This window comes from Mytilus galloprovincialis, chromosome 14 (assembly GCF_965363235.1).
Source record: "Mytilus galloprovincialis chromosome 14, xbMytGall1.hap1.1, whole genome shotgun sequence".
NCBI classification, from domain to species: domain Eukaryota; kingdom Metazoa; phylum Mollusca; class Bivalvia; order Mytilida; family Mytilidae; genus Mytilus; species Mytilus galloprovincialis.
Window position 1 is genome coordinate 62,530,878 of NC_134851.1, and position 144,179 is coordinate 62,675,056.

The following is a 144,179-nucleotide window of genomic DNA, read 5'->3' on the forward strand; positions in this document are numbered from 1 at the left end:
AAAATTATCGATTTTGAAACTGCCGCTTTATGCAGTCCAACTTAGCGTAATAACACGTGTTGTATTGAAATGATTATAACTTAGATTGTTTGTTTACAACTGTATTCAGGGCACATCCTTAATATTTGGTAATATTCAGCAACATTTATAGTATACCCCAGGCCCCGTCACACTAGGCCATGATCGCACTACGATCTCTAGACTATAAAAAATAATGCTTTTGACGATTGTACTACGATTGTGAAGATCGCAGTATTGTCGTGGTACGGTCTTGAGGTCTAGAAGATCGTATTGAGAGTAGCCAACATGTTCAAAACAATCGTGATATGTCGTTGCGAAATCATGTCTAAGTAGGAGCGCGTAAAGGTCGTAGTCCACAAAGATCGCTGTGCCATCGTATCTTGAGCGCGATTCAAGTCGCAGATACATTTACTGCGCTATACGATCTAACGTCGATGTTACTGCTACCTTAATACAACCTACCACTAGACTATACCGTATTAATGCGACCCAACCACTACGACTATTCTACGGTTATGCTTAGCAGTCCCGAAGACCGTATCCTTTACAAAAGTCGATTCTAGTACGATCAAGCCCGGTGTCCTCATCACGCTATTCTTAAAAGACCTGACTACGATCATATTACTACGACGATTTCCAGCTCTATAGTCGTTCTCATTGTCATTTTCACATAAAGGTATAAAAGCTCTCTAGGTTTTGTATGTATGTATTTTGGACCTCATGTCTCTTTTTTCCAACGGGCCCAACCATGAATGACACATTTCATTGTGTCATTTCCACTATCTTTCATTTAAGAATTGAATGCTCTTTTTTGTAAATTTATTGGGGTGTAAAAGCGTTGACCGAAGTACATTTTGTACTTAAAATGTGCGCACGGTCAACGCTTTTACAACCCTATAAAGTTACAAAAAAAGCATTCAATACTTATAATTACATTTTTACCTATAGGATCATGAAAACACGTCTTTTATCAAGTTTTTATTTCATTTACCTGTGCACTTTATTGTGGGACCTCGTGTCATCATGAATGAGAAGTTTTAATGAGTGATACAACAGCTTAAGGAATAACACATGATGTGCCGTTAGCCAATCAGAATAACGTATAGTAATTAATAGTTATCCCATAAGGACGCGGTGTGTCAGTGTAAGATCATCCCGATGGCCGGAGGCCAGAGGGTGATCTTACACTGACACACCAAGTCCGAATGGGATAACTATTTTACATCCCAGCTATTTTAGATTAGACGAAAAACCATTTACAATTCATAAAATCTAGTTTAGAACGCCACACAACCATCATTATATACTTTATATATTACTATATGATGTTTACCCTTTTTGACCCCCTAACACGATGAGTAGATATCAAACAATGTCAACTCGTCCCACTGGCCAATCGGCCCACACTATATCGCCACTTTATGAAAAATCGCCCAACTCTTGTAACCGACTCGCCCAACTTTAAAAAAGTGTAAAATCAAATTGAACAATCAGTCTGACAACTCATTCATTTAACGAAAAGAGTTTAAACCCCACTGAGTAAAGGTCTACCAACTCGCCCCAGTTATAAAAATATTTGCTTCCTTTAAGTATGATAAATTTCTGATAGTTCGTATCCAGTCGTCCTGGTGAAGTGGTTTGTGTCGTGGCTTGATATGCTAAAGGTCTTGAGTTCGAATCCCAGCATATACACTGGATTTTTTCTACGTGAATTTTGATAGTTAGTCTTCTCCGTATAATTAATTATAAGTTTTATACTGAATTATACATTCCCGCCAAAATGTTACAGAACAAAGGAAAGCATGCATAACAAAGAAACTTAAACTGGGGTGATCTGGTAGGGGTGATCCGGCTCAGATCACCCCTGTTAGAACAAAGGAGCTGGGATGTAATGAAACATACATCTAATGTAATTATTAAAACATCGTTATTTGATCTACATTGACCAGCAATATGTTGTGATTCAGGTTGGATTGGTCGGTCCAACATTTTTACTGGATCAGGATAACGCCCGAGGACCTCTGTCTCTACCACTATATATATTACTACTACTTCTACTAGTATGTTTTTGTTCCAATGAAACAGAAAAACGATAAAATTATTGAAATCAATACAAAACGAAAAAAATACCGGATTTTGGTTGAAAAAAGGGGGCCTGTCCACAAGAACTTATGCGCAGAATAAAGGTGGTGAGAAGAGAACGTGGTATAATCGTAGCAGGATCGTTGTATAGAAGCGTAATGAGGACGTTGTAGCAGGAAAAAAACATGAAAATAACGAATTTTCCGTGACATTTTATGCCACTTATACCATGACCTCAACACGATTTGAATTTATTTTAGATCGCCGTGAGCGTTGTGCGATCGTGGTCTAGTGTGCCGAGGGTATTCTCAATATCCGCCCGACATTTATTAAAAAAAGGGAACTAACAGCTAGGAAATTTAAGAGTAACTCAAAACGATTTTAAGGTGGTATGGGTGTCTTTCTCCATCTTGGATCGTAAAAAACAGAGAACCAAAGGTCCAGACTTTCTATTAAGTCAGCAAAATTTGATGCAGGAATGCAGATATTTAATGTGAATTTTCATTTTATGTCCGTTATCACGGTGGGTATGGTTGTCCTGCGAGAGAACGTACTGTGCTGGTGATTTGGTCCTGACGGGTGCTGGTGGGTCCTGATTCTGTGCTGGTGGGTTTGTTTACATTGTATCAGAACGGCAATACAACGACTGTTTTGTTGCTTAATTTTTCTCTGATGTGTCATAAGTACCATGCAAAGTATATTACAACAATATTATATTGCAAAAGTCGTGCAAGTTCGTTAAACGGAATTGTCCTGACGCTGTGCTGGTGATAAGAAAAACGGTCCTGGTTCTGTGCTCCTATGTCCTGGTTCTGTGCTTTTATATTTTAGTTAAAAGTGGCATATATTCAAGATCATTGATGCTGTACTGTTATTGACTTATTAGCTGTTGTCTGCTTTCTTTAAATTGACATTGTTGTGAATCTGTTTACTGTTATTATGAGAGAAAAATACCCCTATTTTTAAAAATTTTTTTTAAACTAACTGTAATCTTATTTATTGGCCTGTTAATGGAACCCTTCTTGCCCCCTTTTAATATAAGAAAATATGTTTACGATTTTCGGGATTACGATCATTTTGCAAGATCACCAAAATACGTTGTAATTTATACAATACTTACAGCTGTATATAAAGTAGATGAGGTGGTATGTTTGTTGTCAATGGACAAATTTCCATAAGAAACCAAAGGAAGTATGTGTTAACAACCATACGTCATCGTACGACCTTCAACAATAACCCATAAAATAAAAATGTAAAAGGTTTTGCATAAAAATGGAGAGCAAAAATATAGAACATAGGACTTTCTGAGCGTTTGAATCATGTCTTTAGCAGCTTAAAACACATTTGTTTGTGAACAATTGAGTGCTGACTATAAGAATGACAATAGTATTGCGGGTTTGTTTGTTTGGTGGTTTTTTTTTTGGGGGGGGGGTGGGGGGGGGGGGTGGGGAGGGATGGGGATAAGTTAGAACGAGGTTACAGTGAAAGCTTGGAATAGTTTCCCGTAAGATTTAAAAGTTGTATTGTAAAAGAAAAATGTATCTTATAGCTATTAAGAATCACTTGCTGTAAGATTTTTCCAACACATTTTTTTTTGTCTAAACGGTTATCAGGTATTTTTCTTTTCGAAAGTTCGATAGAACACTAAAAAGAATCACTATTTTATGAAAGGGCAGGCTAGAATATGTCAGAGAAAGAAGACGAGATAACCTAGAGAACACTAATAAAATTAAGATTTCTAAGCTTTTTTCATTTCAAAATAAAGAATTACGGGGGAGGAAGTGAACAATGTGTCCTTCTTTTCTATATATAAATATTTTTCATGAATAAAAATAAAATGTGCCTTGATTATAATTGAAAATGAGTAAATGGAAAAAATACCCAACTATACACTTTTATTTTAATATTGGTAATATCACTAAGCTTTTAAGTTTTGTGTGTCAAACACACCATCTCTGTAGTAATGACTCCTTACTAAGATATTTCACTTCATTCATTTTTTTTCTGCATTTTTTTATATTGTGAATTCATAGAATTATTATATTAAAATGTAGCCTTAATTTATATTTAAAAAAAAACTGAATCTAAAGCCAGATATATCAAACATTTTTGTTTCCATCTATCCGTTTTCAGGACTTTAACAATCAACAATAACACGCCTGGAAAGTCAAATGCGTACTCGGCTGTCTGTAACCGACAATTTTTAGACACCCCAGGCTCCTAAAAAAACAAGCCGGGGTGGGGGTTCAAAGATGCAAATTAAGTACTTATATCAATATTTTATCTTTTCGTGTACGGTTTATGACCCCTCCTGTGGCCTGTCAATTCCGAAATGTGCAAACTGCAATAGTATCAAAACAGCACAGACAATGAATAATATATAGAGATATAATTTTGTACATATATCAAGGGGAAACTTCTTGCAAAGCATTATTATTTATAGTTCATTATTGTATTTAGTAGAAAAAGAGAATTTAGTGAAAATAAAATCACTATTTTTGTAGAAAATTCACAGACCTTTGTACAGAGATTTTTGTTATGTTTAGCATGGGATCAACACAATGGTTCATTACCGAGTAAAAAAAAATCAAAATGTCTATCTATCTTGCACATTTCAGAAAATTCAGATCCGATAACGAAACTGGTTCCAGCAACATTTATAAGCAATTTAAGATTGTGACCCTCACAGTTTCCATTCACCACAAATATTCTCGTTACAACGAATCATTTTAAATACAAAAATACGTGTTGCATGCAGCCTTTTGTTTATCTATTAATATATGTATACGGATAAAGTTATGAAAGGCAGCAGGGTCATCAGGGTGAGGAGTCCATGTCATCTGAAATAAATGCTAAGCATAGATCTAGAAAGCGACATATAATCATGACATTAAAAAAAGTCTCTTCTTTTCGACTTTTTTCGAACAAATTGACACATAAAATGAATTATATAGTATTGTGGAATTTTTAACTTATTTTAGATACTATATATTGTTATCTGATATTGGACGAAAGATGTTGCCCTTTTATGTTATTATGTAATACAAGTTCAGATTATTTGAAAACACATATTCAACAGCCAAATGGATGCACAAGAGCTAAAATAGGAGTCATAGATCCTGTTGGCAACAATTATCTGGCTAATTTTAATGATTTTGTAACATTTGTTTCAAATATGACCAACTTCTTATCCAAAATCACCAGCACCGTATCAGGACCCACCAGCACAATGACAGGACCCACCAGCACAGTATCAGGACATGAATAAATTGAGAAAATGCTAAATTTTAATAAATTGCAATGTTTTTTCACAAAATTGTTTTGTCGTGTGGATTGCGGTATAGAAAGCGGACTCTATGAGCATTTTTATTTTATTTTTTCAGTTCGAGATTTTCTGAAAATGAGCATTTTTGTGTTACGCTTACTGAAACAGTTTAGAGGGTCATTTTTTTAATGGTTTATATATGAACCCATAAGAAACGAAATTGAAAAATCTCAACTGTTTTCTTCCATTTTTTATGAGTAAAAACGTCAAAAATCATCATTTTCGTCTTTGTTTACGTTTTTTCATTGATCACCAGCACCCGTCAGGACCGAATCACCAGCACAGTACGTTCTCTCGCAGGACAACCATACCCACCGTGGTTATGTAATGAACAAATAAAACGGACTTGTAGTATGCCGAGAAATGGTAGGGGTTGAAAAGAATTAGAAAACAAATATCAGAATAAAAAGCCAATAACTTAGCCTGATCATGATTTAGAAGATCATATAAAAAAGAAGATGTGGTATGATTGCTAATGAGATAACTCTCCACATGAGACCAACATGACACAGAAATTAACAACTATAGGTAACCATACGGCCTTCATTAATGATCAAAGCCCATACCGCATACATGTAGTCAGCTATAAAAAGCCGTAAATATGCATGATACTAAAGAAAACCAACATACCAATAATTTTTTTTTCCTGACGCGATTTTCAATTGGTGTGTATCCGTTTTATAATCAATTATCGTTTTGTTATCCTTCTGTTCATGTCCGTCTCACATCCGTTTTATGCTTTATATGTCCGGTAAAGATCGTTAGTGAACCTGTCTACCGGACCTCCAACGGATGTTTAACGGACGAGTAACAGATACAAAACGAACACAGAACGGACGAGTATTGTAAACAAAAAAACAGACGCCTACTGGACACTTCATCCGTTGAACGTCCGTTCAAAGGTTTTTTTAAAACATGCTAAAAATTTTCCACCGGACCAACCGGACGTCGACTGATAAAGTTGATACTGAACGGAATGAAACAGATATGTACGGTCGTCTATAACGGATAACAACACTTGTTTCACGGAACGAACGAATTGAAAAAAAGTTATCCGTGCGGCGTCCGTTCGCGCTATCTGGTAAGGTGTGACCGGAGATTAAATCACATGTTACACCTTTTTTTTTTTTTTTTTTTTAACGATAACAAATTTTGTATTGCATGTTACACCTTAACGGATAGCGCAAACGGATTATACTTTTTACAATCCGTTCATGTCCGTAAGACGTCCGTTAATTTCCGTTTCATGTCCGTTCAACATCCGTAGTATCCATCAATGTCCCTTCTGTCCGGTGGACAATTTTTTATATGTCAAAATGCACTGTTTTTATGTTATTTATATGTTTTTATATTCGGTCAAAAGCTCCTTAGAGCTTGTGTTGCTTATTTGTATCTATGCCGAATCAAAATAAAGTTTTCTTATCTTATCTTAAATTATCTTGGAGAATTTCGAGCATGTTCAATACTTTGAATTAACGGACATTCAACTGATGAAGTGTCCGTTGTACATCCGGTAGTCGTCCGGATTTTTTTACGGATGTGCATGCGTTCTTAAAGAGTGACAAATCTTAGCTGCGGGATAATACCTTGTATACTATAAATATATATATAAATAGAGTATGATTGCCAATGAGACAACTCTTCACAAGAGACCAAAATGACACAGAGATTAACAACTATAGGTCAACGTACGGCCTTCAACAATGAGCAAAGCCCATACTGCACAGTCAGCTATAAAAGGCCCCGAAATGACAATAGTAACGAGAAAACTAACGACCTTATTTATATAAAAAAAAATGAACGAAAAACAAATATGTAACACATAAACAAACGACAACCACTGAATTACAGGCTCTTAACATGGTACAGACACATACATACATAATATTGCGGGGTTAAACATTTTAGCGGGATTCCAACCCTCCCCTAACATTGGACAGTAGAATAACAGTACAACATAGGAACGAACTATAAAAATCAGTTGGAAAATGCTTAATTCATCAGATGGACAAAAATACAAGTGGACGTATATATCAATTTCATTTTCAAAAGCACACACGGCGTGTCAATCTAGTACAAAGGAGGGTTTATGTTCATATAACATTCATGTTTACATTTCATGTACTCGTCCTGAATATGCATTTAGTTAGAAAATGAGTATTTTAATGACTCATTAAAACATCAATACTACAATCTGCGCAGTTTTACTCCTGTTCATGTTGATTAAAAACATAGAAAAAAACGTAATAGAAAAATAACTGACCCACTGACATTTTACTTTGTGAAATTGCTAGAAACAGTACCTATGCAAAAGTAGCTGTGTATAGTTAAAGTTTAGTGCTGATGTTAACCCCCAGCACTGCAAATGTAAAGTATAGCGATGTAGATTTCGAAAAGCTAGCTATTGCGATGTCAAGTTAAGCGATGTAGGAATAATAAATTTTAGCGCTGGAGATATGAAGTACAACATTATTGACTTTATATATAGCGTCTGTGCAAAACTGCTTCTCAAACGCTAGACTATTAATCTCCAGCGCCAGAAAAAACACAGCTATTCACTATTAACTATTCACTTTAGTACAACCAAAGGTCTCTTTAGAAGCTGCCTGTCATAACTATACAGACACGAATAAAATGACAGTTGAAAAAGATAAGATTAAAATGACAGTTGAAATGTCAAACAATATACGGCAAGTTTATGAATTTTGGCGGTTGTACATTTGTATGTATAATTGATACTAAGCTAGTTGAAAATTTCAATCACCAGAAGATCTCAACATTGTTCCAGAATATCTCAACCGATACCAGAAAATCTCAACATGATCTACTTCATAACATATTTAGCTTAATTAAATTATATTAGTAAAGAAAAGGAGCAAACTGTAATTTTATGATTATAAGGTTTTAGAAAAATACTAATTTACTGATATATACGTAGTTTATCAATGATTTCAGTGTAATTTTGTCAATAGCCGACTGCACTGGCCACATTTACCTGCAGGAGAAAAGTCATTCCAATGTCATTTTAAATCATATTGGTCCGTGTTATACACGAAACAAATCCTAATTCAATTATCTATGGCATGACATTCTCCTATTTTACAAAAAAGTCATTGATTTTCAGTAAATTGACGAAAAGTCGACCTACCCTGTGTTTATTTTGGATATTTTGAACCAGAAAGACTCAACAGGAAGTGCCAGAATACTTTTTCCCGTCTCAACATTTTGGTTGAGATTAGATGGTTTACCAGGCGTGATATATATATATATGTAATTACATGATATATTGTTAAAACATTGTTTAATTTAATTCAGTGGTGTAACTATAAACTGGTCAAAGTGGTCTCACCATTGACAGTAACACCAATGATTTACAGGTATATTTTAAGATTTAGTTACAAAATAAGTGCTCCATTCCGCTATTTCATATGTTGTTCTTGGTGCATGTTTCTACAATCAATATATTTCATAATTCAAACTTCGGGAAAATTAAAAAAAAAAAAAAGAGTATTTTATAAGGGTACACCATGGACACTATTTACATTTACGATGTAGCTTTTACTAACTTAAATTTAAGATTTTTTCACTAAATTTTCAACATAATTTTTTTTTCTTTTGCATAACATTCTTACAGCTAACATTGTTACTTTAAGGGAGAAACAATTGTAAATGCTGAAATCTTGAGAAAGATTACTCTTACCCTACCAGTTTGTCTTTTGGTTACACCATTGACTAAAAAGATGAGACTTTTCCTTTTGGTGAATTTTTTTATTATTAAACCAACATACACCTCACAAATCATTAAAACATGTTTGTATGTATCAAAATGCAATAACAAGTGATAATTAAGTCCTAATAACAAATGATATGAACCATAGTCCCTATTACAGGTCTGAAAGGATTTATATTAAAAAAATGTTAATTCTTGCTATATCGAGGCTTGTTTAGGGGGGTATCAATATCCCATATCCCATTAAGTTTTTATCCCAATCTCCCGTATCCCTATAATGTTTACCCCTAATATCCCAATAAATATTTATTACAAATATCCCATATCCCTAAAACTATTTTGAAATATCCCAAAAAATCATTATAAATTCATTCCCAAGTCCATTTTTTTCCTCATCATCACAACTTCAACAATTTTGACTGATAAATGATCAAATTATATTTTTTTTCTTCAAAATACTAACATTTGATTAATTGTTGAACTAGAATATAAAGGGAAAACAAACTGTGGTAAAGGAAATTTACAGTGCATACTTCCAGTGTTAATTAAGAATATATGTGTCCAAAAGATGAAGTGTTCCATCTTAGAGAAATATCTTTTTATGTGATCTTAAACGATAAATTTAGTGTAAGGGGTCTAATTTCAGACATTTTTTTTTAATTGTTCAAACCGTGATGCATATGACTGTAAAATTTCATTTTGATAGCATTCTTCTTTCATTGATAAGAAACTTCATCCTACACGTTAACCTATGTTGGAAAGAACACAAGGACTCAACCCTGTCTCTTGTCCGAGATTGCTCTGACACACTGGATATATTTAACACAAGAAAGCTTTCTGCTAATACACCTACATTAAACATAACTGTGGCAATATTTTTAAAGCAGGCAAAGACATAACCCAACATTTGATTCTGTGATCTTGAACTTTATGAATTTCATAGATCACAATATTTTTGTTACTTTTTTTTAAATTTCCTTCCTCAAAACACCAGCAATAAAAGAAAAATATATCAATTTACATTGATTATTTAGTAATTATTCGTTATTAACATAGTTTAAGCTTTTAAAAAGCTATTTAAGAGATTATTTCAAATTCAAACAAGGCATCTATTTTACACGGCGAAATATCTACTTTTTGATATGGGACGTGCTCTGACGTCCTTCGGCCCCAGCTTGTCTGGCAAAACAGCAGTTGCACATCAGAGCAATCTGTAAAACGTGGAGACCTATGAAGATCCTCACCACGTAAACAATAAGAGGTAAAACACTAGAAAATATACTGTAATCCTATAAAGCATCAAAACAAATAAAAATATTGACAACAATAAGGCTTAACTCATCAGATGGATACATCTAATAAAAATCTATGATTATTTCAAGAAAATTATCAATGCATATGAGCATAATTTTATAATATAAAAAAAGAAGATGTGGTATGATTGCCAATGAGACAACTCTTAACAAGAGACCAAGTGACACAGAAATTAACAAGTATAGGTCACCGTACGACCTTCAATAATGAGCATAGCTCATACCGCATAGTTAGAGTTCTATAAAAGGTCCTGAAATGACAAATGCAGAACAATTCAAACGAGAAAACTAACAACCTAATTTATGTATAACTAGAGGCTCTTAAGAGCCTGTGTCGCTCACCTTGGTCTATGTGCATATTAAACAAAGGACACAGATGGATTCATGACAAATTGTAATTTGGTGATGGTGATGTGTTTGTAGATCTTACTTTACTGAACATTCTTGCTTCTTACAATTATCTCATTATCTTAATTTATACTGAACTTGGCCAAACATAGGAAAATATTTTGTTAAAATTAACAAAAATTTACAAAATTTACAAAATTATTTAAAATTGACTATAAAGGGCAATAACTCCTTAAGGGATCAACTGACCTTTTTGGTCATGTTGACTTAATTGTGGATCTTACTGTGGTATAATTTCCTTAAAATTGCCAATTCAGGGGCAGCAACCCAACAACCGGTTGTCCGATTCACCTGACAATTTCAGGGCAGATAGATCTTTACCTAATAAACAATTTTACCTCATGTCAGATTGCTCTAACTGCTTTGGTTTCAGAGTTATAAGGCAAAATCTGCATTTTACCCCTATGTTCTATTTTTAGCCATGGCGGCCATCTTGGTTGGTTGGCCGGGTCACGCCACACATTTTTTAAACTAGATACCCCAATGATGATTGTGGCCAAGTTTGGTTTAATTTGGCTCAGTAGTTGCAGAGGAGGAGATTTTTGTAAAAGCTAACGACGGACGACGACAACGGACGACGACGACGACGACGGACGCAAAGTCCTGAAAAAAAAAACTCACTTGGCCCTTTGGGCCAGATGAGCTAAACTAGAGGCTCTCAAGAGCCTGTGTCGCTCACCTGTTACTGTATTTACTGATGTCGGCCATCTTGGTTGGTAGGCGGGGTCATTAGACACTTATTTTTAAATAGACACCCTAGTAATGATTGTGGCCAAGTTTGGTTAAATTTGGCCCATAGTTTTAGAAAAGAAGATTTTTGTACAAGTTACAAAAAATGACGAAAAGTTGTTAAAAATTGACTATAAAGGGCAACAACTCCTTAAGGGGTTAACTGACAATTTTGATCATGTTGACTTATTTGTAGGTCTTCCTTTGCTGGACATTAATGCTGTTTACAGTTTATCTCTATCTATAATAGTATTCAAGATAATAACCAAAAACTGCAAAATTTCCTTAAAATAACCAATTCAGGGACAGCAACCCAACAACAGGTTGTCCGATTCGTCTGAAAATTTCAGGGCAGATAGATCTTGACCTGATCAACAATTTTACCTCCTGTCAGATGTGCTCTAAATGCTTTTGTTTCAAAGATATAAGACAAAATATACATTTTACCCCTGTGTTCTATTTTTAGCCATGGCGGCCATCTTGGTTGGATGGCCAGGTCATCGGAAACAATTTTAAACTACATACCCCAAGGATGATTGTGGCTAAGTTTGGTTAAATATGGCCCAGTAGTTTCAGAGAAGATTTTTGTAAAAGTTTACAGACGACGGACGACGGACGCCAATTAAGTGATGAGAAAAGCTCAATTTACCTTTCAGGTCAGGTGAGCTAAAAAATGAACAAAAAACAATATGTAACACAGCATCAAACGACAACCACTAAATTACAGGCTCCTGACTTTGGACAGGCACATACATACAGAATGTGGCGAGGTTAAACATGTTAGCGGGATCCCAACCCTGCCCTTTACCTGGGACAGTGGTGTAACAGTACAACATAAGAACGAACTATACAAATCAGTTGAAAAAGGCTTAACTCATCAGATGGATACACATAGAAATACATCTAACAAAAACACAGAATGGACGTGACCGAGTACTTGTACATCCCATCAACAAAAAGACACTAAGTACAGATCTGAGAGTACTCGCAGTTACTGACAGCTAGTTCAAAGCTAATAACAACTAATAAAAAAAGTGATGCATCTGAGACTAAATTATCAATCAATTCACATCCAACATCCAATGGCACTGTAAACAACATCTCCGTAAAAATGAGGATGTGCTATCCCGTTTGAAATAGGTTTTCTACAGGTAGAACCAAACTTCAAAACCAAATCTTTACATCTACGGAAGAATTTAGTAAATTTTAAGTGATTTGTGGTAACGAAATCCCTGACTTAATAATTTACCAGTAATACATAGATTATGTCCATTAAAATCCAAAACGTTACAACAGACACGGGCATAGCGGAGGAGTCGTGATACACAAACACCGTAAGATAGTGCCAAAGGAACATCACCTTCCAAAATAGGAAAATTAACAATAAGGAACGAAGTATGGAAAGCAAAACAAATACTTTTAAAATTATCACTAAGTCTACATAATAAGCATATAAATATCGAAAATAGATAAATACTTTTTGCTTTGGTGGATTTGGATGACTTTTAAATAAAATGACCAAAAACTTAATGAAAATCAACAAAGCAGCTGACTAATGTGACCTTTAATAGTAAACTTTTTTGGGCAATTTTATCAAGTGAGATGTAAATATTTCGGTACTTAACTTTTAAATTCCACTTATTTTTTTTTCATGTTAAAAATTCAATAATATCCTAATAAATGCATCAATATCCCATATCCCATTTACTTTTAGGACAAATATCCCATATCCCTAAAATTAAAATGGCAAATATCCTGTACGTATCCCACTATATACCCTATACAAGCCTCTATATCCATGCAAGGGTTTAAAAAAACATAAAGGATGTTTTTATAACATTTCTAGTGTAAACTGTCATGACTGTATATATGTATCACAAAACATTCATATTTAACATAATTATGCAAGTGTTATTTTGATATATTTTGTTATATTTTCAGTGATATATTTTGTTATATTTTGATATATTTTCATGATTTTGACCAAATAACATAGTTTTGCATAATCCATGTCTTTTTTGAATGACCCATATGTATACCAGTCATTTCCATGTGCAAAAAATATTGATCCCCCACTTTCAATTTATAAAAAAAAATTGAAACCCCCTTTTCCACACACAGAAAAAACTTGATCCCCCATCCCAGATCAAAAATGAATTGATAAGATCAAACAAGAATATTTTTATAATTCTTAAATTGTTCTTACATGTATAATCAATTTCGAAACACATTTACTTTTTAATAATAATTATAAACTAATAAAACTGACATAAACGATGAATGGTTTACGATTTTACACAGAACATACATTCCCGCCAATTTACCTGTAAAAAAGATGTGTATTCGGTCGCGACACCTGTTGAAAAACATGTGTATTACTAGTAAAGTAGAGTGCAATGATTGATGACGTCACGAACATGGAGGCCATCAGTTAGAACTTTGACAAGTATGCTTTTTAAAACTTGAATTTGATTGAGTTAAGCAGATAGTAAGTAAAACGTTAAGTTTTGAATGAATACATAACTTGCAAATTATTCGTTGAGGGTACATGTCAGCCTATAAACCAAAACAATCACAACGTGGTTCTTGGTGGTGAAACCTTTCATATCGGTGAGATCTCTCGACCTATTTATCTCCCACACATTTTAAGGAAAATATACAGCGATCAAGAAATCAAAAGTTACTGAACGTGATCCACGATTAAGACGTATAGATCTCAGTAGCTTTCTAAACAAGTTATTGAAATGGTAATTTTTCACTTTGATATCATGCCAAGAATGAGACAGAAGTTCATAACTGTGCCGTGGCTCAAAAACATGTTTCTGACAATAATTTGAATCAACCATTTCCTCTGTACTGAAGCTATGCTTGTTTATGAGTTATTACATTGTTCTATGTGAAGTCAAAACAGTCTCATGACTGCAGAAGGCAATGTTATTTTAATTCTAAAAGTTTGGGGATGATCCTCAGTGACATAAATAGTAGTCCTTAAATCATAAATAAGGGTCGTAATAGGGGTACCTTCATGACGAATAACGTTAAAAAATTCTTGCCAAATGATGTTAAAACGTATTTCTTTGAGACGATAAAAATTAGACTGATTTTTATGAATCACGTTAATTTTTTTCCCAAAATAATGGTATTGATATTCATAACTATTTGAGACCTAGTGACATGTCTGACGAATCACAAAATTTTAGGATATTTTACAATTCACGGTTAAATTTTAATGGTAGCTTAAAATGACCGTTTGACACATTTATGAAAAGGAGACAGGGTTGTAATTATGACATAGGAACCTATTGGCTATCATCAGTTACGTCCCTAGTCCAAATAATTATGATGCCTTGAAAGGCAACATATTTTTTTTCTATGACGCCATACATCACCGCGACTCCAAGACGTGATAATTATTTGAACTACAGTTACCCCTTGTAGCATGTGTAATTTAAGTCCATATGGCCATGACAGCAAATATCGTTATATTTTGATCACTAATTATTAATATATATACAAATTAAGGAAATTTTAAAAGAAATTCCTCTCTCAAGCTCTTTTGGTCCTTGACTCGCTTGAGATATTTTTATTTAGTTTTTGCTAACCATATACAGATATACGGGGTTAGGTAAATCCCTGGCTTAAAAACACAAAATCTCAAAGTCCAGAATTTAAATAAATTTAAATCCTGACATCCCGAAATTCAAAATAAAAATTCCTGGATCCAGAAAAGGTATAAAACAACTGTCCACAAGATCCTGGAGTCCCGATAAAGGTCCTATCCCCCCTCATCATGCTCATATATCCAGTGTTATCAATGGTAAGAGATACAATACATGTAGGTTTAAACCCTCAAACAATATATAACCATACAAATGAAAATAAGAAGAAGTCGTATGCTTGCCAATGAGACAACTCTTAACCAGAGACCAAATGTCATAGAATTGAACAACTAAAGGTCACTGTCAGGCCTTCAACAATGAACATAACAGCTACACATAAAATATCCCCATGATTATGAGTGCAGTTACAGTTCTTAGTATCATTATAATTGGGGGGGGGGGGGGGGGGGCAGAACCTTTTTTCAGGACTTCGGGATGGGCTGTTTTTAAGCTCAGGATTTCGGGATTGATCCTTTTGGGATCTGGGAATTCTTTTTTCGAATTTCGAGATGTCGAGATTTAAATTTCTTTAAATTTGGGACCTCAGGATTTCATGTTTTTAAGCCTGAGATTTTGGGATCGAATCCCCCGTACCCCGCTCATTAATTGATGATGGTATTTTTTGTTGATATGACATACACAAACTGAAGTAATAAGAAGACCAATCACAGGCTTTTTGATGATGATTGACTCAAACTTTTGATCTTCATATATTTTCCAGGCTGCCCCTTTTTATAGTTTTTTCTCAAGAAAATAAGTAAAAAACGCATGAGGATTTTGTCTACAATTTGTCAACACAAAAAGTAAAGTAAATAGATCTGTTTCATGCCTCCCTTCTTTCTCCTGACTCTAGAGTTTTCCAACCTTCTCTAACATATTTGGTTGACATTATTAATTACGGCCTTTTATGGTCAATATGTTTGATGTAAGGCATTTGTAAGACACTGTTATTTAAGCCAGAATATAACTCTTAATCATGTCCTAGTTTTCTGTATTTGGTTTGTCAGATTAATATTGCTTTCGTGTGTGAAGTCTTTTGGCGATCATGACAGTCATGACGGTTCTGAACAAAACATGATACTTGAGTTTTTTTTTTCTCATGAATCTGCCTACATTTTAAATGTCCATAAAAAAAAAGCGATTTTGAACATAGATCTGTAAATAAAAACAATGCTGCTCTAATAAATTCTATAATTTATTACATGAATATTTCATTTAAGAAATTGAAATTTACCACTCTTGTAGCAACAGCTAATACATGATCATATAAACAATACCACAACAATATTTATATGTGTTGTCATAGCAACAGTTATCTTGGTTACACAACAAACAATTTTGTTTTGTTTTGGATACTGTTCAGAAGATATTTGATATAAAACTGATGCAACAAACTGATATATGTTGAATATAGAGGGTATACATACATGACATATTATTGTACAATGTATAAATTGATTGGCATGCTCTAAAATGTGGTGTGGTCTCGTTGAAATGAACTAAAAAGATGTAAACTCGCATTTTAAACTATCTTAAATGAATTAAACAGGATTTTTTTCAAAATCGTAAAAATTGAAATCACATTTAACGTCTTAATTGAGAAAATCGCAATAATAAATGCACGCATTAATTTCTGAATTTACCTGTTTACAGTATGTAACTGTTGGATGCTATTTTAAAATTATTCTAATGTATAATAATTAACCGGATTTTTGTGACAAAAATGTTGGTTATTGATTTGAGATGTACGGCGGACGGGCGGGCGGCAATCAAATGTTGTCCGTGCATTAACTCATGAACCGTTCAACCAAAGCTTTTAAAATTTTATTATGTTATTACTGACAACTATACAAAGGTCAAGTTCAATAATGGCGATTTTGACTTTTACCGTTCAGGAGTTATGGTTCTTGAAAGATTGAAAAATGGAGTTTCCAGTCGTGTCCGTGCATTTACGCATGAACTGTTCTACCAAAGCTTCCCAAATTTTAATATGTTGTTACTAATGACAGAATGGAGGTCAAGTTCAATAATGACGAATTTGACTTTTACCGTTCAGGAGTTATGGTTCTTGAAAGATTGAAAAATGGAGTTTCCAGTCGTGTCCGTGCATTTATGCATGAACTGTTCTACCAAAGCGTCCGAAATTTTAATATGCTGTTACTGATGACAAAATGGAGGTCAAGTTCAATAATGACGATTTTGTCTTTTTCCGTTCAGGAGTTATGGTTCTTGAAAGATTGAAAAATGGTGTTTCCCGTCGTGTCCGTGCATTTTCTCATGAACCATTCAACCAAAGCTTTTGAAATTTTAATATGTTGTTACTGATGATAAAAAAGAGGTCAAGTTCAATAATGACGATTTTGACTTTTACCGTTCAGCAGTTATGGTTCTTGAAAGATCGTAAAATGGTGTTTCCATTCACGTTGTTGCATTTACTCATGAACCATTCAATCTAAGCTTTTCAAATTTTAATATGTTGATACTGATGACAAAATGGAGGTCAAATTTGATATTGACGATTTTCACTTTCACCATTCATCAGTAATGGTTCTTGTGATATTGCCAGGACACAAATAAATGTTTATAAATCCGGTTTGCTGTCGTTGTGACAGCCTCTTGTTTTATATGAGCTGGGTCATGCATTAATATCATAATCAATACACCTGATTAGTACCTATTTCTTGTTGAAAAAATCTCTACAGAAATCTACAACTGTTTGAAAATTGAGTTCTCATGTACAGTATGTCATTATTTTGTATTTCAATATTCTAAAATGAATCATTTGAAGTCTTGCATAAAGGTTGATGTCCATCCGTCGCAGCTCATATTAATTTTTTTTCTCTGCCACAACATGTACAAGAATAAAATTGAGAATGGAAATGGGGAATGTGTCAAAGAGATAACAACCTGAACAGTACATGCATATTTCTCAAGTTCTAACAATACAGATTTAGCACTATTCCACTTACTTGACAATGAAGTAATTAAGAGCACCCATTGACACTGTTCAGATACTTGTCTACAAATCTAGCTCAGTGTCATCTTTTATAAGCTACAAGTGTATTAATATCTCCATCTTACTTCCAAGAGATTAAGATTAGGGGCATGTTTTCTTTGAAGGAAAAAACAAGAAGTGATAGGCTATTCTTTGATCTTGTTAATGTTTTGGCAGACATTCTTTGGTCATTGCGACTACGCTGCAACAATGCGTGTGATATTGTGTAATGTGCACTTCACAGATAAGATATAACATAGGGTTTCTTAAGTACAATACAGATTTTTTAACGTGAGCTTATACATGGTACATTTATATACTAGTACTTTTTTGATGTGTCTCTTTTGATGTTTTTAATGTTTTTTTGTGACTGCTCTGGCTTTTTTCTAGGCTATTATAAATACATTGTAATATGTATGTTGCAGACTGTATTCAGATTTCTGTAGTACTCATGTAGTCTCCTCTAAAATTGGGCAGATCCTGTTGGTACTGAACATAAAAAATCAGATACATTGTCATTGTGGTTGTACATTCTCCAATTTACAAACAATTTTCCATAATTCAAAATTATTCCAGATTCAAAGAATTCCTTGTTATAACTTATAAGGTGTTGGTGATTTTGTACTTGTTAATGCTTTCCGGTATCTGCTATACATGCTATAGCTCCTTATATAAAGCAATTCAATAGTTGATATGGAACCAAAAAAATATTGTCGTTACCGGTACAACCTATATACATGATATAGCTATATATATAATAGCTATTGGAAATGATGTGTACCAAAATTTTTACTTTAAAAACAGGACCACCAACTTGATGAATGCAATGAGCCAAGGCATAATAAATTAAATATAAAACCCCTTGCAGCTTGAAAAGAAATGTATTTAAATACTTTTATAATATTTTTTTAATCCATCATACATTTTATTGAATTACTTTTAAAATGTAAGATTTTGAATTCAGTGAAGGGTAACACTCTACACCTGAAGTCTCTGTATATCATGTATATCATGTATATATATATATACATTGAATTTCACTACCAAGATTCATGCATCTGGAATGATCAGCCAGGATGTTTTGAATTTTGTATACTTTTTAGAGCATGGTAATTCTAAATCATTTTTGGAATATTAAAATTATTAATAAATAAATAACCATTTTAATGTAAAAAAAAAATTTATTAGGCCAATTATAATTTCAGTGATTATTGGAGTGCTAAAAATACAAATGAGGTATTCAAATCTGGTGGTAAAGGGTTATTTTCGTGCAACGTGATCGCCGTTTTTTATTTCACGTTCAACGTGTTTTAACTTTTTTATTTGACGTTCAGTCGTGCAAGACGGGTGCCTCGTTCAACGTGTTCTGCTTATTTAATTTTACGTGCATCGTGATTTTCAGTCTTATTTTGTGTGCTCAGTATTTTTCAAATAAAATTCAAACACTTGGCAGGGATCGTCAAGAAATACTTTTGTAAAGAGTTAATATATACAAGAAGACAGTGACTCAGTCAAAAAAGGTTCAAATAAAAGTATTTATTTTTCGTGCAACGTTCATTACAGAAATTATTTCACGTTTAACGTGAAATTATGTCTTATTTCACGTTTTTTTTCATGCAAGCACCCCCCCACCCCCCCCCCTTTACCACCCTCTTCAAATCTGGTACCTTATTTCAAGTATCATGAGTATGGTCAGCCTTAGAACATGGATTATGGAACTGCATAATAGCCCTGCATTTGTATTTTGGCTAACAAAATTAAAAGCCTAAATCATAGGAAAGAAATAATACATGTACATGACTTTATGTCTTTTCTCCTTTCTAATTTTGGTCTTCAGATTTAGAAGTTGGAGAACATTTTTGTGAAGACTGAAATTTATCACAGAAATCGGTTTTTTTTTGTTTCCTTGAGAGTATGAGAGTAGGCTGCAGAAATCCTATTTCCCCTGACTTAATAACTTAGACAAGTTAGTAATCAAATTGTCCAAAATCTAGTCATGCAGCTAGTTGTTATAATGCTTATGGGCTTTGATTCAATGCTCATTGTTTTAGGCCTTACATTAACCTATAGTTGTTAATTTCTGTTTAATTTGGTCTCTATTGAAAAGTTGTCTCAATATGATGTAGATAACATTAGTTTCTATTCTGTAAGGGTGGCCGAGTGGTCTAAGTAGTTACCACTGTAAGCACTGGCCAGTCAACACTAAGGTTGTGAGTTCAAACCTTGCTTGTGCGGGTGCACTGGACTTCAATTTTAATTGTCAGTTTTCATGGTTTTCCTATCGAAGGTCTTTGAGTGAGTGGCTTTCTCTAAAAAAAAAAATGGGCGCCATGAAATAGCCTAAATGCGGTGCTTCAATTAAAGTGGCGTTAAAACACCAAAAATCAAAATAGAAATCTATTCTGTAAACCCCATCCAGATCCTTATACTAGAAAGTACAAACAATAAACAAAGTGTAATTGTTGTTTTTTCTTCAACTATTACATCACAGCAATTAAATCCTTCCCACTCATGTACATATGTACTTTTTGTAGGTCATTGTAAAATAAGTACAGGTTTGTCATATTTCATTTCATTGACAATTAAGTTTTATTGAAATCAATGTAATCGGCCATATTATATAACGGCAAATCTCTAAGGGAGCTACCATTTGATATTTATGGTGGGGGCTAGGATGAAATTTGAATAAAATAGGCAGGACAGGAGTCATGTTTGAGTAAAAAAAAAGGCAGGATGAGACACTGCCAAAAAAAAAAAGTCAGGATGACAGTTTAGGTAAAAAAAAGTCAGGATAAACTAAAAAAAAAAGGCAGGACCAATTAGAGTGAAAAATAAAAAGGCAGGACGGAGATCACAACTAAAAAAAAATGCAGGACAAAACTTTTCATCCTAGCCCCCCCCCCCCCAATAATAAAATTCAAATGGTAGCTCCCATAGTCTTAACCAAACTTATAATTTTGGATAACAAAATTAATGTAGACTCAAATCGAAATATTCTTTTTGCAGACTCATAATCACTAAATATAGCATCTATTAGTACACTATAACCAAACATCTTTTTTTGTTCATTTGGTGAAACCTTACTAGATATTTTTTGTTATTTTATGTTCATAGTTGCTGTCTCTTTGAAATTCCCTCACAAATCCTCTATTTCATTATATTAACCACTGCACTTTATCATTTTTATTGAAAATTCATATATATATATATATATATATATTTGGTTTTAAATACATAAGGTCATGGTTCACTGGTGATTAAAATCCTAGATCTAATCATCTATACATGTTTGAAAATTTATGTAATAATTCACAGGCAAGAAAAAATAAAACTTTAAATGATCATGAGAGAGAAATAAAATCTCATAAAATTGATAAAGGGAAGATTTAATTTGAAAGGTATATCTCTATATTGATAACTTATTCAGGATATGATTGCAAAGGAAGATTTTAAATTGAAGATGATGTTTGCATATGTATTCGAAATGTTTATGTTTTGAAAATTTATTTTCAACATGTGCTAGTGAAATGTCACTTTTTTAAGAATTTAAAGGAGTTATGTAAAATACAACGAAGATTTAGTGATGTAAAAATTTAGATTTGATAAACTTGAAAAGTTTAAATAGAGACGAATTTGCTTTGCACAGGCATATGACAGGTGAGTTTAATGTTTTCTTTATTTTTTGCTTTTATACGTCATGTACATGTAATTGTGCAGTAGTTTTTGCGTCAATGAGCATGCATGCACCTAACTAAATACATTTTGTGGTTTTAATAAGGAAAGACTCTAACTTTAAATAAATTAGGAAACAATTTACATCTTGACAAAGTGCAGTACTTTTAATTTGTGAGATTAGTAATTGCATTTGTCAAGGCTGCATAGAAAGTCGTGGAAGCAAGACATTATGGTGATCTTACATTCTGTAGAAGTTGGCGTTGTCAACATTTGGGTTCAATTTTTGGTTACAGTTTTTAGAAGAATGCAATTTTGTCAAACTTCCATGCAATTTTAAGAAACATAGACAGACACTTCTTTATAATCAAAAGACAGTATGGGTTAGCAAAACATAAAATATTTTTAGTATCCATTTATGCTCTTTTTTCTATGAAATTCAAATCAACATGTTCTTGATATATTTATCTTACAAGTTTAAAAAATATATTGAGAATGATAGGGGTATATATACACACATGTTTAGAGTGTTCTTCACTAACTTAAGTTTATTTTATAGTATCACCTTAAAGCATTCAAATAAAATTCTTGTAGTTGAAGTACAAAATAGTAAGTCTGACTATTAAAAAAGTGAAAGCCCTTATAGCAAAAACAAGAAAAATTAGACTTATTTAGCCTTTGTGAGTCTTAGTCTGAAGTTTGTCTTCTGATGTCAAATTAGAAGGTATTTTCTTCCCTTGATCAAAAATTTGATCAGAATTAAAATGACATCTGATATGTTTTAAAGCGTAATGATAAATTGCTCGCCAAAATGTGTGGGAGTAAGCGAAGGTGTTATGTTAAAATGTGGGTTAATTTTTACTGTAGCTTGATATGTTTTTTTGTAAAAAAAAAGTAAGGAAAACATGTAGAAAATTAAGTTTAATAGGCTTTTAAATTGTTTTCATTGTATTTTAATGTCAAGAAGTATGATTTTTGTTATAATTGTTGAACCATATTTACTTGACATGCTATGTATGTAATGGAATTGATCATTCTAATCATGTGCTAAATATGGGGTTTTATTTGTGGTCAGGTGGTAGGAGGTAGGAGGAGAAAACAACAGCACTTTTTGTTATGGCGCCATAATAGACTTAACTCCATATTGATTTAGGAATTTGCAGATTTTCTGTTAAAACTATGGCAGGTATTGTAGGTATTGGTACTTTATTTATAATATGTCAAGTTTTCTCAAGAATTTTAATTCAAGAGTTCTGAAATAGCGACCATTTCTCACAATTCTATTAGGATGTTGAAGATATAGCATTTTAATATTTTTGCAAATTTTTAACCTTGTCTCTGCACAGGTACACAAAATGCAAAATGTTAAGTTTTTTGTGAATTTTAATTCAGGAGTTCTGAAATTTCACTTCAATATATATATATATATATATGGAAGGTGAATCACATTTTTTATTCACCTGCTAGGTCTTAGATTTCCATTTTATTTATTTTCTACTTTTCTATTTACCCCCTACTGAAATCCTAGGGTCAGATGACATTACCCACAAACCCACTGCAGATTACCTATGGTCGGGTGACACATAATATAGCTGTTGGCATGATCATGGCATGCAAGCATTTTTGCAAGTTTTGAACCTAGTCCCAGTTTTTTTCAAAGTACTGGTTTGGACTATGTCCCAATTTATATTAAGACACTTTAAAATGATGCGATTGCTTGTGAAACAGGACTTTGGTCCATACTGATTAACATTGGCTGAGTCTCTGACTTGCATATTTTATTTAATACAATTGTTCATTGAAATGTAGAAGAGGGTTTGTATTGATAATATTGATATTGTTTTGATTAGAATTTAGCTAAGTGTCAAAGAGGCGCACTAATATAATCCCAAATCTAAAAGATAAGTAATATATATATATTCAACACCTGTAGATTATGGAGGATAAATTTATTATTACAAAATTCAAATTTATTCAGAAAATAATGAATAAGTTTGTGAACTTTCACAACTTATATGAATGAAATGGTGTCTCAAGGCCAGATTGATATAGAGATGATGTAAATCGTCAAAACTGTTTTCCCGAGGCTTGGAAATATCGTGGAAAATTGATTTGGCAAAGGCCTAATATAGCTGACTTAGGATTAATCATTCAGTAAAGTTCAAGCATCTTGAACACCTTGATGACCTCTTGCAGACGACAAGTTGTAATCTCTGTCACTTCAACTCTTTTTGATGTATACATGTAAATATATATGTAAACAATTCGTTTAAGATTTGCCGACAGTTGGAGTTGTAAATAAATGTGCATTTTCTTAAATGTTGAAAACCGCAGGATATTTAACTGTTTCTGATAACTGTGTTCTTTTACAGGGAAAAGATTTTTATACTAGTCTACATGTAAATGCAAGTTATTGCACTTAATTTGTGAAGAAAATAGTTCATTATATGGAGATAGCACATGCAGGAGTTTAATTTTTTTTTAAATTTTAATTTTAACTGAATTGTGTCAATGTCAACATGACCTAATTAGGAGCTTAGCCAAATGTAAGTTTTTGGTTTTATAATATAAAATAAATAATTTTCTAGTTTCAAAAAAGTTCTGAATTTCGTAGTTCTTGTTAAAAAAATACTTAAAAAAATCTAAGAGTAGTTAGCTGTCAAAGCACTCACATATTTGCATGATGCCATCATAAAGTATAAAAATCAAATTTCTGGAGAAGTGTTTAAATGTATAATAAATTTGATATTTGGTCTAAACTCAATAATTAAGACAATTTTGAAATATAAGGACATACTCTTAGAGTGCGTCTTAATATTTATATGTAGTATTTATTTGAAAAAATCTTTATTATAGATGTTGGAATTTTTTATAGAGGCCATTGCATAGTATATGTATGTAAATTTTAAGAAAAATTCAATGGTGAAAAAAAAAAAGCTATATCTGTAGGGATCCACTTAAGAAATTTCTTTTGCTTGTGATTGTTTTCAGAAATATTTACATGAAAAAAAAAAGTTTAAGAGATATATTGAAAATCGGTATTTGTTTAAATGATACAGAAAGTGGACTTAATCAAAAGAAAACTATAGTACATTTAAATATGGATATCGGTAGCTATGATTCAGATCAAGATACTTAAGTGATACCTGAGAACAACTATTATATATTATCTCTTTTCGTACCTCACGATGATATTAAAAATATCTTGGTAGTGATAATCGGACCTCAGGCACAGCATTTAAACGCAGTCACCTTGACGTCACAGGTAGCCTAAAATGATAGAACAGTTTGATAGTTTAAACATGGGGAAAAAAATTGTTAGGACAACATTTTCCGATCGCCAGGATCATCTTGATCATGTTGTGAATTTTATCCATGATACAGCATCTTAAGAATGGCATATTAGAAAATGTGGATGTTTTTTTGGACTGGAATATAATTTGATGATGGTCAGTGGCAATATGTAAATATATGCCTATAATGATAATGTGATATGCCTTGCTTTGAATTTGTTGATTTAATTTTTAAATTACAACAAATTTTAGATTTGGGATTTGAAACAAGTCAAATGCTTTATATATTTTTCTCTATTTATGGCGACTTCTGTTGGGTTCCAAATGCTTCTGTATCTTTTGACGGTTCATACTTTAGAATAGACCCTCTTCAAACTGATAAGTTTGTTAACTGACACGGCTGCTTTTTCATGAACTGACATGTTGCATATATGCATATTTACATGTATATAAGGTTTGGATCTTACTAAGATTAAATACTTACATGTATAAAGACTAAATTGTTTGAGAAAATCCAAGTTTTTTATATCGTTTTATTAACCTATGTGTCTACTGTCATAAATGAAGTTTCTTTGAGGACATAAACCTGTTCTTTTAATAGAAAATGAAAAATGAAAAGAATGATGGTTTAGATGTAATGTTGACAGTCAGGACATTATAACATATTTATAGTTCCTGGATGTAATAAAACTTAAAAAAGTAGTAAATGATAATCTCTTCCTTTACCAAAATGTTTCCTTATTTATATCAGAACCAGATATGCAGTACTTAGAAATGCCATGTTTTATATTAAGTCGCCGCACAAAATAAAAGGAATTTTAGACACTTTAATGTCTGTCAAAACTTTGATATAAACAATTGAGAATTTTGTGTGTCGTGTTTGATCATCTTCATATCTTTGTTTTCCTAAAACTGACTTCTAAAAGGTCAAGTAAGATGAGACACATCATTGTACATGTAATACACATTATTTCCCAGATTTCTTGTAAATATTTCAATTGTTTGTCTTCCACAAGTAAAAAATAAGCAAAGTGCTAGTCATTTGGGGTCATGTATTATATTCCCAAGTCGGACATCTACACTATTTATTGTGTCATTCTTTCACCTAAGCATTTGTATTCCAACACCTGATGTTTTCCTTAACTCTTTTTATGAAGAAAGGAAATGGGAACAAAATGTCAAATGTATATATATGCACATAATAATCTAATTTAATAAGTAAAGCACTTTCAATCATTCTCAATGGTATTTATAAACTCTTTGTATTCCAACACTTGAAGTTTTCTTTAAATAACTCTAATAATAAAGAAGAAGGGAAATTGGAACAAGACCTCAAAAGTCATTATCATGGTACAAAATTAATTGATTTTACTAGTAAAGCATTTCAATGATATTTAAAAACTCCTTGTATATAATGATTTGTATGTAAAAAGTTAAACACTCTAAATGGTATTTAGAAACTCTTTGTATATAATGATTTGTTTGTACAAGGTAAATCACTTTCAATGGTATTTAGAAACTCCTTGTATGAATATATTATGATTGGTTTGTAAAAAGTAAATCACTTTCAATGGGATTTATAAACTCTGTGTATATTATCATTTGATTGTAATATAATATGATTTGTTTTTAAAATGTGATGCACTTTCAATGGTATTTATAAACTCTTTGTATATTGTATGTTATTATTATTTGTAGTAAAATACTTGTATTGAATTCTCATCTTAAGTGTGAAATCTTGTCTACTTTCAGTTAAATTAAAGAAGCCATGTTGATTGAAGCAGAGATGATGTGAAAAGTGAATGAAAAAAAGTTTTAGTGCATCGATGGGGTGAATTGTGGGATAAATTATGTTGTCTTACACGTTGTGTTGTTGTGTGGATTATAGTTACTATGATTTGTGTATTCCTTAAAAATTGGATTAAATATAATTATGAATAATGTTAATTGGATTAACTAATTATGGATGTTATTGATTGGATTAATTAATTAATTATGGATTATTTAATTGCAATAGAGTAGTGAAAACTTGAATCTAATCACCTTTAACTATGGGTAAGTTTTGAGCAATTAAGATTTGTAAATTTGTTACCATCAGTCATTGATTTGATGGTGGCAAACTGAGTTTACTGGAGATACATGACAGTCTCATCGCAAGCCCAGTAATCAGCACTTCTGTTTTGACAAGAATTATCATTGATATGGTCATAATTATAAATTAGCTATTTACAAAACTTAAATTTTTTAAAATACTCAAAGGCTTTTCTACCTCAGGAATAGATTACTAAAAAAACGGTAGCTGTATTTGGCAAAACTTATAATTTTTTTATGCCCCACCTACGATAGTGTATCCGTTCGTCCAGTGTTCGTTCATCCTTGCATTCGTTCATCTGTCCTGCTTCAGGTTAAAGTTTTTGGTCAAGGTAGTTTTTGATGAAGCTGCTGTCCAATCAACTTGAAACTTAGTACACATGTTGCTTATGGTATGATCTTTCTTATTTATATACCAAATTAGACTTTTTACCCTATTCACGGTTCATTGCACATGGAAAATGATAGTGCAAGTGGGGCATCCGTGTACTTTGGACACATTCTTGTTTATCCTAAGTTCTCTTCAACTTTGTACTTTTAATTTGGCCTTTTTCATATTTTTTTTTAATTGAGGGTTACTGATGAGTCTTTTGTAGAAGAAACACGCATCTGACACAAAGGTAAAATTTTAATCCTGGTATCTATGATGAGTTTTCTTACATGTGCAGTTGAGCCAGTTGATAATTGTTTTCATCAGTTAAATTATAGACTGACGTATGCAAATTTTGAAGTCAGAATCCAGTGTTATCTCAATTCTAATGCAACTTATCTTTATTCTAATGCAACTTTTAAAAAAAATCAACACATGCACATGTTGGAGTTGAGAAAGACCACTTGTTTATAAACTTATGTAGATTTATGTAATAAAGATGATATAATATTCCCCTCCCCCTTTTTCCCCGAAATAACACTTAAAAGAAGATGCAGTGTGGTTCCTAAAAAACTACATAAACCAAAGAGACAAGCCATTTTTTTCCTGCCATTAAATAGTCACTGTCTCTTAAATCAGCATAAATAGCCTTAACTATAGTAGATAGAGATTTATGTAATAAAGATGATATATAGATGTTATAATTTCATTACTTTGCCTCAAGTAGTTATGTATTATCTCTGGTTCATGGCCTTTTCTTTTATTTACCTGCCTTTGATGAAATTATAGAGCACCTGTGTGTGAGAAAAAAACCCACAACAAAGAGTTGTTTTCGTATTGTTTTTTCCCCTGTGAAAAGAACATTTTTGTAAGATATAGATTGGTTTACATGTATGTGTATAAATATGAGTAAAAGCTGAAAAAGGTGAAATGGGATAAATCTCAAAGGGACCACCACCCAGCTAAGGTTTTCTGCACTGTCATTATCATTATACATGTTATACTGATGTGTATCCTATAGCTAGTTCAAAACTAAGGGGCGAAGTGTCCCCACCTTTTTCCTGTGGTCCTCTCTGATCTTTTGTGTCCCCTCTCTGGCCTTTCTATGTCCCCTCTTTCATGCCTTGTCTGCGGTGCCCTATGCCTTTCTATGGTTCTCTCTGCCTTTTCTGTTGTTGCCTCAGCCCTTTAAATCATGCCCTAAGTTTCTGTAATTTTCTAATGGAAAATACATTATTAAAAATGATCAATTTGTTACTTCTTAGACATGAAACCAGGGTAAAGTGTCCATCTTAAAATTGTTCCCCCTTCCCTTTAATCTGAATTAGACACTAATCTACTGTACAAATGTATACACCAGGCTCTCAATTTTGAAAGAGTAAATGCCAATGTAACAAATATACAACCAAAAGGCATCTGCAGATAGATATCAACAAAAAATTATCATGTTTATAGTCTTCAACAAAAGTTTAAATTGTTGCTCATGTATATATATATATATGTTACTATGTCATGTTTGTATAATTGGAATAATTTCCCTATTTTGGTAAATCAACAAAACATTGAAAATTGGTTTATAAACAAACCTTCATATCTTTTTGAGTAGGGCCCATCATAAATTAATTTCAAGAATAATACATGTAATATAAAAGGTAATTTTTGATTGTCTCCTCCTGAATTGAAAACATTTTTTACACAGTTATCTCCCATGGCCAAATCTTCAAATTCTTTTGAGGGCAGAATTTCTTAGAAAGTGATAAAAAATTTACAGATTTTTATACATGATTTATATTTTAAATTCATTTGACACTAATTTTCATGTGTATGTTAACATGCTTTTAATTGTATACAATACAGGTACATGTATTTAGCATGTCTTAAGGCCTCAAGGGTTGATTGGGTTCAGATAGTTATGTAATTACTTATTATTTGCCTTGGTAATTACATAAACAAATTCATTTATTTGGCCTTAAAGATGTACTCAGGTAAAATGAAAAGAATCCAGAATTTAAAATTGATATTTTCAGTCATTGTAAGTTCAATGAAGTTGGAAGAGCATTTGATCATGAAATATTGATAGGTTTTAAAAGGAGCACTTTTTCGAGATGGATATTTTTTGCATCTTAGTCAATTATATCATGTATATTTAGTGGCATGATCATGGTGGAATATGCCATTTAACTGTTTGAATTTACATCATAAACATGGTACATGTTGTTTACACATGTTTTTAACTTATTTATTCACAGTTAATAAACATGATAAATTGACAGCTTTTGAAGGACAATTGATAAAAATGATTGGCACAGGATCATAGCTGGCAAAGCCTTTGAAAAAATAAATCTCAAGGTTAAAATAAAAAGTGAAATTTTATTGCGGAGTTAATTTATTCAGTGCAAAAGTTTAAAGTGACTTTGTGATGACTGTCTGTGCATCCCAAACACAATGAGAACCTTATGAGCGGATGTTTTTCATGTTTTTCAACCTTGTTAAAGTTAACAAGAACTAACTAAGCATGCTTATAGGCCCTAAAAAATAATACATGTATTTCTGTTAACCCTACCTGCCCTAATTTTTAGTGCCTTTTTAACCCTAACAATTTTTATGCCATTTTTAGCTCACCTGGCCGAAAAGGCCATGTGAGCTTTTCTCATCACTTGGCGTCCGTCGTCGTCTGTCGTCGTTAACAATTTTTCAAACATCTTCTCCTCTGAAACTACTGAATGGATTTGAATGAAACTTAAAATGATTGTTCCTTAGATTATCCTGCACAAAGTGTGTGCTTCGATTTTTGATCCGTCAAAAAACATGGCCGCCGTTACTTAAAATAGAACATAGGGGTCAAATGCAGTTTTTGGCTTATATCTCAAAAACGGAAGCATTTAGAGCAAATCTGACATGGGGTAAAAATGTTCATTAGGTCAAGATCTATCAGCCCTGAAATTTTCAGATGAATCAAACAAACCATTGTTGGGTTGCTGCCACTTAATTGGTAATTTTAAGGAAATTTTGCAGTTTTTGGTCATTATCTTGAATATTATTATAGATGAAGATAAACTGTAAACAGCAAAAATGATCAGCAAAGTAAGATCTACAAATAGGTTAATATGACCAAAATTGTCAATTGACCCCTTAAGGGGTAAATGTCCTTTAGTGACAATTTTTCACAATTTGTTCATCATATTTGCTACATTGTAACTTTAAAAAATCTTCTCCTCTGAAACTACTGAATGGATTTGGATGAAACTTAGCATGATAGTTCCTTAGATTATCCTGCACAAAGTGTGTGCTTCGATTTTTGATCCGTCAAAAAACATGGCCGCCCTTACTTTAAATAGAACATAGGGGTCAAATGCAGTTTTTGGCTTATATCTCAAAAACGAAAGCATTTAGAGCAAATCTGACATGGGGTAAAAATGTTCATTAGGTCAAGATCTATCAGCCCTGAAATTTTCAGATGAATCAAACAAACCATTGTTGGGTTGCTGCCACTTAATTGGTAATTTTAAGGAAATTTTGTTTTAATACTTTATGCATTAGGTCAACTATATTTGGTGTATGAAAATATTTTATGATCTATATGTCGGTTACGCAGGTTTTATTTGAACTTGACCTCATTTTCACAGTCCATTGCTAAGTTTTAAGTGTTTGTGTTTTGGTCTCATTTTCTTTATTTATAAACAGTAAGTCATATATATATTTGAATTATTGAAGAATTATTAGCTGTACATGTTTGCCTGGCATGGTTCAATATGTTCAATAAGGCATTGTTTACCAGGTGAGCGATTCAGGCTCTTGAGAGCCTCTTGTTTTTCAAACACTGTTAAAATAAGACTGATCAGTCAGGGGACTTACTTAAATAGGTGATTTTTCTAAATCACTTATTCAAGTAACATCATTTCCATAAAGGTTGGAAGTTAGGGTTGTCTTTCTTTAATAATCACCTATTTAAGTAGTACAAATTAATCACTAGAATAAGTGATTTAATTTTATTGTAGCTTTAAATATAGAATACTAATGATCCAGGGACTAATTATGTTTCTAAACTTATCAAAACCAACATCTGTGTTGTCTAGGATGACCAGGTCATTTCAGGTGATGACCTTGTACTGAATCTAGGATAATGACATAAAAATCACTTGTTTAAGTATCAGACCTCAATTTCCTTCCCAAAAATCACTTCTTTAAGTATCATTCTTTTAATAACCCCCACTAATTTCAACCCCCCCCCCCTGAACAGTGAATTTTTTATCGCGAACAGTAGAATTTTATTACATAATCTGAAAGATGAAACCTTGAACTTCACAGGAAAAATACTCTCATGGCTGGGAAAAATCTTTTAAGAAAGTATCAGTTCATTATGTAAAGCCATTATTATAGCATTTTTTCAACTAAAATAGAATTTTCAGCTAAATGATAGTATCAAAGGCATAAACCAAGCAAAAAGTTCATTTTTTAAAAATTTTACTAATTAAAAGATATTATTTAAACCTATATGTGTTCAAATTTTGAAAAAACTACATATTTAATCCCAATTTGTGACAAAACCTCGAATTTGCTACTCAAATAAGTGATTTAAAAATCACTTATTTCAGTAAGTCCTCTGACTGCTGATCCCAAGTAGTAACAAGCTAAAAATGTTTGTAATGCCTGCCTGGCGACCCTATCTTTTTCAACACGTTAGCGGAAACACATGTATTATTTTTTTAGCCTTTAGTTAGCACATAAATTTGCATATTTAATCAGACATATCGCCATGGTCGAAAGAGACCTTTTAATTTCGAAAAAAGAAATTTTGTATGCAATTTGTTAGTAGGCTCTTTATCATGTTTATATGGGAATTTTTAACTTTAGCTCAGTTAATAAAAATGACTCAGTAGAAAAGCAATATAAGCATCTTAACATTCATCTCCGCATGTTTAATACTTGTAAAAAAACTAAAAATTAATATAACGATAGTTATGTATTATCCCACGACCTCGCCACACAATGCCAAGGTCTGACAAGTACATAAATCATCTTCTTTGAAATGTACAAGTTGCATGTTTTATGTATGATGTATTTATATATATAAAAACGTTGATGTAAGATTACTGTTCTGGTTTGATAAGACCCACATTTTAAAATTCATAAGTTGTAATTTGGAATTTCCATACATTCATGTACATTTTTTTTTACTTTGATATATGTAACTCCATTTTCTATACAAAGACATGCCTGTACCAAATCAGGAGTATGACTTGTTTTCCATTTGTTTGAGGTGTTTTAGCTTTTAATTTTGCCATTTGATAAGAGACTTTCCGAATTGAATTTTCCTTGGAGTTCCTGTACTTTTGTTATCATTGGTTATATTTTACCTTTTTCTCCATTAATATATGATTGTTATTCATTAAAGTCATTTGAAAGTCCCCTGTCATGCCTGTTTGTTCTCATAATAAATGCTAAAATACATCATGAGATTATCAACTGGTATGTAAAAAGAGATGTTCCTTTCCTTTGTTATTTTTTTTTACCATGTTTATCATGTATATATTGAGGAATTTCAACTTTGTCAATTCGTCTGGTCAAGATGTTGAAATGAACAAACAATATGTTACTACAAAAAAAAAATCCATTCACAATGCACTCATTTTATACATGTGTATGTTATATTTTAAGGAATGACTGTAATATTTTTTCTGTTTATGAAGAAATAACATAAAAAAAATATGGTAATCACTGAATAACGCGCTATGCGTGTTATTTTAAAGTGTGCACCACATTTTTTTATATTATTTCGAATAGACAGATAAAATATTACAGTTATTTCTTATAATTTAATTTAAATTCCATTTTAAATCAGAGTAAACCATGAAAAAACGTTGATGACGTCACGGTCACATGACAATATTATGTCTATGGGCTGATAAAAAAAATTACGTCAGCCAATCAGAAGATGCGTTACATCCAAAATTAAATTGTACATGTTATATCATGATATAAATTTGTACATCATGTACATGGTAATGTTCAGTTTAGACATCCCATATTTTAAGTAAAAAGATGGTGTGAGATTTTTGAACCATCATGACCATTAGATTACTTAATTTGGTCCTAAATACATGTAATGTAAATGAACCTCTTGAGACCTCTTTTATCATGTTTATAGAATCTAAAAGTCGTCTGACTGACACAACTTAAGAAAAATAAGACTCCAATAAAAAATTGATTGAATTAATAATCATGATAATTATACTTTTATTTTCCACTCCAGGAGATATTATCAGCCATGTTTACACAATTTTGACCCACTTCAGGTTACACTAAAGTCAGAGTGACTGGATCTCTCTTAGATACCCTATACTGTGTCTCTGTAATCAGATATATACCGTAATGACCTTCTTTGACCTAATGTTTAGATGAAATTGATTAGAAAGTTTAAATAATATTTCCATTGTGATGGAAAAGGAGATTAACCTGGTTCACTTAAGGCCATCCAAATAAAATGGCCTGATTATTTAATATGTATCATGTTTATATAGTAAATCAATTAGGTCAAACAAAAAATATGTGCTTTATAATTAAAAGGTTTTCTACTTCAACATAGAAATAGTCATGATAGTCAGCGTCATTAAAAAAAATAGATGTACAATATGTACCGGGTAGGAATGAAATGTTTTTTTACAATGTTTTATTTTGCACATTCTTAACCTTTTCCTCCATGGCCTTTTTTTTTTAAATAGTTGATTAGCATAGGATTTTTTCAATAAAAAAAAAATCATCAGGTTTAAACATGTTAAAGTATGCATTGCTAAATACAAATATTTCATCAAATAAATTTTTTACAGATATTCTTATGAATATCCTTTTAATATTGAATACAAATTTTATTAAAGCTGTTGCAGACATTTCATAGTCATAGTATTTCAACTGAGGTACTACACAGTGGTCAAAAGGCGTCATTATGGAGTAAAGGGGGTGGCGTCAAAAGGCGTCATTATGGAGGAAAGGGTTAAGGCCATACAAATGAAATTTGTCCAAACAACATGCATTAGTCTCAATGTTTTCCTCTTTATAAATACATGTGTATCAGTAGAATATATATTCATCTTCGAAAGAACAATTTGTTATTATGCTTAATGCATGTTAATGGCTTATTCTCAAATCTATGTTTGAAAACACATTCAACAATAAATATTTAATCGTGTTACTGTCATGACTGTATATTTAGCAATTGTTGTGTTCATTTATTAATGGGAATAGTGTACATGGTGTAGACTATGTAGAATGGTAGAATGCACGGAAATGCGAGATTCTTGGATTAATTAATTATTGCAATTTCTGGAAAATCTGCATACAGAACTAACTCTACTTTTATCTGAGATATAAGAATGCTAGTACATGTAACTAATATTATTGTGATACTCATGCAGTGGCATTATTTCACATTAATAAAAACCTCACAATAGTATTAATGAATTTACAGTTATTGCATAAAGAATTAAATTTGACAAAACATATTTTATTTTTCTATCAGGTGATAAGAAGAATGATTTAGATGAGGTCATGGGAAATATTGAGACCCAGTTACTGAAAGGTCTGCAGTCTGGGAACAAAACTGCAGCACAAAGAGCCTACACAGACCTACAGGTATGTGACCATATTGTTACCATGGTTACTATCACATAAACATGATAAAAAGAGGACTTGTGGAAATATTGGAATGTTGAGATACGTTAACGAAGGATAAAATTTTTGACTGCTGCACAAATCACATCTTCGCTAGACAAGGGTTACGATTCACTCCCGCTCTCTCCACCCTGGAGAGAGCGGGAGTGGATCGTAACCCTTGGCTAGCGAAGATGCACAAATCATGGACTACATAATTTTAGATTATATAGAAATAAGAACAATAAAGAAGATGTGGTATTAGTGTCAATGAGACAACTCTCCATCCAAGTCACAATGTGTGAAAAGTAAACAAATATTAGTCTAAAGTATTACCCTTAACTTGGAGTCCTGGCAATTGCCGCATACACCGAACAGGAAGCTTAATTAAGGGACCCAAATATATACACCAGTTTGGATGGATGAGATAAACTTGGACAAATGTATAGCATTTAAACATATAAATTTCCATGGAGATTATTCCTTTCCCTAATTCATTCAACCTTCACAGTCAATTTCTGTTTGCTTGGTTTAACATGTTTGATTGTTAAATTTTGTGATAAATATTTGTTGGTCAGTTAACATGGTTAAATGATTAGTCTAATTAGTTAGTTTAGTTTAGTTTAAGCATATTTATTTATAGTGGATTGGGAAACAAGTTTTGCAACTTATATTAAACCCTTTCCACTTTGCGGGTGCAAGTGCTGCCTTGTAGCGGCATTAGCCTGCTCTTTTTCGAAATCTACAAGGGTGTCTTTAACGTGCAAGTGATATGGCTCTCTCTTAACACGAGTCAGCCATTTATCGTCCCCTTCCGACGGACTATCATCGTTTCTTCGAGACCATACTCGCAAATGGTGTCAAGGGAGAGCCGAAAATTCAGTACCTGAAATTTTCATTCCAGACGGCAATCGAACCAGGAACCTGGTTAAATGATCAGGCAATAATGTTATTTGGTATGCAGGTGTATTAGCATTAACACATATCAATTCTATAAACATGCTAAAAATTACAAATGTGGGTTCATTGAGTTTTTTTGCATAATTTTCATGATAAGTTACTGCTATTTTAGTTTTGACATTTATGTTTATTATCAAAATTGTATGCAGGCGAGACATACATTGACATATCTCAGTGTTAACAGTTTATATTTTGAACATTTGAATATTGAGGAAGAAGACAATAAAAATAGATCGAGTTTATAAAACTTGAGTCAATATAAAAAAATCGTTTTATCGAACTACACATCACCAGACTAACGTAACAGGAAAATTGTTGGTTGTAAGCTTATGAGGTGACTTTAACAATTTAACCTAATGTATGGCCTGGGAAAGCACTTTCTAAGTAAGGTTATACTTATGAAAAGTGGATTGATTGTACAAATATTGTTTTTGAAATTGTTTTTGTAACTTTGTCATGTTGATCTACTTTACAGAAATTCACCTTTTACTAGCAGAACATAGGATTAGGAAAAATATTTACTCCATTCTTATTTTTTGACACTTCATAAGCTTAAATTTTTATGTTTATCTTTTTCAGAAAAGAGAACAAATTTTACGGATTAAGTGTGAATACAATGGGGAAAAGAGGTAATATTGAAAAACAACTACAGGTAGCTTTAAACGAGAAAATTACAAGTTTTAAGATGTGTTCCCGACATTTAAATGTTTGGTTTGATCTCTTTAATACATCTTTATATATATATATGATAGAGACAGCTCAACACTTCATTAACACTGATATACATGTTACATGTGTTATAAGTGGTATATTGTATAAGACAGCTAGAACGACCTCAGGAGAGTTTGATTAAGATAAGACTGGTTGTATGTGGTTTTAAGTAGTGCATGGTTAACTATTGAGTAGTCAGTATGAATGAGGTTTATAGAGTAGATATTGAAGTGGGGAGGAGGAATAACATGAAAAAGGGGCAAATAAAGTATATATAGAGAGAACAATGGTAAAAAAATTTAAAGAATAGAGAAAAATGGTCTTAAGAAGTAAAGAAAAGAAAAAATAATGACCCCCCCCCCCCCCCCCCCCCCCCCTCGACACTCAACTAATTGTGTCTATATATATATATAGGATTTTGCAACTTACTGAAAACTGCTAAAAGTTGGTTTCTTCATTTTTACCAAAAGTTTGCATATAATCATGACATAAATACTATACAATTTTGCAAATCTTGTAATAGGGGGTGCATTTCTTTGTATTTTTCTATTCATGAAGACTTAAGCTTGTGACCCTTATGAAAAATTTAATGAATCGCTTATTATTGCAAATCCTTGACCTCTTCCAAAAATGAAAATATATGATGGGATTCTTGAAACATGATGATTGAAATAATGAATGCAAGTTTTATGTTTTATTATAACAAAAATTCACATCAGAATAAAAACATCATAATTATTTCTGAATTTACAGAAGATTTTTTTTTATTTTTCAAATTTCATGTTTTTGATCTAGTCTTTTGATTTTTTATAGTCTATAAAAAATGAAAGTTAAATACCAGTGAACTTGTTGACCTGAAAATATTTCAGTTTTGATCAATGAACCATCTTTACTTTAATGTGTCTACCTATAAATAAGCAAGAAAAAAAAAGAAAAAATTGAGCATTAAGAAAGTGGGTCAAAGTTCTTTTGAACATTTTCACTTCTATAAAGTTTTTTGGGTGCTTATTGCTCTAGGCCACTTTACAAAGAAAAATAACAAAGCTTAACAATTTATAATTTATTATTATGGGTTTTTTGTTGGCTGAGAAAATATACATTAAGTAATGCACAGTAAAACCAAATTAACCACATTCAATGACATTAGTTTCAAATGTATCTTGAAGTGTTGTATTTACTTTTAAAATATTGAAATTCAAGGGAACATTTTTCCATGAGTAAGGAATAAAGAAGAAGATGTTAAATAACTAACAATTAATCAGTCACTTAGCAACGCTTAGATCTATCTCTCTGATATTTTTTTTTTTTTTAAATTTATCATGTTTATATTGCAAAATAGGTTTTGTTTTGCTAGGTTTTTTGGTTGTCTTGTATACCATTATTCATAAAGGAAATCAAATGCCCACATAAGATAGTACCAACATTTCTTAAGTTCATAGATATAGGTAGGCAAAACATTTATTTAGAAAAAAAAGGCCTTCTTAGAAATTCAAGGTTTCTATAAGTATATTTATAAGCCATATATATATGTGTATGTAGCCCATTAGACTATTGTACGCTTATAAAGAGGAAACAATAGATTCAGTTTAAAGTTTTCAATTATGTGCATTAGGCCATATTTTATACCGGTTTAATACCTGTAATTTTAGCCTTGAATTGATTATTGATCACCTAATTGCACCTACACATATTACCTTGACCTAATTATATTGATCACCTAATTGCACCCATGCATATTACCTTGACCTAATTATTGATCACCTAATTGCACCCATTCATATTACCTTGACCTTATATTGATCAACTAATTGCACCAACACATATTACCTTGACCTAATTATTGATCACCCAATTGCACTAATATTACCGTGTCCTAATTCCCAGGTGAATGAATCACGACATCATATACATATACTGCAGAAATATGTATCACTGATTATGACACAACATAATTATATCTTGTGTGTTCCTGAGTAGATAATCGGTCCCAGAATTTCTATATATATGGCTAGGGGATTCAAAACAAGAACTGATGTGTATATTTCAAGACTTTTTCACACATATTAAATGTTAAATATCCATGAAAAAATCAATTTTTCCTTTCTTCCTCAAAATAAGCTTCCACCCTGAGAATAAATGACAAAAGCCATGTGGTATTTGGTTTTTAAAAACAAGAACTGGATATGTGCATATTTTATAATAGTTAAATCACTTTTATGTGCAGTCTGCCTTGTCCTGTAAATATGAAGAAGGTCCAGTAATCAGTAGAATTTTTCTGACAGCAGGCCTCACAAGCCCTACGTTTTTTAGGCCCCATTTCAGGGCATAATTTTTTTTGGTCTGCAGGTCTATTCGTTAGTCAAATTGTTAGTTGGTTCCTTCATCCGTTCGTCTGTCTGTCCAGCTTCAGGTTTTTGATGATTTTGAAGTCTAATCAACTTGAAACTTATCACACATGCATGTTTCCCTATGATATGATCTTTCTAATTTAAATGCTAAATTAGAGTTTCGATCCCAATTTCACTGTCCACTGAAGATAGAATATGATAGTGTGAGTGGGGCATCAATGTACTATGGACACATTCTTGATTAAAGTGGGCATCCATGTACTATGGACACATTCTTGATTAAACATGTCTTTGGTATCTTTTGCCTCTCTTTGAAATCAGTATGTTGAACAACGACCCACATATTAATTTATTTTGTAAATGTAAACTAACATTTCCTTTTATCAAGTTTTTTTTTCATATTGATTTGTACATAGTATACAGTTGTATTTGTTTACAAGTATATATTTTGAAAGATTATATAACTCAAAGGTTTGATTAAGCCCAGACTTAAAATTAAACTCAGACATCCACTTAAACTGACTGGTTTTGATATTAAAACAAAAACAAAACATGTCATTGAAGAAAATTAGGTTTTTGGCAATTCATTTTGTCTGTTTACATACTAACATGTTAATAGGAAGAATTAGATCAAATTTTATAACATTATTACACTTAGTAAGAGGAAACTTTTCTCCAAGGCCATGATCAATGGGTTTGTACTGCCTACACTATGTCTCTGTTACATATCTTATGGATGCTAGCCGATATTGTTTTCGACTTTTTGTCAGAAACTTTTGGAATACTCTCTAGTGCTAATGCCTTAAAGAATCTGCCTACTAACCACAATTTTACTTTTTATAATTTGAATACATTATATAGTTCAAGGAGCTAATTTTGAAAATTTTGAAAATTCTTTGTTATTTGTTCCTTGTTTTTGAAAGAAAAAAATGTTAATGTCATGAATGTAAATAAAGTCTAGAAAGAATCATTTCCGTCCAAATTTACAATGGCTTATATTTCAAAAATTAGGATACAGACCTCTTTTTTTCTCGGTCATTTACAACAGTCTTTTAAAATGCTTGTCATTTTGAAACATAGCTGCGAAAATTCATAAGTCTATGTGAATTAAGAGATCAAATATTACACAACTACTTTCGCTGTGGTAACCTGATCATGCTGGTTTAAGCCTTTAAAACTCGTTCTTGTTTGCTTTAGTTTCTGACCTATACATAACGGGACTTTTTTATATTCTTCGGATTCGTTATTGTTCGTGGGATACCAATTTTTGAAGATTTCATGGGTACAGTTAAACCACATATTTTAAAGTTCAACAGAGTACAACTTTTCAATTTCCTTAAATGAAAACCTCGGCAAATCCATCTAGGCAAAAATTCACGGAGATTAAATATTCTTCCATGCACAAAAGTTGGTCATGTTGGTAAATTTAACAATAAATGAATCCAAAGTATTCAGCTTTTTCTTTTCTTTTGAGGAATTTTGACACAAGTTAGTTGAATGCAAAAGTGGATATGAAAAGTTTGCTGAAGGATTAGAAATTTGATAACATAGAGACTTAGACCAGACTTGGAAATTTGGATTTGTACAGTTGTGGTGGCTGTTTATTATATAATAACGGAAAGAAAATCGACGACAAACAAAATTAATGCATTGAAACATTTAAATAATTCTTCAGATCCGGAAAAGTTTGTTTACATTATTTTAGGAATGTGCACTTAATAATGTTAATCTGTAATGAAATATGCAGTTTGCATACAAATAAAATGTTGAGAAGGGAGATAATCAACTTTAGTCAATGTTGTATAACAGAAAAAAGTTATAATGGGGAGGACTGAAAAATGAGAGGGGGCCAGAGTAAAAAATTAGGGATATTTACTAAAAAACAATTGTTTGCCATAAAGGGTGGTAAACTGTTTGGATTGAGGCCCGGGGACAGTGGGTGGGGTATTCAAATCTATGACATTATTAACTTCAGAAAAATAAAATTTCTAAAATACTTGAGAGAGGTTGGCTTTACTGGTACAGATGTAGCTTAGTCACAGTAATCGCAAGCTGTTTCATTGATTGACTAAGTCTAAAGAAATATATCATTATATTGATATGGCATGTATGGTGTTGAGTTTGATCTTTTTCTTCACCAATTAATTTGGCACTGAAGATAGAATTGTCAAAAATATACCTCTGACTAACTTTTATCTTTAGAAGAACTGATGGGACATTTGATCAGAAAAAATAGAGAATAAAACATCACAAATAGATCATTGTAGATAGTAAGCTACACTCTGCAAGAATATACCTTATTGGGTCTAAGTTGGTTTATGTTATTGCTACACTCTGCAAAAATATACCTTATTGGGTCTGCAGTAGGTTTATGATATTCCTTCTGGTCATTAGTCATCTCTTTTTCACAAATAGATGGTAGGCTACACTCTGCAAAAATATGCCTTATTGGGTCCCTAGTTGTTATATGTTATTTGGTCATTAGTCATCTCTTTTTCCTTCTTATTTGTTAGGTTCATCATAATATCTATATATGTATGAGTAACACATCCCTGCTCTAGCGGTATGATACTTATGATAGAAACTATAGTCAAAGATGTTATTAGTTTTAAAAGTGGATGGGTGGGTGGTCGTCATGGTCGTGAGTTTAAAAACAAGTAGAAGAAAAAAACTGTACATTGAACAATTTATTTATTTTTAAGTAAATTTATGTATGATTGATAACTGGATTTTTTTAGAACGTAAAACATGTTCCGCATATCATGCATATGATTGATGATTTTATTGATAACTTACGAATATTAATTATACGATAATCGCTAATGAATATTCATTTAGATACATGTATGTCAGATATAGAATAGGTGTTTTTTTTTCAATACATAATTATAAGGAATGATAGGGACTATATCTGACCAGTTAATTGATTCAGAAATTTGAATCAATTCATATGAAAATAATTTTGAAATCAGTCCAAAAGTTTGATTTTGAAATTGAAAGTTTTGTCATGTATTATTCAGATCAAAATATTTATGAAGCCTAACAAGTACAAAGTTGAAGAGCATGATATATAATCATTTCGTCAACTGATGAAGGAGGCTAATATAATTACCTATAGTTGCTTAATTATTGTTAATAATATCTCTACATCATTGATGGGCCTGATGGGTTATTTTCGTTCTTCGTGATTGCCGCATTTTCGATATCCTGATCCATTTTTCTACAGATTTTTTTTTTTATATTTTCGTGATCTGTGATCATGGAAATTTATTTTCTGTGAACCTTGATTGAAAAAAAAATCAACTCGTGAATCCTGACGACCTCCCTCCAACCCCCCCCCCCCCCCTTTTCATTTGATCTCTGCTTGATACTTCTTCTTAAAAATATTTAATTATACTCTTTAATGAAGATTATCATATTCTGTTTTACAATTTTGGAAAATGTCCATTGACCATGTTGACAAAAATGCACCCAGACCTAGAACCTGAAAAATGTAAAATTTAATTTTAAAAACAAACATCACCAATTATAATTCATTTTTAAAAATTATCAAATGTAATCTCCGCAGGTGTTATTTTGTTTATCTGACAAGAGAAGAACAAAAAATTTAAAGAAAATAAAATGTACTTTAAAAAATGGGTGAAGATCGCATGATAAATAAAGTGTCTGGTAAAAAGTAGGTAAAATTATGCAGGCTAGTGATACTGTAAATATTTACTTATCATTTTTTACTGAGTATGTAATATCTGCTCCTTAGTAAACCATTTAGTGGGATACTTAATCATGAAGAAAATTTTACGGGATTTAAATAATGTTTATTGAGAATGCATCAAATGATGGATCATCATGATCATTAATGCATGTAAAGTCACCTCATGTATTTTAAATCGGTCTTTTCACTTGAAACATTTCGCGAAAGAAACTTAGAAAAAAATCAAATATGCTTTTTATAGATTTTGTTTGATGTACAGCTTGACATAGACTATTTCATATTGCCATCTTTTGACTATGGCATGTATGGAGTACATGTATTTGATTCCGACTCAGATGTTGGACATTTTCAGTTCAAACATTTTGAGAAAGAGCTTAAAAAAAAAATCAAATATGCTTTTTATAGATTTAATTTGTTTGATGTACAGCTTGACATATTGAATAAACTATTTTCATATTGCCATCTTTTGACTATTGCATGTATGGAGTACATGTATTTATCTTTTTGGCAGGTTACCTATTCTGGTGTAGGTCATTTTCACTTTGAGAAGCTTAAAAAAAAATATGCTTTTTATAGATTCTGTTTTGATGTACAGTTTAACATATCATGCATATTGAATAGACTATTTTTATATTGCTTTCTTTTGACTAGCAAGTACATGTATGTATAAGTTTTTGACAGGTAAAACCTACTCTGCATACTGTAGGACATTTTGTACTTAGCCCATACTTTAAGCCAAGTTACTGAAAAAGAGCAACTGAATGAAAGATAAAAACAAGCTTCCAATCGTTGCAATGTAGAGAAGAAAATAATTGTTTTATGTTTTCTAATTCACAATAAAATCAACGAAATTTTTAAATTGTGCAATGATTGTATGCTTGTTCTTTATACTTCTGTTAAATTCTGTTTCTTGACAAATTACAGTACCAGGATGTTCTTCCAGAGTTGAAAAAATTAAAAACTCCAGTCATAAGTCGGTACATTTTGTAACATGATAAATGGTTACAGACACTAGGGTATTGCATTTTTATGCCCCATTTTTCAGCATTATGTTTTCTGGTCTGTGCGTCCATTCGTGCCTCCATTCATTCGTCTGTCTGTTTGTTTGTTCGTCCGTTCGTTCGTCCTTCTCAGGTAAAAGTTTTTGGTCGAGGTAGTTTTAATGAAGTTGAAGTCTAATCAACTTGAAACTTAGTACACATGTTCCCTATGATATGATCTTTCTAATTTTATTGCCAAATTAGATATTTTCTCCCATTTTGTTCATGTTGTCCTGTCCTCTATGCAGATTGGTTTAATTTTGTTGTTGTGTTGCTGTCTCGAATTAACACATGCTATCCATCTCCTTTTATTCATGTTTTTTTTAAGCTTTAACAAATGATCTATTAATTTGCTGTTTTGTTATTTTTTAGTCGTATTTAAGATGGAAAATACATCATAAAATATACATTTGTCTAGTGGGATTATTTGTCCTCGGGTCAACCATAGGAGCAATTCATTATAAAATATATAAACGGTCTTTATCCACATGAATCATTTCTCTAAGGAATATATGTTAGTCTTTATGTTTTTATCAATCATAGAAAAAAGTCAGTTTCCACCGCCAAATCTTGTGCAAAAGGATTTTTCTTCTCTCAGCAGTTAAATTTTAAATTTGAAAATTTTACTGTTTTCTGTGGAGAAATATTGTATCACATTCGATGGAGTGCTAAAATCTATATTATCTCCACGATTTCTATTTTTCTTTGTCAAATATTATGAGAAAGGAGAAGAATTCAGTTAGTTTGCTATAGAAAGGATCATATTCTCCATTTTGTAACGACCTTGACCTTGCGTGTCGTCTGCTGAGTGACTGCACACTGCAGACGTATATAAAAATGTCATATAAAGTGTGTGGGTGGCAGGATTGATTGACTAACAGGACATTTTATTTTGATATTTGTATACTTATGATAAGTATGTCTTGAAAATGATGACAAAAATAGATTTACTATCGTTTGTGCTTCCTTTTGTTTACTTGGGCCATGTTGTCTGGGGTATTGAAGCCAGAAAACTAATATTTGTGTACTTTTAAACAGCTTTTAAGTAGCAACTTCAGAATTTTATAAGTTGGGAAAAAGAATATAAATTAGGTATCTTAATATTAGGGTGAAATCTGTGAACATCCAAATCAAAAAGAAAAAGAAATAGCCATTTAATTCTTCAAAAGACTGCATGACTCTCTCAACTTCCAAATAAAAAAAAATAAAAAAGTAATTTCTTCAGTTTATTATATAAGTCTAACACACATAGCTTTGAACTGAAATAACATGCATAAGTTACTCCTTGGTAATTTTCTTTATCAAATAGAAATTTGAAAACACAAATTTTATTGCCCAACAAATCTATTGGAAATTAAATTATTTATGAATTTAAAAGTCAATCAAAAAGTTTTAAATTCTGAAAATTGTAAACATTTCAGTAAAGTTTTAAATGCCTTTACATTGAAATATTATTGCTGTTTGAATAAAAAGTCTTTCAAGTATTGATTGCCATTTTACCAGTGTAATATCATTGATGCAGTTGATTGTGGTTTTATGTACCGGTATATATAAACAGGACAAAATGGTTGTTATCAAATATAGAGTGTATTTGGTGCAAGCGTCACAAAGAAATAGAAATGCAATTTGTTATATAAAACTGTTTTTGTAAAAGAACAAGGCTTAATTGTATTATTGAGGTTCTGGTAGGGGATTGTTTGTCTGTTTGCAAGATATCTAAGATATTACAGCTATTTAATCAGGTCTAGTCATTAACAACTGTCAATGATTAAATATAATTTTATTTAGATTATTTGTAGATAGGTTGACTTAAAACAGGATTTATACACCATGTATTAATTGATTGATAGTCTGAGAGCAAATGTTAATCTCTAGATATCCTTTTTAGCTCACCTGTCCCGAAGGCGTCCGTCGTCGTCCGTCGTCTGTCTTCCGTCGTCTGTCGTCGTAAACTATTTCAAGAATCTTCTCCTCTGAAACTACTGGGCCAAATACTTTCAAACTTTAACTGAATGTTCCTTAGGGTATCTTATTTATAAATTGTATCCGAAGTTTTGATCTATCAACAAACATGGTCGCCATTGCTAAAAATAGAACATAGGGGTCAAATGCAGTTTTTGGCTTATAACTCAAAAACCAAAGTATTTAGAGCAAATCTGACATGGAGTAATATTGTTTATCAGGTCAAGATCTATCTGCCCTGAAATTTTCAGATGAATCAGACAACCTGTTGTTGGGTTGCTGCCCCTGAATTGGTAATTTTAAGGAAATTTTGCTGTTTTTGGTTATTATCTTGAATATTATTATAGATAGAGATAAACTGTAAACAGGAATAATGTTCAGCAAAGTAAGATTTACAAATAAGTCAACATGACGGAAATGGTCAGTTGACCCCTTTAGGAGTGATTGCCCTTTATAGTCAATTTTTAACCATTTTTCGAAATCTTAGTAATCTTTTACAAAAATCTTCTCCTCTGAAACTACTGGGCCAAATACTTCCAAACTTTAACTGAATGTTCCTTAGGGTATCTAGTTTGTAAATTGTATCAGAAGTTGTGATCTATCAACAAACATGGTCACCATTGCTAAAAATAAAACATAGGGGTCAAATGCAGTTTTTGGCTTATAACTCAAAAACCAAAGCATTTAGAGCAAATCTGACAAGGGGTAAAATTGTTTAACAGGTCAAGATCTATCTGCCCTGAAATTTTCAGATGAATCAGACAACCTGTTGTTGGGTTGCTGCCCCTGAATTGGTAATTTTAAGGAAATTTTGCTGTTTTTGTTTATTATCTTGAATATAATTATAGATAGAAATAAACTGTAAACAGCAATAATGTTCAGCAAAGTAAGATCTTCAATTAAGTCAATTTGACCAAATTTGTCAATTGACCCCTTAAGGAGTTATTGCCCTTTAAAGACTTTTTTCACAATTTGTTCATCATGTTGACTTACTTTAAAAAATCTTCTCCTTTGAAACTGCTGTATCAATTTCAGCCAAACTTAGGCTAAATGAGTTTCAGAGTATCTAGTATAAATTTATATTTTATTTCTTTGTATGTCAAGAAACATAGCTCCTATGGCTAAAATAGAACATAGGAGAAAATGATTATTTTTTTTAGCTTTTGAAGAAAATAGGACGATCCAAAAAACACTTAAATAAATTGAAAAGCCAAAATAATCATTGATGAGAGATTTAACCAAAAGAATTAAGGTGAGCGATTCAGGCTCTTGAGAGCCTCTTGTTAATAAAACAAGATAGTAACTTAACAGGTTTCCCCTCTTAACCTTCCTCTAATAACTTCCTCCCCCATTTTCCCCTCCCCTAAAACACAGCCATCTTGTTCAATGTCATGTGAATGCAGTGTTTAACCTTGACTTAAATTGTAAAGGTTTACTTCATCATTACATGTTTTTAAAAGATAATAACATCTGATTTAACCTTAAGCTTCATGTATCCAATCTTCCATCCCCCCTAAAAAAGAAAAAAAAGCCTGACCTTATAATCATAGGATTGCAATCTGTTACCTTGACCTAAAAGAGGGACGAAAGATACCAAAGGGACAGTCAAACTCATAAATCTAAAACAAACTGACAACGCCATGGCTAAAAATGAAAAAGACAAACAGAAAAACAATAGTACACATGACACAACATAGAAAACTAAAGAATAAACAACACGAACCCCACCAAAAACTAGGGGTGATATCAGGTGCTCCGGAAGGGTAAGCAGATCCTGCTAATGTAGAGGTGTACTGTATAACATGATATTAAAACAAAAATAACATCTGATTTAACCTATCACTGTACATATATTCCCCCTCTAACCCCCTAAAAAAGAAAAAAACCAGACTGTTATATCATGGGATTGCAGTGTTTTACCTTGACTTAATGTAGAGGTGTACTGTATTACACAATTTTAATAAAATTAAAAAAAAAACACATCTGATTAAGCTTTGAGCGCAACCCCCCTCCCTACAACCACCCCCCTAAAAAAGAAAAAGCAGCCTGTTATATAATGGGATTGCTGTGTTTTACCTTGACTTAATGTAGAGGTGTACTGTATTACACAATTTTATTAAAATTTAAAAAAAAACCACATCTGATTTAACTTTGTGCGCAACCCCCCTCCCTACGTAACCACCCCCCTAAAAAAGAAAAAGCAGCCTGTTATATAATGGGATTGCTGTGTTTTACCTTGACTTAATGTAGAGGTGTACTGTATTACACAATTTTATTAAAATTAAAAAAAAAACACATCTAATTTAACTTTGAGCGCAACCCCCCTCCCTACGTAACCACCCCCCTAAAAAAGAAAACAAAGCAGCCTGTTATATCATGGGATTGCTGTGTTTTACCTTGGCTTAATGTAGAGGTGAACTGTATTACACAATTTTAATAAAATAAAAAAAAAACACATCTAATTTAACCTTGAGCGCAACCCCCTCCCTACGTAACCACCCCCCTAAAAAAGAAAACAAAGCAGCCTGTTATATCATGGGATTGCTGTGTTTTACCTTGACTTAATGTAGAGGTGTACTCACTGTATTACACAATTTTGAAATGAAAAAAAAAACACATCTGATTTAACTTTGAGCAACACCTTCCCCTCCTCCTACCCCCTTAAAAAAGAAAAAAAACCCTGCCTGTTATATTGTGGCTGTAGCTATATGTATCCCCTCCTCCAACCCCCCATGAAAAAAAAGCAGCCTGTTATATCATAGGATTACAGTATTTTACCTTGAATTACTGTAGAGGTGTACTGTATTACATGTTTTTAAAACGAAAATCACATCTGATTAACATTTATACCTTTAGCTACTTGTATCCCTTCTTCATTCCCCCCTAAAAAAGATAAAAAAGGCTGTTGTATCGTGAGATCTCAGTGTTTATCCTTGACTTAATGTAAAGGTGTACTGTATTACAAAATGTACAAGATTTTGAAATAAATTAGCAGCTGATTTTTAACCTTGAGCAATTTGTTCGAGTACAAATAAAAGTGCATTCAATTTCAAACAGTGAGAAAATGAAGTAAAATTTTAAGTTTTAAATCAAATTACGTGATCAAAATAGATAAAAATCTTTGACAATTAATTGTAATGTTATTGCTCAGTATTTTATGTAAGAACGAATGTTATGGATGGATGGGTTTGAAAAGCTGCTGAGATTAAAATAGGTTCGAATTGTAATTTATACTGAGATTGAAAAGGTTAAAATTTACTTAATCCGGTGTTGATCAGAAAAAGGTTTCTAATGAAATGTGAAAAAGAGACCTAGATGTTGGACTTAAACTTGGAGAAAATTACGTGAACGTTATGATAATATATTTATTTTTGTATAAGATACATGAAAGGTCATTTTGTGACCTTTATTTTAGGGTCAATATGAATAAGATTTATTAGATTTATTTGAAATGTTTGACTACATGGAGTAGTCTGTGAAAAAAACTTAAACAATTAAATGACCTTGTGACCATATGCAGACTTGGACAAACTTCAAAATCAGATATCTATAAAAACATTTTTTTCTGTCCAAAAAATTCCTCAAAAGAGTATGTTTAAGAAGAAGTAATGGAGTAGGAAAAGTCATGTAACCATTCTTGAAAATGTCATGCATCATCCCTTCTATATAGTTAAATAGTAGGATCATTACACAATGTTGACTGCTCTACCTCATGGGCGACAAGGGCATTAAGTGTTAACCTTGACCATCTGTCTTTCTGTCCTTCCGTCTGTCCTTCCGTCTTTCCTTCCGTCTGTCCTTCCGTCATTCTTTCTGTCTGTCCCATTTCTGTTACAAAGCCTGAGTGGGGGAGGGGCAGTCGTGTCCTCAGACACATTCTTCTATGATTACCTATTATGTCTTTTTGTGTTTTGTTCACACATAATTGTTGTCAATATAATGGAATTCTATTTGACTCACAGTCATACAAGTGAGAGGTTTAGCTAGCTATAAAACCATGTTTAATCCACCATTTTCTACATAGAAAAATGCCTTTACCAGGTCAGGATTATGACAGTTGTTATCCATTCTTTTGATGTTGTGTTTGAGCTTATGATTTTGCCATTTGATAAGAGACTTTCGGTTACAAATTTTCCATGGATTTCATTTTTTGTTTCGTTATTTTACTGTCTATCAATTGCATATATAAAATATAAATATATGCTAGAAGTTTGTTAGCTTTGTATAATTGGGAAAGCAACCTCCCCACTGTGAAAGATAAAAAAACAAGAGAATTTTACTAGTCCTGCTAGTAGATCATATGGTCTTGTATTAAATATGTATATATCATGTATATACATCAAACATTTGTCAAACCTGACTTGATTCTACCTTCAATAATGTGGAATTGTTTTCATGACTGATATATTTTGTATTTCAGGAGTATCAACATACACAGACCACTGACATACAGCCACCTTAGAATGAAAGTATCAGAGATGTATACTATGGATTTAATGATATTCTTCACACAGGCAAATGGAGAGGTGAACTTTTAAGGCAACGCTAACATTTATAGAACACATTTATTGATAAAAGAGTTATTTCCCTTTACTAAAATTATCTCCCTTTACACAGGTTATCTCCCTTAATTGTTATTTTTGTTTTGTTGGTTGACAATGCTTATTGATAACAATAGCATTTGACTAAAAATTGTTTGTCTAGTGTTTACTCAACTTATATAGGCAAGTGATAAGATATAAGAAGATATGTTATGAGTGCCAATGAGATGTCTCTCCATCCAACATTGTCCAAGTCGTGATCTGTAAAAAGTAAACCATTACAGGTCATATAGTACGGTTATCCACATGAATCCTCAGCTCACACTGCTCAGCTCAAACTGATCAGAAAGCTATAAAGGGCCCCAAAATGACTAGTGTAAAACAATTCAAACAGGAAAAACAACAATCTACTTACCTATATAAAAAATGAGAAACCCTTATGATTTTATGAACCACATCTGAACAAAAGGCAACCACTAATATGTTCCTGACATAGGACTTGAGCAAACAAATACAGCAGGGTTTGAGTGTTTCAACAGGCGCAGACCTTTGTTTTAACCTGAAACAGTTATGTAACATTACAACACAGAAAGACTATAAAATATCAATAGAAATGGCTTAACTAGTTATACACTGCTGCATAAATATGTTAGTACAGTGAAACCTGTTTATACGGAACCTCTACAGGACTTAAGGTTTTGTTTGGTTTTGGTCTATGTTTGGTTTTATCAGGTTCACAACACATACAATTTGATATGATGGTGCTTAAGAACATGTTTGGTTTAGACGGGTTTTCAGTTTATGCAGGATTCGGTTTAGTCAGGTTTCACTGTATTTTCAATATGTTTTTAGTAATATGTAAGATTTTTCTTCATTTGAAGGTACACATACCAATTACAAATCAAAAAGAATTAGATGCAGCCATTGATCTAGTGGACAAGAATGAGAAAATCACAAGTCTTCGGCTATTCCTGTCTCCTCCCGCTGGCTGTGGTTATACCAATGTCAGAAAACATCAGTCCAAAGATTCAACCAGTGAGAGTGGATTTGGTACAATGGTTAGTACAGGCAGTCTTAAAATGCCATTGATTATTTCATTTGAATAAATATAACAAACAGCAACATTATGGTTTTCGAAAATTATGTCCATTAATTGTTAGAATGAATTTGAAGTTTAGAGTTGTGAAAATTGACCATGCAGTCCTGTTTCAGCTTTTGGTACTTTAAACTCAGAAATTGTGATGTTTTTATTATTGTGAAAAATTTATCACGGTTAAAATCGCAATAATTTAAACTCACGTTTTTTGTTTTTATTTAAAGAATTAAACAGGATTTTTCTCAATAAAAAAATTGATGAATTTGCCATTACCACACTCTAACTATACCTTGCCACAACCAAATGTTATGGACACACAATACAATTTACCATCAAACACAGATGAAAAATTAATTTGAGTTGCATCACTCTTACCTTCTGGAGTTCTGGCCTTTAACAAATGGAAAAATTGCTGAATATAGAAGTAGGGGCAAGACATCTGTGTCCCACTGACACATACTTTATTTTTTTAACTTTACAATTTTTGATATACCGTTAAAATCGTTAAATAAGCCGCAGGTTTTTTTCTCTGTCTTTGTCCCTGCGTGTTATACTCAGGTGCGCTTTATGTATGTATTTTTTTCTGTTTTCAGGATGAGCGTGAAAAAAAAATATTTGATTTTTTTTTCTGGAGACAGTCAGATTGTCAAGTGCTTGCAGTGACTTGATAAATTGTTAATGTGGCATATTTTGTTATGAATAAATATATTTACTTTATCGTTTGTTCTTTATTTCATTCAATCATTGTTGGTTTGGGAAGTTGATAACCATGTGTTCTGTTCATTTTATAAACAAAGAGAGATAACTGTGTTTTGAAAGAGGTACCATACAGGATATTGATTGTGTATTTATCATAAATATGTAGTTGTTTGTTGATTTAATGTGTTTTAAAATAAAATTTTCTAATGAAATAATTAAGAATGTGATTGTGTGTCTGGCCAATATTCCAAGTTTCTTTTAATAACGATGGTGATGCATATATGCTTAAATAGACACTTTAAAGTGTTTCATAAACAAAGAAAGATAAGCGTGTTTGCAAAGAGGTATCATACAGGATATACTATTGAGGAGTAACTGTTTGTCGTTTTATTGTGTTTCAAAATGAAATATCTTTATGAAATATTGTAGCCACATATAATCGGATGTTTAAATAAAAAAAAAAGGATATTTATTTTTATAATTTAATCTGCTAAGACATTTACTTATGGCCGTCTTATTTGAATTCCCCTTTCCGTGGCCCATATCACTTTCATTTAAAAATAGACAATGACTTGCAGAAACTGAATGGTTTTGTTTGTGGTATTCATCCAAATTAAAATTGAAAAATGTTTGTTACTTTTAAAACTTCAACTTTTAAAACTTCAACTTTTATTTTATAAACAACAATAAAATTCATAAGATTGATTTAATTAATTTTCTTTCTGACTTATGGGTGAACAGTTTTCACACGTGGGTACAGGTAAGTAGGTCACAATCAAGGTAAACAATGGCAGTTTTATGGCTTGGGTGACCTTTAATGAATACATTTTCAAGATTAATTAAAATCCTTAATTCCAATTCAAACAATAAACAAGCAATCAGCACCATACTAATTTTAATCAAAACAACAAGGTTCAATGGACACCCAAGCTGTCAACACATGGCCATTGTTGACAAAAAACAACAACAAACGAAACTGGCATAATTAAAACAATGAGAAAAGTATAATTATTTTATTAAGATGTTTTATTTTAAAATGACAAATAAATATATACAAAAATACTCTCAACTTTCTCACTAATCTGAAAATAGAAATGAAACATATAACGGTGTGAGTTACAAAAGGAGAGAACATTCATAACACTAAGGTCAGTAGAATAAATGTATGTTTCCTTCAAGGTGCGCTTTATATTCAGGTGCGTTTTATGTAAGGACAAAAACAATCCTCCCCCCCAAAAACGGCCGTGCGGCTTATTTAGGGGTGCGTTTTTTAGTCCGCGAGATACGGTACTTATCATGCTTATTGTGAAGAAAATGATGTATGATTAATTTGTGTTTTTTTCAGTCTTCCAAACATTCTGACTACAGAGAATCACCTAGCCCACCCCCTGGACACCTGCCACATGGAATATCCCATAGTGTTTCACGTACCTCTGTTAACAGTGAGGGAGAGTTCATTCCTGAGGAAGGGGATGAGGTAAGATAGCTCTTGGTTTTAATCATGTCAGAGATTTTTGCACGTGTATAATGAGGGTCAAACTGTTTAGCTTCATAGGGCTTCTCCAAGTGAAGTTATTGGTAATTTTTTTCTGCAGCATGTATGTACTGAAAAAATAAACTGATAGAAGAAATTTGAAATAACAACATGATTGATACCATTCAATAGATTGATATAGGAAGATGTGGTGTGAGTGCCAATGAGACAACTCTCCATACAAATAACAATTTAAAAAGTAAACCATTATAGTTCTCTTCATGTTCATTTAGTTGAAATGAATAAAATCCCTTAAACATGTTTAAAAAGGAGAATTATTTCTCAATTTCTGTGCCAAAAGAGGGATGAAAGATATCAAAGAGAAATTCAAACTCATAGTTCAAAAATGAACTGACAATGCCATTGCTATATATATTAAAGAAAAAGACTAACAGACAAATAATAGTACACAAGACACAACATAGAAAACTAAAGACTGGTATTCTCCATGTCAACAGAAATCCTGACATGGTCAAACGTTTTAGTCAATGATTCAATTTTCTTACTCAAGCATATATACCAGTACAACTAATACTAACCAATAATGGAAATTTTAATTGATGATTTTTGTAGGGTGTCTATCATAGCCCAGAAGGATCAGGGAAAATGACCGGTAGTATCTCATCACTGGACAGTGGAAGTTATGCTAGTAGTAGTCAGTAAGTATATCTGTGATAGATGCAGAAAACTTTTATTGGAGTTTTCATTTAATTTACTTTGAAGATGGATAGTATCCACAAAATTAAACTTAATGGAAAATTAACCTATTGATTGTGTTACTTTATCTAACTGGAAACTAAAATAGTTTATCCCTAAGAGATCATTTAAGAAATGTGGTAAATTAATTATGTTTCTACAGTATATTCATACAGCAATGACATTATTTACTATAGATATAAATATAGCAATGTTGCGGGATCTATGTCCCAACTATCTGAGCAAAATATTAATAGAAGGTAGTGATGATTTGTCTGATGATACTAATTTAGAGATGTTTGAGTGTGTGTTTCCATTTATTAAATCTTCGAACAGATTTTCTCGATAGCTTAAAAACTTTTTTTGACCTGATTGTGCTCAAAATTATCTTTCCATAATCACTATTTTATATTACTGAATCATACATGTTTGTTAATTCGTGTGCATGTGAGTAAGAATGAGCGAGTGATTGGATGGGTGTGTAGTATTTGTATGTCTTGTCCTGTACATATTGTCTTGTCTTGTGTTTAACATGTTTGTATTCAAAACTTTGATAATTGTGAATCTGTATATATCTATGTTGAGGAGATCCACGCGTAGCCTCTGGCTGTTGGCAATCCTCTTTAAATAAATAAAGAATTAAATTAAATTAAATTATTTACTATCAAACTGTTCATAAAAAATCATTTATAAAAGGGATCTGATAATAGAATATCTCAAAGAGAAGGATGGAATACATCATGGCCATGGCAAAAAAAAAAATATCTTGGAATTTTGCAATTGACTTGATTTTGTTTGAATCTGAAAGATTTTAAAAGAAAAGAAAATTGTGAATTTTATTTAGATATTTATGCATCAGTCAACACCAGACAAAAAAAGAAAAAAAAAAGATTTTTTTGTTGCTTGCATTGATATATTCTTTGCATTGATATATTCTTTAAAGTATATTAAGGTGGTACCCAACACTTTCACTAAAATTAATTTGACAAAAATATAAAAAATTTCAAAACATTTGAACCAACCATTTTATCAGAAAAATTACAGTTGTTATATAGGAGTTTGACAAACTACTTTTGATCGTTGAGAAGCTTATTATTCCCTTAAAAACACAACGTAATTAAAGCGTTTAGCTGATTTTACAGAGTTATCTCCCTGTAGTGTTAGGTACCATATTAAACAAATTATGTGATATCCTATGTCAGATGGTATTTTGTGGAAAATTTATAGATAAATGAAAAATATACATACTTTTTTTTTTACAGTGGTGACACATACCCATTTAGAATAAGAGCTGGTTCACGGAGAAGTGTATTAACTGATGCATCATCCAAAGATGAAACAGGGGGTATGTTGTAAGATGTTATTTGTGATAAAATTGAGAATGGAAATAGGAATGTGTCAAAAAGACAACAACCCAACCATAGAGAAGACAATAGCAAAAGGTCACCAACAGGTCTTCAATGCAGCGAGAAATTACCGCACCCGGAGGCGTCCTTCAGCTGGCCCCTAAACAAATATATACTAGTTCAGTGATAATGAATGCCTCAGTGATAATGAATGCCATACTAATTTCCAAATTGTACACAAGAAACTAAAATTAAAATAATACAAGACTAACAAAGGCCAGAGGCTCCTGACTTGGAACAGGAGCAAAAATGCGGCGGGGTTAAACATGTTGATGAAATCTCAACCCTCCCCTATACCTCTAGCCAATGTAGAAAAGTAAACGAATAACAATACGCACACTATGAAAGGTTGATTGGAGTAAATTATTTTAAACAAAACATCTTAAAATTGCAGAAGAGGTAGCCTGCTATTTTGAAAGTTATTGCCAATGAAAGGTTAATTGGAGTAAATTATTCTAAACAAAACATTTTAAAATTGCAGAAGAGGTAGCCTGCTATTTTGAAAGTTATTGCCAATGAAAGGTTGATTGGAGTAAATTATTCTAAACAAAACATTTTAAAATTGCAGAAGAGGTAGCCTGCTATTTTGAAAGTTATTGCCAACGAAAGCTTGATTGGAGTAAATTATTCTCTACAAAACATTTTAAAATTGCAGAAGAGGTAGCCTGCTATTTTGCAAGTTATTGCTAATGTCATTAACTGATTTCCAACCTTATTCAATCAAAAGTGCAATTACATTTCATATTGCATGAGACATAAGAATTTTATAATGTTTTTTTTTTTTTAGATGGCAAAGTATGGTTTGATACGTTTCCACGGAATTACAATGTAAATACACATAACACTCATGACATTGAAGGCCACAGAACATTCCCACGTGCCAGTAATATAGTACAGAGACGGCCTGAGTTGGGGAGCACACTTTTATCCCGTGGGAGTTCCGGTGCTCTCAGCAATAGTAGTAGCAGCAGTGGATTCCCTCCCGATCCGGACATGGACTCTCCGGAGGGCCGACTCAGTCTAAAGAGAAATAGTGATATAGATAGCCCTGTGTTCAATCCTGTATCAGATTTAGCCTTCTCTAAATGTAAGTAAAGAAAATTTGTAAAAAGTAAAACATTTTTGTATTTTAAAAATATATTTGCCATAATTTTCATGATTTTTTATGCACCATTTATAGGCATTATATTTTGTGGTCTGTGCGTCCGTTTGTCAAGTTTTTGGTCATGGTAGTTTTTGATGAAGTTAAAGTCCAATCAACTTGAAACTTCGTATACATGTTCCTTATGATATGATATTTCTAATTTGAATGCCAAATTAGAGTTTTTACACCATTTTCATGGTCCACTGAACATAGAAAATGATATTGTGGATTGGGCATCTGTGTACTAGGGACACATTCTTGTTTACAATGACCTGGTTGTTTTCTTCAAAAATTAAGCATCATACTAGACGGTTCATCCAGACAATTTTGTGATGAATCTTATTACAATTAAAGGTCCTACAAAAAGGAGATTGATCACCTATCATGACTAAAGGTACTAATTACAAAGATATAAAAAAACACATTAAACTGGCTTTATAGGACTAGAACAGGGTAGATACCTATTTTTTCAAATGGTCCCAACCCAGGCCCCAGGCTAAAAGGGGAAAGGGAAGGGCTCCTACCATATGTTTCCTAAATATTTAAAAGCATTGATCATCAAAATATAGGGTGATTCCTTTTATACAGTTATATGCAAGGGGGCATCATCTGTGTCCAATGGACACATTTTCCATTTTTTTTAAGTACACCATACAGTTTTTTTTCAATGAAGATGTAGCGGGATAGAAATTTAGAAAACCTTTTTTTCTAATCAGGTTCTAAGGGCTATCTTGAACTTGCAGTAAGGTGAGAGTTGTGGTGTTTAAGACCTCAATGTGACTTTGAGGTGAAGAAAGGCAATAACAGCTGTTCCTTGCTTTTTGTTATTATGTGTGTGTATGTGTAGTGATTTTTTCTTCTTATATTGATCAACGTTTTTGTCAGATAAAATAATTTATAGATTGAAAGATAAATTAACAAATGAGAAATTTGTTAGCCTGAAACTGAAAAAAACTTTGATGAAAACAAATTTTATATAAATTTTGATGCCAACTGTTTAAGGTCTTACACCGGACAAGCGTATGTATAATTATTTATCCCATTATAAATGTACTCTAATTTAATTGTAATTATGTTGTGTGCTGTGTAGTTAATGGTATAACTATCAATAATGTGTATTGGACACACATATTTATGTACACACATGTATGTGGGATGAACACATGACATTTAAAATTTAATCCTAACTTGGAACATTTTGTATTCAGTTTTTATCATGCATGCAAATGATGTTATTTTGTTCACTGAACTCACTCTTTAGACGTTCTTTGGTTCTTTGTGACGTATTTATCAGTAATCATTTTACATTAAGGGCTTGACTTTTTTTATATAATTAAAGATTCTTAATTTTCAAGACGATTTCTAATCTTAATCATGTGTTCAATGTATACAGATGTTTAGGCTGTGACATATTTTCTTTAAATATTCCAAATTTTTAAAAATTAAAATTTTAGAAAATTAACTTGCATGAATATACTTGTACTCCAAGTTAATCTAAATTTAAAAAGCTGCTTACAATAAGTGTGTTCAACATTTGTTTATGCATTGCAACTAGAACATCCAAAAACTAAATTCAGAAATTATTTTGATTTTTGAACAATGAACACATTTGCGAGATTAACGATTATGGTTTTAGGTAAATATGCATACAGATAGATGTTTCAGATATCAGAATGGGAGTTATTAATGCGCTACTCAACTCACATTATTTTCATTAATCAAAATCTCTTAATTACTCTGAATTAACAGTTCAATATTTTTTTCTAATTAACTCCAGTATTCTGTACTTCAACACTACCAATATTGTGGTCAGGAAGTGTCCAATTTATCTGCAACACTTGAGTTTATCTTGAACAAACTTTGGAAGCAAACTTTAAAACCACTCTTATACTAAACAAGGAAGAGCTCTACACCTGCTAAACATCAATTGTGTGTCAATGTTGATTTAGTATACTTGTTTGTGTTTTACTTAGAGCAGCTTTTAAAATAAATACATTTTGCTTATGAAGAAATTCTATGAAATGATGTTAAAAACATCATACATCAATAGCTTTATTTTCAAAAATATAATAGAAATAAAATATTTAGACCCAAAACAGAAAAAAAACTCTTTGTTAATGAAAGTGGTTGAAAAGAAGACTTAATAAAAGCTCTAATAATGATAATCAAATTTTGGGAGTTTTTTCTTCAGTATGTATACAGTGATATTATAATAGTAAAATTTGAAATAAATAAAACAAAAATCATTTATTATTTATTTCAGCTCCCCGTGCTCCAGTAAACTGGCAGATGGGTAAACTGTTAGGCAGTGGAGCTTTTGGAGAAGTATACCTTTGTTATGACAGGGATACAGGTCGAGAACTGGCAGTTAAACAAGTCACTCTTACAAGCATGAATGCTGAAGCTTCTAAAGTAAGTATAGATAAGTAAGAAGATGTGGTATGAATGCCAATGAGACAACTCTCCATCCAAGTCACTATTTGTAAAATACAATTTTTATAGATTAATGTATGGTCTTCAACAAGGAGCTTTGGCTCACACTAAAGGGCAAGCTATAAAGGGCCTCTAAAATGACTAGTATTCAACCATTCAAATGGCCTGGAAAACCAACGGTCTAATCTATATTAAACAAGAAGCACGAAACACTTATGAACCACATCAACAAACAGCAATTACTGAACATCAGGTCCCTTGGAAGCACCATGGAAAAATTCATCAAATACAATTGTAAGGGACCTAAGTACAATGCACATTAAGAAAATTTCCCTTCTAGTTTTGATTGAAAGAATTAGCAACATGAATCCAATGAAAAAAAATAGGGATATATCTCAGGTTTGCTGCAAGAGCTGGCAGATCCTACACCACAATTTGTTCCTGTTTTGCTGCTCATGGAAACCAATCTGCACCATTAGCCACTAGTCCGATTTTAAGCAGATCAGTGCCTAACAGAGTAGTAGTCACTTCTCCTATTTTAATTGGACTTGTATATTTTTGCAAAATTTTGTTTTGACACAAAAGAAAAATAATTGAAATTTAGTCTTTGTACTAGTAGTGGAAAAAGATTTCAGTGCAGCCTATGAAAGTTCATATTGAATTAAAATATAAAAAAGAAGATGTGGTATGATTGCCAATGAGACAACTATCCACAAAAGACCAAAATGAAACAGACATAAACAACTATAGGTCACCATACAGTCTTCAACAATGAGCAAAGCTATTAAAAGTCCCATTCAAAAACAAGAGGACCAATCAAATCATAATTGCATCCATAGAATCATGAAACTTTAAATACTGTTGATTCATATATTTTTTCATGGGTATCCAGTTCCGTGGATTGAGTAATATTTACATTTTCATGGATATTTCATTTCATGGTTTTGCCATCTCTGCATACAAAGTTTATAGAAAAATTATATTTTGTTGAACATTTGAAGAGGGGCGTAAAGGGGGGTATCTGCACGGAAGAACGCAAAATAAAATTGCCATTTCACGATGAACGAACAATTAAAAATGTCTTGCACGTTGATCTTTTTACCGATTTCACGAAACACGATGAATAACGAACCTTTTTCACGGCTGCATGTGAAATAAAAATGGCAAAACACGTTGCATGAAAATAACCCTTTACCACCCTCTTTGAATTTGTGGTTGACCTCTTCCCACGTAAATTAGTAACCAACTAATGATAATATTGAATCTACAGTATGACAGTGTGTTTGTATTTTTAGGAAGTGCGAGCGTTGGAGAATGAAATACAATTATTACGGAATTTCCAACACGAGAGAATTGTATCTTATTTTGGTTGTCAACAGGGTAAAACTAGCTTATCTATATTCATGGAATACTTATCTGGGGTGAGTATATATAATCGTTGATATTAACATTAGATGACACTAAACTTACTCGATATTTCAGTCGTTATATTCAGCTGATCTATGATTACTTCATTAACACCTGAATGCATAGACAATGATAAATCTTCAATCAACTATTCAGAATTAGCTCAGGATTTATATAAGGAATATTAGGGTTCCTACTAAATTGACAATATGAAAATAAGATAATGCCAATGAATTTATCTTACTTCAACAATGGGCAAAATGTATACTGTAAAGTAACTTTTAAAGGCCAGACATTTTATCTTCTGCATATATAGATATAGGAAGATGTGCTGTGAGTGCCAATGAGACAATGCATGTTTAAAGATGTTGAAAAAGACTTATATACATTTCTTTAAAAATAGTATTATAGGCAAAAGCCACATGTGGAGTAAAAGAGTGAACATTGTTTAGCTTTTATTTTATTTACATTTTTGTTTTCGTAATGTGGATATTAAGTGGATTTTTATCTTTTCAGGGTTCATTGAAAGATTTACTTAACAAATATGGGGCATTAACCGAAGGGGTTTGTCGCAAATATACTCGCCAAGTGTTAGAAGGGCTGGCCTTTCTTCACAAAAATGTTATTGTTCATCGAGATATTAAAGGTAATTAAGAAAAGATATACAGACGTCATTGGTATGCATTCCTGATGCTGGATTTGTTTAGTGCATATGTTAAGGAACGTTTAATAAACTTTCGAATTAGTATATTATGGTATGATAAAAAGAATAGAAGTTGAAGATGGACAAATCTGCCATTTAAAAAGAAAAAAAAGAGGCAAACAAAAAATCAACTCTCAAAAGAATACCTCTAGTGCTTCATATATTTTAGTACCTGTCTTAATATTTGAATAAATGTGTAGACAAAACATTTTCAATGATAAAAAAAAAGGAAGAAAAATAACTGTCACAAAACTCGGCAAAAAAGAAAAAACAACAAAAGATATAAACAAATTTGAAAGTTATAAATAGAAATGCTTTGTTATGCTATATTAATTTCATGACAGTTATTAGAATGATATTCTGTTTTTCTTTTTAGCTGCTAATATTTTACGTGACAGTGAAGGCAATGTTAAATTAGGAGATTTTGGTTCTTCTAAACGTTTACAGACAATTTGTAGCATAGCAGGACTTAAAACTGTTGTAGGTACTCCATACTGGATGGCTCCAGAAGTTATCAATGGAGAGGGATACGGCAGAAAAGCTGACATTTGGTAAATTATTTTTCTTGAACATAAAGTTTAATGGAAGCACAAAATTCATGAATCACAGCATACTATTTTCTCATTTTTATGGGAACATGCCTAAAAATCTAAATGTCAAATTATCCAATAAACTTGAGTATTTGAAAGAAGCCATATTTTATAGAAAAGAACAAGACAGTCAAATGAATGTAAGCAGTGTTTTTCACTAACTAACACAAAGAAAAAGATTTTTTACATGTAACAAAATGAATTAAAGATATTGGACATTCATCAATGATTCTTTCAACAACCCAACAATGAAAAATAACCAAGAGCTTAGGGAAAAAACACAATATTCAAATTGAAATTAAAAGTGCCAGATATTTTTAAAAAGAGAATGGAAATGGGGAATGTGCCAAAGAGACAACAACCCGACCATAGAGCAGACAACAGCAGAAGGTCACCAACAGGTCTTCAATGCAACGAGAAATTCTCACACCCGGAGGCGTCCTTCAGCTGGCCCCTAGCTATATCATAGGTTATACAACTAGTTGTATCAAACACAACCTCTCATAGTCAAAAGTCTCAAGGCTAACTTTCTATGGTACGACCACTCCAAAGAATTAAACAACATAAAAAAAGACTATATGATAGTATTGACAATAAGTGGCTACAGTTTTAATGAAAATCAAAAAGGCAATAAACAATTTGCATGAATTATGAATTTGTGATACACCATTAAGGAGTTATGGAACTTTATTCTCTGAAAAAGTGACAATTTGCATGAATTATGAATTTGTGATACACCATTAAGGAGTTATGGAACTTTATTCTCTGAAAAAGTGACAGGTGTATCATGCGCTCATGGCACAGCAATTTTCTGGTGGGCATTATATTTAATACCAATTATCATTATTATGTGCATACATCTACAGCTCTTACAATAATGCTAGCAAGTCAAAGATTTGTTTGGCTTGTTTGCTTTGTTTGTATCAATGTTTGCTCAACCATTGTAATTAAAATTTATATAGTAAACAAACTGTTACTCCCATTGAGTTTAGGTGTCAATCTTTATTACAATGCCTGAGCATTTAAACTCTTGGTTTGCATGTTTTATTATTTTAACTGTAACACCAATTTTCACTATTATCTCTATATTTTTCCAGGAGTTTAGGTTGTACTATAGTAGAAATGTTAACTCAAAGACCTCCTTATGCAGATTATGAATCGATGGCAGCCATTTATAAAATCGCCACAGAAGATCATCCTCAATATAAACTCCCTAGTAACACGTCAAAAGAATGTGTACTATTACTGTCCTTGACTTTTAAGAAAAACGTTAAAGATCGGCCAACTGCAGAAGACTTATTACGGCATAGATTTGTGGTCAGTGGGCCGACGTGATCTATATGTTTATCAAATTAATGACAAATATCGAACAAAACCATCAAAAGTCTTTCAGATTGATTTGAACAAGGGAGATAACCACAATGTAAATTGTTTGTGTTGTCAAGGGAGATAATCGCAATGAAAATTGTTTGTGTCGTCCACATTGAGGTTGCTTTGTACAAAACGATAGGCCAGTGTACTTAGACAATTTAGAAATTTCCATTGTAGACCTATGTATAAATAAAACTACATAGAATCTATAAAACATTTTGGAAGTTGAGAAAAGATATTATACAAGTCTGTGAAAGTTTGGAAAAGAAAGATATGAAATGTTTACAAATCTGTCAAAGTTTTCAAAAGAAAGATACAAAATGATTACTTGAAGTATTTCAACATTCAAAACTCATCTGAAAAAAAACAACCTTTTGTAATATGGATATGTTCGTAACTATTAGTTTCTAAGTGAACAAGTTGTGTTGTGTTGAGTTGAAGAATGTATGATGATCAACTTAGTAATCTAGAAATAAAGGATTTGAAAACATATTTTAAAGAACAGATTATTTAAAAGAAGAGTATAATAGAACACCATGACTGAAATCAAAAACTATAGCTACAAGATCAAAGTTGAAATGGAAAGTTAATAAGTTATAATTACTGTAAATTCAGAAATTATTGCGAGGTTTAAATTATTGCTGAAAATGGGACAAAGTTGTAAAAGCAAAATTTTAAACTCTCATATATATTTTATATGAGTTCAACAGGATCTTTCTCAAAATCGTAAAAAAATAAAATTGCATTTAAGTCTAAAATGACAAAATTGCAATAACAAATGCACTCAATAATTTCTGAATTTACAGTAACTAAAGCGCTGTTTTTCAAAAGTGTATTTAAGAATAATAATTTTACCACACTTTGAAATAATGGTTATATTTTGTTATTTTATTGAACAGAAAAAAGTATACTACTTATAAAAAAAGGTACTAGTTTTAAGGCACCAGATGATAATGGTGATAGAACATGCCATAAATAAAGATATGAATGGAGAATAGGTTATACGAAGGAACTTGATTTTTCAGTAAGAATAGGTTATATAGAGAAAACTTGATTTTTCAGTAAGAGTAGGTAGGCAAATTTTTTTCTTTCAGTAAGAGAAAAAAATTGAAGGATAGAATTTGTTAAAATTAAAGGAGATAATTGCTTTTCTTAAATACATCCAAAAATATCAAATAACAATGGAAAGGGGGAGGGGGCTTGTTTTCTTGCAATTCCTCAAAACACAGATAGTCTAATTGAATTTAGTATAATCATCTGACTTTGATTTTACCAGGATATTTTATTAAAATTTTAAATGAAATTAACCACATTAAGTAAGCAACAATCAATGAAGCCTCGGTATATAGCATGCAACCAATGTGTTATTTTGAATAAAGGTGATTGCTATGCCAGCTTTTAATTAATTACCTCAAAACCTTAATGATCTTCACTTAAACATATCAAGATCATAGAAAACATAAATTGCTTTGTTAATTCACTGTAATATTGCAAATTCAAATCTTCAAAGATTATTTTTTGAGATTTTCAAAAACATTTCCATTTAAAAAAAGTCAGAAAATTGCTCTCAATTCACTGCAATATTGCAAATTCAGATCATGAAAGATTATTTTTTGAGATTTTCAATAGCATTTTCTTTAATAAAAAACATTTTAAAAGCATTTTTCCTCTCAAATTTGTAATCCAGATACAAGGTATGAACATGAGGCTGAAAGGTGCATTTTTCTGTTTTCATAGTTCTAAAATTAACATGGAAATAAGCATTTCTTTCATAAAAACATTCACATAACAGGCCAAACTAACATTTTGAAAAGCCTATTCAGATGGCTGGAGAGGCTAAACCTCAAAGACACGCATTTTAACATGTAATTATGCATATATGAAAATCAAGGCTAGATTTATGACAATTGTTAGCCAGAATATTGATGAATAACAGCTCTTTTGCAAAGAAAGATGATTTTACTTCAGGTGGTACCCAACACCTTGACTTATATTAATTTGGCTCGTTTATTTTTCATAAAATTTTGACAAAATGTTTTAATTGATCCTTTGACAAAAATATATATTTTTTTTTAATTTGAACCAACATGACCAACCACTTTATAAGAAAGATTTCATTTGTAATATAACAGTTTGACAAACACTGATTTTGATCATCGAGAAGCTGAATATTTCCTTAACAATATACAATGTGATTAAAACGTTTAGCTGATTTTTACTCCCTGTAGTGTTAGGTACCACCTTAAGGTAACAAGACATTTGTACATTTGTTTTAGTTGAATTTATTATACATTTTTAGAATGATATTTTCAATAATAGTTTTTTTGCCCATTACCAATTTGATTATGTTATAACACACCTTTAGCACAAGTTGTTCCCCTTTGTTAATCATAGACTGCTTCTTTACTGGAAAAAATGGTCTACTGCAATTGGCTGTTTCAGAATCTAGAGCATCATGGGTAGTTTCATTGTTCGTACCCCAAAATGAAAATAACTTCACGTCATTGGTTAAATTTCCATTGTTTATGACATTTTTAACCAATCAGGACGTTTTGGTGTACACTTTTGAAAATATTACCAAGGATGCAAAAATTTCTGAAATGGCTAATTGGAAAGCATGATACATTGAATGGGATAAAACTGTTGATATTGAAAGTGGTTAGCTTGATGAAGATTACATGTTATTATATGATAAAATTGAGAATGGAAATGGGGAATGTGTCAATGAGACAACAACCCGAGCAGAAAAAACCCCGCAGAAAACAGTCCCATGTCCAACAATGAACCCTAAACACAAATGTGTATTTTTTCAGTGGGAAAGGAAGAAATGTGTACTATTTCAGTGGGAAAGGAAGAAATGTGTACTATTTCAGTGGGAAAGGAAGAAATGTGTACTATTTCAGTTGGAAAGGAAGAAATGTGTACTATTTCAGTTGGAAAGGAAGTCACACTAAACATACTTAACTCAGAAACATGTAAATGAAATAAATTTAAAAATCATACAAGATTAACAAAGGCATCAATAAATTTGCCTTTTCTGTAAGCTTTAAAATAGAAGCATTTTCCCTGCTAAGGAAAACATCTTGTAGAAATCTAAGTATAAGCAAATAGACTATTATGTAAGGTTATTTACCATGGTTTGTTTCTCACGTTTCTAAGACGGGCTTAAAATGGAGAAATGTTATTCTAAATATATGTTTTCAGTAGAAATATATATATCATTATTCAAATAAAATAATGTGAATATTTTTTTAATAAAATGCACAAGATGCCAAAATTCTTTTCCAACATGTGCAATGTCAGTTTTTTTTCCCAAATCGGTGTTTTAGAAATGTATTTTTATTTCTGCAGTTTTAATGTGTCTGTTATATTTAATCATGTTAATGAAGGAAACATTTCTTTTTTGGTTTGTCGTCATTGGCAATATATTAAATCATATCTGTTTAGTTTTACTATCAATTCAGAAATTAATGCAAGGTTTTTATTATTACGAAAAATGCGACAGAGTTGTATACGCAATAATTTAAAATTGCATTTTGAAACATTTTATATATGCATTAAACATGTTAAACAGGATTTTTCTCAAATTCGTAAAAATTAAAATACCTTTTAAGTCTAAAATGACAAAATCTCAATAATTAATGTAATTTCTGAATATACAGTATGTATATTTCAGAATAATAAAGATAGGAAGAGAAACCTGAGAAACGAAACTTTTGTAATGACCTCATTGGCGGATCCAAGGGGGGGGGGTTACAGGGGGTTGGAACCCCCCTTTTTTTTGCCGATCAATGCATTTGAATGGGGACATATAGTTGGAACCCCCTTTTGTCCTGGGTTGGGAACCCCTTTTTTAAAATGGCTGGATCCTCCCCTAGACATTAAAAGAGTTTGTTATTATATGAACAAAAACAAATATTTTTTGTAGAAGACTTGAGTTTGTTACTGTACTTATTCTGTGATTTGTTAAATGATAATTTTGTTTGTTTTTTGTTGACATTTTGTACAAATATTGTCTATTTGTTTGTTAATACTGTATCATATGTTTGTATAGTGCTTACGTTCATGACAAAGTATGAGTTATTTATCCCGGTTTGTAAGAGGCAATTTCTCAATTTATATACAACATGAACTACAGTGAATATAGGCTTTTTGAAAAATTTAGGATTTTCTTATCCAAGGCATAGATTACCGTAGCCGTATTTGGCACAACGTTTTGGAATTTTAGATCATCAATGCTCTTTAACTTTGTACTTGTCTGGCTTCATAGATATTTTGATGTGAGTGTCACTGAAGAGTCTTATGTAGACGAAACGAGTGTACTTAAATTATAATTCGGGTAGCTTTGATAACTTTTTTGAACTGTTTAATGTTTTACAATGGGTTTTATATCAAAGCCAAACCCACATAAGTGGCTCTATCATATTGTATGGAATTTCTTTTAAAGGTACCAACAAAAACAATATTTTTTTAAGAAATAAATGCTGCGCCATAAGTGCTGGCCACTTCCCCAAATATTTTCCTAAAAAAATGTATAACTTAGCTGTATTTCAGATTTGATACAAAGTTTTCATTATATTTTAGATAATTATAGATTATCGCTGATCATCTCAACGAGATTGATTTTTTCACTTGAGCCGGTATGGAGAAAGTGAGAATGGCAATCCAGTTGACATGACCAATGATAATCTGTTTATTGCTATTTTACCTATGACGACGTTGTCAATTTCATTAGCAATGCCACATGCTTCCTTAGTTTCTAGCGATAATTTTCTATCTCAAGCGAGTAGCATGATATGAAAAATTATCACAAAAAAAGATCAAAGGAAAAATGTATGATTTCGATAAAAAATTAAGTGTTGATCAAATACAGTCTGTGGTTACCATGGTTACATTTAACAATAAAAATTAATCTAAACCAAATTCGCTTTAAACGTTTAACAGGAATTATTTGAAATATTGTCAATTACATGTAAATGTTATCTGAATAAAAAAATTTACTGCCTTCAATAGATAGACAATACATATAAACACCACTGTACATATTGTACAACCACATTTAATTTCCATGAACATGATGAATATCAATATGTTTCCTGCTAAAATAATCTAAATTATAAAAAATAACAAAATTTGCTAAAAACTAGAGATTCTTCACTATTTATTAAAAGCATATCAATTTGATTGCATAATTTACCATTTAAAAAAGCTATGAAAATTTAATAACCCTTGGGAAATTTTCAGTCACTGCAGACAAATTGATTTTCAGGACTTTCACAAGTAGAAAATATACATAAGAATATGAGACATTGTAAATATGTCAAATTTCAGTATTCATTTCTGTGAATACACATACAAAGTAAAGAAATTTCAAAAGTGATATCTCCCTGCAATATCTTTTGATACCTGAAACATGTTTTCAAAACCTAAATAGCAAAATAAATATTAAAAATTACAAGAGACCAAAGAAAAATATCAAATGTATTTCTTCATTTTCAGTTTGGACCTGCCTATAACTCCTATTATATTTAAATTTTTAAAGATAAGTGTTTTAAATATAACACCTCCTACCCCTCCTCCAAAAACAAATTGACAACAAATTAAACAAACCAATTTCAAATCAAGATTAGAACTAATGTTGTATGACCTGATGAATATTCATGATTGTCTTGTGTTCGTTTTCTGGCCTAATGAATATTCATGATTGTCTTGTCTGGCCTGATGAATATTCATGTACTGTATTGTGTTCAACAATTATAAAATGTTCTGCTACCACTGCTGTCTGTCATATGTATGTTTCTATATTTTTATAGAAAGCTTTTTTTTTTAATGAATTTGTAAATAAAATCATATTTCATGGTTTAGAGCTAATTTCCTAATGCATGTAGAGTAAGACTTTGATAAACTTGCTTCCTTTGTTTGTATGTTATTAGTTTTATGGTGACCTAACAAGATATATATGGGGTCAGTAAATTTCATGTGGGGTGAGAATGAAGTTTGAATCCCTATATGGAATTTACTGACCCCTTATATATCACTAGCACACCGTGCAAAGAATATATCTTACCTACTATCTTCACATGTGGTATTTTGACTAGTGACCTATCAAATTGGTCAAGTCTTTTATATACTTAGTATTGAGATCCTTCTTCCATTTGTCTATACAAAGAAAAAATGCGAAAAATAGCAACTATTTAGCTTTAAATTTATTTTATGATGTATCATCAATTTCTTCGTCTGTTGAATCCTTTCCAATTTCTTTTTTTTTTGTTTTAAAAGGGAAGTAACTCCGCTATGCCAACAACTTGTTAGCCTTATGTTTTATGGACTTATTTCAACCTTTCATCATCAATTTCTTTGTCTATTGATTCCTTTTAGATTTTTCCTCAACACTGTGTTGTTTTTATAAAGGGTTGTGGCATCTTTTTTGTTTTGAAATGAAGAAATTCTCTTCTAATACCATGTGGTAACGAACCATGTATGAAAACTAACCCTATACTTAATTATTTTTGGACACACTTAATATCAAATATACATAGTCATCACATGACGTCCTTTAACCAATCATATCTCTATAAATCTATAGGAGGTAAGAAACTGTAAGATACATTCAATCAAATTTAAATATAATAGATACAGGTTTAACTATTCCTGTCTATATTGTTTGCAGATGTCAATCTTAATTGTTAATGTCTGTGTCATATTGGTCTCTTGTGGACAGTTGTCTCATTGGCAATCATACCACATCTTCTTTTTTATATTAATTTCAATGATCGAGCTAACGTTCATACAAACAAAGCAAGCAATCCAACCAAAGTGTTACTCTTCAAGCTTTAGGAAATCAGCTCGAAGAATAGAATATATTTATCATATATATACACTCATATCTATATTTACATCAGTTTAATTTTTTTTTATTAAAATAAATGTATATTGTGATTGTTAAAAGATGATATTGTACATAAATGTTAACTTTTTTGAAAAGAAAGTTACTACAGTAAATAATTTTTCTTATATCAGAAATTGACTGATACTGTGAACATTTTTTGGTACTACTTCTATTTGTAAAATGATTTCATTACATTAAAGTGCTGGTACTACAATAGTGCAATGGTGAGGTCAGCTGGTCAAAGTCTGTTACTTTCTATCAATTCAGAATTGGTAAATAAAAAGCTTTTGTTACTACAATTTTGATTGGACTGTATCATAATTTATCTCTTTCCATCAATGGTAAACATGGGATTTCTATGTAACTGCAATTTTGATTGGACTAGATCATAATTGTTTTCTTTCCATCAATGGTAAAAATGGGATTCCAATGAAACTGCAATTTTGATTGGACTTTACTATAATTTTTCTCTTCCAATTAATGGTTAAAATGTGATTTCTAAGTAACTGCAATTTTCGGACTTTATCATATTTTTTTCAAGTGGTGAAACTAAGATTTTAATGTACCTGTCAAAATAAAAAAAATTGAAACCTGAAATATCATGTTTGCTATGGTTCATTCATACCAGGAAAAAATCAATTAGTATGTTCTACTTTGAATTCAAAAAAGTTATATTTTAGTAAGATTAATATTCTTGATGCCCTTCCTAGGGGCATTTTGTTTTTCTGTCTTGTCGTCCATTTGTTGACTCTCTGTTCTTCCATCTGTCCTGCTTTATGTTAAGGTTTTAATCGCTTCAGGTTAAAGTTGTTGGTCAATGTACCTGTTGATGAAGTTAAAATCCAATCAACTTGAAACTTAGTACGCATGTTCCATATGATATGATCTTTCTAATTTTAATGCCAAATTAGAGTTTTGACCCACATTTCAAGGTCCTTTGAACATAGAAAACGTTAGTGCAGACATATTCTTGATTTTTTTCCTTTAGTTAATTTTAATCATGTGATTTTGTATGAAAAAAGTCACATGGGATTATCATTTGTTTTGTATCATGTTTGTGGACATGTGACAATTCAGGTTATTTGTTTACTCCAAAGCCACATGGATTGAATTGTGTGTCTGTCTGTGGAACCTAAATGTTTTCAGATTTTATAAATTCTTCTTTTATTATCAGAAGGTCTTCCTTTAATGTGTTGAAACCAAATGATATTTTGCAACAAAATGTATAAACAATTTTAACAATTTATTATTGCATAAAAACAAAACCTTGTTTCGAGTCATAAGATCATTTATTTTTTGCCTTTTGTATGTTTTCTTTTCACAGAAGCTGTATCATGTGATCCACAATTTTATATGCTACATTTGTCATATGACCACACTTATTATATATATATAGATATGTCATGTGACTATCACACCTTAATCATGTGACAAATCACTGTACTATTATTTAATAAATAAATATCCTTGACCTAAAGTTGAGGATGAAAGGTCACAACTGAAGAATCTTTCTTTTCACCTGGTGAGTAGTCTGTTGTTTTGTGTTGAGAAAACTAGAAAATTTTCCACTGTCATAACAGCTTGTAAGCAATAAAAACAACAGTAATATATGGCTGTTCGAAATTCATAAATTGATTGGGAAAAAAGCAAATCAGGGATACAAACTAAAACTGAGGAAAACGCATCAAATATAAGAGTAGAACTTTGACAAAACAGAACACAACATTAAAATGTAACACACACACGAAGGAACTATAATATAGCAATGGCTATTTTCCTGACTTGGTACAACAATTATCAATCATGTAGGCAGATAATATATTTATGACGAAAAATGTTGCAATTGTTATAACAATAATCTTGTCAACACAATTGTCGCAGTATCTGATTCTCCTTGCATAGTCTTTAATTTTTGTAGCTGAAAGCTTGACCTATGGATAATGATCCTGCGGCAGTGGCGTCATTAGCTTACTCGTTATAAGCTTTATATTTTAGAAGGTGGAAGACCTGGATGGTTTATACTTTGTATATATATGCCTCATGTTACGAATTTTCTGTCTGTCACATGTGCTGTCCTATACCTCATTTTCATGGCTCTACTTGAAAAGAGTTTAGTTTTTTTAGGTAAAGATTGCATGAAATGCAATCAAAAACTCATTAGACTGAATTGATATCTAAATCTTCCAAGACTTGTTACTACCTTTTTGATACACAAAATATAGTGCATTGATCATAACATTCTATACATCATATCCCTGAACATTTCCAGAAATTTATTGATGTAATATATGCCCAGATATTCAAGACACAAGGAAATTACATAACTTTTGCAAGGTGCAGGAATCTAATGTCTGCTCTACAATTATAAATTATGTCATTATTAAAGTCATCTCAATTTGAAAGTTGGAAGTATCTTCCTTTGTCTAGATTTGCTGTTAAATCAGCTTAAACCAGTGTAATATTAAATTTTACTTCCCACTGATAAATTAAAGCAAACTTTACCATTCAGTGCCTACAAGCCCTTTGATTTGTAATGTTAGTTTCTCTCTTATGAGTTATAGGATAACTATTTTTGGTATATCTGTACCTTGCAAGGTCCTAACGTGCGTCAGACAAATTTCACTTGACCTCAACCACATTTCACGAATCAGTGAACACGGTTCAGTTTTGGTGGTCAAGTCCATGTCTCAGATACTTTGAACAATATTTCTAGTATATTCGATATTCAGTGTATGGAAGGACTGTAAGGTGTAAATGTCCAACTAGCAGGTGTCACCTAACCGTGACCTCATTTTCATGGTTCAGTGGTTATAGTAAATCTTGTGACAAAAATGTCGGTTGTTGATTTGGAGATGTACGGTCAAATGTTGTCCGTGCATTAACTCAAGAAACGTTCAACCCAAGTTTTTTTAAATTTTAATATGTTGTTACTGACAACAAATTGGAGGTCAAGTTCAATACTGACGATTTTGACTTTAACGGTTCAGGAGTTATGGTTCTTGAAAGATTGAAAAATGGTGTTTCTAGTCAGGTTGTTGCATTTACTCATGAACCATTCAACCAAAGCTTTTTAAATTTTAATATGTAGTTACTGATGACAAAATTGAGGTCAAATTTGATATTGACGATTTTCACGTTCACTGTTCAGCAGTTATGGTTCTTATATCTTGTGATATTTAAAAATGTCAGGACACAAATAAATGTTAATAAATCCAGTTTGCTGTCGCTCAGACAGCCTCTTGTTGTGTTTTGTTCTGATTTTCATATACTGTTTATGCAATACATTGTAGGTCTACTATATTTGGTGTATACATAAAATGATTGTTAGGTGTCAAGCTGGCAGATGTCATCCGTCCATGATCTAATTTTCATGGTTTCAGTGGTTAATGTTAAGTGTTTGAGTTTTGGTCTTATTTTCTAATACTTTATGCAATAGGTCAACTATATATAAGACTATCAACATAGTATCAATTATAAGTAATAAGGATAGACATTTCAGCTTGTGCACTCTTGTCTATGTTGTGTTTTGATGAATGATTTTTGTCATGTCATTGTCTGACCTGTGAATTTTACTATTTAAAATTAAAATTGAGAATGGTAATGGGGGAATATGTCAAAGAGACAACAACTCGACTATAGAGCAGATAACAGCCAAAGGTCACCAAAAGGTCTCTAATGCAGCGAGACAATCTAGCAACGGGATGTAGGCCTCATCTGGCCCCTAAATACAAATGTGTACTAGTTCAGTGAAAATGGGTGTCATACTAAACTCAAAAACATAAATGAACAAATATAAAAAAATATACAAGACTAACAAAGGCTAGAGGCTCCTGACTTGGGACATGCGCAAACATGTGGCTTGGTTAAACATTTTGTGTGAGATTTCCAAACTCTCCCTATACCTCTAGCCAATTAAGAGTACGCACAGTAAAACTCAATTTAAAAGAAGTCCGAGTCCAATGTCGGAATAGATAAAAAAAATGGTTTACTATCTGTTTGGTGTTTTAAAAAAGAAGGGGATAAGGAGTACTGTAAATTCAGAAATTATTACGAACATTCTTATTGAGATTTATACAAGATGGACTAAATGTGAAAATAATTATTAATTACAGGACAAACTTCAAATTCCTAGTCGATTTATCCCTTTCTTGACCTGATTACTTTTATTTTATCAACCTGTGATTCGTTTGATCTGCATTATCCATTGGTCAGAATTCGATTATGACGTCTAATTTTCTTACTTTCCACTGAATTACCTCATGTGATTTGCTGAAAAAGAAAACGACTATGCATGATGACGTCACATGGAAAGAACACATTATTTTTTGTGTGCGGCTATAGTGGAGCATTATCTGCTTACCCTTCCCGTTAACATATCATATGATATTGTATAAATAGCGGAAGATGCTATTTCGTTTGCATATAAATAGATAAGCCTACAATTAATTTACTAACTATACGATAAAGGATTTTGTCAATGTTTGGCTGATTCCTGCTGTTAACGGTAATTGAATAAATAAACAATTGACCGTTTCAGAATCTAAAGGACTATGGGTAATTTAATTGTTCGTTCCCCAAAATGAAAATAACTTTACGTCATTGGTCAAATGTCCATTGTTTATGACATTATTAATCAATCACGACGTTTTGGTGTACACTTTTGAAAATATTACCCAGTATGCATTAGATTCTGAAATGGCGAACTTGAAGGCTGTTATCTATGGTGCGCGTACACACATCAATGTCATCTACAGTAAAACTACAGTACGAATTCATGTTTAATTAAGCCTTAAATCATTAGGGCTTCGGTGCATCTAGTTTTATTATTACATTATGGAATTTATTTAGCTATGAAGCAACCTACCGTTTTGATTGTCAATTATCAAGCGTAATAAATAGTGTATTATTTATACATATTAACAATTCCAATTGAATAACATATAGATTATTTCCACTATGTATAATTTGCATCTTTTATGCAGACGAAACTCAAATTTGCTCTGTAACTTTTATAGTTGCATTCAGTGTGCCAGAAAATATGAAAACTCGACGTTTTTGACGACACTTGCCAAACAATGACGTCATTCAATAAATTGCGTCACGCTCGAATGACTGTTCATTTAAAATTTAGGACCCATTTTGAGGAAAAATATTTCTTCCAGAAACTTGAAAAGATTAAACCGGTGTAAAAATGAAAAAAAAAAATGTAAAAAATGGGGTGTGATAAAGGGTATGGTAAAGTGTGCGAATCAAAGTTGCGCGATATGGATTAAACAGCAAGCCATTTATCAAATATTCAAAACTACTGTATCTACTCTTAAATATATGATAAAACTTATAATAAAATTTCGAAATTTAAGAATTTTTATCCAATTTACAACTTTAAAAAAAACCACTGCAATTTAATTTAGCAATAATGTATTTCTGTAAAATGGAACTTTGTTATTGGAATCTTTATGTTTATTTTAAAAAGAATGTATTATATATAACAATAAAGCTTCCGGAATATCGTTTCAGGTGTCGATTAAAATTATAAACTATACATAATGATGATATTTTGCGAAAAGTGAGATCATTTTCCTGAAATATAACCTCGTGTCATAATGAAACCCTATAAAACCGTTTATGACTGGTGCATCTCTCTGAACTGAAGACATTTGACAGCACTACCACATTCAAACTCCACAAAATTTGTGCTCACAAAATGTTTACATTTAGAGCAAAAATATTTATCTAAGCCCAGAATAGTTTCATATCAAGCACACAAAATAATAATTTGTGCGCATTGAGCAAACAAAATTCATATCGAGCCCATACAATAGTTTATTATCGCACGCAATATATTTTGCGTGACCTTATTCAAAGAGGGACGAAAGATACCAAAGGGACAGTCAAACTCACAAATCTAAAACAAACTGACAACGCCATGGCCAAAAATGAAAAAGACAAACAGAAAAACAATAGTACACATGACACAACATAGAAAACTAAAGAATAAACAACACGAACCCCACCAAAAACTAGGGGTGATCTCAGGTGCTCCGGAAGGGTAAGCAGATCCTGCTCCACATGCGGCACCCGTCGTGTTGCTTATGTGATTCAAATTTTGACAACTTACATGAACTCTAATGGAATCTTGTTAGATCTCCCACGCAACAACCAAGCATGAAAAAATGAGATTTAATTGTAGTTACATGAAGATTGAATAACGATAAAATATTAAAAAAACAAACATAACAGATGCTTTATTTATTGATCTTACTGAAATATTGCAGCATATAAAATATTCCTGTAATTTTATTTACTAAATATAATCCATATATACGTAAAATGAGGTATATGAAATATAATAGATATAGGAAGATGTGGTCTGAGTGCCAATGAGACAACTCTCCATCCAAATAACAATTTAAAAAAGTAAACCATTATAGGTCAATGTACGGCCTTCAATACGGAGCCTTGGCTCACACCGAACAGCAAGCTATAAAGAGCCGAAAAATTACTAGTGTAAAACCATACAAACGGGAATACCAACGGTCTAATATATATAAAAAAACGAATAACGAGAAACACGTATAAATTACATAAACAAACAACAACTACTGTACATCAGATTCCTGACTTAGGACAGGTGCAAACATTTGCAGCGGGATTAAACGTTTTAATGGTACCAAACCTTCTCCCTTTTTCTGGAACAATAGCATAACATCACAACATAGAAAAACACACGATAAAATATCAATTGACAGGCTTAACTCAATCAAAAAACGTAAATTAATAAGCATTCATTGCAGTTTGTCAAAGAATGTGGGTTAGTGTTATTGTTGAACCAATAGTTATGTATAACAAACAAACAAGTCTAGGGGACATGCTTGCTAGATAAAAATTAAAAACCATATAAAACAATTGACCGTTTCAGAATCTAAATGACTATGGTTTATTTCACTGTAAGTACCCTAAAATGAAAATAACGTCACATCATTGGTTAAATTTCCATTTTTCTGACATTTTTAACCAATCACGACGTTTTGGTGTACACTTTTGATATTATTACCCAGGATGCATTAGATTCTGAAATGGTCAATTGACATTCAAACCTTTGATTATGGCAGATCTGTTTTTCAAATATTTTGATAAATCATTTAAGAAAATATTATTTATTATTCTATATTGGTATTATTTTAGTAGGTTTCTCTATATGAATTGCATTTTGAATAAAAAGGCATATTCACCTGAGAAAGTGTTATTCACCGCGCTAAACGTCACGCGCTTTTACATGCAACGTTATGGTAAAATGTTTCGTGTAAAATTAGTTTTGGTATATGTTTGTCATTAAATATATTTTCTTTTCTCGGAATATGGAATAAAACAATTACTGTCTTTTGTTTCGGTAAATATGGGGTTTAATTGACTTTTGAAAAACTGATATTCACTTCGGCCGTCGGCCTCAGTGAATATCAGTTTTTCAAAAGTCAATAAAACCGCATATTTACCTCATCAAAAGACAGTAATTGTATAATATTATCTAGTACAATGTAGTATGTGAATAATTTTCATAAATGATATATGCATCTTAATCTTTTAAATTCTTTAACAGCCGAATTGGACAATCTACACGTTTAACTGTCGAAATACTGAAATAGTGTCGGGACATATCAGGCAACATGGAATGCGTTGCTGCATAGGGTTTTTTTTTATGATTAAAGAAAATATACACAAATATCTCTTCATCTTAACCATCAAAGAATATACTCCTAAAATTAGAAAGGAAATTGGGAATGTGTCAAAGCGACAATTACCCGACCATAGAGCAGACAACAGCCGAAGGCCACCAATGGGTCTTCAATCTAGCGAGAAACTCCCGCAATCGGCGGCGGTCTTCAGCTGGCTCCTAGTACCATGGTCATTTATGTTCGAATGTTAGGTGTCACAAGACCAATTCTATCACCGAGTGCGACACTCACAAAGTTTAACATAGTTAGTTTGATGTTAATGATTAACAGAATAAATGAATAACAAATAAATGCAAAACAATTGTGGATGATATAATTTAAGCCTATAAACAAGAAGATGGGGTATCATTGCTAATAAGACAACTATCAAGAAGAGACTGAATGACACAAAAATTATCAACTATAGGTCACCGTACTGCCTTTAACAATGAACAAAGCCCATACCGCAAAGTCAGCTTTAAAAGTCCCATAAATGACAATATAAAACTATACAAACGAGAAACTAACGGCCTATGAACAAACAAAGAAACGAAAAACAAATATTTTACACATACACAAACGACAACCACCGAATTATAGGCTCCTGTGTTCATTAATTTGCATTAACATTTAAGGGTAAATGTTTACAAAGCATAGTAATAAATTTTTTCAAAATATCAAAAGACTTTTTTCAGTCGTTGGTTATTCCTGACTGGTATCTCTCTCTCAAAGATTTAATCATTGGTAAGGAATTGATATAACAAAATTCATACACGAAAAAAATCGGGATATAAAGGGTTTATAAGTTTAACTCCAGGCCAAGCTGTTTAATTCAACAAATTGGTTTAATTTTGGTTTTGACATAGTGCTATTCGACATACGTATTTTTATTAGCTCACCTGGCCCGAAGGGCCAAGTGAGCTTTTCCCATCACTTGGCGTCCGTCGTCCGTCGTCGTAGTCGTCCGTCGTCGTTAACTTTTACAAAAATCTTCTCTGAAACTACTGGGCCAAATTAAACCAAACTTGGCCACAATCATCATTGGGGTATCTTGTTTAAAAAATTGGTGGCGTGACCCGGCCAACCAACCAAGATGGCCGCCATGGCTAAAAATAGAACATAGGGGTAAAATGCAGTTTTTGGCTTATAACTCAAAAACCAAAGCATTTAGAGCAAATCTGACAGGAATACTCTTGTTTATCAGGTCAAGATCTTTCTGCTTACAAATTTTCAGATGAATCCGACAACCCGTTGTTGGGTTGCTGCCCCTGAATTGGTAATTTTAGGGATTTTTTGCTGTTTTTGGTCATTATCTTGAATATTATTATAGATAGAGATAAACTGTAAAAAGCAATAATGTTCAGCAAAGTTAGATTTACAAATAAGTCAACATGACCAAAATGGTCAGTTGACCCCTTTAGGAGTTATTGACCTTTATAGTCAATTTTTAACCATTTTTCGTAAATCTTAGAAATCTTTTACAAAAATCTTCTCCTCTGAAACTACTGGGCCAAATTAATCCAAACTTGGCCACAATCATCTTTGGGGTATCTAGTTTAAAAAATGTTTGGCGTGACCCGGCCAACCAACCAAGATGACCGCCATGGCTAAAAATAGAACATAGTGGTAAAATACAGTTTTTGGCTTATAACTCAAAAAACAAAGCATTTAGAGCAAATCTGACAAGGTTAAAAGTGTTTATCAGGTCAAGATCTATCTGTCCTCAAATTTTCAGATGAATCGGAAAAACTGTTGTTGGGTTGCTGCCCCTGAATTGGTATTTGTAAGAAAATTTTGCTGTTTTTGGTTATTATCTTGAATATTATTATAGATAGAGATAAACTGTAAACAGCAATAATGTTCAGCAAAGTAAGATTTACAAATACGTCAACACGAACGAAAGGTCAGTTGACCCCTTTAGGAGTTATTGCCCTTTGTATTCAAATTTTAACCATTTTTTCGTAAATCTTAGTAATCTTTTACAAAAATCTTCTCCTTTGAAACTACTGGGCCAAATTAAACCAAACTTGGCCACAATCATCATTGGGGTATCTAGTTTAAAAAATGTGTGGCGTGACCCGCCCAACCAACCAAGATGGCCGGCTTTGGCCGCCATGGCTAAAAATAGAGCATAGGGGTAAAATGCAGTTTTTGGCTTATAACTCAAAAACCAAAGCATTTAGAGCAAATTTGACACGGTGTAAAATTGTTTATCAGGTCAAGATCTTTCTGCCCACGAATTTTCAGATGAATCCGACAACCTGTTGTTGGGTTGCTGCCCCTGAATTGGTAATTTTAGGGAATTTTTGCTGTTTTTGGTTATTTTCTTGAATATTATTATAGATAGAGATAAACTGTAAACAGCATAATGTTTAGCAAAGTTAGATTTACAAATAAGTCAACCTGACCAAAATGGTCAATTGACCCCTTTAGGAGTTATTGACCTTTATAGTCAATTTTTAACCATTTTTCGTAAATCTTAGAAATCTTTTACAAAAATCTTCTCCTATGAAACTACTGGGCCAAAGTAATCCAAACTTGGCCACAATCATCTTTGGGGTATCTAATTGAACAAAAATGTGTCCGGTGACCCGGCCATCCAATCAAAATGGCTGCCACGGCTAAAAATAGAACATAGGGGTAAAATGCAGTTTTTGGCTTATAACTCAAAAACCGAAGCATTTAGAGAAAATCTGACAGGGTTAAATTGTCTATCAGGTCAAGATCTATCTGTCCTGATATTTTCAGACAAAACAGACATCCTGTTGTTGGGTTGCTGCCCCTGAATTAGTAATTTTAAGGAAATTTTGCAGTTTTTGGTTATTATCTTGAATATTATAATAGATAGAGATAAACTGTAAACAGCAATAATGTTCAGCAAAGTAAGATCTACAAATAAGTCAAATGACCAAAATTGTCAATTGACCCCTTAAGGAGTTATTGCCCTTTATAGTTAATTCTTAGCATTTTTTATAAATTTTTGTAAATTTTTAGAAAATATTTTCCACTGTAATCACTGGGCCAAGTTCATTATAGATAAAGATAATTGTAGCAACAAGAATGTTCAGTAAAGTAAGATCTACAAACACATCACCATCACCAAAACACAATTATGTCATGAATTTATCTTTGTCCATTGTTTAATATGCACATAGAACAAGGTGAGCGACACAGGCTCTTGAGAGCCTCTAGTTTATCTAGAAACTACCCCTTCACAATGGGAGGAGGGCTTGCAAACTGGGTACCCAAAAATCGTCTAGCATCATATACAATACATATATATATATATATATATATATACAAAGATGTAAAAGATACTGATATTTCATTTAAAAATTTGTTTATTGTAAAATAAGACAGCTTGCATAAATTTTTTTACATATTCATGTACAACATAGAAATATACACCGAACTAAGAGTCACATAATTATATTACACATACTAATAATACAATCCATATCGACTGACAGACAGTCTCACTCGAATATAGTTACATTCAACATTAATAATACAACATTGTTGTGACGCCATTCTATTGTTGAACCAGTTCTTTATTTCAGTGATTGGACTATCATTTACTTGTTAGAAAAAATTATACTACCTTCTTCAACTGTCCAATATTTTCAAGAAAAGTCCTCTACTTTCTAAAAAAATATTGGACATCTGAAGGAAGCATAACTGATTCTTACAGGTAAATGATAGTCGAATCACTGAAAAAAACTATCAATTCCGCCAATTAATTTCAAAATGTGAAAAAAAAACAACAACCAAAACACAAATGATAATTACAAAAAAACATTTTTATTAAAGTCACCTTCCAATACAATAATTTTGTCACTCATCAAAATGATCTTTTGAGAAAAAAACGTACTTTCAAATTGATTTTAACACTAACATAAGATTTATCCTCGTCCGTAGTCGGTTATCAAAATTGACCTGTGGTGTTGCTATTAGTCTTCCTAGCATCGTTTTAATCTTCAATTAAAATGAAAAAAAAACAACAAATAAAGTAATGCTTCAAACGCTAGATAGATCACGCCGCTATTTAAGGACAAGACAATATAAACATCACCCTGTTTGCATTTAGAATATACTTTCAGCGTCTTTTTCAATTTTGAATAACGAAATGCATGGAAAAGTATTTACTGAAAATATTTAGAGTTGTTCTTGCGCAAAATCGTGATACGCATACCCAGTCTTAATCTTCATGTAGCAAAACATGTTAACAATGTTTACCTTCAGCTGTACTTGTTATTGTCTATTGATTTGAGTTAAGCTAATGTTTAAAGTGGCTAACATGTAGGATAACTTTTTATGAACAGAAAATCTTATTCACATAACAATTTTCACACTAGTTAAAAAAAATGTTAACAAAATTTTTATTTGCTTGCATTTTATCAAATTTTTGACAATGTTTTAAGTAAGATATACGTCTCTAACAGTCCATTCTATGAAATATTCAACAGAATGGACTGTTATCGGCTTATATCCTTTACAGAAAATCCATGTCGAGTGACAAACAGACGCACTCGAAAAAGGTAACATCATCATCCAGAAGAAAATCCTTGTCGACTGACAAATAGATGCACTCGAATAAAGTAACATTCTATATCCAGAAGAAAATCCTTGTCGACTTCATTCATCAGATGTAACCCAAAAATCTTAGATGGAGACGAACATCATCAGAAGTAACACCAAAGACATGCACCATTGTATCTGTAACATTTTGAATGAAATTCCCAACCGTCTTCCTGTTTCTTTGGGATATTTCTTATAACTCCAGGGCTTAGTGATACCAGTTCACAGCTGAAGCCAAAAAATTAAATCATAAATAAAATATAATCTTGAGGTAGTATAAGCTTTTACAGAGTTTAGCTTTAAGGTGGTACCAAACACTTGACTAAAATTAATTTGGTTCATTTAATTTTCATAAACTTTTGACAAATCATTATTCCCCCAGGGTAACACCAAACTAGTAGTTAGCACTTCTGTGTTTGGCATGAATTATCATTTATATAGTTAAGATTACAAATTAACTTTTTACAAAACGTTGACTTTTTTTTTTAAATCTAAGGCTTTTCTATCTCAAGAGTAAATTACCTTAGCTGTATTTGGCAAAACGTTAAGGAATTTGTGGTCCTCAATGCACTTCGTATATTATTTGGCCTTTTTATCGTTATTTAGATTCGAGCGTCAGTGACGAGTCTTTTATTCACAAAACGCGTGTCTGCCGCATAAAATCAATTTTAATCCTGGTATCTATGATGAGTTTATTTGACTTTTTACAAAAACATAAAAAATATCCAAAAATTTGAACAACACACTTTATTGGAAATATTTCATTGGATATATAGCTGGTTAACAAACACACATTTTGATCATTGAAAAGCTTAATGTTTCATTAACTAGAGAATTTTTATATTGTACGTGATATATATTTCTGAAGTACCTAATTACATACAGCTTTTTTCTTTCGCGTCATATCCTCAACACTCTTTCAAGTAAAGAAGTGTGGTTTATCTTACCACTTTTTAAGACTTTGGTATTGCACGTGATATATATGTCTAAAGTACAAAATACCAATACTTTTTTTCAGCTGTTCAGATGATTCGGAGGAATGACAATGAAGAAGAATATAACCTATCTTTTTTAGACCTACTTTCGTATACAACCGGATGTGACGTGCCATGATTTGGTGGTATTACACCTAAATTGTAAGTTACCACTGTTTCAAATTTTGGTATTGCACGTGATATAGATGAAGAAGAACAATACCTACCTTTGATTATGATAGTTGAGGCCAATACATGTGAGTAGCGTATCACACAGGACAGCACATTCCAACAATGACGTGTTTTTCTTTGATATCAAAATGTTCAGGACTGCTTTATGGTTTGTTGTACATCGAGAGAAACGACCATCGTAAAGGTTATTCACAACTGCAAAACATATAACATATTTAAAATATCTAATATATGACCACGCCTTTATAAACACAGGTCAATAAAGTATGAAAATCTACAAAAAATTGACAACAACACGTTTAATAATTTCAATGAGTAGGAAACGTTTTTCTGGATTAACCTTACGAACGCTCAAAGGGAAACATTTGAAATCCGAGGATGTATAAATACCGAAACCGTTGTAGAGCTATATGATAAAAATAACTAAAATCGATAGCCAAATTCATCTAAAGTCAACTTTGCCTCAGGGAGTTGAAACTTTTGTACAAATGACATGTTTAAATTGCTTTGACACTTACACTATAATTGAAATGTTACCGGAGATCGCCAACATTAAAGTCTCCCGATTAAGAATTAAAATACTTGTTTTACTATTTATCGATATTTAAAAGTCATCTTTCATATACTAATTACGAACAGATATAAGTAAGCAACAACAATAATGATCATACTTATATTAATATGGATTTCACTACAGCAGTTGTTTTCTTATCGTAAAAAATTAAATCACAAAAATATCGTACTCCAAAGTCCCTAAGCAAATGGCAAGATAACAAATCCAAAACATCAACGAATGGATAACAACAGTCATATTCCTGACTTAGTACACAAGATTTTGGAATTTTGGAATTTTGGGTCCTCAATGCTTTTCAACTTTGTACTAGTATGAATTTATTACTATTTTGATCTGAGCGTCACTGATGAGTCTTATGTAGACGAAAGGCGCGTCTGGCGTAAACAATTATAATCCTGGTACCTTTGATTAATATTAGAACAGTCATTTTCTCACGTAGAAAATGTTAGACTAAACCATGTTTCATAGCTAGCTTAACCTCTCACTTGAATGACAGTAGCATAACTTTCATAAATTGACAGCGATGTGTTAAACACACTTACACACATATTTATAGGATAAAATGTCAAATAGGAGTAAAACATTTATAACAAATTATAGACACACTGTTGTTATATGTGTTTAATTTTTTGAAATTATACAATATTTTGTAAGACGAATTTAACATAACGTGTCCCTGTTGTTCAATGCTAAACAATCAATTGACTTCAAAGAACACAATTTCTCACGTAGAAAATGTTAGACTAAACTATGTTTCATAGCTAGCTTAACCTCTCACTTGAATGACAGTAGCATAACTTTCATAAATTGACAACGATGTGTTAAACACACTTACACACATATTTATAGGATAAAATGTCAAATAGGAGTAAAACATTTATAACAAATTATAGACACACTGTTGTTATATGTGTTTAATTTTTTGAAATTATACAATATTCTGTAAGACGAATTTAACATAACTTGTCCCTGTTGTTCAATGCTAAACAATCAATTGACTTCAAAGAACACAATTTACAAATTATTTTCTAAAGTTTATTGGGATTGGATACATGTATCTGATAAACAATAACGCTTGTATTGAAGCGATAAAGAAATAAAGAAAAGGGTTATCGTTACATTGGAGACCCATTGGTGGCCTTCGGCTGTTGTTTGCTCTATGGTCGGGTTGTTGTCGCTTTGACACATTCCCCATTTACATTCTTAATTTTGATATTACCTCCTATTTGAACCTTCCATTCTCCTATTGTTCCCACGTTTGTGTATATTCCTATGCTTCGTATTGTAAATGGATTTAGGTCGGTCCACTCAGCTATAACATTTATACCAACGATAAGTCCTTTTCCCATCATTAGAACACCGTTGGTGGTACTGATCCAGAATGGTCGGTATTCACCACATTGACAAATGTCAGGAGTGTTGAATGTGACCCTTTGCTTGCTATCCGGTGTAAGTGAATCGTCATTCCGTCTTCCAATAGCTGATTTTTGATTATACCAGCCACCAATTATAAAATCATAAAAAGGCTTGGAGGAGTTTCCATCGTCTGAATTGGACATAATAATTGATGCATCATGACACGCCTTCACCTTAAATGTTAGCGTCGAAATTCCACTTAAATCGAGACCATTTTTGTTGATATTAACAACGTGCTGCCAAAAATCAGCGATGTCAAAGGAATGCTTGTATTCAATATTGGGTGTTGTAAATGTATTTTCAATTACCAGTCCTGTAAGACAATATATATGAACCAATCAATTTCTTTCAGATTAAGACAGAAAAATATATGACATAAAAGAGAGGATAAGACACTTGTATTAAAGGGGCATCAAAAAACAGACAGCACAATGACTAGAATAAAAAAGACGAATAAACAAGCAGTACACAAAACATTAAATCGAACTTTGGAAACAACAGGGGAAGAAGCAACATTTCATTGACCACATTTACACTCGAGCCAAACAGATAGAGGACAGGGAACCAGTCTATTCCAGTTACTATAAAATTAATTTGCTATGTCCTACTACTTATAATTCAGTTTGAAAAAAGGGCACTTTACCCAGGTAAATTACGGAATTGTTCATTAAACAGGGGTGGATCTTGGATGCTAGGTTTAGGGGGAGGGGGGGGGGGCGTAAACTTAATTTTTTAGGCAAGTGGAGTGAAGCGAACAGTTTTTTGAGGTAAGATTATCGAAATATGCATTAATCATTTGAGGACAACCCATGCTTTGAGAATTTTAGCGGGGGGGTGGGGGGGGGGGCGGTACAAGCCCGCCACGCCCCTCTTGAATCCGTCCCTGTATTAAAAAGTCATCGTTTCGAGTTTTGTTTGGAATCATCAATGCTGCATAAATTTTGAAACTCTGCCCCTTTTGTTGAGAACTCAGTATTTATGTAATTCGTCTGATTGTTCCTGAACTAATGATGTTATTTATAATATCATTAAGTCGAAGAAAAACTGACAATGACATAACAAACAAACGGAGGGACATATGTACTTAATACTACGCTACAAACGTCTTTTATATTACAGAGGCCCCTTATGGGGGTGTCCAAGTAATCACATAATCACATAATCATGTTTAATTGTGTTAAACAAGATAATCAAATAACCAAAAGTACCGTCCTAGATTATCAAATAATCAAATATTCATGAAATATTTTGTCTGGTAATCAAATAAATCATTATAAAAAACGGCCAAGTAATCACATAATCAAAAACCTAACGAGGAGGCTCATTATAGGGTAGACAAACCAAACAAAATGGCTTACTACCAATCAGATAATAAAAATGTTTTGATATTTTTTCGGTGTATTTTATTAATTAACTTATTATAAACTTTAATATGAATGAAGGGGAAAAATTAGTCAAAATATTTTTGAATGTCGTAGAATATGAAATCTACATGTATTTTGTTTTATTATAAAAATTCGAGGATTGTGTAATGGGACATTGACATGGTTATCCTTGTTTGAATAATGATGCATTTAATTTAAAACTTACGACAGAGAAATGAGACATACATAATTTATCCTGCAACTGGCAGTTTTACTATACGAATACATTTTAATGTATGCTATATGCGTAGAACATACAATGTTGTTTACTGCTTTAATTTAAGCTAGCGGCAGTATTCAAATTATCGTTTTTTAGTTTCTTCTTTGCGGTCCACGTTCAAACACTATATTAATAATAAAGTTGATAAAGACATTGCTGAGACTGGTATGGTAAGCTCAGTAAATTGTATTTGTTTTGTTCTGTTTTGATGAAAATTCAGATTTTGGATTTGATATCAATAACAACTGTAGCTTTGACTTTTATGTCGATAATCTACAAAGATAAAATAACGAGTTTTCGGGGTTTTCTCTCTCGGAGGTACATGGTTCAAACTTATAGAGTAAAGTTAAAATTTTACAAGTTGTTCTCGCATATGAAACCTCTCTAGCAGTGAAAACGTATTCAATGTTTATTTAAAAAATATTTTGATATACAACGTAATTGATACTGTTCTCAACAAAATCTTTCAATTTGATAATGAAAAAAAAGACAAAAAAAAAAAAAAACAACAATAGCTTCAAAGTAGAGTGTTTTTAAATCCGGCATCTAAAACCTTTCAATTCAACTAAAAAACTTCTGTACATTTTTGTCTTCATTATAAAAGAAACAACAGGAGCGCAGAGTTTCGAAAACATGTATGTAGAATTCATTCTTCAGGCAATACAAAGAATTAAGTAATGTTAGTCTTACCTAAAGTCTTCAGAGCAACAATACTTAAGAGAAACAATTTTTGACCAGAAGCCATCTTCTACGTATTAAGCCAAAGTATTGTAGGAATATGAAAGTAGTTCTTTTCTTTACTGATATAGATATCAACAAGATGTATAAAATATTCAGCAAAAGTCGATGTAATCATGCATGCCCGTTTACAATTCCATAACGGCATTTTAATTGGGAAATTTAATACACGTGTGTTGAATAATTTTCGAATGAAATGATTGGAGATTGTTTGAATGGGAAATATTTTTTAATAAATTTGTTTAAAAACAAATATTTTTTCCTTATGGGTGTACCTGGACAGAATTTTAAAATATGCCTTTTCTGTCATTGTCACTGTGCATATTTCAAAGGGTTTGTCCTTTTATGGAACAAAATTTCAAGTTGAAGTTTGAATTTATCTCTTCAAACTGGAAAAAAAAATATAAAAAAACAAAATATCTCTGTCGCTAAGCTCAGCTTCAATTAAGTCTCGTTTCGCTAGGAAACTTTGTGTATTTAAACATGAAAAGGTTAGGAAATGACTACCAGTGAGCAAGGAGTCGGAATGTGTTGAACAGGTACTACAACTACTTGTAGAATTTAAGATTGGACCAGGATTTTTTTCTATATCACCAGCTCTATACATGAGATTAAATAACTATAAACTCGTGGTAATAGTTATGATGGTCAGTAAAACCACCAACGACGACAATACGCTCATATTCACATCCTGAAGATCATTAAGTTTATGTTATCATTTTGAGTAATAGTTCAATCTAACATTCAGTAAAGCATAAACTAACTTTTTTATTCCAATGTTGCATATTATTCGACATAAGACATATCAATATATACCAAAAGATTTGTACTTTGTTATGAGCAGGTATAACACAAGTTGATCTAAAGTAAGGCGTAGATGCTTAGATAATCGAGTAGACCGTGAGGAAGTTGTCCCAACGCGTGCCCTATATGTAATAGGGTCAACGTTTTGACATAACGGTATTATAATAGTAGATACTTTTTGTAGAATAGGACACGCGTTGGGGCTTAATGTGCTCAAAATATAAGAATGGTTTTAATCTGATCGTGCGTTTGAGGCAACGGTGACTGTAAACAACTGATAAAAATAGTAGGACGAGGATGACTGATAAAAAAGTAAGTAGAAAATGTAGAAAATATACAAAATGAAAAGGGATGGAACATGTAACAGGAAAATCAGGATTTTACCACAACAGTGCCAAAAATAGTTGTACTGTTAGAAGAAATAGATAGTATTAACTCCGTTAAATGAAAATGAAAATAACGACACGTCATTGGTTAAATTTCCATTGTTTATGATATTTTTTTACCATTCAGGACGTTTTGGTGTACACTTTTTAAAATCTTACCCAGGATACGTTAGATTCTTAAACAATGAATTGAATAAATTCACAATTTGAAATGGTATCCATGGTGCGCGTATACAAACACAAACGTCATCTCCAGTAAAACAACAACACGAGTTCATGTGTAATTAAACCTTAATTTATTGGGGCTTTGGTGCATATAGTTTTATTATGACATTATGCAATTTGTGTAGCTATGAAGCAGCCTGTCGTTTTTATTGTCAATTATCAAACGTAATAAATAGTGTATTGTTTATACATATGAACAATACCCATTGAATAAAACATAGATTGTTATCACTATGTATAATTTGCATCTATTTTGATCTCTCATTATATTGATTAATAATTGTAAAACATATAATTTAATATTAGCTAGTATGTGAATAGCTTTCATAGTTGGTTATATTACACAAATGCATCTTATTCTAACAGGACTATCTTAAACTTTAACTGCCGAACTAAAAAATCCCCACCTTTATTTAACCTCGAAATACTGAAATAGTGTCCCAGTAATTCTGTTATCCTTTTCTTACTGCGGACTACATTTTGGTTGATGTAACGGACAATGTATAATATGCAGAAGAGCCTGCTATATACCGTTGTTGGTCCAGAGCTAAATGATGCTTAGATAACCAATACAATCAAGGTATAAGTCCTCAGATTTATTGCGGATTGAAATGCAGAAACATCAAGATATTTGTCGTGAAGAGACTTCTGACATTTTCTATATATACGGATTTTCACATAACTGTCAACTATTCAATCTTTCCTTAATTGCCCATGGTCTGGCGTGGGAAAAAAAATGACTGGCCTAGTCCGACACCCTTCTAGCTACTCGTGGTGATAATACAGAAGGGAATTTTCATCTTATAATTTTTAGGACCAGCATATTCTTTAAAAGGTGAGGTCATTAATAACAACTACTGGCTGAGCTACTCCCTGAGGCATTGGTTTTAATTTTAAAGCTGTTTACTGTTACGACATCTAGATTTGATATCCCTTGCATAAGACTGGATCAATTGTTTTAGAAATTATCTTTCGTTATGAAGAAACTCAAAATTGATCTGTAACTTTTATGATTTCAATGTCATAAGCAACGGCACGTGCCTCCTTAGTTTCGGACAATACTTTTCCATCCCAAGCGAGCAGCATGATATGAAAAATTATCACAAAAAAGATCAAATAACAAAGGCACAAAATAGCGTTAATGTATTTTTCTATAAGACGAAGACGGACATTTTTTTTACAATTGGGATCGAACTGTTTCTTTGTTAAATAATGCAACGAAATCTACAAATGGAGCTTCCGGAATATCGTTTTAGGTGTCAATTAAAGAACTTTACATAATTGATGAGATTTTGCTAAAAGTGAGAGAATTTTTCTGTAATCTAACCTCGTGTCAAAATGAAACCTTATAAAACCGTTTATGACTAATGCATCTCTCTGCACTGGAGATATTTGACAGCACTGCCACCTTTAGATTTAACAGAATTTGTGTGCACACTTTGTTAATATTTAGCACACAAAATATTAATTCAAGCCCAGAATATTTTCATATCACGCACACAAAATATTAACTTGTGCGCACTATATATCATATTGAGCAAAAAAAAAACATTAAGGCCATGCATTAGTATATTGTCGCACTCAATACATTTTGTGTACATGTATGCATAGATCCCTAACGAGGCATCGTAAAGTTCATTCTACCAATATACCAGATACTTCCATCTTTCATTAATATCAGTGAGAAATTAATACCATATCAATAAACGGAACGCGTGATAGACAACTGTTATGTTCTTAACTTGGTACAATCATTTTCCTACCACAGTAACCAACGGGTTAAAACTGGTTTTAAAGTTAACTAAATTTCAAATTTGAATATAAACAGTTATTTATAGAAGTGTAAAATAGTGAGAAAGCAGTTGATGCAGCTGATTTTCTTTATGTATTTTTCCTGACACTTTTTTTTAACATGGGTCATATAATAAGGTATTGCTACATTTTATAAGCTAGTGTTCTGATGATACTGCGTTTGCTAAAATGCTACATCTACTAAAATATGGTGGTATGTTGATACTTATCGAAAAAGGGAGTTCTCTTGTTTTCATATTTGGGGCCAGAATATTCGTTGAAGGATGCAAAGATTACAAACATCTGCCAATCGAATTAAGGATGTTTGCTTGTCATGTTTTGGAATTTTTGTCAGATTCTCGAAATCCTCTGGTTTTATCCATTTGAATGCCTTAAAACAATTTGCCCATGGACCCCCATTTTTCTTTTTATAAATCTTTTACATGTATAATTATAAGGCATTTGTGAAAGTCTTATAAAATCTTATTTATTTTTCAATGGTTTTTGAGAACGTTAACTGGTCAATGATAAAGCTATGAAAAGTCAAGAGAGAACATTTCCCGCCAAAATTCCAATGGCTAATATCTCGAAAACAAGCACATTGACCCCTATATTTTTTTCCTTTTTTTGATTCCTCAATTAATCCCCTTTCAATATATACTAGTGTTATGGAAAGCTATTTATTTTGAAATTAAGCAGCGAACTTCCTTAAAGCGGCTTACTGTCACGAAACTAGATTTGATATCCTTTTTATAAGACCGGATCAATTGATTCAGAAATTATAAGAAATGAAACAAAACATAATCAACAATTTTTTGTCAAAAAGATTCTCAAAATTGATCTGTACTTTTAATGATATAAATGAGTATAAAATGTCGATTTTTTTTTTATCTAGCTATAATGTATTTTTCTATAAGACGAAGACTGACATTTGTTATTAGGATCAAACTGTTTCTATGTTAGATAATGCAACGACATCTTCAAATGGAGCTACCGCAATATGTGTCAGGTGTCAATTATACTTTACATTATTGATGTTATTTTGCGAAAAGTGAGACAATTTTCTTGAAATTTAGCCTCGTGTCACAATGAAACCTTATAAAATCGTTGAAGACTGATGAATCTCTCTGCACTGTAGACCTTTGACAGCACTGCCACATCTAGATTTCACAGAATTTGTGCGCACAATATGTTTATGTTTAGCACACTAACTATTGTTGAAGCTCAAAATATTTTCATATCACGCACACAAAATATTAACTTGTGCGCACTATATATCATATTGAGCAAAACAAAAATGAAATATTAAGACCATGCAGTAGTATATTGTCGCACTCAATATATGTTGTGTATGCATAGATCCCTAACCAGGCATCGTAAGGTTCAGTCTACCAAAATACCAGATACTTCCATCTTTCATTAATATCAGTGAGAAATTAATACCATATCAATAAACGTAACGAGTGATAAACAACTGTTATGTTCTTAACTTGGTACAATCATTTTCCTAAGTAAGCAACGGGTTGTAACTGGTTATAATTGATAATCTTTCCATAAACAATCCGAACTTTTCTGATTGGGTTCCATTAATATACACACTGTATCCCTCAGAACTAGAAATTAAAGAAACAACAGACACGGCTTCCCCGCCTCATTTTTAGACTTATATCTCGAATATGACAAACGAGACGATTTTGGTTTTGAAATTATAAATTTCTCCAAACTAAGTAGCAATATACCAACTTCACCTGCATATGGGATTTACATTTCCGAACTTATTCGATATTCAAGAGCTTGCAGTTCCTACTCAGACTTTGTAAAAGGTCATCAGTGTCTGAGTAGAAAGTTGGTTAACCAGGGGTATGTCAAAGAACGTCTCGTCGTTTTTCTAAAAAAGTTCATCGGAAGGTACCAAGACCTTGTTGATAAATATTCCGTATCAACTTCACAAATAATACATGATGGTCTTGATGTATAGATTCTGCGTACTGATGTTGTTTATCATTTTAACAACGTGTTTTATTGTTCTTTCATTTGTCTTTGTTCTATTATCAATATTACCTTTACTGTTGGATTGTTTTATGCGATATTCATTTGGCGTGGCTCGGTACTTATACATCCCGTCAATGTGTTTTTATTGTCTTTCATTTTTTGCTGGTGTGTTTTGTATATACAACTTTTTGTATTTCTTTTGTTCTTATAACGTGACCCTGTACTTCAAAAGATCCTGTAAGTATGAAATTGTTTTATTTTATGTCATTATGATATATTTCTATTATGAATTACAAAATACTTTGAACCACAAACGTCAAAATCATTCAATCGCGTAGGGAATTAACTATATGTAGATTCTTATAAATTCTATATAACTTTTGGACTATTTAATATCTTGGTCTATTTCTGAAATTTATTCTAACATACTTTTGATTTGTTAACCCTGTATGCTAACATTGCCTATGTGAAATTTTAAAATTGTTTGTATGTACATTGAACGACAAATACATGTGACGTATAAAATTTTCTGACGTCAGACACGCGAATCAATGAATGTGTTTGTAGATACATGTTTTTGTGTTCTGTTAAATTGTTCCTTTTAAAATTGTTACACGATGATTACTGCTGTACCCATATTTTGACTATTTTATTTATTGTGTCTGTTTAGTTAACGCATCATTGTAAATATAACGGAATTTGATGAGACTGTCATCAAAGTGAGAGGGATAGCTCTATAAAACCAGGTTTAATCCACCATTTTCTACATTTGAAAATGCCTGTACCAAGTTAGGAATATGACAGTTCTTGCCCATACGTTTTTGATGTGTTTTGTTAAGATAACAATTAACATGAATTAATGTGTTTGAATTTGATTTGAAAATATTAAAAGAAAACATAGATACGGCTATGGTCAACTGTTCCTTTAAACCGAAAATCTGTGGTATACGTATGTTTGAAATTATGATTCAAATAGTTTCTGCATTTTAACATAAAGACGAAATATCATGGCATGCACAGGGACGATATATGTTTTATATATCATGAAACATCAGATGAAATAAAATATTGTTTTCTTCTGGCAAATGTTTTCAATCCATTACTGAACATCAACAATGAACATTATCACAATTTACAGACGTTATGTAACTCAAGGTCAAATATTTACAACATATGGCATTCTGGATCATGAAAAAAAGTAAAATCTACCAAATTTTAGATAGGGGTTATGATAACTTTTTTAAAAATTTTTTATTGATCTTTTTGGTGTTCAAACTACAGTGTGTGTTCTTTACATAATTAATGTAATAATTTGCTTGTAGAATACAATAATTTAAAACTTAGATTTATATAGCTTGTTGCTCGGTGTGAGTCAAGGCTCCGTGTTGAAGGCCATACTTTGACCTATAATGGTTTACTTTTATAAATTGTAATTTGGATGGAGAGTTGTCTCATTGGTACTAACACCACATCTTCCTATATCTAAGTTATCAGAATTCAATACGCCAAAAATGACACTGCCTTTATTCAAAAAAAGATTTACTCCAAAAACTGAATACAAATATACCATTAATTGGAAAAATCTCTCCAAAATTGTTTATTCTGTAAACTCAAAAAAAAATATGCTCTGTAGTTTCTATTTCTTTACAACTGGCACATTCATTAGTTGAAGAAAGTTTATATTTTTGAAGAAGGTAATTACATGTATGTGAGACTATTCTGTGTAAAAGTTAATATTGGAAAGCTGTAGTTTGCTTTTGATAGAATAAATATTTTTTCCATGTCTCGTCACTAATTTCTATATGAAAATGTTCTTCCTATCTGTGTTGTGAAATAGGAGAAACACTTCCCCGATCCGGTAAAAAGTGAATATACATCTTAAGCAAATAATTTACTGATAGGCATTTTTTCATTCTCATGATCAAAAACGAATCCACTCATTAGAATTCAAACTCCGAACTTGCTCGTCTTTTATGCTCACTACGTCAGATAAAGGTTGTGATCTTATTCAAATTTTGACAAATCTACTCGAACTCTAATGGGATCTTGTTGATCTCTCACACAACAACCAATCATAAAAACGCGAATGGGGAGATTTATTTCTAACTATATGTAGATTGAATAACGTCAGTCAAAATAGGTGAAACATGTATAATAGATGCGTTATTTATTAATCCTACTGAAATATTGCAGCATAGAAAGTTTAAGAAAAAGAATATATTCCTTTAAATTTCTTGATTAAATATAATCCATATATACGTAAAATAAGGTATATGAAATGTAAGAATTGATTGCAGTTTGTCGAAGAATGTGGGCAAGTCCTTATTGTTGAACCAATGGTTATGTATAGTAAACACACAAGTCTAGGGGACATGCTTACTAGATCAAAGTTAAAAACTGTAATAAAGAAATGACATTCGAACCTTTGATAATGGCAGATCTGTCGATGCCACTGCTGGTGGACGTTTCGTCCCTGAGGGTATCACTAGCCTAGTAGTCAGCACTTCGGTGTTGACATGTATATCAATTATATGGTCATTTATATAAATTTCCTGTTACAAAACTTTGAATTTTTCGAAAAATTATAATTTTCTTATCCCAGGAATAGATTACCTTAGCCGTATTTGGCACAACTTTTGGGAATTTTGGGTCCTCAATGTTCTTGAACTTTGTACTTGTTTGGCTTTGATTATTTTTTATCTGACCGTCACTGATGAGTCTTATGAAGACGAAATGCGCGTCTGGCGTACTAAATTATAATCCTGATACCTATGATAACTATTTATATCTTTTGATGAATCATTTAAAAATAATTATTTAATATTAGCTAGTATGTAAATAATTTTCATAGATGATATATGCATTTTAATCTAACAGGACTATTTAAAGCTTTTACAGTTGAACTGGACAATCTAAACGTTTAACTGTCGAAATACTGAAATAGTGTCGGGACCTATCAGGCAACATGGTATATGTTTGGGGGGTTTTATGATTACAGAAAATATACACAAATATCTTCATCTTAACCATCAAAGAATATACTCTTAGTACCATGGTAATTTATGTTGGAATGTTAGGTGCCACAAGACCAATTTAATCATCGAGTGCGACACTCACAAAATTTAAAATAGTTAGTTTGATTGTGATGATTAACAGAATAAATGAATAACAAATAAATGCAAAACAATTGTGGAGTGATATAATTTAAACCCACAATTTATTTATAAACAAGAAGATGGGGTATGATTGCTAATGAGACAACTATCAACAAGAGACCGAATGACACAAACATTAACAACTATCGGTCGCCGTACTGCCTTTAACAATGAACAAAGCCCATACCGCATAGTCAGCTATAAAAGTCCCAGAAATGACAATGTAAAAGTATTCAAACGAGAAACTAACGGCCTATGAACAAACAAAGGAACGAAAAAAAAATATGTTACACATACACAAACGACAACCACCGAAGTATTGGCTCCTGTGTTCATAACTGTCGAAATACTGAAATAGTGTCGGGACCTATCAGGCAACATGGTATATGTTTGGGGGGTTTTATGATTACAGAAAATATACACAAATATCTTCATCTTAACCATCAAAGAATATACTCTTAGTACCATGGTAATTTATGTTGGAATGTTAGGTGCCACAAGACCAATTTAATCATCGAGTGCGACACTCACAAAATTTAAAATAGTTAGTTTGATTGTGATGATTAACAGAATAAATGAATAACAAATAAATGCAAAACAATTGTTGAGTGATACAATTTAAACCCACAATTTATTTATAAACAAGAAGATGGGGTATGATTGCTAATGAGACAACTATCAACAAGAGACCGAATGACACAAACATTAACAACTATCGGTCGCCGTACTGCCTTTAACAATGAACAAAGCCCATACCGCATAGTCAGCTATAAAAGTCCCAGAAATGACAATGTAAAAGTATTCAAACGAGAAACTAACGGCCTATGAACAAACAAAGGAACGAAAAAAAAATATGTTACACATACACAAACGACAACCACCGAAGTATTGGCTCCTGTGTTCATAAATTTGAATTAAAATTTAAGGGTAAATGTTTACGAAGCATAGCCATAAAGATTTTCAAAATATCAAAATACTTTTTTCAGTCGTTGGTAATTCCTGACTGGTATCTCTCTCTTAAAGATTTAATCATTGGTAAGGAATTGATATAACAAAAATCATACACGAAAAAAATCGGGATATAAAGGGTTTTTATAAGTTTAACTCCAGTTAAAGCTGTTTAATTCAACAAATTGGTTTAATTTTGCTTTTGAAATAGTGATATTCGACATACGTATTTTTAGTTATCTAGAAACTACCCCTTCACAACGGGAGGAGGGCTTGAAAACTGGGAACATAAAGATGCGTCTAGCAGCATATACAATAAATATAAATATAAACGATTCTAAATTGAAAGCTACGTTCAAACCTATGATTGCGTTGGATAAAAACCGCAATTTTTATACGTGTTCATGTAAAACAAATTTCGTTGTAAAAGGGTCTAAAAACAACACAAACAACATTTTCCAAAAGACCAAAAAAGTGAAAAAAGTATATTTAAACAAAACGCATTTGACTAACAGGTCGAACAACTGATGTTCTTTAACCCTGCTGACTGCCATTGGCGATTGCAAATAAAATTGATCACAAGATGTAACAAAATGGATCTTAATATAAATTTAATACTCAACAGAAAAAAAAAATTAACTTGTGGCCACGATGTTATGCCACAAACATACGGTGTCATTATTTTTTTAGTACACCAGATCCGGATTTCGACAATAGATGTCTCTTCAGTGATGTTAGGGATCGAAACGGTATTTGGAAGGCCATATAAAAAGTACCCTCGTTTTTAGAATAAAGTACCCTCATTTTTAGATAGACTCTCAATAAATATAAATATATATACAAAGATGTAAAAGATACTGATATTTCATTTTAGAATTTGCTTATTGTAAAATAAGGCAGATTGCATAAAAGAAATTACATATTTATGTACAACATAGAAATATACATCAAAGTAAGAGTCACATAATTATATTACACAGACTAATAATACAATCCATATCGACTGACAGACAGTCTCACTCGAATATAGTTACATTCAACATCAATAATAAAACATTGTTGTGACGTCATTCTATTGTTGAACCAGTTCTTTATTTCAGTGATTGGACTATCATTTACCTGTTAGAAAAAAATATGCTACCTTCAACTGTCCAATATTTTCAATAAAAGTCCTCTACTTTCTAAAAATTATTGGACAGCTAAAGGTAGCATAACTGATTCTTACAGGTAAATGATAGTCGAATCACTGAAAAAAAAACCTATCAATTCCGCCAATTAATTTCAAAATGTAAAAAAAAACAACAACCAAAACACAAATGATAATTGCTATTAGTCTTCCTAGCATCGTTTTAATCTTCAATTAAAATGAAAAAACAACAACAAATAAAGTAATGCTTCAAGCGCTAGATAGATCACGCCGCTATTTAAGGACAAGACAATATAAACAACACCCTGTTTGCATTTAGAATATACTTTCATCGTCTTTTTCAATTTTGAATAACGAAATGCATGGAAAAGTATTCACTGAAAATATTTAGAGTTGTTCTTGGGCAAAATCGTGATACGCATACCCAGTCTTAATCTTCATGTAGCAAAACATGTTAACAATGTTTACCTTCAGCTGTACTTGTTATTGTCTATTGATTTGAGTTAAGCTAATGTTTAAAGTGGCTAACATGTAGGATAACTTTTTATGAACAGAAAATCTTATTCACATAACAATTTTCACACTAGTTAAAAAAAATGTTAACAAAATTTTTATTTGCTTGCATTTTATCAAATTTTTGACAATGTTTTAAGTAAGATATAAGCCTCTAACAGTCCATTCTATGAAATATTGAACAGAATGGACTGTTATCGGCTTATATCCTTTACAGAAAATCCATGTCGAGTGACAAACAGACGCACTCGAAAAAGGTAGCATCATCATCCAGAAGAAAATCCTTGTCGACTGACAAATAGATGCACTCGAATAAAGTAACATTCTATATCCAGAAGAAAATCCTTGTCGACTTCATTCATCAGATGTAACCCAAAAATCTTAGATGGAGACAAACATCATCAGAAGTAACACCAAAGACATGCACCATTGTATCTGTAACATTTTGAATGAAATTCCCAACCGTCTTCCTGTTTCTTTGGGATATTTCTTATAACTCCAGGGCTTAGTGATACCAGTTCACAGCTGAAGCCAAAAAATTAAATCATAAATAAAATATAATCTTGAGGTAGTATAAGCTTTTACAGAGTTTATCTTTAAGGTGGTACCAAACACTTGACTAAAACTAATTTGGTTCATTTAATTTTCATAACCTTTTGACAAATCATTATTCCCCCAGGGTAACACCAAACTAGTAGTTAGCACTTCTGTGTTTGGCATGAATTATCATTTATATAGTTAAGATTACAAATTAACTTTTTACAAAACGTTGACTTTTTTTTTTTAGATCTAAGGCTTTTCTATCTCAAGAGTAAATTACCTTAGCTGTATTTGGCAAAACGTTAAGGAAATTGTGGTCCTCAATGCACTTCGTATATTATTTGGCCTTTTTATCGTTATTTAGATTCGAGCGTCAGTGACGAGTCTTTTATTCACAAAACGCGTGTCTGGCGCATAAAATAAATTTTAATCCTGGTATCTATGATGAGTTTATTTGACTTTTTACAAAAAACATAAAAAATATCCAAAAATTTGAACAACACACTTTATTGGAAATATTTCATTGGATATATAGCTGGTTAACAAACACACATTTTGATCACTGAAAAGCTTAATGTTTCATTAACTAGAGAATTTTGGTATTTTACGTGATATATATTTCTGAAGTACCTAATTACATACAGCTTTTTTCTTTCGCGTCATATCCTCAACACTCTTTCAAGTAAAGAAGTGTGGTTTATCTAACCACTTTTTAAGACTTTGGTATTGCACGTGATATATATGTCTAAAGTACAAAATACCAATACTTTTTTCAGCTGTTCAGATGATTCGGAGGAATGACAATGAAGGAAAATATAACCTATCTTTTTTTAGACCTACTTTCGTATACAACCGGATGTGACGTGCCATGATTTGGTGGTATTACACCTAAATTGTATGTTACCACTGTTTCAAATTTTGGTATTGCACGTGATATAGATGAAGAAGAACAATACCTACCTTTGATTATGATAGTTGAGGCCAATACATGTGAGTAGCGTATCACACAGGACAGCACATTCCAACAATGACGTGTTTTTCTTTGATATCAAAATGTTCAGGACTGCTTTATGGTTTGTTGTACATCGAGAGAAACGACCATCGTAAAGGTTATTCACAACTGCAAAACATATTTAAAATATCTAATATATGACCACGCCTTTATAAACACAGGTCAATAAAGTATGAAAATCTACAAAAAATTGACAACAACACGTTTAATAATTTCAATGAGTAGGAAGCGTTTTTCTGGATTAACCTTACGAACGCTCAAAGGCAAACATTTGAAATCCGAGGATGTATAAATACCGAAACCGTTGTAGAGCTATATGATAAAAATAACTAAAATCGATAGCCAAATTCATCTAAAGTCAACTTTGCCTCAGGGAGTTGAAACTTTTGTACAAATGACATGTTTAAATTGCTTTGACACTTACACTATAATTGAAATGTTACCGGAGATCGCCAACATTAAAGTCTCCCGATTAAGAATTAAAATACTTGTTTTACTATTTATCGATATTTAAAAGTCATCTTTCATATAATAATTACGAACAGATATAAGTAAGCAACAACAATAATGATCATACTTATATTAATATGGATTTCACTACAGCAGTTGTTTTCTTATCGTAAAAAATTAAATACAAAAATATCGTACTCCAAAGTCCCTAAGCAAATGGCAAGATAACAAATCCAAAACATCAACGAATGGATAACAACAGTCATATTCCTGACTTAGTACACAAGATTTTGGAATTTTGGGTCCTCAATGCTTTTCAACTTTGTACTAGTATGAATTTATTACTATTTTGATCTGAGCGTCACTGATGAGTCTTATGTAGACGAAAGGCGCGTCTGGCGTAAACAATTATAATCCTGGTACCTTTGATTAATATTAGAACAGTCATTTTCTCACGTAGAAAATGTTAGACTATACCATGTTTCATAGCTACATGTAGCTTAACCTCTCACTTGAATGACAGTAGCATAACTTTCATAAATTGACAGCGATGTGTTAAACACACTTACACACATATTTATAGGATAAAATGTCAAATAGGAGTAAAACATTTATAACAAATTATAGACACACTGTTGTTATATGTGTTTAATTTTTTGAAATTATACAATATTTTGTAAGACGAATTTAACATAACTTGTCCCTGTTGTTCAATGCTAAACAATCAATTGACTTCAAAGAACACAATTTCTCACGTAGAAAATGTTAGACTAAACTATGTTTCATAGCTAGCTTAACCTCTCACTTGAATGACAGTAGCATAACTTTCATAAATTGACAACGATGTGTTAAACACACTTACACACATATTTATAGGATAAAATGTCAAATAGGAGTAAAACATTTATAACAAATTATAGACACACTGTTGTTATATGTGTTTAATTTTTTGAAATTATACAATATTCTGTAAGACGAATTTAACATAACTTGTCCCTGTTGTTCAATGCTAAACAATCAATTGACTTCAAAAAACACAATTTACAAATTATTTTCTAAAGTTTATTGGGATTGGATACATGTATCTGATAAACAATAACGCTTGTATTGAAGCGATAAAGAAATAAAGAAAAGGGTTATCGTTACATTGGAGACCCATTGGTGGCCTTCGGCTGTTGTTTGCTCTATGGTCGGGTTGTTGTCGCTTTGACACATTCCCCATTTACATTCTTAATTTTAATATTACCTCCTATTTGAACCTTCCATTCTCCTATTGTTCCCCAGTTTGTGTATATTCCTATGCTTCGTATTGTAAATGGATTTAGGTCGGTCCACTCAGCTATAACATTTATACCAACGATAAGTCCTTTTCCCATCATTAGAACACCGTTGGTGGTACTGATCCAGAATGGTCGGTATTCATCACATTGACAAATGTCAGAAGTGTTGAATGTGACCCTTTGCTTGCTATCCGGTGTAAGTGAATCGTCATTCCGTCTTCCAATAGCTGATTTTTGATTATACCAGCCACCAATTATAAAATCATAAATAGGCTTGGAGGAGTTTCCATCGTCTGAATTGGACATAATAATTGACGCATCATGACACGCCTTCACCTTAAATGTTAGCGTCGAAATTCCACTTAAATCGAGACCATTTTTGTTGATATTAACAACGTGCTGCCAAAAATCAGCGATGTCAAAGGAATGCTTGTATTCAATATTGGGTGTTGTAAATGTATTTTCAATTACCAGTCCTGTAAGACAATATATATAAACCAATCAATTTCTTTCAGATTAAGACAGAAAAATATATGACATAAAAGAGAGGATAAGACACTTGTATTAAAGGGGCATTAAAAAAGCAAAGAAAAACCGACAGCACAATGACTAGAATAAAAAAGACGAATAAACAAGCAGTACACAAAACATTAAATCGAGCTTTGGAAACAACAGGGGAAGAAGCAACATTTCATTGACCACATTTACACTCGAGCCAAACAGATAGAGGACAGGGAACCAGTCTATTCCAGTTACTATAAAATTAATTTGCTATGTCCTACTACTTATAATTCAGTTTGAAAAAAGGGCACTTTACTCAGGTAAATTACGGAATTGTTCATTAAACACGGATGGATCTTGGATTTTAGGTATAGGGGGGCGTAAACTTAATTTTTTAGGCAAGTGGAGTGAAGCGAACAGTTTTTTGAGATAAGATTATCGAAATATGCATTAATCATTTGAGGACAACCCATGCTTTGAAAATTTTAGCGGGGGGGGGGGGGGGGGGGGTACAAGCCCGCCACGCCCCTCTTGAATCCGTCCCTGTATTAAAAAGTCATCGTTTCGAGTTTTGTTTGGAATCATCAATGCTGCATAAATGTTGAAACCACTTTTGTTGAGAACTCAGTATTTATGTAATTCGTCTGATTGTTTCTGAACTAATGATGTTATTTATAATATTATTAAGTCGAAGAAAAATTGACAATGACATAACAAACAAACGGAGGGACATATGTACTTAATACTACGCTACAAACGTCTTTTATATTACAGAGGCCCCTTATGGCGGTGTCCAAGTAATCACATAATCACGTAATCATGTTTAATTGTGTTAAACAAGATAATCAAATAATCAAAAGTACAGTCCTAGATTATCAAATAATCAAATATTCATGAAATATTTTGTCTGGTAATCAAATAAATCATTATATAAAACGGCCAAGTAATCACATAATCAAAAACCTAACGAGGAGGCTCAATATAGGTAGACAAAACCAAACAAAATGGCTTACTACCAATCAGATAACAAAAAATGTTTTGATATTTTTTCGGTGTATTTTATTAATTAACTTATTATAAACTTTAATATGAATGAAGGGGAAAAATTAGTAAAAATATTTTTGAATGTCGTAGAATATGAAATCTACATGTATTTTGTTTTATTATTCAAATTCGAGGATTGTGTAATGGGACATTGACATGGTTATCCTTGTTTGAATATTGATGCATTTATTTTAAAACTTACGACAGAGAAATGAGACGTACATAATTTATCCTGCAACTGGCAGTTTTACTATACGAATACATTTTAATGTATGCTATCTGCGTAGAACATACAATGTTGTTTGTTGCTTTAATTTAAGCGAGCGGCAGTATTCAAATTATCGTTTTTTAGTTTCTTCTTTGCGGTCCACGTTCAAACACTATATTGTTACGGCCAGAAATCGCCTTTAAATTGTAGCCAACAAAAGACACAAATCAATAATAAAATTTAACAATATTTATTATACAAAAATTTACAAGAAGTATTACACAAATATTACTGTCAACTTAACTGTCAAAATATGAGTCCAATCTTTTATCTTTATCTGTATCCGGATATCTTTCGGAATCCTATCTGAATATTACTGTCACAATCCAGTATGATGTTGTTTGTAGAATAAAAGTGTCAATCCAAAGGCTATGAATATTAATGTCTATCGATGTCTAAGTCCAAATCCAAGAGTGAGAGTTTAACTTTAGTGTCTGTATATATATATTTGTCATGGAAGATTCTAGAACAGTCTATAATGGAACATCCTAGAAAGTTACAACAGAAGTTTCTAGTAAAATGTAGAAGTTTATATAACGCATCTTTTATTAGGATCATTCTGGAAAGTTCCAATCATTCTGTAATTGTTCCAGTGATTTCTAAACTGGACAATTTTAAGATTATTCTGTAAACAACTATCAGGCCACACAACACAAATCAGGCCAACATAAATAAATACAATAATTACAATATCATAACACCTCCCCCCTAAAAAGAAGTTTTTGTGTAACAAAAACTTATCATGAATAAAATGAACAAAAATACATAGTATATACAAAGTGTTTTAATAAGCTCTAGATAAAGCATCTGCTATTACATTATCCTTACCCTTGATATGTTTTACAATTACATCATATTCCTGTAACAATAAACTCCACCTTGTCAACCTCTGATTCTTGTTTCTCATTTTATGTATGAAGGTGAGAGGATTATGATCAGTACAAACAAGAATAGGATATACAGTGGGATTCAAATATACATCAAAATGTCGAAGTGCTGACAACATTGCAAAACATTCTTTTTCAATAGTTGAATAATTTTTCTGATGTTTATCTAATTTCTTGGAAAAATATGATATAGGTTTCTCAACATTATCATCTGTCTCTTGATATAAAACAGCTCCAATTCCTACATCGCTTGCATCAACGGCAAGTTTGGAGTCTGGAGTAATCAGAACTGGACTATTAATTAAAAGTGATTTGCTATTTTCAAAAGCGTTTTGACAATTTTCACTCCAGATAAATTTAGAATCTTTTCGTAAAAGATGAGTCAATGGTTGAACCACAGTAGCAAAATTTGAACAAAATTTTCTGTAAAATCCAATCATGCCTAAATATCTCATAAGTTGTTTTCTATTTGTAGGAGGAGGAAATTTGGAAATGGCTTCCACTTTAGCCATAATAGGTTTCACTTGACCTTGGCCAACTGTATGCCCTAAATAATCAACAGTGGCCTGACAAAATTCACTTTTACCAAGATTAATAGTCAAATTTGATTGTGACAATCTATCAAACGTATCATACAAATGTGTTAAATGCTGTTCCCAGCTATCACTACATACAATTAGATCATCAATATAAGCATAACAACAGTTTAAATCTTTTATAACATTATTGATCATTCTTTGAAATGTAGCTGGTGCACTTTTCATGCCAAATGGCATTACAGTATATTGAAACAAGCCATCTGGTGTAACAAAAGCTGATATTTCACGAGCTCTCTGTGTCAATGGAACTTGCCAATAACCTTTCAACAAATCAAATTTGCTCACAAATTTTGCTTGACCAATGTTGTCAATACAATCGTCTATCCTTGGAATCGGATAGGAATCAGATTTTGAGACTGAATTTACTTTTCTGAAATCAGTCACGAAACGAAAGGTTTTATCTGGTTTTGGCACAAGAAGACAAGGAGAGCTCCATTCACTGTTACTCGGCTCAATAATATCATTGTCAAGCATATATTTAATTTCTTTTCTCATAGCTTCAAGTTTGAGTGGATTGAGCCGGTAAGGATGTTGCCTAATTGGAGAAGCATCTCCTATATCAACATCATGACAAACAGCAGTGGTTTTGTTTGGCACATCTGGAAAAAGATTTTTAAAAGAAAATACCAAAGTTTTTATTTCTTCTCTACGATCAAAAGACAGATGTGCAAGTTTTGAGTCTAAATTTGACAAAATTTCTGAATTTATCAATCTAACTGTCTCTTCCAAAGTTTTAGAACTAAAAGGTGGTTCAATTACATCTGGTTTGTCATGATTGTTCTCAAATTTAACCATGCCTAAAGTGGCAACTGGTTTACTCTCACATTCATTAGTACGCTCAAAATATGGTTTTAACATATTAATATGACACACTCTGTTTTGTTTACGCCGACCTGGAGTTTTTACAATATAATTCATATCATTGATTTTACTCTCTATTGTATAAGGACCACAATATTTAGCCTGTAAAGGATGTCCAGGGACTGGCAAACATACAAGTACCTTATCACCAGGATCAAAAACTCTGTCTCTGGCATCTTTATCATACCATATTTTCATCTTGTTCTGTACATTTTTTAAGTTTTTCTGAGCAATTTGACAAGCAGTATTCAATTTTTCTTTAAATCTAGATACATAGTCTAAAAGATTCAAGTCAGTATGTTCAGTAAGCCACTTTTCCTTAATCAATTTTAACGGTCCCCTTACAGTATGGCCAAATACCAACTCAAAGGGACTAAATCCAAGGGATTCTTGAACAGCCTCTCGGACTGCAAAAAGTAGAAAGTGAACTCCATCATCCCAACAAAAAACAAAAAGTTCTAATCATGTTCTTCAATGTTTGATGAAAACGTTCTAAGGCACCTTGAGATTCTGGATGGTACGCACTTGATCTATACTGAGCAATCCCTAACTGGTACACGACTTGCTGAAATAAACCTGACATGAAATTTGATCCCTGGTCGGACTGTATAGACTTAGGAAGTCCTACTAATGTTGAAAAATTTGATTAGTGCTTTGACAATAGTAGGTGTCTTGATATTTCTTAGCGGAATAGCCTCAGGAAAGCGTGTAGATGTACACATGATCGTCAATAAATACGCATTTCCAGTTTTGATTTTTGGTAAAGATCCAACGCAGTCAATTAGAACTCTGCTGAAAGGTTCGTCAAAGGCTGGAATAGGCAGAAGTGGTGCTGGTGGTATTTTCTGGTTAGGCTTACCAACAACCTGGCATATATGACAGGATTTGCAGTATTCTGCAACATCATTTCTAAGTCTTGGCCAGTAGAAATGCTGCAAGATCTTAAGGCAAGTTTTTCTTATACCTAAGTGTCCAGCCAAGGGGGTGTCATGGGCAAGACCAATAATTTCTTGCCTATAAACTTTAGGCACCACCACTTGGTATACCACTCTCCATTCCTCTTCTGGGGTAGCATCAGGAGGCCTCCACTTCCTCATTAAAATGCCGTCCTGATGGAAATAGCATTCAGCCACTTTTTCTGCTTCCTCCTGTGGTTGAGCCCTCTTGCAGAGCTGAAGAACCTCCGGGTCTTTATTTTGTTCTTCCAAAAGGTTCCTTCTGTTTAATGAATGGCTGTTTACGTCTGGCCATGGCATAATTACATTCTTGTTAACATTAGGTGGTCTTATTATGGCCTTTTCTGAGCTACCAGGACCTTCAATGTCGGTTAGGAAAGTGTCAGAAAGGTCCATGTAATCAAACTGGTCTTCTTGCAAATTCTCATCTTGTTGTTTTCTAGCCATCGCCCTAGTAACAACACAAGCTGGATACAATTCAGCATCATCTTCAGGTGATTTAACATCCACCACTGGTTCACTGGTAACAATTGGTTCAGCAACCACTTTGTTCCTAGCTAGATCATTTCCTAGCAATAATGTAACACCCTCAACAGGGAGATTAGGACGAACACCCACAACAACTGGTCCAGTGATCAAATCTGACTTCAGATAAATACGATGGAGAGGAACATCTATACAACCTAACTCTACACCTTGTAACAAAACGGAAGCACCAACAGAAGTCTTCTCGGACAAAGGCAACACACCTTCTAACAATAAAGACTGAGAAGTTCCAGTGTCCCGTAAAATCTTAATAGGCTGAAGAGTGGTATCATCAACAATAGAAATAAACCCATCAGACATAAAGGTTTATATTCCTCCATGTAATCACAGAAACTGGACTTAAAAGCCTGATTCGCAGGATATTCCACGTACTGGAAATATAAGGTGTCGTACAAGCACTGGACTTCGGTTTATTATCTCGTTCATTCTTTTTCTGGAGTCTAAAACAATCAGCCATCAGGTGACCAATTTTCTTACAATAAGCACAAATCAGTGACTTCTTCTCAAAAGTATCAAATTTTGGACTAGACATATTATAATTGGACTGACTCTTATTCTGTGCAACAGGCTTACTATCAGTACGCTCAGTACTTTGATTTTTGTAATTTCCACTTGAAGTATTAACATTTTGACCCTTGAAACTTCTTTTATGTGAAAGGGTATAATTATCTGAAATTACAGCTGCATCATGTATTGTCCCAACAGTTTTGTCGTCTAAATGTGTTTTTAAGTCTAAATGAACACATTGTTTGAACTCTTCTAATAACATCAATTGTCTTAGGTTATCAAAATTGTTATCTGTTTTCTTTGAAGTGAGCCATTTATCAAATAGATCTTCTTTTTCCCGAGCAAATTCCACATAGGTTTGCGAATCAAACTTTTTATAAGATCTAAATTTCTGTCTATATGCTTCTGGTACTAGCTCATAAGCTTTCAAAACTTCCTGTTTCACCGTGTAATAATCGGAACTTTTTTTCTGATGGAAGTGCTGAGTATATTTCAGCGGCTTTACCCTCAAAAACACTTTGTAGCATTGTAGTCCAATATGGCTTTGGCCAATTCAAATTATGAGCAATTTTCTCAAACTGTGGAAAATATTTATCGACTGTTTTTTCACAAAATTTGGGAACCAAACGTATATTTTTTGCTGCATCAAAATATTCTGATTTCGACTGGACTTTAGTGTTGCTTTCTTCTTTGACCATTTCAAGTTTTAGTTTCTCCATCTCTAGCCTTTCCCTCATTTCAAGTTCTTTTAATTTAAATTCATCTTCTTTTTCTTTTTTATCCATTTCCAACCTTTCCTTCATTTCAAGTTCTTTTATTTTCTCCGTCTCCTTCATTTCCATTTCTTTTAATTTAAGTTTATGTTCTAATTCAAGCTGTTTTAATTTAAAAGCGTCAATATTTTCGACCTTAAGTTCAAGAGCCTCTTCACCTAAAATTTCTGCATCAACTAATTTGTCTATAACCAAATTTTTTATAATTTGTTTTCTCATAGATACTTTAAAATCTAATTTCAGATGTTTAGCAAGCAACACTAATTCCTCTTTCTTTAAATTGTCAAACCCCTCCAGGTCTGGCGTTTTCAAAAATTTACCGGCATCAAATGCCATTTTGTAGAATTTTGTTAGCTAGTAATAATAAAAATATTGAATAAATTTTGAATAAGATATTTTCGTTCTCCCGGACGAGCCCCCAATTTCTGTTACGGCCAGAAATCGCCTTTAAATTGTAGCCAACAAAAGACACAAATCAATAATAAAATTTAACAATATTTATTATACAAAAATTTACAAGAAGTATTACACAAATATTACTGTCAACTTAACTGTCAAAATATGAGTCCAATCTTTTATCTTTATCTGTATCCGGATATCTTTCGGAATCCTATCTGAATATTACGGTCACAATCCAGTATGATGTTGTTTGTAGAATAAAACTGTCAATCCAAAGGCTATGAATATTAATGTCTATCGATATCTAAGTCCAAATCCAAGAGTGAGAGTTTAACTTTAGTGTCTGTATATATATATATTTGTCATGGAAGATTCTAGAACAGTCTATAATGGAACATTCTAGAAAGTTACAAAAGAAGTTTTTAGTAAAATGTAGAAGTTTATATAACGCATCTTTTATTAGGATCATTTTGGAATGTTCCAATCATTCTGTAATTGTTCCAGTGATTTCTAAACTGCACAGTTTTAAGATTATTCTGTAAACAACTATCAGGCCACACAACACAAATCAGGCCAACATAAATAAATACAATAATTACAATATCATAACAATATTAATAATAAAGTTGATAAAGACATTGCTGAGACTGGTATGGTAAGCTCAGTAAATTGTAATTGTTTTGTTCTGTTTTGATGAAAATTCAGATTTCGGATTTGATATCAATAACAACTGTAGCTTTGACTTTTATGTCGATAATCTACAAAGATAAAATAACGAGTTTTCGGGGTTTTCTCTCTCGGAGGTACATGGTTCAAACTTATAGAGTAAAGTTAAAATTTTACAGGTTGTTCTCGCATATGAAACCTCTCTAACAGTGAAAACGTATTCAATGTTTATTTGAAAATTATTTTGATATACAACGTAATTGATACTGTTCTCAACAAAATCTTTCAATTTGATAATGAAAAAAAGACAAAAAAAAAAAAAACAACAATAGCTTCAAAGTAGAGTGTTTTTAAATCCGGCATCTAAAACCTTTCAATTCAACTAAAAAACTTCTGTACATTTTTTTCTTCATTATAAAAGAAACAACAGGAGCGCAGAATTTCGAAAACATGTATGTAGAATTCATTCTTCAGGCAATACAAAGAATTAAGTAATGTTAGTCTTACCTAAAGTCTTCAGAGCAACAATACTTAAGAGAAACAATTTTTGACCAGAAGCCATCTTCTACGTATTAAGCCAAAGTGTTGTAGGAATATGAAAGTAGTTCTTTTCTTTACTGATATAAATATCAACAAGATGTATAAAATATTCAGCAAAAGTCGATGTTATTATGCATGCCCGTTTACAATTCCATAACGGCATTTTAATTGGGAAATTTAATACACGTGTGTTGAATAATTTTCGAATGAAATGATTGGAGATTGTTTGAATGGGAAATATTTTTTAATAAATTTGTTTAAAAACAAATATTTTTTCCTTATGGGTGTACCTGGACAGAATTTTAAAATATGCCTTTTCTGTCATTGTCACTGTGCATATTTCAAAGGGTTTGTCCTTTTATGGAACAAAATTTCAAGTTGAAGTTTGAATTTATCTCTTCAAACTGGAAAAAAAATTATAAAAAAACAAAATATCTCTGTCGCTAAGCTCAGATTCAATTAAGTCTCGTTTCGCTAGGAAACTTTGTGTATTTAAACATGAAAAGGTTAGGAAATGACTACCAGTGAGCAAGGAGTCGGAATGTGTTGAACAGGTACTACAACTACTTGTAGAATTTAAGATTGGACCAGGTTTTTTTTCTATATCACCAGCTCAATACATGAGATTAAATAACTATAAACTCGTGGTAATAGTTATGATGGTCAGTAAAATCACCAACGACGACAATACGCTCATATTCACATCCTGAAGATTATTAAGTTTATGTTCTCGTTTTGAGTAATAGTTCAATCTAACATTCAGTAAAGCATAAACTAACTTTTTTATTCCAATGTTGCATATTATTCGACATAAGACATATCAATATATACCAAAAGATTTGTACTTTGTTATGATCAGGTATAACACAAGTTGATCTAGAGTAAGGCGTAGATGCTGAGATAATCGAGTAGACCGTGAGTAAGTTGTCCAAACGCGTGCCCTATATGTAATTAGGTCAACGTTTTGACATAACGGTATTATAATAGTAGATACTTTTTGTAGAATAGGACACGCGTTGGGGCTTAATGTGCTCAAAATATAAGAATGGTTATAATCTGATCGTGCGTTTGAGGCAACGGTGACTGTAAACAACTGATAAAAATAGTAGGACATGGATGACTGATAAAAAAAGTAAGTAGAAAATGTAGAAAATATACAAAATGAAAAGGGATGGAATATGTAACAGGAAAATCAGGATTTTACCACAACAGTGCCAAAAATAGTTGTACTGTTAGGAGAAATAAATAGTATTAACTCCGTTAAATGAAAATGAAAATAACGACACGTCATTGGTTAAATTTCCATTGTTTATGGTGACGTTTTGGTGTACACTTTTTAAAATCTTACCCAGGATACGTTAGATTCTGAAACGATGAATTGAATAAATTCACAATTTGAAATGGTATCCATGGTGCGCGTATACAAACACAAACGTCATCTCCAGTAAAACAACAACACGAGTTCATGTGTAATTAAACCTTAATTTATTGGGGCTTTTGTGCATATAGTTTTGTTATGACATTATGCAATTTGTGTAGCTATGAAGCAGCGTGTCGTTTTGATTGTCAATTATCAAACGTAATAAATAGTGTATTGTTTATACATATGAACAATACCCATTAAATAAAACATAGATTGTTATCACTATGTATAATTTGCATCTATTTTGATCTCTCATTATATTGATTAATAATTGTAAAACATATAATTTAATATTAGCTAGTATGTGAATAGCTTTCATAGTTGGTTATATTACATAAATGCATCTTATTCTAACAGGACTATCTTAAACTTTAACTGCCGAACTGAAAAATCCCCACCTTTATTTAACCATCGAAATACTGAAATAGTGTCCCAGTAATTCTGTTATCCCTTTCTTACTGCGGACTACATTTTGGTTGATGTAACGGACAATGTAGAACATGCAGAAGAGCCTGCTATATACCGTTGTTGGTCCAGAGCTAAATGATGCTTAGATAACCAATACAATCAAGGTATAAGTCCTCAGATTTATTGCGGATTGAAATGCAGAAACATCAAGATATTTGTCGTGAAGAGACTTCTGACATTTTCTATATATACGGAATTTCACATAACTGTCAACTATTCAATCTTTCCTTAATTGCGCATGGTCTGGCGTGGGAAAAAAATGACTGGCCCAGTCCGACACCCTTCTAGCTACTCGTGGTGATAATACAGAAGGGAATTTTCATCTTATAATTTTTAGGACCAGCATATTCTTTAAAAGGTGAGGTCATTAATAACAACTACTGGCTGAGCTACTCCCTGAGGCATTGGTTTTAATTTTAAAGCTGTTTACTGTTACGACATCTAGATTTGATATCCCTTGCATAAGACTGGATCAATTGTTTTAGAAATTATCTTTCGTTATGAAGAAACTCAAAATTGATCTGTAACTTTTATGATTTCAATGTCATAAGCAACGCCACGTGCCTCCTTAGTTTCTGACAATACTTTTCCATCCCAAGCGAGTAGCATGATATGAAAAATTATCACAAAAAAGATCAAATGACAAAGGCACAAAATAGCGTTAATGTATTTTTCTATAAGACGAAGACGGACATTTTTTTTACAATTGGGATCTAACTGTTTCTTTGTTAAATAATGCAACGAAATCTACAAATGGAGCTTCTGGAATATCGTTTTAGGTGTCAATTAAAGAACTTTACATAATTGATGAGATTTTGCTAAAAGTGAGAGAAATTTTCTGTAATCTAACCTCGTGTCAAAATGAAACCTTATAAAACCGTTTATGACTAATGCATCTCTCTGCACTGGAGATATTTGACAGCACTGCCACCTTTAGATTTAACAGAATTTGTGTGCACACTTTGCTAATATTTAGCACACAAAATATTAATTCAAGCCCAGAATATTTTCATATCACTCACACAAAATATTAACTTGTGCGCACTATATATCGTATTGAGCAAAAAAAACCATTAAGGCCATGCATTAGTATATTGTGGCACTCAATACATTTTGTGTATGCATAGATCCCTAACGAGGCATCGTAAAGTTCATTCTACCAATATACCAGATACTTCCATCTTTCATTAATATCAGTGAGAAATTAATACCATATCAATAAACGGAACGAGTGATAGACAACTGTTATGTTCTTAACTTGGTACAATCATTTTCCTACCACAGTAACCAACGGGTTAAAACTGGTTTTAAAGTTAACTAAATTTCAAATTTGAATATAAACAGTTATTTATAGAAGTGTAAAATAGTGAGAAAACAGTTGATGCAGCTGATTTTCTTTATGTTTTTTTCCTGACACTTTTTTTTAACTTGGGTCATATAATAAGGTATTGCTACATTTTATAAGCTAGTGTCTTGATGATACTGCGTTTGCTAAAATGCTACATCTACTAAAATATGGTGGTATGTGGATACTTATCCAAAAGGGAGTTCTCTTGTTTTCATATTTGGGGCCAGAATATTCGTTGAAGGATGCAAAGATTACAAACATCTGCCAATCGAATTAAAGCGGCTTACTGTCACGAAACTAGATTTGATATCCTTTTTATAAGACCGGATCAATTGATTCAGAAATTATTAGAAATGAAACAAAAAATAATCAACAATTTTTTGTCAAAAAGATTCTCAAAATTGATCTGTACTTTTAATGATATAAATGAGTATAAAATGTCGATTTTTTTATCTAGCTATAATGTATTTTTCTATAAGACGAAGACGGACATTTTTTTTTACAATTGGGATCTAACTATTTCTTTGTTAAATAATGCAACGAAATCTACAAATGGAGCTACCGCAATATGTGTCAGGTGTCAATTATACTTTACATTATTGATGTTATTTTGCGAAAAGGGAGACAATTTTCTTGAAATTTAGCCTCGTGTCAAAATGAAACCTTATAAAATCGTTGAAGACTGATGAATCTCTCTGCACTGTAGACCTTTGACAGCACTGCCACATCTAGATTTCACAGAATTTGTGCGCACAATATGTTTATGTTTAGCACACTAACTATTAGTTGAAGCTCAAAATATTTTCATATCACGCACACAAAATATTAACTTGTGCGCACTATATATCATATTGAGCAAAACAAAAATGAAATATTAAGACCATGCAGTAGTATATTGTCGCACTCAATATATGTTGTGTATGCATAGATCCCTAACGAGGCATCGTAAAGTTCATTCTACCAATATACCAGATACTTCCATCTTTCATTAATATCAGTGAGAAATTAATACCATATCAATAAACGTAACGAGTGATAAACAACTGTTATGTTCTTAACTTGGTACAATCATTTTCCTAAGTAAGCAACGGGTTATAACTGGTTATAATTGATAATCTTTCCATAAACAATCCGAACTTTTCTGATTGGGTTCCATTAATATACACACTGTATCCCTCAGAACTAGAAATTAAAGAAACAACAGACACGGCTTCCCCGCCTCATTTTTAGACTTATATCTCGAATATGACAAACGAGACGATTTTAGTTTTGAAATTATAAATTTCTCCAAACTAAGTAGCAATATACCAACTTCACCTGCATATGGTATATACATTGCCGAACTTATTCGATATTCAAGAGCTTGCAGCTCCTACTCAGACTTTGTAAAAGGTCATCAGTGTCTGAGTAGAAAGTTGGTTAACCAGGGGTATGTCAAAGAACGTCTCGTCGTTTTTCTAAAAAAGTTCATCGGAAGGTACCAAGACCTTGTTGATAAATATTCCGTATCAACTTCACAAATAATACATGATGGTCTTGATGTATAGATTCTGCGTACTGATGTTGTTTATCATTTTAACAACGTGTTTTATTGTTCTTTCATTTGTCTTTGTTCTATTATCAATATTACTTTTACTGTTGGATTGTTTTATGCGATATTCATTTGGCGTGGCTCGGTACTTATACATCCCGTCAATGTGTTTTTATTGTCTTTCATTTTTTGCTGGTGTGTTTTGTATATACAACTTTTTGTATTTCTTTTGTTCTTATAACGTGACCCAGTACTTTAAAAGATCCTGTAAGTATGAAATTGCTTTATTTTATGTCATTATGATATATTTCTATCATGAATTACAAAATACTTTGAACCACAGACGTCAAAATCATTCAATCGCGTAGGGAATTAACTATTCGTGGATTCTTATAAATTCTATATAACTTTTGGACTATTTAATATCTTGGTCTATTTCTGAAATTTATTCTAACATACTTTTGATTTTTTAACCCTGTATGCTAACATTGCCTATGTGAAATCTTAAAATTGTTTGTATGTACATTGAACGACAAAGACATGTGACGTATAAAATTTTCTGACGTCAGACACGCGAATCAATGAATGTGTTTGTAGATACATGTTTTTGTGTTCAGTTAAATTGTTCCTTTTAAAATTGTTACACGATGATTACTGCTGTACCCATATTTTGACTATTTTATTTATTGTGTCTGTTTAGTTAACGCATCATTGTAAATATAACGGAATTTGATGAGACTGTCATCAAAGTGAGAGGGATAGCGCTATAAAACCAGGTTTAATCCACCATTTTCTACATTTGAAAATGCCTGTACCAAGTCAGGAATATGACAGTTCTTGCCCATACGTTTTTGATGTGTTTTGTTAGTTGATTTTGCAATGTGATTTGGGACTTTCCATATAAAAAAGAATATGTGGTATGATTGCCAATGACACAACTATCCACAAAACACAGACATTAACAACTATAGATCATCGTACGGCCTTCAACAATGAGCAAAGCCCATACCGCATGGTCAGCTATAAAAGGCCCCGATAAGACAATGTAAAACAATTCATACGAGAAAACTAACGGCCTTATTTATGTAAAAAAAAAATGAACGAAAAACAAATATGTAACACATAAACAAACGACAACCACTGAATTACAGGCTCCTGACTTGGGACAGGCACATACACAAATAATGTGGCGGGGTTAAACATGTTAGCGGGATCCCAACCCTCCCCCTAACCTGGGACATATTTATTCTCCTCTGAGGTCAGTATTTTTGTGATTTTACTTTTTTTTTATAGTTAGCTAAATTTCAAACTTGAATAACAGTTATTTATAGAAGTGCAATGTAGTGATGAAATCATATATATCATGAAACATCAGATGAAATAAAATATTGTTTTCTTCTGGCAAATGTGTTTTCAATCCATTACTGAACATCAACAATGAACATTATCACAATTTACAGACGTTATGTAACTCAAGGTCAAATATTTACAACATATGGCATTCTGGATCATGAAAAAAGTAAAATCTATCAAATTTTAGTTAGGGGTTATTATAACGTCCAAACTTTATTTTTATTTTTTATTGATCTTTTTTGTGTTCGAACTATAGTGCATACATATATTTTTACAAGACATAAGTGAAAGATATGACATGTATCTGGCATTGTTATACTATTGATTTTATGCTAATAAGACAAAGTAAAACTTAGTGGTGTAAATACTCAGTATATGATACGTCTTAGGAATACTTTTAATAGAATACATTATAAACTAACCATATTAAAAAATAAATTTAATTAAATAGCTTCCATAAATCTCCCCCATCTGTTGACAAATGACAAAAGTGTTTGTCTTTAGAAATATGAAAATATTCTAATATCTCCAGACTTCTTTTCAAGAATTTATTGTGTGTTCTTTACATAATTAATGTAATAATTTGCTTGTAGAATACAATAATTTAAAACTTAGATTTATATAGCTTGTTGCTCGGTGTGAGACAAGGCTCCGTGTTGAAGGCCATACTTTGACCTATAATGGTTTACTTTTATAAATTGTAATTTGGATGGAGAGTTGTCTCATTGGTATTAACACCACATCTTCCAATATCTAAGTTATCAGAATTCAATACGCCAAAAATGACACTGCCTTTATTTAAAAAAAGATTTGCTCCAAAAACTAAATACAAATATACCATCAATTGGAAAAATCTCTCCAAAATTGTTTATTCTGTAAATTAAAAAAAAAATATGCTCTGTAGTTTTTATTTCTTTACAACTGGCACATTCATTAGTGAAAGAAAGTTGATATTTTTGAAGAAGGTAATTACATGTATGTGAGACTATTCTGTGTAAAAGTTAATATTGGAAAGCTGTAGTTTGCTTTTTATAGAATAACTTTTTTTTTCCATTTCTCGTTACTAATTTCTATATTTAAATGTTCTTCTATCTGTGTTGTGAAATAGGAGAAACACTCCCCCGATCCGATAAAAAGTGAATATACATCTTAAGCAAATAATTTACTGATAGGCATTTTTTCATTCTCATGCTCAAAAACGAATCCACTCATTAGAATTCAAACTCCGAACTTGCTCGTCTTTTATGCTCACTACGTCAGATAAAGGTTGTAATCTTATTCAAATTTTGACTAAACTACTCGAACTCTAATGGGATCTTGTTGATCTCTCACACAACAACCAATCATAAAAAAAGCGAATGCGGAGATTTATTTCTAACTATATAGAATAACGTCAAAATAGGTGAAACATGTATAACAGATGCGTTATTTATTAATCCTACTAAAATATTGCAGCATAGAAAGTTTAAGAAAAAAATATATTCCTTTAAATTTGTTGATTTTATATAATCCATATATACGTAAAATAAGGTATATGAAATGTAAGAATTGATTGCAGTTTGTTGAAGAATGTGGGCAAGTCTTTATTGTTGAACCAATGGTTATGTATAGTAAACACACAAGTCTAGAGGACATGCTTACTAGATCAAAGTTAAACACTGTAATAAAGAATTGACATTCGGGCCTTTGATAATGACAAAACTGTCTATGCCACTGCTGGTGGACGTTTCGTCCCTGATGGTATTACCTTAGCCGTATTTGGCACAACTTTTGGGAATTTTGGGTCCTCAATGTTCTTGAACTTCGTACTTGTTTGGCTTTTATTATTTTTTATCTGAACGTCACTGATGAGTCTTATAAAGACGAAACGCGCGTCTGACGTACTAAATTATAATCCTGATACCTTTGATAACTTTTTATATCTTTTGATGAATCATTTAAAAATAATTATTTAATATTAGCTAGTATGTGAATAATTTTCATAGATGATATAATTATGCATTTTGATATAACAGGACTATTTAAATCTTTAACAGCCGAACTGGACAATCTAAACGTTTAACTGTCGAAATACTGAAATAGTGTCGGGACCTATCAGGCAACATGGTATATCTTGGAGGGGGGGTTATGATTAAAGAAAATATACACAAATTTATCTTCATCTTAACCATCAAAGAATATACTCTTAGTACCATGGTCATTTATGTTGGAATGTTAGGTGTCACAAGACCAATTTAATTAACATCGAGTGCGACACTCAAAAAATTTAATATAGTTAGTTTGATGTTGATGATTAACAGAATAAATGAATAACAAATAAATGCAAAACAATTGTGGAATGATATAATTTAAACCCACAATTTAACTATAAACAAGAAGATGGGGTATGATTGCTAATGAGACAACTATCAACAAGAGACCGAATGACACAAAAATTGACAACTATAGGTCACCGTACTGCCTTGAACAATGAACAAAGCCCATACCGCATAGTCAGCTATAAAAGTCCCAGAAATGACAATGTAAAACTATTCAAACGAGAAACTAACGGCCTATGAACAAACAAAGGAACGAAAAACAAATATGTTACACATACACAAACGACAACCACCGAATTATAGGCTCCTGTGTTCATAAATTTGAATTAAAATTTAAGGGTAAATGTTTACGAAGCATAGACATAAAGATTTTCAAAATATCAAAATACTTGTTTCAGTCGTTGGTAATTCCTGACTGGTATCTCTCTGTTAAAGATTTAATCATTGGTAAGGAATTGATATAACAAAAATCATACACGAAAAAAATCGGGATATAAAGGGTTTTTATAAGACTTAGTTTAACTCCAGTTAAAGATGCTTAATTCAACAAATTGGTTTAATTTTGCTTTTGAAATGGTGATATTCGACATACGTATTTTTAGTTATCTAGAAACTACCCCTTCACAACGGGAGGAGGGCTTGAAAACTAGGTACCTAAAGATGCGTCTAGCAGCATATACAATAAATATAAATATAAACGAGTCTAAATTGAAAACTACGTTCAAACCTATGATTGCGTTGGATAAAAACCGCAACTTTTATACGTGTGCATGTAAAACAAATTTCGTTGTAGAAGGGTCTGAAAACAACACAAGCAACATTTTCCAAAAGACCGAAAAAGTGAAAAAAGTATATTTAAACAAAACGCATTTGACTAACAGGTCGAACAACTGATGGTCTTTAACCCTGCTGACTGCCATTGGCGATTGCAAATAAAATTGATCACAAGATGTAACAAAATGGATCTTAATATAAATTTAATACTAAACAGAAAAAAACAATTAACTTGTGGCCACGATGTTATGCCACAAACATACGGTGTCATTATTTTTTTAGTACACCAGATCCGGATTTCGACAATAGATGTCTCTTCAGTGATGTTAGGGATCGAAACGGTATTTGGAAGGCCATATAAAAAGTACCCTCGTTTTTAAAATAAAGTACCCTCATTTTTAGATAGACTCTCAATAAATATAAATATATATATACAAAGATGTAAAAGATACTGATATTTCATTTTAAAATTTGCTTATTGTAAAATAAGGCAGATTGCATGAAAGAAATGACATATTTATGTACAACATAGAAATATACATCAAAATAAGAGTCACATAATTATATTACACATACTAATAATACAATCCATATCGACTGACAGACAGTCTCACTCGAATATAGTTACATTCAACATCAATAATAAAACATTGTTGTGACGCCATTCTATTGTTGAACCAGTTCTTTATTTCAGTGATTGGACTATCGTTTACTTGTTAGAAAAAAATTATGCTACCTTCAACTGTCCAATATTTTCAAGAAAAGTCCTCTACTTTCTAAGAAATATTGGACAGCTAAAGGAAGCATAATTGATTCTTACAGGTAAATGATAGTCGAATCACTGAAAATAAAACCTATCAATTCCACCAATTAATTTCAAAATGTGAAAAACAACAACAACCAAAACACAAATGATAATTACAAAAAAACATTTTTATTAAAGTCACCTTCCTATACAATAATTTTGTCACTCATCAAAATGATCTTTTGAGAAAAAAACATACTTTCAAATTGATTTTAACACTAACATAAGATTTATCCTTTTCCGTAGTCGGTTATCAAAATTGACCTGTGGTGTTGCTATTAGTCTTCCTAGTATCGTTTTAATCTTCAATTAAAATGAAAAAAACAACAACAAATAAAGTAATGCTTCAAGCGCTAGATAGATCACGCCGCTATTTAAGGACAAGACAATATAAACAACACCCTGTTTGCATTTAGAATATACTTTCAGCGTCTTTTTCAATTTTGAATAACGAAATGCATGGAAAAGTATTCATTGAAAATATTTAGAGTTGTTCTTGCGCAAAATCGTGATACGCATACCCAGTCTTAATCTTCATGTAGCAAAACATGTTAACAATGTTTACCTTCAGCTGTACTTGTTATTGTCTATTGATTTGAGTTAAGCTAATGTTTAAAGTGGCTAACATGTAGGATAACTTTTTATGAACAGAAAATCTTATTCACATAACAATTTTCACACTAGTTAAAAAAAATGTTAACAAAATTTTTATTTGCTTGCATTTTATCAAATTTTTGACAATGTTTTAAGTAAGATATAAGCCTCTAACAGTCCATTCTATGAAATATTGAACAGAATGGACTCTTATCGGCTTATATCCTTTACAGAAAATCCATGTCGAGTGACAAACAGACGCACTCGAAAAAGGTAGCATCATCATCCAGAAGAAAATCCTTGTCGACTGACAAATAGATGCACTCGAATAAAGTAACATTCTATATCCAGAAGAAAATCCTTGTCGACTTCATTCATCAGATGTAACCCAAAAATCTTAGATGGAGACAAACATCATCAGAAGTAACACCAAAGACATGCACCATTGTATCTGTAACATTTTGAATGAAATTCCCAACCGTCTTCCTGTTTCTTTGGGATATTTCTTATAACTCCAGGGCTTAGTGATACCAGTTCACAGCTGAAGCCAAAAAATTAAATCATAAATAAAATATAATCTTGAGGTAGTATAAGCTTTTACAGAGTTTATCTTTAAGGTGGTACCAAACACTTGACTAAAATTAATTTGGTTCATTTAATTTTCATAAACTTTTGACAAATCATTATTCCCCCAGGGTAACACCAAACTAGTAGTTAGCACTTCTGTGTTGGCATGAATTATCATTTATATAGTTAAGATTACAAATTAACTTTTTACAAAACGTTGACTTTTTTTTTAAATCTAAGGCTTTTCTATCTCAAGAGTAAATTACCTTAGCTGTATTTGGCAAAACGTTAAGGAATTTGTGGTCCTCAATGCACTTCGTATATTATTTGGCCTTTTTATCGTTATTTAGATTCGAGCGTCAGTGACGAGTCTTTTATTCACAAAACGCGTGTCTGGCGCATAAAATAAATTTTAATCCTGGTATCTATGATGAGTTTATTTGACTTTTTACAAAAAACATAAAAAATATCCAATAATTTGAACAACACACTTTATTGGAAATATTTCATTGGATATATAGCTGGTTAACAAACACACATTTTGATCACTGAAAAGCTTAATTTTTCATTAACTAGAGAATTTTGGTATTTTACGTGATATATATTTCTGAAGTACCTAATTACATACAGCTTTTTTCTTTCGTGTCATATCCTCAACACTCTTTCAAGTAAAGAAGTGTGGTTTATCTAACCACTTTTTAAGACTTTGGTATTGCACGTGATATATATGTCTAAAGTACAAAATACCAATACTTTTTTTCAGCTGTTCAGATGATTCGGAGGAATGACAATGAAGGAGAATATAACCTATCTTTTTTTAGACCTACTTTCGTATACAACCGGATGTGACGTGCCATGATTTGGTGGTATTACACCTAAATTGTATGTTACCACTGTTTCAAATTTTGGTATTGCACGTGATATAGATGAAGAAGAACAATACCTACCTTTGATTATGATAGTTGAGGCCAATACATGTGAGTAGCGTATCACACAGGACAGCACATTCCAACAATGACGTGTTTTTCTTTGATATCAAAATGTTCAGGACTGCTTTATGGTTTGTTGTACATCGAGAGAAACGACCATCGTAATGGTTATTCACAACTGCAAAACATATTTAAAATATCTAATATATGACCACGCCTTTATAAACACAGGTCAATAAAGTATGAAAATCTACAAAAAATTGACAACAACACGTTTAATAATTTCAATGAGTAGGAAGCGTTTTTCTGGATTAACCTTACGAACGCTCAAAGGCAAACATTTGAAATCCGAGGATGTATAAATACCGAAACCGTTGTAGAGCTATATGATAAAAATAACTAAAATCGATATCCAAATTCATCTAAAGTCAACTTTGCCTCAGGGAGTTGAAACTTTTGTACAAATGACATGTTTAAATTGCTTTGACACTTACACTATAATTGAAATGTTACCGGAGATCGCCAACATTAAAGTCTCCCGATTAAGAATTAAAATACTTGTTTTACTATTTATCGATATTTAAAAGTCATCTTTCATATAATAATTACGAACAGATATAAGTAAGCAACAACAATAATGATCATACTTATATTAATATGGATTTCACTACAGCAGTTGTTTTCTTATCGTAAAAAATTAAATCACAAAAATATCGTACTCCAAAGTCCCTAAGCAAATGGCAAGATAACAAATCCAAAACATCAACGAATGGATAACAACAGTCATATTCCTGACTTAGTACACAAGATTTTGGAATTTTGGGTCCTCAATGCTTTTCAACTTTGTACTAGTATGAATTTATTACTATTTTGATCTGAGCGTCACTGATGAGTCTTATGTAGACGAAAGGCGCGTCTGGCGTAAACAATTATAATCCTGGTACCTTTGATTAATATTAGAACAGTCATTTTCTCACGTAGAAAATGTTAGACTAAACCATGTTTCATAGCTAGCTTAACCTCTCACTTGAATGACAGTAGCATAACTTTCATAAATTGACAGCGATGTGTTAAACACACTTACACACATATTTATAGGATAAAATGTCAAATATGAGTAAAACATTTATAACAAATTATAGACACACTGTTGTTATATGTGTTTAATTTTTTGAAATTATACAATATTTTGTAAGACGAATTTAACATAACTTGTCCCTGTTGTTCAATGCTAAACAATCAATTGACTTCAAAGAACACAATTTCTCACGTAGAAAATGTTAGACTAAACTATGTTTCATAGCTAGCTTAACCTCTCCACTTGAATGACAGTAGCATAACTTTCATAAATTGACAACGATGTGTTAAACACACTTACACACATATTTATAGGATAAAATGTCAAATAGGAGTAAAACATTTATAACAAATTATAGACACACTGTTGTTATATGTGTTAAATTTTTTGAAATTATACAATATTCTGTAAGACGAATTTAACATAACTTGTCCCTGTTGTTCAATGCTAAACAATCAATTGACTTCAAAGAACACAATTTACAAATTATTTTCTAAAGTTTATTGGGATTGGATACATGTATCTGATAAACAATAACGCTTGTATTGAAGCGATAAAGAAATAAAGAAAAGGGTTATCGTTACATTGGAGACCCATTGGTGGCCTTCGGCTGTTGTTTGCTCTATGGTCGGGTTGTTGTCGCTTTGACACATTCCCCATTTACATTCTTAATTTTAATATTACCTCCTATTTGAACCTTCCATTCTCCTATTGTTCCCCAGTTTGTGTATATTCCTATGCTTCGTATTGTAAATGGATTTAGGTCGGTCCACTCAGCTATAACATTTATACCAACGATAAGTCCTTTTCCCATCATTAGAACACCGTTGGTGGTACTGATCCAGAATGGTCGGTATTCATCACATTGACAAATGTCAGAAGTGTTGAATGTGACCCTTTGCTTGCTATCCGGTGTAAGTGAATCGTCATTCCGTCTTCCAATAGCTGATTTTTGATTATACCAGCCACCAATTATAAAATCATAAATAGGCTTGGAGGAGTTTCCATCGTCTGAATTGGACATAATAATTGACGCATCATGACACGCCTTCACCTTAAATGTTAGCGTCGAAATTCCACTTAAATCGAGACCATTTTTGTTGATATTAACAACGTGCTGCCAAAAATCAGCGATGTCAAAGGAATGCTTGTATTCAATATTGGGTGTTGTAAATGTATTTTCAATTACCAGTCCTGTAAGACAATATATATAAACCAATCAATTTCTTTCAGATTAAGACAGAAAAATATATGACATAAAAGAGAATAAGACACTTGTATTAAAGGGGCATTAAAAAACCAAAGAAAAACCGACAGCACAATGACTAGAATAAAAAAGACGAATAAACAAGCAGTACACAAAACATTAAATCGAGCTTTGGAAACAACAGGGGAAGAAGCAACATTTCATTGACCACATTTACACTCGAGCCAAACAGATAGAGGACAGGGAACCAGTCTATTCCAGTTACTATAAAATTAATTTGCTATGTCCTACTACTTATAATTCAGTTTGAAAAAAGGGCACTTTACTCAGGTAAATTACGGAATTGTTCATTAAACACGGGTGGATCTTGGATTTTAGGTTTAGGGGGGCGTAAACTTAATTTTTTAGGCAAGTGGAGTGAAGCGAACAGTTTTTTGAGGTAAGATTATCGAAATATGCATATACAAGCGTATTTCTATTTGTAGGAGGAGGAAATTTGGAAATGGCTTCCACTTTAGCCATAATAGGTTTCACTTGACCTTGGCCAACTGTATGCCCTAAATAATCAACAGTGGCCTGACAAAATGCACTTTTACCAAGATTAATAGTCAAATTTGATTGTGACAATCTATCAAAAGTATCATACAAATGTGTTAAATGCTGTTCCCAGCTATCACTACATACAATTAGATCATCAATATAAGCATAACAACAGTTTAAATCTTTTATAACATTATTGATCATTCTTTGAAATGTAGCTGGTGCACTTTTCATGCCAAATGGCATTACAGTATATTGAAACAAGCCATCTGGTGTAACAAAAGCTGATATTTCACGAGCTCTCTGTGTCAATGGAACTTGCCAATAACCTTTCAACAAATCAAATTTGCTCACTAATTTTGCTTGACCAATGTTGTCAATACAATCGTCTATCCTTGGAATCGGATAGGAATCAGATTTTGAGACTGAATTTACTTTTCTGAAATCAGTCACGAAACGAAAGGTTTTATCTGGTTTTGGCACAAGAAGACAAGGAGAGCTCCATTCACTGTTACTCGGCTCAATAATATCATTTTCAAGCATATATTTAATTTCTTTTCTCATAGCTTCAAGTTTGAGTGGATTGAGCCGCTAAGGATGTTGCCTAATTGGAGAATCATCTCCTATATCAACATCATGACAAACAGCAGTGGTTTTGTTTGGCACATCTGGAAAAAAATTTTTAAAAGAAAATACCAAAGTTTTTATTTCTTCTCTACGTTCGAAAGACAGATGTGCAAGTTTTGAGTTTAAATTTGACAAAATTTCTGAATTTTTTAATCTAACTGTCTCTTCCAAAGTTTTAGAACTAAAAGGTGGTTCAATTACATCTGGTTTGTCATGATTGTTTTCAAATTTAACCATGCCTAAAGTGGCAACTGGTTTACTCTCACATTCATTAGTACGCTCAAAATATGGTTTTAACATATTAATATGACACACTCTGTTTTGTTTACGCCGACCTGGAGTTTTTACAATATAATTCAAATCATTGATTTTACTCTCTATTGTATAAGGACCACAATATTTAGCCTGTAAAGGATGTCCAGGGACTGGCAAAAATACAAGTACCTTATCACCAGGCTCAAAAACTCTGTCCCTGGCATCTTTATCATACCATATTTTCATCTTGTTCTGTACATTTTTTAAGTTTTTCTGAGCAATTTGACAAGCAGTATTCAATTTTTCTTTAAATCTAGATACATAGTCTAAAAGATTCAAGTCAGTATGTTCAGTAAGCCACTTTTCCTTAATCAATTTTAACGGTCCCCTTACAGTATGGCCAAATACTAACTCAAAGGGACTAAATCCAAGGGATTCTTGAACAGCCTCTCGGACTGCAAAAAGTAGAAAGTGAACTCCATCATCCCAACAAAAAACAAAAAGTTCTAATCATGTTCTTCAATGTTTGATGAAAACGTTCTAAGGCACCTTGAGATTCTGGATGGTACGCACTTGATCTATACTGAGCAATCCCTAACTGGTACACGACTTGCTGAAATAAACCTGACATGAAATTTGATCCCTGGTCGGACTGTATAGACTTAGGAAGTCCTACTAATGTGAAAAATTTGATTAGTGCTTTGACAATAGTAAGTGTCTTGATATTTCTTAGCGGAATAGCCTCAGGAAAGCGTGTAGATGTACACATGATCGTCAATAAATACGCATTTCAAGTTTTGGTTTTTGGTAAAGGTCCAACGCAGTCAATTAGAACTCTGCTGAAAGGTTCGTCAAAGGCTGGAATAGGCAGAAGTGGTGCTGGTGGTATTTTCTGGTTAGGCTTACCAACAACCTGGCATATATGACATGATTTGCAGTATTCTGCAACATCATTTCTAAGTCTTGGCCAGTAGAAATGCTGCAAGATCTTAAGGCAAGTTTTTCTTATACCTAAGTGTCCAGCCAAGGGGGTGTCATGGGCAAGACCAATAATTTCTTGTCTATAAACTTTAGGCACCACCACTTGGTATACCACTCTCCATTCCTCTTCTGGGGTAGCATCAGGAGGCCTCCACTTCCTCATTAAAATGCCGTCCTGATGGAAATAGCATTCAGCCACTTTTTCTGCTTCCTCCTGTGGTTGAGCCCTCTTGCAGAGCTGAAGAACCTCCGGGTCTTTATTTTGTTCTTCCAAAAGGTTCCTTCTGTTTAATGAATGGCTGTTTACGTCTGGCCATGGCATAATTACATTCTTGTTAACATTAGGTGGTCTTATTATGGCCTTTTCTGAGCTACCAGGACCTTCAATGTCGGCTAGGAAAGTGTCAGAAAGGTCAATGTAATCAAACTGGTCTTCTTGCAAATTCTCATCTTGTTGTTTTCTAGCCATCGCCCTAGTAACAACACAAGCTGGATACAATTCAGCATCATCTTCAGGTGATTTAACATCCACCACTGGTTCACTGGTAACAATTGGTTCAGCAACCACTTTGTTCCTAGCTAGATCATTTCCTAGCAATAATGTAACACCCTCAACAGGGAGATTAGGACGAACACCCACAACAACTGGTCCAGTGATCAAATCTGACTTCAGATAAATACGATGGAGAGGAACATCTATACAAAACAAAACGGAGGCACCAACAGAAGTCTTCTCGGACAAAGGCAACACACCTTCTAACAATAAAGACTGAGAAGCTCCAGTGTCCCGTAAAATGTTAATAGGCTGAAGAGTGGTATCATCAACAATAGAAATAAACCCATCAGACATAAAGGGTTTATATTCCTCCATGTAATCACAGAAACTGGACTTAAAAGCCTGACTCGCAGGATATTCCAACGTACTGGAAATATAAGGTGTCGTACAAGCACTGGACTTCGGCTTATTATCTCGTTCATTCTTTTTCTGGAGTCTAAAACAATCAGATGTCAGGTGACCAATTTTCTTACAATAAGCACAAGTCAGTGACTTCTTCTCAAAAGTATCAAATTTTGGACTAGACATATCATAATTGGACTGACTCTTATTCTGTGCAACAGGCTTACTATCAGTACGCTCAGTACTTTGATTTTTGTAATTTCCACTTGAAGTATTAACATTTTGACCCTTGAAACTTCTTTTATGTGAAAGGGTATAATTATCTGAAATTACAGCTGCATCATGTATTGTCCCAACAGTTTTGTCGTCTAAATGTGTTTTTAAGTCTAAATGAACACATTGTTTGAACTCTTCTAATAACATCAATTGTCTTAGGTTATCAAAATTGTTATCTGTTTTCTATGAAGTGAGCCATTTATCAAATAGATCTTCTTTTTCCCGAGCAAATTCCACATAGGTTTGCGAATCAAACTTTTTATAAGATCTAAATTTCTGTCTATATGCTTCTGGTACTAGCTCATAACCTTTCAAAACTTCCTGTTTCACCGTGTAATAATCGGAACTTTTTTCTGATGGAAGTGCTGAGTATATTTCAGCGGCCTTACCCTCAAAAACACTTTGTAGCATTGTAGTCCAATATGGCTTTGGCCAATTCAAATTATGAGCAATTTTCTCAAACTGTGGAAAATATTTATCAACTGTTTTTTCACAAAATTTGGGAACCAAACGTATATTTTTTGCTGCATCAAAATATTCTGATTTCGACTGGACTTCAGTGTTGCTTTCTTCTTTGACCATTTCAAGTTTTAGTTTCTCCATCTCTAGCCTTTCCCTCATTTCAAGTTCTTTTAATTTAAATTCATCTTCTTTTTCTTTTTTATCCATTTCCAACCTTTCCTTCATTTCAAGTTCTTTTATTTTCTCCGTCTCCTTCATTTCCATTTCTTTTAATTTAAGTTTATGTTCTAATTCAAGCTGTTTTAATTTAAAAGCGTCAATATTTTCGACCTTAAGTTCAAGAGCCTCTTCACCTAAAATTTCTGCATCAACTAATTTGTCTATAACCAAATTTTTTATAATTTGTTTTCTCATAGATACTTTAAAATCTAATTTCAGATGTTTAGCAAGCAACACTAATTCCTCTTTCTTTAAATTATCAAACCCCTCCAGGTCTGGCGTTTTCAAAAATTTACCGGCATCAAATGCCATTTTGTAGAATTTTGTTGACTAGTAATAATAAAAATATTGAATAAATTTTGAATAAGATATTTTCGTTCTCCCGGACGAGCCCCCAATTTCTGTTACGGCCAGAAATCGCCTTTAAATTGTAGCCAACAAAAGACACAAATCAATAATAAAATTTAACAATATTTATTATACAAAAATTTACAAGAAGTATTACACAAATATTACTGTCAACTTAACTGTCAAAATATGAGTCCAATCTTTTATCTTTATCTGTATCCGGATATCTTTCGGAATCCTATCTGAATATTACGGTCACAATCCAGTATGATGTTGTTTGTAGAATAAAAGTGTCAATCCAAAGGCTATGAATATTAATGTCTATCGATATCTAAGTCCAAATCCAAGAGTGAGAGTTTAACTTTAGTGTCTGTATATATATATTTGTCATGGAAGATTCTAGAACAGTCTATAATGGAACATTCTAGAAAGTTACAACAGAAGTTTCTAGTAAAATGTAGAAGTTTATATAACGCATCTTTTATTAGGATCATTTTGGAATGTTCCAATCATTCTGTAATTGTTCCAGTGATTTCTAAACTGCACAGTTTTAAGATTATTCTGTAAACAACTATTAGGCCACACAACACAAATCAGGCCAACATAAATAAATACAATAATTACAATATCATAACAATATTAATAATAAAGTTGATAAAGACATTGCTGAGACTGGTATGGTAAGCTCAGTAAATTGTAATTGTTTTGTTCTGTTTTGATGAAAATTCAGATTTCGGATTTGATATCAATAACAACTGTAGCTTTGACTTTTATGTCGATAATCTACAAAGATAAAATAACGAGTTTTCGGGGTTTTCTCTCTCGGAGGTACATGGTTCAAACTTATACAGTAAAATTTTACAGGTTGTTCTCGCATATGAAACCTCTCTAACAGTGAAAACGTATTCAATGTTTATTTAAAAAATATTTTGATATACAACGTAATTGATACTGTTCTCAACAAAATCTTTCAATTTGATAATGAAAAAAACACAAAAAAAAAAAACAACAATAGCTTCAAAGTAGAGTGTTTTTAAATCCGGCATCTAAAACCTTTCAATTCAACTAAAAAACTTCTGTACATTTTTTTCTTCATTATAAAAGAAATAACAGGAGCGCAGAATTTCGAAAACATGTATGTAGAATTCATTCTTCAGGCAATACAAAGAATTAAGTAATGTTAGTCTTACCTAAAGTCTTCAGAGCAACAATACTTAAGAGAAACAATTTTTGACCAGAAGCCATCTTCTACGTATTAAGCCAAAGTATTGTAGGAATATGAAAGTAGTTCTTTTCTTTACTGATATAAATATCAACAAGATGTATAAAATATTCAGCAAAAGTCGATGTTATCATGCATGCCCGTTTACAATTCCATAACGGCATTTTAATTGGGAAATTTAATACACGTGTGTTGAATAATTTTCGAATGAATGATTGGAGATTGTTTGAATGGGAAATATTTTTTAATAAATTTGTTTAAAAACAAATATTTTTTCCTTATGGGTGTACCTGGACAGAATTTTAAAATATGCCTTTTCTGTCATTGTCACTGTGCATATTTCAAAGGGTTTGTCCTTTTATGGAACAAAATTTCAAGTTGAAGTTTGAATTTATCTCTTCAAACTGGAAAGAAAATATAAAAAAACAAAATATCTCTGTCGCTAAGCTCAGCTTCAATTAAGTCTCGTTTCGCTAGGAAACTTTGTGTATTTAAACATGAAAAGGTTAGGAAATGACTACCAGTGAGCAAGGAGTCGGAATGTGTTGAACAGGTACTACAACTACTTGTAGAATTTAAGATTGGACCGGGATTTTTTTCTATATCACCAGCTCAATACATGAGATTAAATAATATAAACTTGTGGTAATAGTTATGATGGTCAGTAAAATCACCAACGACGACAATACGCTCATATTCACATCCTGAAGATTATTAAGTTTATGTTCTCGTTTTGAGTAATAGTTCAATCTAACATTCAGTAAAGCATAAACTAACTTTTTTATTCCAATGTTTCATATTATTCGACATAAGACATATTGATATATACCAAAAGATTTGTACTTTGTTATGATCAGGTATAACACAAGTTGATCTAGAGTAAGGCGTAGATGCTGAGATAATCGAGTAGACCGTGAGTAATTTGTCCAAACGCGTGCCCTATATGTAATTAGGTCAACGTTTTGACATAACGGTATTATAATAGTAGATACTTTTTGTAGAATAGGACACGCGTTGGGGCTTAATGTGCTCAAAATATAAGAATGGTTATAATCTGATCGTGCGTTTGAGGCAACGGTGACTGTAAACAACTGATAAAAATAGTAGGACGTGGATGACTGATAAAAAAAGTAAGTAGAAAATGTAGAAAATATACAAAATGAAAAGGGATGGAATATGTAACAGGAAAATCAGGATTTTACCACAACAGTGCCAAAAATAGTTGTACTGTTAGAAGAAATAAATAGTATTAACTCCGTTAAATGAAAATGAAAATAACGACACGTCATTGGTTAAATTTCCATTGTTTATGATATTTTTTTACCAATCAGGACGTTTTGATGTACATTTTTTAAAATCTTACCCAGGATACGTTAGATTCTGAAACGATGAATTGAATAAATTCACAATTTGAAATGGTATCCATGGTGCGCGTATACAAACACAAACGTCATCTCCAGTAAAACAACAACACGAGTTCATGTGTAATTAAACCTTAATTTATTGGGGCTTTGGTGCATATAGTTTTATTATGACATTATGCAATTTGTGTAGCTATGAAGCAGCCTGTCGTTTTGATTGTCAATTATCAATCGTAATAAATAGTGTATTGTTTATACATATGAACAATACCCATTGAATAAAACATAGATTGTTATCACTATGTATAATTTGCATCTATTTTGATCTCTCATTATATTGATTAATAATTGTAAAACATATAATTTAATATTAGCTAGTATGTGAATAGCTTTCATAGTTGGTTATATTACACAAATGCATCTTATTCTAACAGGACTATCTTAAACTTTAACTGCCGAACTGAAAAATCCCCACCTTTATTTAACCATCGAAATACTGAAATAGTGTCCCAGTAATTCTGTTATCCCTTTCTTACTGCGGACTACATTTTGGTTGATGTAACGGACAACGTAGAACATGCAGAAGAGCCTGCTATATACCGTTGTTGGTCCTGAGCTAAATGATGCTTAGATAACCAATACAATCAAGGTATAAGTCCTCAGATTTATTGCGGATTGAAATGCAGAAACATCAAGATATTTGTCGTGAAGAGACTTCTGACATTTTCTATATATACGGATTTTCACATAACTGTCAACTATTCAATCTTTCCTTAATTGCGCATGGTCTGGCGTGGGAAAAAAAATGACTGGCCTAGTCCGACACCCTTCTAGCTACTCGTGGTGATAATACAGAAGGGAATTTTCATCTTATAATTTTTAGGACCAGCATATTCTTTAAAAGGTGAGGTCATTAATAACAACTACTGGCTGAGCTTCTCCCTGAGGCATTGGTTTTAATTTTAAAGCTGTTTACTGTTACGACATCTTGATTTGATATCCCTTGTATAAGACTGGATCAATTGTTTTAGAAATTATCTTTCGTTATGAAGAAACTCAAAATTGATCTGTAACTTTTATGATTTCAATGTCATAAGCAACGCCACGTGCCTCCTTAGTTTCTGACAATACTTTTCCATCCCAAGCGAGTAGCATGATATGAAAAATTATCACAAAAAGATCAAATGACAAAGGCACAAAATATCGTTAATGTATTTTTCTATAAGACGAAGACGGACATTTTTTTTACAATTGGGATCTAACTGTTTCTTTGTTAAATAATGCAACGAAATCTACAAATGGAGCTTCCGGAATATCGTTTGAGGTGTCAATTATAGAACTTTACATAATTGATGAGATTTTGCTAAAAGTGAGAGAATTTTTCTGTAATCTAACCTCGTGTCAAAATGAAACCTTAAAAAACCGTTTATGACTAATGCATCTCTCTGCACTGGGGATATCTGACAGCACTGCCACCTTTAGATTTAACATAATTTGTGTGCACACTTTGTTAATATTTAGCACACAAAATATTAATTCAAGCCCAGAATATTTTCATATCACGCACACAAAATATTAACTTGTGCGCACTATATATCATGTTGAGCAAAAAAAAAAAAAAAACAACGTTAAGGCCATGCATTAGTATATTGTCGCACTCAATACATTTTGTGTATGCATAGATCCCTAACGAGACATCGTAAAATTCAGTCTACCAATATACCAGATACTTCCATCTCTCATTAATATCAGTGAGAAATTAATACCATATCAATAAACGGAACGAGTGATAAACAACTGTTATGTTCTTAACTTGGTAAAATCATTTTCCTAAGTAACCAACGGGTTATAGCTGGTTTTATAGTTAGCTAAACCTCAAACTTGAATGACAGTTATTTATAGAAGAGTAATATAGTGATAAAATCCAAAATTACATTCAAAGTCAGTGCTCCTGTCTTTAGAAATATGAAAATATTCTAATATCTCCAGACGTCTTTTCAAAAATTTAAGAAAAGCTTGCACATATATGAACAGTCTGTCTAATTGTGTGTTCTTTACATAACTAATGTAATACTTTGCTTGTAGAATACAATAATTTAAAACTTAGATTTATATAGCTGGTTGTGTGGTGTGAGTCAAGGCTACGTGTTGAAGGCCGTACTTTGACCTATGATGGTTTACTTTTATAAATTGTAATTTGGATGGAGAGTTGTCTTATTGGCACTAACACCACATCTTCTTATATCTAAGTTACCAGAATTCAATACGCCAAAAATGACACTGCCTTTATTCAAAATAAGTTTTACTAAAAAAACTGAATACAAATGTACCACCAATTGGAAAAATCTCTCCAAAATTGTTTTATTTCTGTACATTTAAACAATTTATGCTCCGTTGTTTTTATTTCTTTACAACTGGCACATTCATTAGTTAAGGAAAGTTTATATGTTTCAAGAAAATAATTATGTGAGACTATTCTGTGTAATAGTTTATACTGGAAAGTTTGTAGTTTGCTTTCTATAGATCATTTGAAAGCTAGTGAATAAATATTTTTCCATTGTTCGTCAATAGTTTCTATATTAAAACTTTCTTCCCATCTGTGTTGTGAGAGGCATTTTTCATTCTTATACACAAAAACGAATCCAAACTTATTCGAATTCAAAACTCCGAACTAGATCGTCTTTTCTTACAATGTCGGACAAAGGTTGTGATCTTATTCAAATTTTGACAAACTACTCGAACTCTAATGGGATCTTGTTCGATCTCTCACATCTCACACAACAACCAAGCATAAAAAAGAGCGAATGCGACATTAATTTCTAACTTTATGTAGATTGAATAACGTCAAAATAGATAAATCATGTATAACAGATGAGTTATTTATTAATCCTACTGAAATATTGCAGCATAGAAACTTTAAGAAAAAAAAAAAAGAATGTATCCCTTTAATTTTATAGACTAAATAAAATCCATATATACGTAATTTAAGGTATATAGAATATAAGAATTGATTGCAGTTTGTCAAAGAATGTGGGCAAGTGTTAATGGTTGAACCAAAATGTATAGCAAACAAACAAGCCTTTTTCAACTTGCTTTATTGTTCGTTCTTATGTTGTACTGCTATACCACTGTCCCAGGTGAGGGGGTTGGGATCCCTCTATCATGTTTATCCCGTCACAGTATGTATGTATGAGCCTGTAAATCAGTGGTTGTCGTTTGTTGATATGTTACATATTTTTTTCTTTTTTTTTTTATATAAATAAGGCCGTTAGTTTTCTAGCTTGAATTGTTTTACATTGTCATGTCGAGGCCTTTTATAGATGACTATGGGTTTTGCTCATTGTTGAAGGCCTATTATTGTTAATTTCTGTGTCATTTTGGTATCTTGTGGACAGTTGTCTCATTGGCAATCATATCACATCTTCTTTTTTATAAGTCTATGGGACATGCTTACTAGATAAAAGTTTAAAACCTTATCACTCAAAAGACATTCGCGCCTTTGATTATGGTAGATCTGTCTTTACATCTTTTGATGAACAGTCGCATCCGAATAAAGTAACATTCATCATCAAGAAGAAAATCCATGTCGACTAACTCGACAGTCGCACTCGAATAAAGTAACATTTAGCATCAAGAAGAAAATCCTTGTCGACTGACAAACAGACGCACTTGAATAAAGTAACATTCATCATCCAAAGAAAATCCATGTCGACTAACAAATAGTCGCACTCGGATAATGTAAAATTATCATCCAGAAGAAAATCCATGTCAACTAACTCGACAGTCGCACTCGAATAAAGTAACATTTAGCATTGAGAAAAAAACTCCATGTCGACTAACAAACAGTCGCACTCGAATAAAGTAACATTCATCATCCAGAAGAAAATCGATGTCGACTAACTAGGCAGTCGCACTCGAATAAAGTGGTATTTAGCATCCAGAAAAAAAATCAATGTCGACTAACAAACAGTCGCATTCGAATAAAGTTACATTCATCATACAGAAGAAAATCCATGTCGACTGACAAACAGTCGCTTTCGAATAGAGTAACATTCATTCATCAGATGTAACACCAAACTCTTAGATGGAGACGAACACCATTAAAAGCAACACCAAAGACATGCACCATTGTATCTGTAACATTTTGAATAAAATTTCCAATCGTCTTCTTGTTTCTTTGGGATAATTTTTACAACTCCAGGGCTTAGTGCTACTAGTTCACAGCTGAAACCAATAAATTAAAGCATAAATTAAATATAATCTTGAGGTAGTATTTGCTTTTACAGAATTGAGCTTAAAGTGGTACTAAACACCTTAACTAGAATAAATTCTGCTCGTTTGATTTTCATTAACTTTTGACAAATCATTATTCCCCCAGGGTATCACCAGCCTAGTAGTTAACCCTTCTATATTTGGCATGAATTATTATTTATATGGTTTAGATTACAAATTGACTGTTTAAAAAAAACTTCGATATTTTTTAAATTCTAAGGTTTTTCAACCTCAAGAGTCGATAACATTAGCTGTATTTGGCAAAAAAAAATAAATAGGAATTTGAGGGCCTCAATGCTATTTTTTTTATATTATTTGGTCTTTTTATCTTGACTTTGCTTGGAGCGTCACTGACGAGTCTTCCGTTGAGAAACGCGTGTCTGGCGCATATACAAAATTTCAATCATGGTATCTACATGTATGATGAGTTTATTTGCCTTGACTTTTTTGAACAAACATCAAAATGTCAAAAAAATTGAGCCACACACTTTATCATAAATATTTCATTGGATATATAGCAGTTTAACACAAATCTTTACGTTGATAAGCTTAAAATCTTCCTTAATATTTTTTCGAAAGAGATTCGTTGGTAATGTGAATATATATGGTTTATATTTGTTATCTCGTGAAGTTGTCTAGAAATAAAATTGAGAATTTAAATGGGGAATATTTCAACGATATAACAATCCAAGAAATGGGCAGACAACAAATGAAATCCAAAATGGGTCTTGAACGCTGTCAGAAAAAAACCCGCACCGAAGGTGATCCTTAGCTGGCCCCTAAACAAAATTATGCACTAGCTCAGGGAAAATGGACGTTACACTAAACTCTAAAAAATTAACTAAAATTAAAAACCATACAAAAAAGCACGTTCACCAGGGCCGGATCCAGTCATTTTAAATCTCAATGCTCTTCAACTTCACTGATGAGGCTTATGTAGACGAAACGTGCGTCTGGCGTACTAAATTATAATCGTGGTACCTTTGATAACTATTCTTGAAAAATGATGTACTATTGTTTTTATATTTATGTGACATTGCAAATTAAGGTGTTCAGTTTCCATTACTTTGTCTTTCATTAAATTTGCAATAAAGATTATAAATGATGACTTTCATTAAATATCTAACTGCTTTCGGATATGTCTAAGTTGATGGATATTGCAAAATAAACACTTTAAGTAATGCATACGTGAAATCAGAAATGATGACATTATTTACCTTTTGATTAACAGATCAACGATTATTAAAGTTGTTTATTAGACCATAAACATGTCATTTAAAGAAATCTTCTTTCATTAATGACAACATTCATAAAATATTTAATAAAATAATTGCTTTCGGATATAAGCTTTGCGTACACATTGTCGGTAAACATTTTAAATGATGTATACGTGAAACCAGAGGTGATAACACTTATATACCTGAGATCAACAGAGGATTTGATTGGACCAAACACACATCACTTAAAAAAACGGTTTTATTAAAAATTCCTACAAATATACATTAAATTGTCAAATTCAAAGCTTTGAATTTGAACTTGAAAAAGCAAACCCAACATGATTTTTTTTCCGGTGAGAGTTTTGAGTTTATTATTATCCGGCATATCAACACCGGAAATCCGACACTCATTGATCACAACTATACTTTTGGTCAGAACTGAATGGTACTAAGTCGGACAATTCAGGTTGCTTTAAGCATTAGATCGGTTAAATCTGCTCGGAAGTTTTATATAAAGGTCATGTAGTGTGTTTGCTTGTATTCGATGTATTTTCTAGATTAAATTGAACAACGCCCGTATCGATGTGGTCAAACCTACATTGAGATCTTTCCATATGTGTCTTGATTTAGACAACAGTTGTAATATTTCAATGGATACTTACATTCGTGGATAGAAAAATCCACAAAAATCATAAAAATTGATACCCCACGAATAAAGTACTTTTCACAGTAGTTATTCATGAGGACCAATCATTAATTGGTAACAAAAAGTCACCAGAAATTAGAGTTCGCATATGTGTATTTTGTTGTATAATTCAAAATAATCAATCAGCTATATCCATTAAAAAGAATGTACTTGAGATTTAATAAATGCCCCACATATAGCTGATCTAAGCAAATGTATAAAAAATTAAATTCAAAATAAAACTGAACTTAGAGGAAAATCTAATCGGAAAGTTTATAATCACATGGCAAAATCAAATAACAAAACACATAAAAAACGAATGGACAAGAACTGTCATATTCCTCACTTGGTACAGGCATTTTCAAATGTAGAAAATGTAGGAATAAACCTGGTTTTATAGCGCCAACCCTCTCACTTTTATGACAGTCTCATCAAATTCCGTTATATATATAATGATGCGTGAACTAAACAGACATAACACATAAAATAGTCAAAATATGGGTACAGCCGTCATCATCGTTTAACAACTTTAAATGGAGCAATTTAACGGAACACAAAACAACATCTGTCTACAAACACATGCATTGATTCGCGTGTCTGACGTCAGAAAATTTTATCCGTCACATCTATTTGTCGTTTAATGTATATACAAACAATTTGAAAATTTCAAATATGCAATGTTAGCATTATGGGTTAAAAAAGTATGTAAGGATTAATTTCAGAAATAGATCAATTTAAGAAAGTCCAAAAGTTATATAGAATTTATAAGAATCCACACATTATACATAGTAAAAGTATACAAGTGGCAACAGAAGAGACAATTATCACCTGTATACTTCTTCATCTTCACAATATTATCAGGAAACGTTTTCTTTCGGGTCAAACCATGAACTCTCTTCACAGTAAATAAATGTATTGTATGTCACCATTGTTTAAGATTTTGGTATTGAAAAAAAACCAAATAATAGGTTCAAAGTAGAGTGTTTTGAAATCCGGCACCTTAAATCTTTCAATTCAACTAAAAAACTTCATTATAAAAGAAACAACGGGAGAGCGGATTGTTAATAAAAGTGCTGGCTTAACAAACTGAGAGTAAAAAATACGAATAAAATATACCAAGGCTTTTTTTAGGAAATTGTATGCAATTAAAACTTGTTATAGAAGACCTGAATTTCGAAAACATCTATGTAGAATTCATTCTGCAAGCAATACAAAGAATTTAGGTAATAAAGTCTTCAGAGCAACAATACTTAAGAGGAACAATTTTTGACCAGAAGCCATCTTCTACTGATTAACCGAAATTAATGTAGAATTATGAAAGAAGTTCTTTTCTTTACTGATATAAATATCAACAAGATATATAAAATATTCAGCAAAGTCGATGTTATCCTGCATGTCCGTTTACAATTCCATAACGGCATTTTAATTAGGAAATTTAATACACGTGTGTTGTATAATTTTCGAATGAAATGACTGGAGATTGTTTTAATGGGAAATGTTTTTTGATAAATATGTTTAAAAACAAATATTTTTTCCTATGGGTGTACCTTGACAGAATTGTTCAAAATAGGCCTTTACTGTCTGTCATTGTCACTGTACATATTTCAAAGGCTTTATATAGATACAGGAAGATTAGGTGTGAGTGCCAATGAGACTACTCTCCATCCAAATAACAATTTTAAAAAAGTAAACCATTTTAGGTCAATGTACGGCCTTCAACACGGAGCCTTGGCTCACACCGTACAACAAGCTATAAAGGGCCCTAAATTACTAGACTGTGTAAAACCATATAAACGTGGAAACCAACGGTCTTATCTATATAAAATTTAAAAAAAAACGAGAAACGAAAAACACGTATCAATTACATAAACAAACGACAACTACTGTACATCAGATTCCTTACTTTGGACAGGTGCAAATATTTAATAATAATATATGTCTGAAGTATCTAATTCCATACAGCGTTTTCTTTCGGGTCAAACCATGAACTCTCTTCACAGTAAAGAAATATGTTGTATGTTACCACTGTTTAAGATTTTGGTATTGTACGTGATATATATGTCTGAAGTACCTAATTCTATACAGCGTTTTTTTTCGGGTCAAATCATGAACTCTCTTCACAGTAAAGAAATGTGTTGTATGTTACCACTGTTTAAGATTTTGGTATTGTACGTGATATATATGTCAGAAGTACCTTATTCCATATAGCGTTTTCTTTCGGGTCAAACCATGAAATCTCTTCACAGTAAAGAAATGTGTTGTATGTTACCACTGTTTAAGATTTCGGTATTGTACCGTGATATATATGTCTGAAGTACCTAATTCCATACAGCGTTTTCTTTCGGGTCAAATCATGAACTCTCTTCACAGTAAAGAAATGTGTTGTATGTTACCACTATTTCAAATTTTGGTATTGCACGTGATATAGATGAAGAAGAACAATACCTACCTTTGATTATGATAGTTGAGGCCAATACATGTGAGTAGCGTATCACACAGGACAGCACATTCCAACAATGACGTGTTTTTCTTTGATATCAAAATGTTCAGGACTGCTTTATGGTTTGTTGTACATCGAGAGAAACGACCATCGTAATGGTTATTCACAACTGCAAAACATATTAAAAATATCTAATATATGACCACGCCTTTATAAACACAGGTCAATAAAGTATGAAAATCTACAAAAAATTGACAACAACACGTTTAATAATTTCAATGAGTAGGAAGCATTTTTCTGGATTAACCTTACGAACGCTCAAAGGCAAACATTTGAAATCCGAGGATGTATAAATACCGAAACCGTGGTAGAGCTATATGATAAAAATAACTAAAATCGATAGCCAAATTCATCTTAAGTCAACTTTGCCTCAGGGAGTTGAAACTTTTGTACAAATGACATGTTTAAATTGCTTTGACACTTACACTATAATTGATTAACTTTCATATAATAATTACGAACAGATATAAGTAAGCAACAACAATAATGATCATACTTATATTTATATGGATTTCACTACAGCAGTTGTTTTCTTATCGTAAAAAAAATAAATCACAAAAATATCGTACTCCAAATTCCCTAAGCAAATGGCAAGATAACAAATCCAAAACATCAACGAATGGATAACAACAGTCATATTCCTGACTTAGTACACACGATTTTGGAATTTTGGAATTTGGGGTCCTCAATGCTTTTCAACTTTGTACTAGTATGAATTTATTACTATTTTGATCTGAGCGTCACTGATGAGTCTTATGTAGACGAAAGGCGCGTCTGGCGTAAACAATTATAATTCTGGTACCTTTGATTAATATTAGAACAGTCATTTTCTCACGTAGAAAATGTTAGACTAAACTATGTTTCATAGCTAGCTTAACTTCTCACTTGAATGACAGTAGCATAACTTTCATAAATTGACAACGATGTGTTAAACACACTTACACACTTATTTATAGGATAAAATGTCAAATAGGAGTAAAACATTTATCGTCTGAATTGGACATAATAATTGACGCATCATGACACGCCTTCACCTTAAATGTTAGCGTCGAAATTCCACTTAAATCGAGACCATTTTTGTTGATATTAACAAGGTACTGCATAAAATCAGCGATGTCAAATAAGCTCTTGTATCCAATATTGGGTGTTGTAAATGTATTTTCAATTACCAGTCCTGTAAGACAATATATATAAACCAATCAATTTCTTTCAGATTAAGACAGAAAAATATATGACAAAAAGGAGAGGATAAGACACTTGTATTAAAGGGGCATTAAAAAATAAAAGAAGAAAAACAGACAGCACAATGACTAGAATAAAAAAGACGAATAAACAAGCAGTACAAAAACATTAAATCGAACTTTGGAAACAACAGGGGAAGAAGCAACATTTCATTGACCACATTTACACTCGAGCCAAACAGATAGAGGACAGGGAACTAGTCTATTCCAGTTACTATAAAATTAATTAGCTATGTCCTACTACTTATAATTCAGTTTGAAAAAAGGGCAATTTACTCAGGTAAATTACGGAATTGTTCATTAAACAGGGGTGGATCTTGGATTTTAGGTTGAGGGGGGGGGGCGTAAACTTAATTTTTTAGGCAAGTGGAGTGAACCGAACAGTTTTTTGAGGTAAGATTATCGAAATATGCATTAATCAGCTGAGGACAACCCAATGCTTTGAAAATTTTAGCCGGGGGGGGGGGGGGGGGGTACAAACCCGCCACGCCCCTCTTGAATCCGTCCCTGTATTAAAAAGACATCGTTTCGAGTTTTGTTTGGAATCATCAATGCTTCATAAATTTTGAAACTCTGCCCCTTTTGTTGAGAACTCAGTATTTATGTAATTCGTCTGATTGTTCCTAACTAATGATGTTATTTATGATATTATTAAGTGGAAGAAAAACTGACAATGACATAACAAACAAACGGAGGGACATATGTACTTAAGGGCATACGATACAGTTTTGAGCCTGTATTTACAAGTTGGTGAAAATTTGCATATAGGCTATTTTTTACCTGATTAAATCAAATATGTTATAAAAAATATACCTTCATGTGCTACTTTTTGAGTAAAATGAGGTCGAAATTTTGTATATTTGCTCAAAATTCAGATTTGTGTCCGTATTTTCTTTTTCGAAAGAACGACGTAACTTTTTTGCTTTAAAAGATAAACACAAATTGTTTTTTGTTAAATAATCGGTAATTTCTGTATTTTATAAGTATCATTAAAAATTATGCAATTTTTATTCCGAAATAACTCTATATTTATCAAGTGTTCATGAATAGAGGAAAAAACGTCATTTTTTGCTGCATGTTTATCAAAATTAAAAAAATTGCGCTATTTACAGTTTTATAAAATTTGGGACACATTATCTCCTTGCAAAATGAAACAAATTGCTGTTTTAAAAAATAGGGGTCCATGCACTCGTTTTCAAATTAAATCAGTTTGAATGATAAAAATCAGTCGAAAAATGCATCTTTTCCCGATATGTCATAGTTTGACGTAGCGAAAATAACATTTTACGTTAGCAACGTCATTACCTTCCCTGTAACTGTATCGTATGCCCTTAATACTACGCTACAAACGTCTTTTATATTACAGAGGCCCCTTATGGGGGTGTCCAAGTAATCACATAATCACATAATCATGTTTAATTGTTTAAAAGTACAGTCCTAGATTATCAAATAATCAAATATTCATGAAATATTTTGTCTGGTAAT

At 32.1% G+C, this 144,179-nt stretch overlaps 1 protein-coding gene across 6 annotated transcripts; it reads left to right on the plus strand.

Moving 5' to 3' along the window:
* Positions 1 to 13,985: 13,985 nt before the first annotated feature.
* Positions 13,986 to 68,288, plus strand: LOC143058951 (mitogen-activated protein kinase kinase kinase 2-like). Of its 6 annotated transcripts, none has more exons than XM_076232425.1 (16): positions 13,986 to 14,054; positions 26,980 to 27,282; positions 35,205 to 35,317; positions 36,875 to 36,924; positions 50,489 to 50,594; positions 51,491 to 51,667; positions 53,750 to 53,881; positions 54,512 to 54,597; positions 55,897 to 55,979; positions 56,828 to 57,127; positions 58,187 to 58,204; positions 59,448 to 59,596; positions 60,913 to 61,038; positions 61,541 to 61,670; positions 62,104 to 62,278; positions 63,415 to 68,288. In XM_076232425.1, exons 2-16 carry the CDS (start codon positions 27,279 to 27,281, stop codon positions 63,650 to 63,652), a joined length of 1,887 nt encoding a protein of 628 aa, XP_076088540.1. In that variant the 5' UTR covers positions 13,986 to 14,054; positions 26,980 to 27,278; the 3' UTR covers positions 63,653 to 68,288. The 6 variants fall into 6 exon arrangements, with proteins under 6 accessions (XP_076088540.1, XP_076088539.1, XP_076088545.1 ...); XM_076232424.1 differs by having other exon boundaries at positions 13,990 to 14,096; XM_076232430.1 differs by having other exon boundaries at positions 13,990 to 14,096; positions 26,980 to 27,058.
* The last annotated feature ends 75,891 nt before the right edge of the window (positions 68,289 to 144,179 follow it).

Coding starts and splice junctions, on each gene's coding strand:
- LOC143058951 (XM_076232425.1), top strand. Junction 54,598..55,896: donor AGTTATGCTAGTAGTAGTCA/GTAAGTATATCT, acceptor TTTTTTTTACAG/TGGTGACACATACCCATTTA. Junction 61,671..62,103: donor TGTTCATCGAGATATTAAAG/GTAATTAAGAAA, acceptor TTTTCTTTTTAG/CTGCTAATATTTTACGTGAC.